This window comes from Rhinatrema bivittatum, chromosome 9 (genome assembly GCF_901001135.1).
Source record: "Rhinatrema bivittatum chromosome 9, aRhiBiv1.1, whole genome shotgun sequence".
Lineage (NCBI taxonomy): Eukaryota > Metazoa > Chordata > Amphibia > Gymnophiona > Rhinatrematidae > Rhinatrema > Rhinatrema bivittatum.
This window is the reverse complement of record NC_042623.1, coordinates 181,115,281-181,239,492: the sequence shown is the minus strand read 5'-3', so window position 1 is coordinate 181,239,492 and position 124,212 is coordinate 181,115,281. Positions and strand designations below refer to the sequence as shown.

General features: G+C 44.0%; 1 protein-coding gene and 1 long non-coding RNA gene across 4 annotated transcripts; both read right to left on the bottom strand.

The window, feature by feature from the left end:
- Positions 1 to 31,786: 31,786 nt before the first annotated feature.
- LOC115099357 lies at positions 31,787 to 34,605 on the bottom strand. Its single transcript, XR_003858754.1, has 3 exons — positions 33,718 to 34,605; positions 32,233 to 32,323; positions 31,787 to 31,916 (listed from the first exon to the last, which is right to left on the bottom strand). It is a non-coding gene; the product is annotated as an uncharacterized LOC115099357 (long non-coding RNA).
- An 18,822-nt stretch (positions 34,606 to 53,427) lies between these two features.
- LOC115099356 (cytochrome P450 2J5-like) lies at positions 53,428 to 115,306 on the bottom strand. 3 transcript variants are annotated; one of them, XM_029616945.1, is made up of 9 exons: positions 115,036 to 115,306; positions 108,228 to 108,390; positions 107,022 to 107,171; positions 94,670 to 94,830; positions 94,298 to 94,477; positions 84,720 to 84,861; positions 74,340 to 74,527; positions 64,136 to 64,277; positions 53,429 to 55,270 (listed from the first exon to the last, which is right to left on the bottom strand). In XM_029616945.1, exons 2-9 carry the CDS (start codon positions 108,262 to 108,264, stop codon positions 55,059 to 55,061), a joined length of 1,212 nt encoding a protein of 403 aa, XP_029472805.1. In that variant the 5' UTR covers positions 108,265 to 108,390; positions 115,036 to 115,306; the 3' UTR covers positions 53,429 to 55,058. The 3 variants fall into 3 exon arrangements, with proteins under 3 accessions (XP_029472807.1, XP_029472805.1, XP_029472806.1); XM_029616946.1 differs by lacking the exon at positions 108,228 to 108,390; XM_029616947.1 differs by lacking the exons at positions 107,022 to 107,171; positions 108,228 to 108,390 and having other exon boundaries at positions 53,428 to 55,270; positions 115,036 to 115,305.
- Positions 115,307 to 124,212: the final 8,906 nt, after the last annotated feature.

Genomic DNA, 124,212 nt, shown 5'->3' with positions numbered 1-124,212 from the left:
GGTAGTGTGACTTGGTTTGATTAGGTACCAACATTTGTTAATCAAGAGAGCAGTGAGTCATTCTGGCTGATTAACTGAAGTTAGACTGTTTTTTCCTGGTTTAGGAGTTTTTGAATTTGAAAGTACTTTAAAAAAATATTTCTGCCACTGTGGAAGTCACTATGAATGAGACAAGAGATCAAGTCTCTTAAAGAAGGAGTTTTAGATATTCGTATGGCTTTAGATATGTTACTTGCGGACAAAGGAGGGGAGTCTCTCAATTTATTAACTCTTCTTGCTGCTCCTATATTAATAATGATAAAAGCATTAGAAATCACATGCAGGCCATAGATACTTTGCTACCATGTCTAACCCACTTTACTGACCCTGAAAACCCCTCCTGGGACTTTTTGGGTTTAGGTAGAAACTTGGGAACTTTGGATCAAAGGTTACTAATGATGATCATCACTGTGACTGTATTTCTTCTCATCTTGTGTGTATCAGTTCAATGTATATTAATGCTATGTAAATGAAGCATCCTTAAAATAGTGCTCACAGCAACTCTTACAGTGCCCCAGAACACCTCCCTATATGAAGAGCTTTTATTTCTTTTTATTTAAAAGCATTTATATTCCACCAATCTACAACTCTTGGTGGATTACATACACAATCTATGACATAACAAGCACATCTATACAAATCTATAGACACCAATAATAATTTAAACATAACATTTAAAATAGATAAAGCATCTAGTCTTCATACCCCTAAAAAATACCATCTATTATCTTTAAAAAAAAACAAACAACTAGTTACCAAAGGCTAGAGTATAAAAATATGCTTTTTTTTTTTCTAAAGCAGACCAAATTATGTGCTATGAGAGACTTTATCTTAGATACCCACATCAAAATCCCAATCATTTCCAAAATCTTCTGACTCAATAGGGGGTCAGATGATCCTAGTCTTTTAATGACTACGGGAATTTTGTACATACCTACATAATAACACAGTAATGACGGCAGAAGACCAAATGGTCCATCCATTCTGCTCTGCAAGCTTATGGTAGTAACTGCTGCTCCGTGCAGGTTACCCTTACATTTCTACTAAGTATAGCGACTGCCGCTCCATGCAGGTTACCTTCACGTTTCTGTTAAGGGTAGTGACTGCCGCCCCGTGCAGGTTACCCCCATGTTTCTGTTAAGGGTAGTGACTGCAGCTCTGTGCAGGATACCCCCATGTTTCTGTTATGGGTAGTAACTGCAGCTCTGTGCAGGATACCCCCATGTTTCTGTTATGGGTAGTAACTGCCGCTCCACTGCAGAATTGGATAGAAACAGGCTAATAGTATATGGGCCTCATTCTAGCAGAAAAATAGTGGAAACGTATAAAGTTAGGGTGCCTTCCCCAATCTCCCCTCCAGAAATACAACACCTATATAAAACCCACCATGTAATTAAAGTAACTTTATAAGCCTGTGGGTCAAATAATCACAGAAGATTTATTTATTTATTTATTTAAATGATTTATATACCGGAGGTTCCTGTATAGTATACATATCACCCCGGTTTACAAAGAACAGTAACTATCGCTAAAAAAAATATAGCGGTTTACATAGAACATAGAACATAATAAAAGAAGTTTTACATTGAACAAATCTAAGTGTGAAGGCTCACCGCCCGTGCTGCCCTGGGTGCCGCTCCGCTGCCTCCGGTTCAGGCCCCTCGCGAGTCCTGGACATCCCTGGAGTCCCTCAGTCTCACAGGACTCCCTGGGTTCAGGTCTCCGCTGGCCCTGGTTTTGCTGGGCTTCTGGGTTCTCTTTGTATGGCGTGGGGTTGAAGCAGTCCCCCAACCCCCAAAGATAACACAGAGAGAGAGATGTTCCTCAAAGCATTTTTATAAAGCAGAGTAGCTGAATCTGTTACATTGGCTCCGTCCCCTCAGGAGCTGAACAAATGACCCTGCCCCCGCTCTCCAGCAGTCTAACCCCTTAACACAGGTGCTGGAGCAAAGGTACTGTTTGAGCCCCCCGGCTCTCCAGTTCACCCGCAAACACCCCTGCCCTAACTTCCCTTAGGGTACAGGTTATCTGTTTCCCTTTTCAGGCTAGGCTGTGCCCCTGAGACAGCTGGAGGATTCCTCTCCCCCGGAACCTACCTCCATTTCCTTCTCCCCTCTTGCTTCCTGGCACTGGCTTTTTCTGGCCACTGCCGCTACCTAGGCATGCCCTCTTCCTCTAGCTCCCCAGGCTCACCTGTGTGACTCATTAGTGTCAGAGTCTGACACCTGCTCACCTCCAGGCTCTCCCTACAGGTCAGGTGGTGGTTCTAGGAACCTGGGATTTGTAGTTCTCACCTTCACCTGCTCCTCCTGCTGGCTGGCTCTAGTATTACTAGCCGCCATATGGTATCTTATCCATTCCTGCCTCCGGCAGCGCTGCACTACATCACACACCCTCCCCCTTAAAAAAAGTCTCTGCACGGGGTGTATAGTGCTTCCAACCTGAACACAAAAAGCCATTCCTTTAGAAGAGAGCCTACCATCCCTTCCTTCAAACCTCTTACAGTTGTACAGTGCAGAGACTAGCCTCTGAGTTAAATCACCACACACCCTTTCCCTCAAAAGTCTTTGCACAGGGTATGCCGTATTCCTATCCCCTTTTAATTTCAAACTTAAACACAAAAATCTCTGAGACAAGAACAAACCAAACCTTCTTCCCAACCGCTACCAATAGGGATATGTAGAAAGGCTTTATAAGCAGTAGCCTCATCTACTCTCATCTGGTTTGTTCTGAGTCTTTGATACTCCACCATAAGGAATTTCTCTGATTTCTTGAAAGTCCACCACCCTCTGTCCTTTCTGTTCCTGGCAGAGTATGTGACAAAGATTACTACTGGGACTTTTCTGTTACCCAGACCTTTGAGTAACTGGCACCAACGCCTATAACCGCCAGATATTCTTAGTCTATTCTGTCTCCACGAGCTCACTCCCTTTATTATCTGAAACCATGAGGACTCCTTTCCCTCCTGAAACTGGCCTTTTCCCCTGTCAGCTGGTTGAGGCTGTTCGGTTTCCTCTTGATCTGGCTTGCGGGGTTCCTGTGAGTCTGCTCTTACTAGAATGTGTTCTCCAGCGAGCTGCATAATCTCCTCTTCCCTTGGCAACCCCTCTGAAATCTCTTGCAGTTCTCCCTGAAGCCTGCAATTTCCCCCTTAGTGGCCGAATGGCTATCGAGTAATCCGGACATTAGCAACTGCAACTGCTGATTTTGTTCTATCTGCTGCTGCAATAAACTCAGAGCCGTCCCCAACTCCAGCTCTACCTTCACCTTCCCCTGAAGGGCTAGCGCAGTTGTTGGGCCAAGGACCCTCCCACAGAGTCCTGATACTCTTCCCCCTGGCTTGCGCGGACTCTCCTGCTCAACCCGGATGCCTTGTACTGAGGAAACTTTCTCTTCTACCCCCTTCTTAAAATCAACTTGCTTCTTTCTTACTTTCCTCCCCTTTCGACCTGGAGTCTTGCCTACTTCTAGGCTTCCTTCCACACTCCCTATCTTCAAATATCCCTCTCCCTTTGGACCACTGCAAGGGGAGTCCCTTACTACTTTGTCACTGGTGCTGCTTTCCTGTTCAGTATCAGCAGTGCTCAACCCCTCCGGAGCCAGGCCCCCTTCTCTGGCTGGGAAACAAGCTTGGAGAAATTCTTTCCTTTTATTCCCCTCTATTGTCCCTTCCTGCCCAGAGTGTGCCTCTCCTACTCCGTGGGATTCTGCTGAAAGACAAGCCCCTATGAAGACATCTGGGTCACCTGCAGCTTGAGACTGTGAGGTACTCTCTCCAACCTCCCCCATCATTATCTGCCTCGCGTAACCGCCCTCCATCTTCTGGGTCTTATTGTCCTTACTAAAACCGTGCAAAACACCCCTCGACTGTTCCGCCTTAAAACCACCCCTATTCTCAACCTGGGTACAAACGTCGGGGTTGCCTATACTCTCACCCCTTCCCTGCGGAGACCCCTCAAGAGCTGTCCCTTCCCCAACCCACTCTCTGTATAGCATTTCTAGTGGGTCTTTGGGACAAGTCTCCCCTACATGGCTGTCTTCTCCACAAATCTGGCAAGAGGTACTGCCCCCCTGGCTTTTACCTTTTTTTCCCTTTCTTTGGGGTGTCCCTCGGGCTCCTCTATGTACGACACTTCCTGTGCCAGACCCTAACTTTGCCCCCTTAATCTCCTGCCCCTCTCTGTGTACTTCTTCACACGGGCAGTCTTCCTTAACCTGGTCTGGCTGCGGGCCCCATAAGCATTCCTCTTTCTCCTTTTTAGGACCCTTCCCGGCCATTTCTATCTTTGGCCGCTGGTTGGTGGGTTCAGTCCCACCCCCTGGGGATCTAGCCTTCTTGGCCCCTGCTGTGCCAATCTCCTGCAGTTCCTCGTATATCCCTTTCTCCTGAGGACCCTGCTTCTTATTCCAGCCCCCCTGGCTGCCTATAAAACCACTTGACACACAGTATTCCACCTCATAAACCTTTTGCAGTTCCCCGTATATCCCTTTGTCACAAGGACACTGCTCCTTATTCCAGCCCCCCTGGCTGCCTATAAAATCACCAATTTCAACATCACAATCTACAACCTGTTGAAACAGTCCCAGTGATTTCTTAACTGAAGGTATACAGTCCCATCTCTTTTTCCACAGTGGGTTGTGATAGCTTCTGTTCTGTGAATCACAGGAGTCCATTTCCTTTGGCTTTTCCATCGTCGTCATGCCTTCTTTTCTCAACACAGCCAGCTTCCGCATTCTCTCTATGTGGTGCCTCTTGCTGCTTGCCAGGGTTTCTTCGTACACCCTCGTAGTCGTTGGGTACCTGGTAACGAAAGGAAAAGGGAATCCAAGTGCAGACTGCTTCACCAAATCTGCCAGCCCCCAGGCTTTGCTTGCACCCTTACCAGAGGAACAAATTACACCAGCACTTCTGCAGTATACATCCCCGCCATCGATTGCATAACCCCTGGGCGTCTCCTTGGCACCCCCACACACCACAGTACCCAGAGCCCCCTCTCCTTCCGACGGTATGGCTAGCCCCAGGTACGCTTACCAGAACCTAGACACAACAGGCATCCAGAGCTCTCCACGGCTAATCCCCAGCCTGGTCTGCTCCTCCTAATCCCGTCCAGTCCTCTCCGCGGTCTGGTCAGGCTCAGCAACCTCGTCTGTGAGTTGGGCACTCGTCCGGGCTATATCCTCGTGTGATTCGCTTATCCCCCTTCAGTACCTCTTCTGACGCCCTCTCTGCCAGAAAACAACAAGACTGGACCCAAGTGCGGCCGTTCAACACTTGACCCCTCTGGCTCTTTATCTGGGGTAGCCTGCCCCCTCACCCCGCAACTCTAGGGGTTTACCAGCTGCTATTCATTTGGTAGCAAACCAAGTAAGACAAAGGGGAGAGAACCCAAAAAAAAATATATTTTTTTTTTTCAAACTACAGCCCCTGCTGTGGCTTAGCCTCTTCCCCCCACCATGCTGGCAATCCTATTCTTGGGCTTTCGAGGTACTTTTACCTTCCCCAGGTCAGTAAATGCCCTGGTATGTCTTTCTCCTCCGTAAGGCTCCTCTGTACGGCGAGTTCCGTTGGATCCCACTGCTGCCACCATATGTGAAGGCTCACCGCCCGTGCTGCCCTGGGTGCCTGTGCTGCCCTGGGTGCCCTGGGTGCCCTGGGTGCCTGTGCTGCCCTGGGTGCCCTGGGTGCCCGTGCTGCCCTGGGTGCCTCGCGAGTCCTGGACATCCCTGGAGTCCCTCAGTCTCACAGGACTCCCTGGGTTCAGGTCTCCGCTGGCCCTGGTTTTGCTGGGCTTCTGGGTTCTCTTTGTATGGCGTGGGGTTGAAGCAGTCCCCCAACCCCCAAAGATAACACAGAGAGAGAGATGTTCCTCAAAGCATTTTTATAAAGCAGAGTAGCTGAATCTGTTACATTGGCTCCGTCCCCTCAGGAGCTGAACAAATGACCCTGCCCCCGCTCTCCAGCAGTCTAACCCCTTAACACAGGTGCTGGATTAAAGGTACTGTTTGAGCCCCCCGGCTCTCCAGTTCACCCGCAAACACCCCTGCCCTAACTTCCCTTAGGGTACAGGTTATCTGTTTCCCTTTTCAGGCTAGGCTGTGCCCCTGAGACAGCTGGAGGATTCCTCTCCCCCGGAACCTACCTCCATTTCCTTCTCCCCTCTTGCTTCCTGGCACTGGCTTTTTCTGGCCACTGCCGCTACCTAGGCACGCCCTCTTCCTCTAGCTCCCCAGGCTCACCTGTGTGACTCATTAGTGTCAGAGTCTGACACCTGCTCACCTCCAGGCTCTCCCTACAGGTCAGGTGGTGGTTCTAGGAACCTGGGATTTGTAGTTCTCGCCTTCACCTGCTCCTCCTGCTGGCTGGCTCTAGTATTACTAGCCGCCATATGGTATCTTATCCATTCCTGCCTCCGGCAGCGCTGCACTACATCACACAAAGTAAGTAAAGTTTTTACATTGAATAAATTAATTGAAGCAAATAGTGTATGATATTTAACCGTTAATAAACAAGCAGTTAATAAATCAATGAATAACATGGAAAAATATGAAGTCAATATGAGTATATGTATGTAGTATGTATGAATTCAGCATGTGTAAATTTCTGATTGAATAAAATAATAGATCTGAATAAAAACGTTGTGGGCTTGAAAATACTTTTCTTCGTGTTCTTGGCTCTAGGGGAAAGCTTGTTTGAACAGCCAAGTCTTAAGTTTCTTTTTAAATGTAGGGTGGCATGTTTCCAAACGAAGGTCTGGAGGGAGCGAGTTCCAAAGTGATGGGCCAGCTGTGGATAATGCACGTTTCCTCAAAATGGATTTCGCCGGTTGTGTGATTAGTCTGTTTTGATAGGCGCTTCTGGTTGGTTTCACGGATGTGTGTAATCGAATTTGAAATGTTAGGTTGAGAGGTGCGTTGTTGTGTAAGGCCTTATGAATCATCATTAAAGATTTGAACTGGATCCTGTATTTAATCGGAAGCCAGTGGAGATGGTGGAGAATAGGGGTGATATGATCTCTTTTTTTGGCATTTGAAAGAATTCTTGCAGAGGCATTCAGGACCATCTGAAGTGGTTTGATGGTACATGCTGGAAGGCCTAGGAGGAGGGAGTTACAGTAATCCAGCTTTGGGAGAATGATGGCTTGTAAGACCATGCGGAAGTCTCTGTAAAGGAGGAGAGGTTTGAGTTTCTTTAATGTTTGAAGTTTAAAGAAACATTCTTTTGTTGTGTTGTTGACGAATTTGTTGAGGCAGAGTTTGCTGTCTAAGATGACTCCCAGGTCTCTAACTTGTTGCGAGGTGGAGAGCCCTGCGGTGTCCGGATGTTGGTTAGTGGTAGAAAGTGGGGAGAGGGTATAGTTTTCCGGTGAAATGATGAGGATTTCAGTTTTGTTTTTGTTTAGAACCAAGTTGATGCTGGTGAGTAGATTGTTGATAGCTAACAGACATTTATTCCAGAATGATATGGCTTTGTGTAGGGAATCTTCTATAGGGATGAGGATTTGAATATCATCCGCGTATAGGTAATGTCTTAGCTTAAGGTTAGTAAGAAGTTGACAGAGTGGGAGCAGATAAATATTGAAAAGGGTCGGGGAGAGGGATGATCCTTGTGGTACCCCCCTTTTGGATTCGATGGTGTGGGACTCTTTGTTATTTATCTTGACCTTGTATGATCTGTTCTCCAAAAATGATTTGAACCAGTTAAAAGCTACTCCTGTAATACCGATGTCTATTAGGCGTTGCAAGAGGCATGAGTGGTTAACAGTATCAAACGCTGATGAGAGATCCAGGAGAGCGAGAAGGCAAGGTTGGCCCTTTTCTAGGTTGAAAATAATAGTGTCTGATAATGATGTTAATAATGATTCGGTATTCATAGTCTTACGAAAGCCAAATTGGTTTGAGGTGAGGATATTGTTTTCGTCAAGATATTCTGTAAGTTGTTTGTTAACAACTTTCTCCATAACTTTGGCAATCAAAGGGAGGTTTGCTATGGGTCTAAAGTTAGCTGGGTCTGAGGTGGGTAAGTTGGGTTTTTTGAGGAGCGGCTTGAGCATGGCTAACTTGAGTTGGTTCGGGACATGTCCTTGGTTGAAAGAGCAGTTAATAATGTCTGCTAAAGGTTTGGCTATGGTGTTGGTGTTAAGACTAAGTTTGTTGGATGGAATATGGTCTGATGGATGGGAGGATGGTTTTATCTTCTTGAGAATGTTCTCTATTTCTAGAGTGGATGTGAGCTCAAAAGTGTTGAGCACTGTTAGTGAAGTGTTGTGATGATTGACATTTGGGTGCGATGGTTGTTGATCTGTTGGGAGTGGAGGTTGTTGAGTGGTTGAGAGTGGTGTTTGTTGAGCGGGTGAACTCGAAGATTGAGGGGTGAGGTTGATTACGTGTTTTGGATGTGTAGATGGTCCCTTGAGGGGGGCTAGGAGTGAGGTGATTTTGTTGTCGAAGAAGTCTGCCAGTTCGTTTGCTTTATTGAGTGCTTGATCGTCTGGAATGATGGGTGCCGGGGGTTTTGTGAGGGTTGATACATAGGAGAAAAGAGCTCTTGAATCAAAAATGAGGTGGTGGATTTTTTTGGAGAAGAATAGTGACAAGATAGTGACAAGGAACATAGAACCAAAACCCAAACTCCTTTGAACCTTTGTACAGCACATAGAACACTTTCCTTTTTCTGTAGGAGCCATTAGAGGTCAAAATGTCAAATTAATAAATCTTATTCTTGCTGAATATTGAGGAATAAAGTATAAAATGCTGAAAAAGCAACCCCTCTGTGAACCTCATTGCTTGCTTCAGTTTTTGTGCAGAAACAGGATATTAGAGCAGCTGCCACACATGGCAAGAAACAGGATAGAGCTAAAATGCTGACCGCAGGGATTAGCAGAAGTGTATATAATCTGTGAGCTGATAAATGTAAAGCGTGCCCACTGTTTTGTGGTCACCCAGCTTGCAAGTTCATGAGAATAAACTTTTAAAGAGACGTTTCACTGACTCTTTGTGTGTTCACTACCTAATCATTCCCAGAGAGGAATTTGTTTGTTTATTACAGCTTGGGGGCTCGTCCGGGATCATTGATGACATCGGAGCCTGGTGATTAAAGGGAGGAAGACGCATCCTGTTGTTTTCAACAGTCCTTGCCTCATCACGGGGGGGGGGGGGGGGGGGGGGGGGGGGTCGGTGTCTCCACTGGCAGAGATCCCAGGATAAGTGAACTCAGTGAAATGGCCTCAGGCAAATGAAGTAGGCACAGCTGCAGCTAGAAACTCCATGCACGGCCTCAAGGTAAGAAACGTGACTATTAAGTATTAGCTTGGGATTGTGAAACTGGAAGGAGTGAATGAGAGAGACAAATTCCAGAAGGGAAATAAGGTATCTGGAAATAAGAAAGGGGAAAGGAACAATCCCAGTAACATTCCTTCAGATAGTACGTTAGGAAGAATGTTGAAATCATGGGAGGACAGGCCTTGTACAAAAGGGAAAGATAAGAAAAAGATGATTAAAATTGTTTTGAATGGTCCAGACAGAGAATAAAGCCACCAGCTGTCTTTTGCCCAAAATATGGGGCAGAGGAAAACTGGCTATGTCAGACATTAAACGTGTATGTAAATGGGAAAACACCGTTTTCCCAGGAGGAGTCGGCCTATGCTGCCTGTTGGACAGGGGGCGGGGAAACAATGCTACTAGTTCATATAGCAGGGCCCGGAGTTAGGAGCCAACTAAAATCAAACAGGCCATGGAGAGAGACAGAAATAAAAAGATGGGACACTTGCCACCATTTAACCCAGAGTTTGGTGCAAACCTACCCCCTAGTACCCCTCCCCCTATGAAAGGAACGAGTAAGTATTAGCAGTGGGACCAGGACATGAGGAAGCGGGATTAAGGCTAGGAGAGCCGGATGATCCCGGCAATCCTGAGACAGATTGAGGTGAAGTGGCCAGAGAGGCAGCGGGGGCACAGAGGGAAGAAGAGAAGAAGGAGGAGTGCAGGCAAAAGGAAAGACAACCCCCAGTGTTAGGAAGGGAGGTAAAGCAGTTAAAGAAAGATATGGAACAATTCCCTATTTCTGGAACCTTAGAATTAGGAGGTGGAGGAAAGCTAGAAAGGCAGAGAACACTGAAAAAGCAAAGTCCCTGTATCCATTAAGGGAAGTGCCAGTAGGGGGAGGTAATATTGGGTACATGCCTGGAGATAATACCCTTATTCAATAAACATACACATGGTTACTGTGACTCCAACATCGCTCTAAGCTACAACAGCAAGAGGAAATGTGGAAAAAAGGATTCGCACTCACAAAGCGGGGAGTAGCTGGCTTGTTACGGCGGTTACTACCCCAAACCAAATAAGCCTGATACTTCACTTTCAATGCATTTCCAGCATAGCTCTCTGCTTTAACGGCAGGGGAGAAGAAAAACTGATACTTCACGCATATCCAGCATAGCTCTCTGCTTCAACGGCAGGGGAGAAGAAAAACTGATACTTCACGCATATCCAGCATAGCTCCCTGCTTCAACGGCAGGGGAGAAGAAAAACAACCAATAAGGGCTGAATAACAAAGTCTGGGTAAAACAAATAAGCATGGGTGTAGCTTGCTTATTGCGGCGGTTACTTCCCCTACTACCCCTAACTAATCAAGCTTGATATTTCACTTGGATGCAGCTCCATCACTGCTCTCTACATTAATGGTGGGGGTGGAAGGGAAATAGAACCAAAGAGCTAAGAGAAACAGATAAGTATGAGAAAAATGTGTGAAGCTTGCTGGGCAGACTGGATGGGCCGTTTGGTCTTCTTCTGCCGTCATTTCTATGTTTCTATATATATATTAGTAGCCCACTCACTAGTGCAGAAGGAAATGAAGTCCTTACTGGAGGACCCAGCAGGGCTGGCAGAGCAGATAGACCAGTTCTTAGGCCCCAATAATTATGCATGGGGGGAATTAACATTGATCAAGGGCATCCTGTTTACGGCAGAAGAAAGGGCTATGATTAGAGCAGCTGGAATGAAAATATGGGAAAGGGAACACCGAGGAGAAGGAGAAATCCCTGCAGATCAAAAATATCCTATTAGAGATCCCGGGTGGGACCATAATGCTTTGATACATAGAAACATAGAAATGACGGCAGAAGAAGACCAAACGGCCCATCCAGTCTGCCCAGCAAATTTCGCACTTTTTTTTTCTCATACTTATCTGTTACTCTTGGCTCTTAGTGACCTTTTGGTTCTATTTCCCTTCCACCCCCACCATTAATGTAGAGAGCAGTGTTGGAGCTGCATCTAAGTGAAATATCTAGCTTAATTAGTTAGGGGTAGTAACTGCCGCAATAAGCAAGCTACACCCATGCTTATTTGTTTACCCATACTATGTAATTCAGTCCTTGTTCGTTATCTATATATAGATCCCCTTTTCTTCATTCCCCCTGCCGTTGAAGCAGAGAGCTATCCTGGATATGCGTGAAGTATCAGTCTTTCTCCCCTGCCATTGAAGCAGAGAGCTATCCTGGATATGCGTGAAGTATCAGTCTTTCTCCCCTGCCGTTGAAGCAGACAGCTATGCTGGATATGCGTGAAGTATCAGTCTTTCTCCCCTGCCGTTGAAGCAGACAGCTATGCTGGATATGCGTGAAGTATCAGTCTTTCTCCCCTGCCGTTGAAGCAGACAGCTATGCTGGATATGCGTGAAGTATCAGTCTTTCTCCCCTGCCGTTGAAGCAGACAGCTATGCTGGATATGCGTGAAGTATCAGTCTTTCTCCCCTGCCGTTGAAGCAGAGAGCTATCCTGGATATGCGTGAAGTATCAGTCTTTCTCCCCTGCCGTTGAAGCAGAGAGCTATCCTGGATATGCGTGAAGTATCAGTCTTTCTCCCCTGCCATTGAAGCAGACAGCTATGCTGGATATGCGTGAAGTATCAGTCTTTCTCCCCTGCCGTTGAAGCAGAGAGCTATGCTGGATATGCATTGAAAGTGAAGTATCAGGCATATTTGGTTTGGGGTGATAACCGCTGTAACAAGCAATCTACTCCCCGCTTTTTTGTGAATGCAAATCCTTTTTTCCACATTCATTCACGTCCTCCAGAATTTATGGATCAACAGTGTTTATCCCACGCCCCTTTGAAGTCCTTCACAGTTCTGGTCTTCACCACTTCCTCCGGAAGGGCATTCCAGGCATCCACCACCTTCTCCAAGAAGAAATACTTCCTGACATTGGTTCTGAGTCTTCCTCCCTGGAACTTCAAATTGTGACCCCTGGTTCTGCTGATTTTTTTCCGATGGAAAAGGTTTGTTGTCTTTGGATCATTAAAACCTTTCAAGTATCTGAAAGTCTGTATCATTATCACCTCTGCTCCTCCTTTCCTCCAGCGTGTACGTATTTAGATTCTTCAATCTCTCCTCATAAGGCATTCGATGAAGACCTTCCATCTTTTTGGTCGCCCTTCTCTGGACCGCCTCCATCTTGTCTCTGTCTCTTTGGAGATAAGGTCTCCAGAACTGAACACAGTACTCCAGGTGAGGCCTCACCAAGGACCTGTACAAGGGGATAATCACTTCTCTTTTCTTACTCGATATTCCTCTCTCTATGCAGCCCAGCATTCTTCTGGCTTTAGCTATCGCCTTGTCACATTGTTTTGCCGACTTCAGATCATTAGACACTATCACTCCAAGGTCTCTCTCCTGCTCCGTGCACATCAGCCCTTCACCCCTCATCGAATACAGTTCATTTGGATTTCCACTCCCCATATCCATGACTCTGCACTTCTTGGCATTGAATCTTAGCTGCCATAACTTCGACCACTCTTCCAGCTTCCTTAAATCCCGTCTCATTCTCTCCATTCCTTCCGGTGTGTTCATTCTGTTGCAGATCTTAGTGTCATCCACAAAAATACAAACTTTACCTTTTATCCTGTCCACAATGTCGCTCACAAAGATATTGAACAGGACCAGTCCCAACACCGATCTTTGCGGTACACCGCTTAACACCGCTCTCTCTTCAGAGAGAGCTCCATTTACCATCACACATTGTCTTCTATCCATCAACCAGTTTGCAATCCAGGCCACCACCTCGGCACTCACTCCTAAGCTTCTCATTTTATTCACCAGTCTCCTGAGCGGGACCGTATCAAAAGCTTTGCTGAAATCCAAGTAGATGACATCAAGTGCTCTTCCTTGATCCAATTCCATAGTCACCCAATCAAAAAAGTCAATCACCGAGGTTAGGCTAACAGGCCTACAGTTTCCAGCCTACTCTCTGCTCCCACTCTTCTCCAATCACTCGGCACCACTCCCGTTTCTAGGGATCTATTGAACAGGTCACACAACGAACCCACCAGCACATCTCTGAGCTCTCTCAGTATCCTGGGATGAACTTCATCAGGCCCCATGGCTTTGTCCACTTTCAGTTTCTCCAGCTCTTTCCATACATTTCTACTGTAAATGGAGTTACATCTACTCCATTCCCCTCCAGTTTCTTGTTAACTAGTGACTAGGGATGTGAATCGTGTGCCCTATCATCTTAATGATCGAAATCATCTGGCAGGAGAAGAAAATCATGTTTGGCACGATTTTTTAGTTAAAAAATCGTTAAAAATCGTTTTTTCCGATTAGTGCGCACTAACGGGAGATTTCAATTACCCCAATATTGACTGGGTAAATGTAACATCAGGACATGCTAGAGAGAGAAAGTTCCTGGATGGAATAAATGACAATTTTATTTATTTATTTATTTATTTAACAGTTTTATATACCGAAGTTCTAGCAACAAAGTTACTAATCAATTCGGTTTACATTGTAACAATAAAATTGACAGAATGTAGAATAATGTCTTACAGAGAACAGGGAAGATTTAACTTGGAAAAATAAAATAAAATAACTTAATGAGAACAATAAATAACTTCAACGGAGTAAGGAGAGTACAATTTAAACAACAAAATAATTTAGGAGAATATATGTTCGGAATTGAATGAGTTGGGCCTGAGGTCGAATATTGAAAAGATCAGAATAGTTATTGGGATTAGGAGAATGCTTGATTAAACAACCAAGTCTTGAGTCTCTTTTTAAAGGTGGGAGTCGATTGTTCCAATCTCAGGTCAGGAGGGAGAGAGTTCCAGAGTTTAGGTCCAGCGGTGGAAAGAGCTCTTTTACTAAGAGAAGTTTTGAGCGGATGGGCCTTAAGCGTGCCTCTCTGGGCTAGCCTCGTTGGACGGGAAGAGGTGTGAAGTTGTAAAGGGATGGTGAGTTCAATTGGAGAAGAGTTTTTGATGACTTTGTGGATTATTGTTATGGTTTTATAGAAGATTCTCTGATTGATGGGGAGCCAGTGAAGGTTCTTTAAGATGGGTGTAATATGTTCCCTTTTGTTGGATTTGGTTAGAATCCTCGCAGTGGCATTTTGTAATAATTGTAGAGGTTTCAAAGTGTTAGCGGGTAGACCAAGCAGTAAAGAGTTACAATAATCTATTTTCGAGAATATTATTGTTTGTAGAACATATCTGAAGTCATGGAAATATAATAGGGGTCTTAGTCTCTTTAATAATTGAAGTTTAAAGAAGCAATCCTTTATGATGTTATTGATGAAAGTTTTGTAGTTCAGCAGATTGTCCATGGTGACCCCAAGATTTCTGACCTGGGTGGAGAAGGCTGGAGGAGAAAAGGAGTGTGTGTTGAGTGAGGAATGGTTGCCATCTGGAGTGATGAGCAGAAATTCTGTCTTATTGGAGTTAAGTATCAAATTAAGCTTTGTTAGGAGATTGTTGATGGAAAGTAGACAGGAATTCCAGAATTGTAAGGTGTTTTGTAATGAATCTTTGATTGGGATAAGGATTTGGACGTCATCTGCATAAATAAAATGTGTAAGATTAAGATTGGAAAGGAGCTGACATAGGGGGAGAAGATAAATGTTAAATAATGTAGGAGATAAAGATGAACCTTGTGGGACTCCCATGGTGGATCTGAAAGGAGGTGATTCTTTACTATTAATTTTGACTTTGTAAAATCTATTTTGGAGGAAAGATGAGAACCATTTGAGTGCTGTGTTTTTTATGCCAATCTCTGATAGACGATCTAAGAGGAAATCATGGTTCACCGTATCGAAGGCTGAAGATAAGTCGAGAAGAATGAGGAGGCAGGAATGTTTTTTCTCTAGGTTCAAGAGAATATTGTCTGATAGAGATAGAAGGAGGGATTCAGTACTTCTAGATTTACGGAAACCAAGTTGAGATGATGAAAGGAGGTTGTTGTTTTCCAGGTATTCGGAAAGTTGTTTATTGACTAATTTTTCCATGATTTTAGAGATGATTGGAAGATTAGCTATAGGGCGGAAGTTGGCTGGATTATCTGGAGAGAGATTTGGTTTTTTTAGCAAAGGTTTCAGAATGGCGAGTTTGAGTGGGGTAGGAACGAGACCTTGTGATAAGGAGGCATTGATGATCTGTGATAGAGGATAAGAGATGTCTTTGGCAATTGAGATAAGGAGATTAGCTGGAATTACATCTAGTGGGTGGGAGGAAGGTTTGAGTCTTTTTAGAACATTTTCAATTTCCAACGAGGAGACCGGTTCAAGGATCTCAAGGCTTGCAGTGATTTGTGGAGGGGAGGAGAGTGGATGAGGAAGAGAAGAGGCTTTCTTTATCTTGAGAGGGTCCAGGAGGTTAGGGATTTTGTTCTTGAAATAGGTGGCGAGTTCTGCGGCTTTACTTACTGCTTTGTCGTCTGGGAATGAGAAAGCGGGTTGTTTGGTGAGTGATGTCACTAAAGCGAAGAGGGCTTTAGGATCGAATATGAAGTTATGAATTTTCTGAGCGTAGAAGTCCTTTTTTATCCGAAGAAGGGAGATCCTGTATTGATGCATTAGAGTTTTATAGGCTATGAGGTTTGTAGCTGAAGGATTACTGCGCCAGATCTTTTCTTTGTGCCTAAGATCACGTTTAACAGATTTGAGATTTGGAGTATACCAAGGTTTTTTAGGATCTTTGTTGCTTTGAATGATTTTGGTGATTAGTGGGCAAGTAAGGTCTGCAACTTTGTTAGTGATTTTAGACCAGGAGGCCAAAGCTGAGTTAGCGTCTGTAAGATCTAGAATATTTAACTCCTGAGTGAGATGAGATAAAAGGGTATCTGGCTTGCAGAGTTTTCTGAAATGGATTGTGGTTTTTTGGGGGGCAGTAGGTATTGAGAGGTGGTTTCGTAAAGATAAGTTAATTAACTTGTGGTCAGACCAAGGTATAGGATGGCAGGTAATATTGGAGTTGAGGGAGAGATTGTGATTTATGAAAATTAGATCCAGGGTATGACCAGCTTTGTGTGTGGGTTCGTTTATGAGTTGTTTGAAACCCATGGAATTGAGGGAGCTGAGGAAGGCTTCACAGTTGGATGAACGAGGTGTAGCATCAACATGGATGTTGAAATCTCCCATTAATATAGCAGGTGAGTCGGAGTCTATGTGTTTAGCAATGCATTCTATTAAGGGCGAAGGATCTGAGTCTAAACTTCCAGGGGGGGAGTAGGTGAGGCCAATTTGCAGATGTGATGATTTAAAGACAGCGAATTCGAAATTTTGAGAAGAACTGGATGCTTGAAGCGATAGTCTAAATTTTTTTTTGGCAGCAAGAAGAAGACCACCACCTCTTTTTTTCAATCTAGGGATAGAGAAGATATCGTAGGATTGAATTGGAAGTTGGTTGAGAAGGGCTGTGTCTTCTGGTTTCAACCATGTTTCTGTAATGGCAAATAAGTCAGGTTGCTCTTCTGTGAGATAGTCATCTAAGAGATTAGTTTTTTTGGTGAGGGATTGAGCATTTAGAAGAGAAATTGTGAAAAGAGAGAAGCCCAGGAATTGATTAATGGGAGAGAGCACAATTTTATGGAGCAATTGGTTCTGGAACTGATGAGAGAGGGAGCAATTTTAGATCTAATTCTTAATGGAGCACAGGATTTGGTGAGAGAGGTAATGGTGCTGGGGCCAGTTGGCAATAGTAATCATAATATGATCAAATTTGAATTAATGACAGGAAGGTTGTTTTCAATGTTCTTTTTCTCTTTTATCATATATTCGTACTCGTTCTTCCCTATTACACGTACCTACTTCTATTCCTGGTTCTCAGTATGAAACAGTTCTTCTTGCAGAGACTCATCCATTATAAAAAATGCAACAAGAATACATATATACTTTCTTCTTTAATGATTCTTTTAGTTCTTGCTTTATACTAATTATATTAGTATGTGATGCAATATTATATGATTTGTAGCATACAGACTATTTTCTAGTAGGAACAAATCATTCTCTTCATACTATTAGTTTAAGTATAGTATTTCCTCTTTATGCAATGAAATTTTGAGTTTAAGACTAAAATTATGATAGTATTACATTTGTAATTTAACCATAGAACAGTAAGTAAATCTACGGCTCTAGCGCTAAACTTTCAAAAGGGAAACATAAAGGGGTAGATTTTCAAAAACGGCGCGTTGGTGTACTTTTGTTGGCGCTCCAGGCGCAAACAAAAGTACGCGGGATTTTAGTAGATACGCATGTAGCCGCGCAAATCCTGGATCGGCGCGCGCAAGGCTACCGATTCCGTGTAGCCGGTGCACGCCGAGCCGCGCAGCCTACCTCCGTTCCCTCCGAGGCCGCTTCGAAATCGGAGCGGCCTCGGAGGGAATTCGCTAACGCCCTCCCCTCACCTTCCCCTCCCTTCCTCTAGCTAACCCACCCCCCCGGCCCTGTCTAAACCCCCCCCCCTACCTTTGTTGAGGGATTTCCGCCACCCAGAGGGAGAAGTAAATCCCCGCGCGCCAGCGGGCCGCTGGCGCACCTAGACGCAACCCGGGGGCAGTTCCGGAGGGCGCGGCCACGCCCCCGGACCGCCCCGGGCCGAAACCACGCCCCCGGGCCCGCCCCCGAAACGCCGCGTCCCGCCCCGAAAACGGCGCCCCGCTCGGCCCCGCCCCCGACACGCCCCCCTCGGAAAACCCCGGGACTTACGCGAGTCCCGGGGCTCTGTGCGCGCCGGTAGGCCTATTGAACATAGGCGCACCGGCGAGCAGGGCTCTTAAAATCCGCCCCAAAATGAGAAAAATAGAAAAAACTGAAAGGAGCAGCTACAAAGGTAAAAAGTGTGCAAGAGGCATGGACATGGTTTAAAAAAAAACAAACCATCCTAGAAGCACAGTCCAGATGTATTCCACACATTAAGATTTCTCCCGCCCGTGCTTTGGAGAAACTGTCAGCCTTTTATGGGCTGAAAGTGGCACCTCATTTGCACTGCCGTTGGTTGGCAGGTGAAGAAAAGTCAAATAACCTCTTTTTCTTTTATTTTTGCATTGAAAAAGGAGAAATCATTATTTACTACACAATGATATTTACTTTTGATTCTAGATTTTCAAAAGCGTGCCTGCTCATGTACATTTTTTTGAAGGTTAGAATCCAAGTTTCTATCCCAGCACTAATATTGAAAGTGTACCTGCAGGGTCAGCCTGGTGGCTGAGCAGCAGTCCCTTTTCTTCCTGCTAGACCAGTCCATTACCCTTGGGTTTTACCCATTCCTTAGCTTTCAGAGACAGAGGTCACACCCCACTTATGATGTTACTCTTTTGCATAAAAGGAAAAGTAGGCAGAGGTAGCTGCAAACATGGGTAGAATAACTCATTGTTTACTCCCAGATTCATCAGTTGCACCCTGGCTGGTGGAGTTTACTAGCTTCTGGGATAACAACCTCTCAGGGTTGATTTTCCCAGTGCAGCTGTCTCCCAGAGATTTCTTTCTGGCTGTAGGTACCTAGGGCTTGGATCCTTGTTTGCGAGGGTCTGAGGATCCCTCCTAGGTTGACTTCCTTCCCTAGTAAGTGGTGATCCTGAGGGACCTGCCTTTATCAAAAAGAGTTTTGTTCTGGGGCTTGCGCTCTCTCACGCTCGCTGTCTCTGACTCCCTGCCCCCGTTTTTTGGTTGTTGAGTGTTCTGCTTTGCTCAGACTGAGGTGAATACAACTAAGTAAAAGCAAGAGTTTTTCTACACCATATGAGCGAGGACTTCAGTGGTCTAAAGCACAGCAGCATTGAGCAGCGGTATTAGGTAGGTGGTGAGTAAGCCAGAGGGTGAAGCACATGAAAAGGAAGAGAGTGTAGGCCGCACCGAGCCGCAGCAGGGGTTAAGGCAGGCCCGTACACCAACGGTAGCACCGCATTGTGCAAAAAAAAAAAATGCAGTTGCTAGAATAGCTAACTATTGGCGGTGTGCTTGAACGGCACAGTGAAAACCTTGCTACAATTATTTAGAAATGCTAAAGCTATCTGGGCAGAGGATTTGGAGCTGGGATTTGTGGGGATTCTCTATATAAGTACAATTTGTGCTGGATACAGTGAGACGCTAACAGCTGAAAACATACTCTGTGGCTGTAGGTGCAGCTCCTTGGCACTTGGAAGGTGCCCAGTAAGGTAGGCTCCTTCTGCCCATCTTGTGATGGCAAACCGGATGTGGACACCTGGGAAGGGCATAACTGTATCTCTTCTCATGTAGGGGAAGAGCTTCGGGAGGGGTGAAACATCAGCTATGGATTGGATGCTGCTTCCCTTACCCTAGGGGAAAAAGGTCTCATTCCAGGACAAGTAGACTCGGTAGCTCCTCTTGTGGAAGGGGAAACTGAAGCAGCCCAAAGGAACAGTATGATAGACTCATAGCAGGGCTTTGTTCTAGAATCAGCTTAGGGATACGGCAGGAGTTCACCCTAGAGGGTTTTCCCCTGATTTTGTCCTCGTAATATACCAGGCTTTCTGTGCTATGTAGAAGATGGGCTTTATGGCAAGTGCAAAATCCCTAGACCATGGATCTTTGGGGAACAGAACTGGAGCCCCTAACTGCTCACAGGAGACGTGGAAGTGAAGGGATTTGCCTTGTATGACCACCATGCCAGACTCCAGGAGAAGGATGGCTGGCAGTCAGATCTGCGCCGGGTGTACCCAGGAGTTCTCAGGAAGGACAGTGCTCTTTGAGGAAGAACTTGCAGACTTCATCACCAGCATTCAGACAGCCTTGAAAACAGCAAACACTAAAACAGAGGACATGTCGGAGGGCAACCTATATCTTACAGGTCATTAGTAAGCCCACAAGAACTATTTCATTAAATGAGGTCCTAAGATGGATGGTACTGTCAGAATGGAACTTCTCTCAGGGCGGCTCAAAGGCGGCAGGATAATGGAGTGATTATATCCTCTCCCTGAGGATGAGAAGAATTAGCTGCTGCGCGTCCCAAGAGTGGGCATGCTCATGTCAGCTATGGCTTGCAAAACCACCATCCCATAGAGGAAGGTGCCCTTCCTTCCTGGGGGCCTTGAGGGACCCCAGGAAGGAAGACAGAGGCGGTTCTAAAGCAGGCCTTCGCCACAGTGGACATGACAATTCGGGACTCTATTTTCTGGAGTTATTAGCTCAAGCTACCCTAAGCTGTGTTCAACAATACCAGAGAATTGACGGTAGCCTTTTTGGCATATATATTGTATGACCTGGTCAAGTTATCCTGAAGGTCGATTGCCTTTGAGATGGCAATTAGAAGACTACTGTGGCTCCATAATTGGGCAGCGGACTCAGCATCTAAGGCATGTCTGTGTAAGCTCCCGTTTGGGAGCGGAGAGGGGGCTCCTTGTTGGTGAAGTTAGAGAATCTAGTAAAGGACTTAGGCAAAACCAAGCCACAAAGGCAGGCAGAGGAAAGAGGTCATTTGAACATGTGAGGACTTAGAAAACCTTCAAAAAAGAACTAGGATGTTCACCAAAGCCTACCAACAGCCAATGACTCTGTTATAACTTCCTCCCTACCGACCCATATAAGCATGTAGAACCAATCCAAAGCACGTAATTTAACCTGTACAGTTCAACAACCGAACTATCTTATAACGCCTACAATAAATATTTTAACAAGCACGTGAATTTTTAAACATCCTGTTAAACATCAAAACAGTAAATCGTTGTGATGGCGAAACCGAACGACGGTATATAAAACTCGATAAATAAATAAAAATAAAATAAAAAAGTACCAGCATAAGGGCAAGGAGGCTGGGTCGGTAACGTCACAGGTATCTAGAGGGAGATTCTAGTCCTTTTGTAGGGCCAAGAGGCTGAGGACCAACCCACCTGAAGCTGTGGATGGTAGCTACTCTGCCCAATAAAATATTCTAAGCCCCTCCGCTAGTAAGTCAAGGCAGCAATTTAACTCTACTTTCCTTGGAAGTGGCCCATATTTTAGTGAGCCAATGTTTTCCAAATATAACTTTAAAGGTGTACTTGCACAATGATGCCACCCCAGCTCCAGATTTATTTTTTATTTTCCCCCATGTTTGGCAGTTCAGAGTGTTTGTAGTAGAAGCATCCCTGCAAAGGATACAGGACTTAAAGCAATAATTCCAATCCTGCCACCAGGAAAGGGATAGAGTGTGTGTTCACTTTACTTTGTGGGGCCAAGGAAGGGCAAAGATGATGTGCCCATACTAGATTTAAGAGGAATGAGCAGGGACTTCAGGGTGCCTCATTTCAGACTGAGGACCCTTGTTATGGTTCTATAAATAAATGCTTAAACACTGGCATCTTAAGAAAGAACTTTATTTTAGATAAAATATGTAATATTTCAGGAGAGTGTGAGATTGTTTTGAATTGACTTGCTAGTAGTCTCAGAGAGCACTGCCAGATTAAATACACACCAAATTAAATAGATAGCCACATCCAATTTACACACCAATAAGCTAGTTTGTTTGCATAACATTTTCCTAATTGGTTGGAATTATAATTTTATCTCATGACTGGTAAAAGAAAATCTGAACACATTACACCTGTTCTCAACCAATTACAGTGGCTCCCAATAGAGAAAAGAATAGAATTCAAAGTTCTCTCAATACTTCATAAAGCAATTTATAAAGCAGACTACACTGCCCTTGATGACATCATACATATCCATTGTTCTCTACGCACAAGAACAACTAGTAAACTTCAACTAGTGATTCCATCACTTCCACATGCCAAACTGTCTTCCACCAGAAACAGAGCCATTTCCATCATTGGCCCAAAGTTATGGAATTCGTTACCTCATTACCTAACCGTTCAAGAAAACATAAAATCTTTTTAAAAAGACCTAAAAGCCTGGCTACTCAGCCAAACTATTAATGACAGCACGCACAATGATCTTAAAATATAATCCCATAGCCTTCTAACATTCAATCTCCCCCTATGACAATCTCTCCTGCTTTCAAGCTACAGATGTCTCCTTTTATGATTTGAACTCAGATATTTCAATGTACCTATCCTTTTGTATATCTTGTTTTGTTTATACTACATTATATGCCAGTTCTCAGTTTATTGTTAAAATTACATTTTACATTTTTTAATGTAACAGGTTGTTATAAATGTAAACCGGAGTGAAGGCAACTCTGCTATACCTCAGTATATAAAAAAATGCTAAATAAATAAAATGTAAAGGCAGGAACGATATGTCATATTGAACTCAACATACTTTTTAGCTTTTGGCCTACATTCTAGCATTTCAACTTATTCTGGCATGCCAACAATCTTGAATAGTTTTACAACTCTATTTAGAGCAGTTTCACAGTGCAGTAATGATTTTTCTACTCAATTAGTTTGGTTTCATAGAAAAAACCTTTTCAAAGCACCCTAATATACACTGTTAAGTAGTCAGGATGGGGAGAAAAAGAGGTTACCTGGTATCAGAGCATCACCCCATAGGGAAAGCAGAGTAATGACCGCCCAAGGGACACTCTGATCTCTAGCCATACTGGCCCATCTAAGCTGGGCTAAAAGAGGCAGCACTAGAACTATTGAACAAAGCACAATCGAGGGTCATCAGAATACTACAGAGGATTCTCTGGCCAAGATTAAAGACTATGCGTGGCCCAAGAATAGACATGTGTTAACCCAGTCTGGGTCCCAGTTAGCAGTATGACATCTGGTAGGAAGAGAAGATATTTGTAAGGATCTTGTCAGGAGGTGCAGGCCAGACCTAGAAGTCAGTCATTGCAATGTGGAATCCAAGGATACAGTGACCTGCTTCCATCTGATACACAAGGTCAGTCTTCGGTTAATATTCTCATCTTGGTGACTGATATGTAAGGAAGGATAAAGAAGATAAGGCCACCTATAAAAATGATGGCGGCAACACTGGTCTGACCAAGAAGAAGGCCTGATAAGACAGTGTGTGGCAACCCTGAGAACAGGGGTAGCCAGGACAGGGCCTGGTACAGACAGGAGAACCTTCTCCATCTTTGGGATATGGTCTGGCTCTTGAGAAGGTACGACTTCAAAACAGGATACTCGCAAGAAATATCCATACTAGCCACAATGCTGAAAGCATGTAAAAACTTAATCTCCTTAGCCTATGTCAGAATCTGGAGGTTGTTTGAGGTGGACTGTCAAGAGAATGGAATCTGATCATGGATAATGGATGTATTGCAAATCTTGGACCTTCTACAGAAAGGCTTGGACAAGGGCCTAGCCCTCAATTCTCTTTCTCTCTCTTTCTCTCTCCATGCTCCCTCTTTGCCCTCCCCTGAGGAGGGGATGATCTCAAGCGATCATAAAAAATGTAATAAGAACTGAAAGAAAGGGCATACTTGAGATTTCTTGTCTGATTGCTCTGACTGAGGCTGCTGACCAGGGCCACTGACTACTCCCCCTTTTATGCAAAAGACTGATTGCATAAGGGGTGTGTGATCTCTGTGACTGGCAGCTGAGGAATGAGGAAATCCAAAGGGTAATGGATTGGTCTAGCACAGTGATGGCCAACCTTTTGAGCTCAGTGTGTCAAAATTCATAAAAAAACCTGAGCATAACTCGGGTGGTGTGTCACTTCTAGAAAAATCCATAATTTTGTGATATTTGTAGCTCTAATCAAGCAAAGTTATAATTTTAATATATATACTGTATTTATTAATAAAGCAAAAACAAATAATTCTTTACCTTACCTGCTTAGTGACTTTTTTGTTGCTGAATTTCATTGGCTAAATCTTCAGTTGAAGGTTGGTATTTCGTACACTTCAAGTCCAAGCAAGCGTTACAAACTTCATCTGTCAGTCGGTTTCTTTTATTGGCTCCCATTCATTTTCACAACACTCCCTCCCCATCTCCCAGGCATGCACACATTCATTCTCACACACACAGACCCCCAGGCAGGCACCCATGCATTCACACATATACACCCCCAGGCAGAGTCCCATTCATTCACATTCACACACTAAAGGCAGACCCCCCCTCGCTTTCTTTTGCCAGCAACCTCAGAAGCCTCTCTCATTCCTCTGCTGCCACTGTCACTGATGCCGCGTGCTATTGCGGAGGTGCCGATTGCTGCTACTGACACTGAAGTCCATTCTGCTGCCTCCTCTGTGCAGGCCCCGTGGGCTTCCACTTTCTCCATGCTGATCTCGTACATTGTGAGATCTGCATAGAGAACGTGCTATTCTTGCACATTCCCAAAGATTACATGTGCCAATCACTAAAAAGTAAATTTTTTTTTTGCCTTTGCTGTCTGATCTTAGTTTTCTAATTGGTTGGTCACAGGCTTTTTTTTCACCTTCCCTTTCTTATTTTTTTGCCAATTCCTTTTATATTGTCTTTTTTTCTGTTTCTTTTTTCTCCATCTTCTTCCCTCAAACACACAGTCAGGTTCTCATTCTCACATGCATTTCTCTTTCTCACACACACAGGCTCTCACTGTCACATGCTCTCTCTCATATAATCATTCATACACACAGGCTCTCACTGGCACATGCTCTCTCTCATATAATCATTCATACACACAGGCTCTCACTGGCACATGCTCTCTCTCATACAATCATTCATATACACAGGCTCTCACTGGCACATGCTGTCTGACTCTCTCACACACACAGGCTCTCTCTCACTCCCAAATGCTGTCTTACTCAAGCACAGGCTCTCACTGGCAAATGCTCTCTCTCATACAATCATTCATACACACAGGCTCTCACTGGCACACGCTCTCCCTCATACAATCATTCATACACACAGGCTCTCACTGGCACACGCTCTCCCTCATACAATCATTCATACACACAGGCTCTCACTGGCACACGCTCTCTCTCATACAATCATTCATACACACAGGCTCTCACTGGCACACGCTCTCTCTCATACAATCATTCATACACACAGGCTCTCACTGGCACACGCTCTCTCTCATACAATCATTCATACACACAGGCTCTCACTGGCACATGCTCTGTCTCTCACACACACACACAGAGGCTCTCACATGCTGTCTCTGCAAACATTCAGGTCCTCTCTCTCAACTCACCTCATACACGCACTCTACGGGCCCTCAGCCTCTCTCTCACCTCTGGGCCTCCTCTTCGCGGGTCACCACAGGTTGGGCTCTGCAGCGGCCCTGATCTTCTCGGGCCGCGGCAGCCCTGCTACCGGGCCTCTTCCTCTTCTTGGGCCGCTGCGACTTGGGATTCGCAGTGACCCGCGGCGGCTCCTCCTCTTCTGCACGCGCTGATTCTCTTCCTCCTTCCTGCCCACGCGGCTCCGGCAACGTTTACTTCCGGGGCCGCACAGGCAGGAAGGAGGAGCATCAGCGCGTTTGAACGCGATCTTTGTCTTGAGCCTCCCTGCGCCCGGGGGCATTGGTGGAGGGTAGGGGGAAACTAAAAAACACATTTTAAAGGGTCGGCGCAGCTGAAAAAGAAAAGGCTCGGCGCAGCTGATAAAAAAAAAATAAAATCCTGATAGTCCTTGAAACGCTGCGCGTGTCAGCCAAAACGACTCGGCGTGTCACCTCTGACACGCGTGTCATAGGTTAGCCATCACTGGTCTAGCAGGACACGAGGAAAGAAAATTATCAGATAAAAACACTTTTACCATACTACATACTGCCATTAAAAGGACTTGAGTTCAGTAAGCTATTGACAGCCAGAAAGAATAGTCAGGAAAATACAATTGAACAGATAGCATCAACCTTTCAGATATTTATTATATACAATCTTATCTCTATCACAATACAAAACAGTTCAGAATATTTACATTCATCAAACAGGTAGTATGAAAACAGTCAAATTCTTCATTTTCATGACTTAGGAAAATAGAAAAATACAAATCCAGTGGTTTTCCTTTTCTCTTGCACCTTAAAATGGTTAGTGCAGGTTTTGGATGTAGATTAAAGCTTTTTGCCTCTTATATGCTTAAAGATGTGAGCAAAGGAGGGTGTGACTGAAAGGTAGGCTAGTTGTTTTGTAACACCTAAAAAGCCAGAGACATCCAGAATTGTTTTGCAGAGGCACATTGTATGGGGAAACAATGCATGAGACCCATAAAGCACATGCATGTAGTACTGGAGATAGGCTTGTATTTAGTCTCATTCTGGTGCCAACCAGTGCACAGACTCTAATGATCTTTGCTACCCAGTTGGCATAATTCCACCATTATCTTGGCATGAGCTTTCTCCCTGTCCTGCTGTCTCTCACTTCAGCAAGATGATATCCCTGTCTCGAACATCACAGCTCCATTTCTGTTAGACAATGGCATGGCACAGAAATCATTTTACTGTGGTCCCTTTTATGTTGTTACTCTGCAACACCTGGAATGCACTTCAACGTGAAGTACCCCTTTAAGGGCCACTGGATCCTCAAGTCTTTGAATGTGATTGCCATGTAGCTAGTTTCCAAAATTTATTGATGGTATAATTTTTAAGAGTTCAAATTGTTGTCCTTTTAATATACATTAAAGTATTTTTTTTGTCCATGAAATAGCTCAGCTGCCTTTTTTTATGCTCCCTTGTACAGATAAATGTGCAGCTCAATTAAAAACACAGCAACTACTGGAAATACTAGAAGAGATCATTGATTTAAGATCTGACATTGTCAGGATGATCTTAGCATCCATAACTTATTTATATTTTTAAAATTCCTCCATTTTACCAATAAAAATATAAGTATTGCCAAATGTACAGTACACAGAAGGAACAATAAATTGTGGAAGTCCTCATAAAACAAATCTCAAAAAATATTTAGTTTGCAATCTCCTGAAAAAAGTAGTTTTTTTCCCCACAATCAGAACTGAAAGAGGTGATCCTGTTTTTAGTTGTCATGTCCATAAAATGTATTTCCAGTCTCTTTAAATAATTAAAAAAAAAATCCGATGATAAGGGATTGAAATAGTAAATGACATTGTCAGGAAGATCTTAGCATCCATAATTTATTTATATTTTTAAAATTCCTCCATTTTACCAATAAAAATATAAGTATTGCCAAATGTACAGTACACAATGGGGTAGATTTTAAAAAGCATTTACACTTTACTCAAGTAAGTGGGCTTTTCAAAATTGCTACAATATATGCCATTGAATTGTCCATAGGATTTACTCAAGTGCACTTTACTCGAGTAAATAGCTTTTGAAAATTGCTACGATAGTATGTCACATTTACATGCGTAACTCCTTTGAAAATGACCCCCAGTAGGAACAATAAATTGTGGAAGTCCTCATAAAACAAATCTCAAAAGAAATATTTAGTTTGCAATCTCCTGAAAAAAGTAGTTTTTCTCCCCACAATCAGAACTGAAAGAGGTGATCCTGTTTTTAGTTGTTATGTCCATAAACGGGCGGATTTTAAAAGCCCTGCTCGCGTAAATCTGCCCGGATTTACGCGAGCAGGGCCTTGCGTGCCGGCGCGCCTATTTTCCATAGGCCGCCGGCGCGCGCAGAGCCCTGGGACGCGCGTAGGTCCCGGGGTTGTTGGAAGGGGGCGTGTCAGGGGGGCGGGACCCGATGACGCGGCGTTTCGGGGGCGGGCGTGGCGTTTCGGGGGCGGGACCGTGGGTGTGGCGCCGGCCCGGGGGCGTGGTCCAGGCCTTCGGACCAGCCCTCCGGGTCGGAGCACGGGGCGCGCGTAGATTTACGTCTGCTTCTCGCAGGCGTAAATCTACGGACAAAGGTAAGGGGGGGGAGTTTAGATAGGGCCGGGGGGGTGGGTTAGGTAGAGGAAGGGAGGGGAAGGTGAGGGGAGGGCGAAAGAGAGTACCCTCTGAGGCCGCTCCGATTTCGGAGCGGCCTCGGAGGGAAAGGTGACAGGCTGCGCGGCTCGGCGCTCGCCGGCTGCCCAAAATCGGCAGCCTTGCACGCGCCGATCCAGGATTTTAGAAGATACGCCACGCGTAGGTGGCGTATCTTCTAAGATAGAAGATACGCCACACGTGGCGTAAAGATACGCCACGCGTATCTTCTAAAAAGAGATTTTAGAAGATACGCGTGGCGTATCTTCTAAAATCTTTGTTTTAGAAGATACGCCACCTACGCGTGGCGTATCTTCTAAAATCCTGGATCGGCGCGCGCAAGGCTGCCGATTTTGGGCAGCCGATGCGCACCAAGCCGCGCAGCCTGTCACCTTTCCCTCCGAGGCCGCTCTGAAATCGGAGCGGCCTCGGAGGGAACTCTCTTTCGCCCTCCCCTCACCTTCCCCTCCCTTCCTCTACCTAACCCACCCCCCCGGCTCTATCTAAACTCCCCCCCCCCTTTACCTTTGTCCGTAGATTTACGCCTGCGAGAAGCAGACGTAAATCTACGCGCGCCCCGTGCTCCGACCCGGAGGGCTGGTCCGAAGGCCTGGACCACGCCCCCGTGGCGTAAAGATACGCCACGCGTATCTTCTAAAATCTTTGTTTTAGAAGATACGCCACCTACGCGTGGCGTATCTTCTAAAATCCTGGATCGGCGCGCGCAAGGCTGCCGATTTTGGGCAGCCGGCGCGCACCAAGCCGCGCAGCCTGTCACCTTTCCCTCCGAGGCCGCTCCGAAATTGGAGCGGCCTCGGAGGGAACTCTCTTTCGCCCTCCCCTCACCTTCCCCTCCCTTCCTCTACCTAACCCACCCCTCCGGCCCTATCTAAACCCCCCCCTTACCTTTGTCCGTAGATTTACGCCTGCGAGAAGCAGTCGTAAATCTACGCGCGCCCCGTGCTCCGACCCGGGGGGCTGGTCCGAAGGCCTTGACCACGCCCCCGGCCGGCGCCATGCCCACGGTCCCGCCCCCAAAACGCCACGCCCCGCCCCCAAAACGCCGCGTCATCGGGTCCCGCCCCCGACACGCCCCCTTCCAAAAACCCCGGGACCTACGCACGTCCCAGGTCTCTGCGCGCGCCGGCGGCCTATGGGCCGGCGTATCTTCTAAAATCCAGCGTACTTTTGTTTGCGCCTGGTGCGCAAACAAAAGTACGCGAACGCGCTCTTTTTGAAAATCTACCCCAAAATGTATTTCCAGTCTCTTTAATTTAAAAAAAAATCCGATGATAAGGGATTGAAATAGTAAATGACATTGTCAGGATGATCTTAGCATCCATAACTTGTTTATATTTTTAAAATTCTTCCATTTTACCAATAAAAATATAAGTACTGCCAAATGTACAGTACACAGTAGGAATAATAAATTGTGGAAGTCCTCATAAAACAAATCTCAAAAGAAATATTTAGTTTGCAATCTCCTGAAAAAAGTAGTTTTTCTCCCCACAATCAGAACTGAAAGAGGTGATCCTGTTTTTAGTTGTCATGTCCATAAAATGTATTTCCAGTCTCTTTAAATAATTAAAAAAAAATCTGATAAGGGATTGAAATAGTAAAGTGAAAAATGTAACTAGTGGAAGACAGAGATATAAAATTCATCCTTGGTTCCTCCACACAGTTTGTGTCTGCTTGTTCTTTTCTTTAGCTGTCATCAAAGAAAATGTAAAGATTGTTTTATTTGCAGTTATTCCAGTATCTTTAACATTTTTTTTATAGTTCTTTATTTGGATGCTAAGTTAATGTTTGTTTTTTGTTTTGCGCATAGTCATTTAGAAAGTAGCAGTCTCTTTTTTTGGGGGTCTAAAGACGGACTGTGGCAGACATCCCAACGAGACTCTGATTTTTTGGGTTTGTTTTTTTTTCCCTCTCACCAGTTGTTTCTGTTGAATGGTGTTACTAAGGTGACTTTGAATGAGCTGACATAACGGTGGTGATTGGAGGACGGTGGTAGGGAGCTGGTTCTTTTGAGTGCCAGCCCACGCAGGTAGGACCAGCTGCTTCCTCGGAACATCTTCTGTGGGTCTTCATACATCCGGGGTTGGCTCAACCTTGATGAGCCTGTGTTTCTTATTAACCCCGCAACAGTAGTAGCTGCAGGCGATTTCAACCATCAGCAGCACAGCAACTAGGAAGAGGAATGGGAGAAGAGAGCAATTGATCAGCTTCTGTTTAACATGCAAAGAGAAACTCTGGTTTACTGGAAACAAACAGAGGTTAATTGCCATCAAAGCAGCAAGAAGAAGATGCTGCTGCCTGTGTTAACTTCATATTGGGGCATCTAGAGACAGAAATGTGAGAGGATAATTTCATTACTGCTGTCTCTGTTCAATAAACTCAAGCTGAAAGGGCTAGTGGGTGGGTGGGGGGCGGAAGGGGGCAGTTTTCACACTCTCCGCATGAGCCAAATCTGTAGGTGCCTTTTTTACTCAAGGACTCTGCATCACCTTTAAGTTTGTGGGCAAGTGAGAGTCATTTTGAAATTTGTCATGGATATCAAGTACTCGGACACTTGCAACTGCTCTTGGTGCCAGGTAAGAACATCTTCGGAAAATAATGCACGTAGACTTGAAAATATAATCTAAACATGCTAGTTTTCTATCCTGTCCCAAACATTCTCCTCCCCTACCCCTCCAGAACACCTCCCCTAAATGAGGCTAATGGTACAAGCATTGTGGAACACTCCTTGTTCTGTTGGCCTTAATTGAAGTAGGGCAACTTGCAGATAACCAGTGTACACGTGGCAATCACTATTAGTCTGCATAAATGGCTTTGAAAGTTGCCCTCTAAAACACACAGAGTGGTGTCGGCAGCGTGTAATACACTCTGGTGCTCTTCAGGGCAGCTTTTCCTTTCTCTTTCTTTTGTGCCATTCCCACTGAACCTCGGGCATAAAATTTGGGCAGTGCCCATTGTATTGTGGATCTACCATCCATTTCTCCTTATATCACACCTGCTGCTGGTAGCCAGTTCCACAGTCCCTTTTTCTGAATTGTGGTGGGGGGAGAGGTGATAATTTTTTCTTCCATGCTAGTAACAGCCAAGTTCCACTCCGCTGGAAGAGGGGCAAGATCACTAAAGTTCCTGGGAGGCTAAATGTGGAACTTAATATCCCAGGAAGCTCATAGCATTATTCAGCGGGGGAGCTTTGGTTTAGAGTTTAATAAGAAAAAGGAGTTCATTAAATAAAGTCTAGACAAAATTGTAATGTGGCATAAGCATGATGTGTATGGAGGCCTTTACTTATTTCCCTAGCAAAATCTTGTGGTCGCAATGTTAATTCACGTGAATATGTAGAAATTAGGTCAACAAAATATTGAACTAACTCATTACGTCTGTGACTAGCTTTCCCGAGCTATGCTCTCCAGGCTACTGAATTAGCCCCAGATGTACTGAGTTAGTCCATTAAAATGTTTTCACCTAGAACTAGTTTGACTGTTATTTCCCAAGAACATATTCATCCGTGCAGACAAAATACCAAATCGTATCAAAATCCAAGGCATCATCTAAACAGCAGACTTCACTGATCTATGAGAACATGTTCTTTGAACTGTTTCTTTGAAATTAAGTATATTTAATATCTGGTCCTTGGCCTGTAGGTGGCATGTGTCCCTTTAAACCCTTTCCTTAGTATCTGGAGCACTACTTACCAATGAACAGAAGAAGAACGGTAAACGCAATAATGTTGAAGAACCCTGACTGAGGGAGTTCCTGAATCTTGCCCCTCCCCCGACGTCACTGTGAGCTCCGGCAGCAGTTGAAAAGCGCTTCACCATCAGGCGCCAGCGAGCGGGGAGGCCACCCTCCATCCTGGGCCCCCGCAAGAAGTGAACACCATCTTAAATAATAAAAAAAGAAACGGAACTATCATCAGGAGGTGAGGGGAAATGGGTGACTGCGATGTGTGACCATGCCCCTCCCCCGACGTCAACTCTTTGTGCTTCATTTACTATTTTTTCTTTTACGTTTTCTGTTAAGTAACCTTTTTTCAAGTTCCTACCTTATGCCTTTGTTAACAATTTTATTATAAATGTTCTCTGTATTTGACTATGGAAATATTTTTTCCTGCTTTTTCTGTTTTATGTAAACCGGTATGATTTGCATTTTAATGTAAGAATGTCGGTATATAAAAATTATAAATAAATAAATCTTACTCAGGAATTTCTGTCCAATCGTCTTCAGGTCTTGGGACAGGTTTTGGGAAGCCATTTCTATCCTGCTTACCAAATCTTGTATTTTATTATTCTAAAGAAGAAAAGAGAGAGAGAGGGTGATTTGTACTACATATTTAATTGCTGCTATAATGGTTGCATGAAGAACATTTAGGTACATGAATAGGTTGTTGAATTGAAATGGACCAGTTTTATTCTGTCCTAGCAATCCACATCCTGGGCCATGGCTTATGCCCCTTTTTTGTGACTGCAGTCTCCTTTTTGAAATGCAAGCTACCCTCACAAGAAACAGACTCCTGGGGGGAGAGGGTTTGTTCTCATATCATTTTCTATGCAAAAATGGTGAGTAAGGATCTTGTTTCAAAACTCAGATTGCGATCACAAAAATGTGCTAAACCATCACTAAACACGAATTGGTTGATTTGTCCGTCATCGTGGTCCTTAAATCAGAATGCCTTAATGATATCAACACTGTGCTTCTGACACCACTGCGCTCACCTGCCCTTCTTCCCCACAGACAAGCACTTCATTCGTTTGTATACACATCTTGAAATTAACACATGTACAGACACACAAATGCCACTAAATATTCTCGTCATATGTGTGTGTATGAATGTTACCTCCCTTCCCTCCTCCCTAGGATATCTTAATGCTTAAAGAAAGATAAAGTATGTAGGCCAACAAAAAATGTAAATCCCACATTGCAGTCATGGGAGATAGCAAACCATGTGCTGTTAGTATTCAGTCTCCCTGTAGCAAGCGCTCAGAACGTCCTCAGGTTTTCCAAGCCCAGAAGATCACTGTAACATTGAAGCAGTGGGTGTTCCCCATATCCAGGGTTAAGAACATAAGAAAATGCCATACTGGGTCAGACCAAGGGTCCATCAAGCCCAGCATCCTGTTTCCAACATTGGCCAATCCAGGCCATAAGAACCTGGCAAGTACCCAAAAACTAAGTCTATTCCATGTTACCATTGCTAATGGCAGTGGCTATTCTCTAAGTGAACTTAATAGCAGGTAATGGACTTCTCCTCCAAGAACTTATCCAATCCTTTTTTAAACACAGTTATACTAACTGCACTAACCACATCCTCTGGCAACAAATTCCAGAGTTTAATTGTGCGTTGAGTAAAAAAGAACTTTCTCCAATTAGTTTTAAATGTGCTACTTGCTAACTTCATGAAATGCCCCCTAGTCCTCCTATTATCCGAAAGTGTAAATAACTGATTCACATCTACTCGTTCTAGACCTCTCATGATCTTAAAGACCTCTATCATATCCCCCCTTAGTCGTCTCTTTTCCAAGGTGAACAGCCCTAACCTCTTTAGTCTTTCCTCATAGGGGAGCTGTTCCATTCCCCTTATCATTTTGGTTGCCCTTCTCTGTACCTTCTCCATCGCAATTATATCTTTTTCGAGATGCGGCGACCAGAATTGTACAAAAAGCATAGAAAACTTGATAAATTACCATTTTAGTCGTACACTGAAACTGCTGAGAGCTGACAGCGACCCGAGGTATTTTCTGCCACCTAAAAGCAGAGCTGCTTCTTTTTCTTTTTCAAATGTTAAACACCTTCATTCTTCTATCCACACTGGCAAAAAGCTCTTCTGTCGTCCTGCTTGGAATTCTGGGCACCAACTAATAGTCACAAATTCTGAATTCTGTGCTCTAGAATATGCAGATCACTGTTAGTGAAATTTCACTCCAGCAGGCTGACATAGACGTTGAAGCTCCTTTACCAACTATAGACAGCATATCATCTGACTAAATATTTTACCAACTTCAACATTTGTCCTAAGCGGATCACAAAAAAAATGAAACCTCAGATTTACATAGCGTAAACATCATAAAGCAATATCAAATTTAAGGCATTACATTATGACAGTAGGAGTTAAAAGTGCAGCAGTTTTTGAAAAGGCTGGACACTGTGATCCTGAGATCACTCAAGCAAGGGGGGAAATGCTTAAATAATTAGATTTTATATTGAAACATTGACTGAAAGTTTGTACAGATTGGTATGTTTTTTGGCTTCCAAGTCTGAAGAATTCAGAATTTCTTTTCCATATTTTGATATGTTGAAATCTGGATTTCCCTTTTAAATAGGATACCTAATGTGTTCTCTTCATAGCTGTGCAGATTTTTTTTTTGTAGTGCATCAGAAACTATGCCAATTTTTCTAATGTACAAGTTTAAGGGGGTGGATAAATCAGTGGAAGTTAACACTTGGCCTGCCAGACAACCTTCAAGTTTTCTGTCATCTCTAATCTAACCAAATTGGTAGTGCAGTAATAATGGGAGATTTCAATTACCACAATATTGACTGGGTAAATGTAACATCAGGACATGCTAGAGAGAGAAAGTTCCTGGATGGAATAAATGACAATATTATGGAGCAATTGGTTCTGGAACTGATGAGAGAGGGAGCAATTTTAGATCTAATTCTTAATGGAGCACAGGATTTGGTGAGAGAGGTAATGGTGCTGGGGCCGGTTGGCAATAGTAATCATAGTAGTGACGGTCCTTCTCCAGGGTCCTCTTTAGTGAACACAGAACTGAAGTATTCGTTTAATATTTCTGCCATTTCTTCGTCTCTCTCCACACATTGATCCTTTCCACCTTTCAATTTCACTATACCACTTTGAACTTTTCTCTTTTCACTGATGTATCTGAAAAATGTTTTGTCACCTCTCTTTACCTCCTTGGCAATCCTCTCTTCCACTTGATTTTTTGCTGTCTTGATTAATTTCTTTGTCTCCCTCAGTTCTACCAGATATTCTTCTTTGTGCTCCTCCCTTTGGGATCTTTTATATTTCTTGAATGCTGTTCTTTTAGCCTTTATTTTGTCAGCCACCTCCTTTGAGAACCAGAGTGGGGTACATTTTAAAACATCGAGCGCGCGAACAAAAGTACGCTGGATTTTATAAGATACACATGTAGCCGCACATATCTTATAAAATCCGAGGTTGGCGCGTGCAAGGGGGTGCACATTTGTGCAACTTGCGCGCGCTGAGCCCTGCGCGCGCTGCCCGTTCCCTTCGAGGCCACTCCGAAATCAGAGCGGCCTCAGAGGGAACTTTCCTTCTGTCTCCCCCACCTTCCCCTCCCTTCCCCTACCTAACCCCTCACCCCCGACCCTATCTAAACTCCTCCCCTACCTTTGTCGCACAAGTTACACCTGCTTCGAGCAGGTGTAACTTTGCATGCGCTGGGCTGGCTGCCGTGCGCCAAGTTCTGGTCCGGGGGCTGGTCCGGAGGCCACGGCCATGCCCCCAGAACACCCCCGGGCCAAAACCACACCCACGGCACCGCCCCCGGTTGACGCGCCGACTGAGTCACGCCCCCGACATGCCCCCCCGATGATGCGCTGACCGCGTCACGACCCCCGACATGCCCACCCCAAGAAAGCCCCGGGACTTGCGCGTGCCGGAAGCCTATGCAATATAGGCTCGGAGCGTGCAGGGGCATTTTAAAAGGGTTACACGCGTACCTTATGCGCGTAAGCTTTTAAAATCCGGCCCATAGGTTTCAATTTTCTTTTACCTTTCTTTACTTTTCTAACATATAGATTAGTTGCCTTGGTAATTGCTCCTTTTAGATTGGTCCATTGTTGATCCACATCTCTCTCGTTCTCCCAGCCTTTTAGTTCTTCCTCCAGGTACTTCCCCATTTCATCAAAGTCCGTGTTTTTGAACTGCAAAACTTGGATCTTTGTGCTTCTTTTCTGTATCCTTTTTGTGATATTAAACCATACCGTATGATGATCACTGGTGCTGAGGTGGGCACCCACCTGGACATCAGAGACATTATCTCCATTAGTGAGCACTAAGTCAAGTAAAGCTCCTCTTGTGGGTTCCAAAACCATTTGTTTGAACAAGATACTTGCAGGGCATCCACTATTTCTCTACTATTATTAGATTCTGCAGATGGGATTCTCCAGTCTACATCTGGCATATTAAAGTCTCCAACGATCACCACTTCTCCCTTCTTACCTATCTTATGGATGTCTTCAACCAGATCTCTGTCCAGCTCTTCCTTTTGGTTTGGAGGCCTGTAAACCACTCCAATAAAAATGGATGCCCCATCTTTTTTTAAGTCAGCCCATAGTGCTTCTTCACTGCCCCATCTTCCTTGCAGCTCCGATGCTTGGATATTGTTTCTGACATAAAGAGCCACTCCTCCCCCCTTTCCTATCCTCTCTGTCCTTCCTTAACAAGTTATAGCCTGGTATTGCCGTATCCCAGTCATGAGATTCTGCAAACCACGTTTCTGTGACAGCAACAACGTCCAAGTCCGCCTCCACCATTAGGGCTTGCAGATCTGGGATTTTATTACCCAAACTACAAGCATTTGTGCTCATAGCTTTCCAGCTTTCTTCGTTCAGGTTACTGCTGTTCCTGGACTCCTTTTGTGACCTCTTTAATTGAGTTTTGTTATTCACTTTTCCCTTTGTATTAGTGCCTCTGATGACAGAGTCATCCATCACAGTGAGCTTTTTTCTTTGGTTTCTGATCTGGAAATTCTGTATGCTTTGGGTTTCTTCTCTCTTTTCAGATAACATTTCAATCTTTTTCTCAAGAACTTCTTCAGAATTTAATACAGAGAAGGCATTTGTACTTGTTGCACTTGATACAGTGTGTGTCTCCGGATCACAGGTCTAATTCTACCAGAGCCCGCTGTAATACTGTTTTTTAAGTTCCTTAATGCCCTGTGTGAGTGGGGGGGGGGGGGGGGTAGAGTTGTGGGCTGCACAGCTGTCAATAACAGGTGTCTGTGGGTCACAGGTCTTATCCTACCTGAGCCCACAGTAAATCTCTTTTTCTTTGACTTTTGGTTATTCAGTGGTAATGGGAAATTAATTCTTGAATAATGTAAAGTGGCTGAGACTTTCTTTATTGAAGCTAATTCAGCTTTAACTTCAGCCAGCTCCTTTTCCAAGGTAGAGAGTTCTGAACAAATGGGGCAAGCCTTAAGTTTCCATATGATTACCCTCAATATAAAGGCTCCACAACAGTTGCATTGGATAGTCCTCATTTTGGTAATTTGTTTGATGGTTAGCAATTAGGGAAATACTAATTTACCTTGTTGCCAATTATGAATTTAGGAAGACTATATTAGAAACACAAACCTATGGGTGGGTGGGTAGAGGGGTAGGGTGGGAGGGTGTTAAACAGTTAAACCTTGGTCAAGCTAGTTACAATCGGACCTTTCTGGAATTTAGTATTCTACACTCCCAGAGCAGAACCTTTACAGCGCACAGCACTCCCCATGTCTCAAGTTCATAACTAATAGAAGACAAGACCATTAAAGGAGGACTATAAAACTTTAAAAGAGCAGCCTGACAACTTTTATGAACTGAGATCTTTTCAAACTTACCAAACTGGTTAAGCAAAATTACCTTCAAATGTAAGCCGCAGACGACCACAAAGGAAGCTGCTTACTTTATGCAAACATGAAAAAGTACGGAGAAATCCAACAGCTCTTCCTGAGCCTGGTGCTTGTGACTGCTGCAAGGCTGAGTTCAGCCTTAAAGGGACCTTTCCTTATTCAGTGTGCCCGTATAGGAAATAGTAATAAGAGTAGGGAAACTTTAGTAACAGCTAAAGATGGGAAAGCCCCTTCAGCGTGGCTTGACTGAAGAGACTGGTAGGAGCTTGTAAGAACATAAGAACATGCCATACTGGGTCAGACCAAGGGTCCATCAAGCCCAGCATCCTGTTTCCAACAGTGGCCAATCCAGGCCACAAGAACCTGGCAATTACCCAAACACTAAGGGGCAGATTTTAAGAGCCCTGCTCGCCTAAATCCGCCCAAATCCAGGCGGATTTAGGCGAGCAGGGCCCTGCGCGCCGGTAAGCCTATTTTACATAGGCCTACCGGCGCGCGCAGAGCCCCGGGACTCGCGTAAGTCCCGGGGTTTTCGGAGGGGGCGTGTCGGGAGGCGGGCCCGAACCGCGCGGCATTTTCGGTGCGTGTCGGGAGCGTTCCGGGGGCGGGCCCGGGGGCGTGGCCACGCCCTCCGGACCCGCCCCCAGATCACGTCCCGGCGCGCTAGCGGCCCGCTGGCACGCGGGGATTTACTTCTCCCTCCGGGAGGCGTAAATCCCCCAACAAAGGTAAGGGGGGGGTTTAGACAGGGCCGGGCGGGTGGGTTAGGTAGGGGAAGGGAGGGGAAGGTGAGGGGAGGGCAAAAGAAAGTTCCCTCCGAGGCCGCTCCGATTTCGGAGCGGCCTCGGAGGGAACGGGGGTAGGCTGCGCGGCTCGGCGCGCGCCGGCTATACGAAATCGATAGCCTTGCGCGCGTCGATCCCGGATTTCAGCGGATACGTGCGGCTACGCGCGTATCTACTGAAATCCAGCGTACTTTTGTTTGCGCCTGGAGCGCCAACAAAAGTACGCCTATTCGCGGTTTTTGAAAATCTACCCCTAAATATGTTGCATGCTACTCCTGCCAATAAGAGCAGTGGTTATTCTCTTGAACTTAACTTCAAAAAACATGTTGTAATTAAACTAAAGAGGGCTAGAGTAAATTATTCATGTTAAGACGACTAAAACCATTATTAAACCCAAACGATTTTAGAACTGTCTTACAAGCTTTAATATTTACAGGTACTGATTACTGTAACTCCCTTCTCCTCGGCCTGCCTCAATCAATGATTCGGCCCCTACAGATATTACAGAACTCAGCAGCCAGGATATTAACCGGTTCCCGAAAGCACCACCACATTACCCCAATATTGAAAGATCTGCTCTGGCTACCTATTGAAAAAGGAATTCAATACAAAACATGATGTATTCCACACAAAGTGATTTACGGTGAGCAGGTAGAATGGTTAAACGCCACCATTTGGCTCCACACACCGCAGCGAAATCTAACATCAGCAAAGGGCTACTCTCAATACTAACCGTATCCTCAGCAAGACTGACCTCGGTCAGAGAGAGAGAGCAATATCCCTCGCAGGGCCCAAACTATGGAACGTGCTTCCAGTGGAACTAAGGCTAGAAACTAATCTTAAATCGTTTAGAAAAAAGCTTAAAACATGGTTATTCAATCAGGCTTTTAAAGCTGGCATAGGCTAAAGCAAATCCATTACATTCTCACCTTCACATTTTTACCCACACTTAACGCTCTCTGGACTATGCTAAGAATAGGTTTTGTTTATTATTTGTTGATTTATACAGATTTAATTTTCTATTTTGTTTTTATTGCTATTTAGTTCTTATCCATTTATATTATGTTTTATTTTATCTTATTTTACTTTATTTATTTTATAATTTGAACAGTAGTTTATCTTATATATAGAGAGAGTTTTATATTGCCTTTATTTATTTATTTATTTATTTAAAATTTTTATAGACCGACATTCATCAGGGATATCACATCGGTTCACATTGTAACGCAAACAGACGCCTGGGGAGGCGTTTTACATCGAACAGAGTTATATCAACAATTTATAACAAATTAACAAAAGAACAATTGAGGGGGGGGGTAAGTGGGGGAATATAAGGAGGGGAAAGTAACATTGAATGTTAAATGTTAAGAATAGGCTTTACTAATATATATAAAATAATATTATAACAGTATATACATATCCAATATGAGGCGATGATATATTAAATAAATTTGAGTATAGTTTGAGAGGAGAAGGGGGCAGAGGAACCTAGGGGGGGGGGAGAGGGAAGGAGGGTAGAATGTGTAGGGATTGAATGAGACGTAGGGGTAGAGAGATGGGGTGGGGGGGGAGGGGAAATAAGCGAGGGTGGAGTGTAGTGGAAGGTGGGGAAAGAGGGAATTGAGGAAAAAGGGAAAATAAGCGAACTGAACAGTAAGGAGAGAGAGGAGAGGGTGGGAAAAGAGAATGGAGAGAAAGATTGAGAAATTAGGTGTAGGCTTTAGTAAAGGCTTTATTTGCTGTTAATATCATCTTTATTGAGTTTTATGATTTTACTTTGTGTGTTTTTGATATTATTGCTGTTTATGTTGTATTCTTCATACATTGTTCTAAACCGATGTGACGGTAATTCCAAACACCGGTATAAAAAAACCCAATAAATAAATAAAATAAATAAATACGTCTACTTGACTAATTGCAGTTTATTGGCTTCTTCTCCATGAACTTATCTAAACCTTTGTTAAACTCATCTACACTGACTGCCCTAACCACATCTGCTGGCAATAAATTCCAGAGCTTAATTGTGCGTTGAGTGAAAAATAATTTTCTCTGATTTGTTTTAAATGTGCTACTTGTTAACTTCATGAAATGCCCCCTAGTCCTTCTATTATCCGAAAGAATAAATAACCGATTCACATTTACCCATTCTAGACCTCTCATGATTTTAAACACCTCTATCATATCCCCCCTCAGCCGTCTCTTCTCCAAGCTGAAAAGTCCTAACCTCTTTAGTCTTTCCTCATAGGGGAGTTGTTCCATCCCCTTCATCATTTTGGTTGCCCTTCTCTGTACCTCCTCCAGAGCAAACTGACTGTCAGCAAATTGGCCTGGAACTGGTTAAATTAAATTCCATAAAGTTGGGAGACAGGTTTGTCTAGATTTGTGTCTGTAATTACCTGTTAGAAAGACCCTGCTGTGTGAAGCCATGGACAGTTCCAGTTCTTTTTTTTTTTCCTATCTCCGGTTATATCGATCAGGCTCTGGAGAAAGTTCCTTCGTGCGTATCCCAAATTAGGGATTGGTTATTTGAGAATAAGCTGCTGCTGAATGTTAGGAAAACAGAGGCTCTACTTCTGTCACAAACAGAAACAGACATCGCTTCTCTTAGAGTTTCCCTCAACAGATTCTCTAAGGAGGTAATTTTCAAAAGGAGTTACATGCAATTTTCAAAAGCAATTTTCAAAAGCAATTTTCAAAAGCCATTTACTCAAGTAAAGTGCACTTATGTGAGTAAATCCTATAGAGAAGTCAATGGCATATATTGTAGCAATTTTCAAAAACCCACTTACTCAAGTAACGTGAATTTACTCCAGTAAACCTGGTTTTTACTCGAGTAAATGCTTTTTAAAATCAGACCCTATACCTATTAAAAATCAAGTTCAGAAATTCAGAATTTGGGGATTCAAGTGGATTCCTCATTATCTGTACATCCATACTTCATCTCCCTAGTCCAAGTATCCTTAAATTGCATCTGTTGCGGTCTTTTTTTTTTTTTTTTTAGTTTATTTATAACCGCACTAACATACAAATGCATAGGTTCACCCTTAAATGTATAAACTCACATCAAACTAATATGGTAATACATAATCCAGATTGCATGTATAATATCTTTACACAACACCAGTCCAAGTTCTGCCTTGCCGTCTAGCTACCAAAAGATAACGACCAGTACAGTCCCCACTCTGCATCATTTTTATCCACTTAGTCTCGTAACATATACGTAAGTTCTTCCACCTGAGCAACATAGGCCACCTTGCTCTTCCAACAAGGCAGCCTAGGGGGATCTCTTCCATAACTGAGCCACCGTCAAGCGTGCTGCATGCTAAAGGAGACCCTACCAACCCATGGTTCCCTCGCACACTGGACCTGTCAATGCCAGTACCCCACGAGACGTAGAGCAGATTACAGTACTAATCCCTAGGTACAAAGGTCTCCAGTACAGTCCATGACTCCTGCCCAGAAGCTCTGTGCATATGGACACTCCCACCACATATGTATATATGTTCCGTCCCGTCCACAACCTCTCCAACATCACCAACTTCGCTAAATTTAGCAAAAAACACCAGGCTATGGGTCATCCGGTGCAGTCATTTATTCAAGAGTTCTTGCCTCGTACCACAGATCGTTATACTACGTGAGCTTCTCCAAATAGCCTTCCAATATTTACCATCCCACCCCTCACCCAAATCTTCATTCCAGGATTATATCAAGCCTGCTCCCCCAGCCCAGCTCAAAGTGATTATATAAAGCACTGAGAGCAAATGTTTCGCCCTTGTTTTACAGCACAGAACCTCCTCCCACCCCCCTCACATTCTTTAAAACCTCTGCTCAGTCAGGCTGACCGCCATCCGGTTACACAAGCTCTGTTTCCTCTCAATTACCGTAATCTTCTTTTCCTGTGGCTTCCTTCTTCATACCTGAAATCTCTTCACCTAGTACAGAATTCTGCTGCTCTTCTGATTAATGGGGTAGCGACGTGGGAATCCCCGTCTTAGCCGCCTTACAATGGCTAGCTGTCCAAGGGAAGACTAAACTCAAAGCACTCACTTTGGTTTTCCAGTACCAACATAACTTGGTCCTGACTTGTATAGCATCTGCAGTACATAATTATCAGCCAGGCCGGTCACCATCTCAATGTTTGTTAGAAATCCCTTCACTGAGGGATATGCGTCTGTTATGTTTACCGGCTCGCAGGCTGTCCCCACAGGCCTCACCATGGTGGGTCTCTGCCAAATGATGTGATAAGGCAAGACGCCGGCAGATCCGCTGTCTCTGGACCTCCCCCTAGGCGCATGCAGGCCTAAGGTCAGCACTTTTAAAGGGCCCACGACGGGAAAGCCTGTGGCATCCCTGGATGACATCACCACCCTATGAAAGGGCCTCCCCAATGCTCCTTCTCTGCCTCAGTAATGGGTTGAATTCAGCCTGAAGTTATAGCTGCTGCATCTCTCCAGCCTTGTCCAGCCATGCCTTCACCTCTTCAGCTTTGTCCAGCCTTACCTTCGTCCTCACCCTAGCTACTTCATCTCTACCCTCAGATGGATTATTGGTTTAGACCTCAGCCTGGACCCTCGCTTCCCTTGCCTGCCACTGACCATAGCATGGACTCTTGTTACTTGTGCCTGCTGCCTGCCTCCGACCTCTGTCAGACCCCCAGATTAATCTTCTGCCTGCGCCCTAGTGACTGCCACTGAAAACCTGCAGGCCTCCAGAGCCCAAAGACTCAACCCGAGGGGAAAGGGGTTGGTATAGGCGAAGCTCCGGTTCAGTCTCTGCACAGTCTGTTCCGCCAGTTGGCAGTGAGGACCTATAGACCCTCTCCTGTAGGTTGTGTCAATCTCATCCCAACACAATCTTAACTGTGCCTTTCTGAATCTAGGAACAGAATGTTTAGAAATGCAGGCCTTACTCCATGGAATAACTTACCTGAAGAAATCAGGGCAGAAGCGGACCTGTTATGCTTTGAAAAAGACTTAAAAAACGTATTTCTTCCCTGGCGTTTCCTTCCTAAATCCCCTCCAGTGATTTGTTGAGCAGGCTCTGGTGGCTTCTAATGACAGTCAGGTACAGTCTGGCTATCTGGGTATGATCTAGTATGAGAGGCATGGTTGTGTCTGTATTTCTTTTATTGTGCTTAGAATATTTTTGTTATTTTGTTTACATGTGTTTGTCTCTTTACTCATGACTGTCTACATATCGTTGTTATCTACCAAGATTTGTGGATTGGTGGAATATAAGTTGTTTTAAATAAATAAATACGTTGGAAGCCAGAGTCTAATGGGAGCAGGTTGTGAAGACTGGATATGTAATTTGTAAATAAAGGCTAAGAAAGATGCCTAGCTGCCCTGTGTTATCTCTGAGCTATAGATACGGAGGTCCTTCCCTGAAGAGCCTATAAAGAAGACCTGCTTTGTTAGAGAGTTACCTTAGCATAATCTTAGAATTCATCATTAGAGAAGGTGTTCTAGGAGAGGAGAAGGTGGCTTACGCAGAGAGCCATGTTGCTGGGAGCCCACAGTAAGAACTGGTGTCCAAGGCATCTTTTGGCCTCCTTGTCAACATGGTAAAAAATAAGGGCAGTGTCCTAGCTAGTCAATGGCCAATATGACCAGTACTAAAAGAGTGCCACAAGGGCTGTTGACCCATGTTCAATGCTTTTTCCATTATACTCCATTTGGTGTCTTCAGCCATGGAGAGTCCGGACCATGGGCATAGCCATTGGAAGACCTTGAGTAGCTCGGGCCCCACCAATGCAATAGTGACTTCCAGCAATGGTAGTCTCCCGCTGCTGCAATTAAATGAGACCAGAGCAGAGATGCGGATCATGGGTCTCCTGAAGAACATGGGATGCCCTTGCAGGAGGTAGAGCTGTTCTGCACTGTTGCTGCTGCCAGGAATAGCCTCTGCCCAAGGAAGCATTACAGGTTAGGAGCCTGCTCAAGGCAGCCTCCACCACTAAAGCCACTACCGAATGCTACACAAGAAAATGCTTGCACCATCCCTGTGACTTTATACAGTAGTCACTGGTTGGAAATATAGCTCCTTTCTAATGTTGACCATTGCTGCAGAAAATGTGTTCTCATTTTGATGAATTGGAAATTCAGGTGTAATTGGATTATTTATTTACTTATTTGTGTGCTTTTATATACCGAAGTTTGGAGCAAGCCTTCACTCCAGTTTACATGTATAACAATTCTTACATTAAAGGTCATAACATTAATATAGTGCATTAACAGGTACAGTTTGTTAACTTTTAACTTTACTGATAGTTTGATTCCGTTTAACTTTTCTAGCAGTAACCTTGTCACTAGTAATATAACAATTAACATTGATTTTTTTATATTAAATTCATAACTTTATTCTTCTTATTAATGCTTATTAACCAGGGATAATAAGCATTAATAGATACAGATTGTTAATGATTAACTTTATTAACAGTAGCATGGATACAATGTTTATATTTTCTGGTCTGTGTTTTAGGTGCGAATGGATTCTTATCTTCAGGTGTATGAGTTAACCTTGTCAGTAGATTTAGGCGCATGTGTATGGTTTAACTTTGTTGACATCCTCTGGTCAGTGGTTTTAGGTGCATATGAGTTTGTTTTCTTCAAGTGTAATGGTAGGGGAATATAGGGGTTCTATGGGTGTTTGAGAATTGATTGTATAGGATGGGGGTTTCAGGGGTTTGTTGGGTGTGTGCGAGTTTCTTCGGGTGGGAGGTTTTGAGTAGAGTTCTTGATTGTTTGCAAGGGTATGCTAACCAATGCCTTCTTTGTAAGTTTGTTGAAATAGCCATGTTTTGAGTTGTTTTTTTAAATAGATTAATGTCAGTTTGTATTCTTAGGTATTCAGGTAATGTTCCATGGTTGAGGTCCTGCTATTGAGATTGCTCTTTCTCTGACTGATGTGAGGTTTGCAGTCGTGACTGATGGGATTGTTAGCAGTACTTTATTGGCTGATCTTGTGTTACGTTTTGGTGTGTGCTTTTGGAAAATGGTGTTTAGATATTTGTTATTGTTATTTATGTTCTTGTGTATGATGGATAGTAGTTTGTATTCCATGCATTTCTCTCTGGGTAACCAATGGAGTTCCTTTAGAACTGGGGTAAGGTGTTCAGATCTTTTGTGACTTGTGAGTATTCTCGCTGTTGCGTTCTGCAGTAGTTGCAGTGGGTGTGTGGATGATTTGGGTAGTCCTAGTAGTAGCGAGTTGCAGTAGTCAAAGCTTGAGAAAACCAGGGATTGAATGAGGTTCTGAATTCGGGTTGGTTTAGAAGTGGTTTTAGCCTCTTGAGTATTAAAAGCTTGTAGAATCCTTCTTTGGTTTTCATGGCTATATGTTTTTTGAAGTTTAATTCTGGGTCGATCCAAATACCCAAATCTTTTACATTATCACTTAGATTGATCAAGTTGTTGTCTATTTGAATTGTGTTCGTGTGGTAGTTTGGTTGGTTTTTTCTTTCAAGTAGTATACATTCGGTTTTTTCCATGTTAAGGCAGAGTTTCATTTGATTTAGAGTATTTTTTATGGTGTTGAGGTAGTTGGCTGCTAGTTTGAGAGTATTCTCAATGGTATTTGTTACAGGGATGACAATTTGTATGTCGTCCACATACAGGTAGTAAGTGATGTTGAGGTTTGTTAGCAGTTGGCATAGTGGCAGGATGTAGATGTTGAACAGGGTGGCAGATAGGGCGGAGCCCTGTGGGACTCCAGTATTTAGAGGAATTAGTTCTGAGAGGGAGTTATTGATGTCTACCTGAAATGATCTCTTTAGAAAGAAGGATGTGAACCAGTTGAATGTTTTTCCCATTAAGCCAATTTCTGATAATCTGTGGAGTAATGTTTGGTGATCGACCGTGTCAAAGGCCGCAGATAGGTCCAGTAACATAAGAATGTATCATTGGCCCTTGTTGAAATCTCTTAGTATTGTGTTGGTTAGGTTGAGAAGTAGTGTTTCTGTGCTGTGAAATTTTCAGAATCCATGTTGTGTGGGATATAGGATGTTGCTTAGTTCTATATGTTCATTTTTTCTGTTAGTTTAGCGAGGAATGATAAGTTTGAGATTGGGCGGTAGCAATTGAGTTCTGTGGGGTCAAGATTCTTTTTTTTAATAATGGGTTTAATTGTTGCCATTTTCAGGGTGTCTGGTAGTTCGCCTTCATCAAGTGATTTGTTAATGATTGATGTGATGATTGGGGAGATGGTGTGGGATAACTCTTTAAGTGTTCGAGTGGGTATTTTATCGATTTCGTGGTGCGCTGGGTTAAGTGTTGATTAGTTTTTCAGTTTCAATGGAAGATATAGATTCAAATGATGACCATGGGATTATGTCTTTATTATTTAGTTGTATGTTTTGTGTGGGGGTTTTGGTTACATTTTCGGAGATTTTGCTGATTTTGTTTTTGAAAAAAATTGCTAGATCTTGGCTTAGATTATTGTTTGAGTTTGTGTTAGTGTTGTTGTTGTCTGATGTTAGGTTTTTTACTATGTTGAACAGAGTCTTTGGATTGTTTGAGTAGTTTTGGATTTTTTGCTGTAATATTCTCTTTTAGTGTTTATTGAGGTTTTGTAGAATGCCAAGTATGTTCGGTATCTGACTAGTGTTAAGGGACATTTATTTTTGTGCCATTCTTTTTCTTTTTTTCTAAGGGTTGCTTTGGTATCCCTTAGATGTTTATTGAACCATGAGTTATCCTTTTTTCTTTTGTTATCTATCTATCTTTTTTGTTCTTATTGGGTTTATTTTATTGGTGATTTGCATGGTTATTTGTTGCCATGATTGTGTTGCTTTGTTTATGTTGGATAGGCCTATGTTTTTTAGATATTTTCAGAGTTCTTTTTTTTAGAGGGTCTAGGGGGAATGGTGGTCTGTATTTGAAGGAGTAAGTCTTGTATGGTTCGGGGTTGATTTTAGGTTGAATTGTTGTTGTGCAGTTTATGAAGTAGTGGTCAGATCACAGCACTGGTGAGCAGGTTACTGAGGGATTTGCGAGGAATTTGTCATTGATGAATATCTGATCTATTGTGTGACCTGCTGTATGCGTTGATTGGTTTATTAGTTTAGTGTAGTTGAAGGCAGATAGAACATCAATCAAGGTTTGGGTGGTGTGTGATAGTGGGATTTCATCATAGGGGAGATTGAAGTCTCCGAGAATGATTGTGGGTTTTTTGTGATTGATGGCTGAAATGAGGAACTTGATTAGTGGGGAGATGTCTTTATCAAGTAGCTTGGGGGGGGGGGGGGGGGGGGGGGGGGGGGGGGAGACAGTAGACCAGGCAAATTTTGAGATTGAATCAAAAAGGGCTAATTCATATTGTTTAGGGAGTGAGTTGGGTATTACTTTCATAGCTAGACTTTTTTTTTTTTTTTAACTACTAGCATTATTCCGTCACCTCTGCGTGCTTTCCTGGGTATTGAGAATATGTTTTATGCACTGCTTGCTAGTTGATTTGTTAGTACATTGTCTGTATTTTTTAGCCAGGTTTCAGTGATCGCAATGAAATCTGGTTTTTGGTCTTGTATAATGTCTGTAATTTAGCATGATTTTTTTAGTGAGGGCTTGAGCGTTTGTGAGGAGGAATGTGAGGCATATCAAGTATTTCACAGAGTCATTGATTGTTATATTCACCAGGTTTCTGTTTCTTATTAATGGGAGTTTTGTAGTATCGAGGTTCGTTATTAGGTTGATGTATTGATGCATGATGTCGGTTTTAGATCTTTTGGGTTGTTGACACTTAAGTTGAAGTTTTAAACTCAAAGGTTAGAATCAATGGGGTGTACTAAGTTGTTCTTATGTTATTCCCCTTCTAAGCGCTGTGCTCAGTGTGTTTCATTTGCATGCTGTATTTGTCTATGGTGAGTTTTTTGGGGGGCTAGAATGGGGCTAGTAAGTGGGGAGGGTGGTATGCAGAGGGTGGGCTAGTTGTAGGAGGGAGATAGTTGTAGAGTTGTTAGATAGATGAGCGTTATGTGGTATGGGTGGAGGAAGATGGAGAGAGGGGGTAGGGGGTATAGGGATGGTAATGAGGGTCGATGCTAAGGAGCGCACCAAAGGGCAAGCTCCTTGGTCGCGCAACTCCAGGCGCGTGATGCCTGGAAGGATGGCCGGTCTCTTAAAGGGTCATCGGGTCACTGGATCATGACATCACGGTGGGGACGGTCTTCGGGGGCGGTCTTCAGTGGCGGTCTCGGTGGCTCCTGACCCCGATGGGTCTACGCCGGCCGAGTGGAGCATCGGCAGGTCTTGGTGTTGCAGGCTTCGGCGGTTGGCGGGCCTTGGAGTGCTGGCAGGCAGGTAGGTGCAAGGGATTATAGGTTAGGAATTGTTTAAAGTACATTGGTGTGTTGAAATATGGAATGGTAACTATGCACTTATGTGGCCATCTTGAGCAGGAGTCTCTGGTCAGAAGAATGCATTTGGTACAAACCAGAAATCTTGAATTCAGAACTTCCAAAGCAGCCATCCATGAAGGTGCAGAAACTCAGAGTTTCTTGCATTGCTCCTCTGGAAACTCTGAATTCAAGCTCTACATAATGAAATAATAACATAGTGAATGATGGCAGATAAAGACCAAAATGGTCCATCCAGTCTGCCTAGCAAATATTTTTTTTTAAGTTTAGTTTTAGAGTACTAGCAACTGCTACTGCTTGCAGACTGCCCCCAAGCCTTTTGTTAAAGGTAGTAGTGACTTCTGCTCCGTGCAGGCCATCCCCAAGCCTACATGTAAACCATGAGGTTGATTTTAATAGCATTGTTCTTGCAAAAATGCCCAAACACACACATATGTGGGCCACACACAAGCCATGCAGATTTTAAAAAGCCACAAAGTACACGTGTATATACCCAGGCACGTGTCAAAAATAAGAGGGCGGGGCATGAGTGGAACATGGGCATTCTGGGTTGGGATCAACTGTTAAGTGCATAACTCCATATTTTAAAATTGTAGACTGCAACATGCGTTGGCTTGTTATCCGCTTAACTTTACTGCTGCTCCAGCTGAAGAGCAAGTTTGTAGATCTCAAGTTTTAGGGCTTACAGGATAGAGTGAGGGACCTGGTTCAGCTGCGAGACATGCAGGATGAAGAACCAGTGGGGTCTTGAAGACCTTGATATTGACTGGGCAAACTGGTGGACTAATTGGAAGAACCGGGGTGGCCCTCGCGCGAGCAGGTTTTAAAATCCGCCTACGTGTGTGCATAAAAGCCAGCAAAATCCTAGGAAACATACGTGAAGTATGTTTTCTCACGCAATCTCTTAAGACTAGGTGCATACTTACAAGCATAGGAGTATTTTAAAACATATGCAGGTAAGTGCGTGCATGATTTAAAACTGCAGCGTGTCTCTGATCACGTGCTGATACGCGCACTCATGTGTAGCAGAAAGGTTACATCAATTCTTCATTTCCATCTCTGTGTTTGTCCCTCGTTCTTTTGAATTCCGTTCCCATTCTTGTCTTCACCCCCTCTCTTCCAGGAGAGCAATCCATGCATCCACCACCCTTTCTATGTAGAAATATTTCCTGATAACGTTCCCGAGTCTTGCCCCTTGGAGATTTATGATTGCTGATCAAGGGCAGATTGTAGGAAAATATCAGCCCAGGGGATTTTTTCAAACTAGGCCCATGATTATATATATATATATATATATATATATATCAGACATCCTCGTGTGCTATCTGTGCAGCGCGTGCTTCAACAGCTCCCCAAAACATGCCAAGTCAACCCTTTAGAGGTTCATCATGGGACCTGGAGCCAAAATATCTCTAATGTAAATTTCCCATTTCTTCTAAATAACTAAAAAAAGCATAAACTAGATCAGGGATGAGCAAACTGGAGTGCAGTCCCCCTTCCATCCAACCAATTCCCCCCCCCCCCCCCCCAGCACCCCCCTCTTCCCCCCCCCCCCCCCCAAGTTTGGGTAACATAGTAAATGACAGTAGAAAGAGCCAAGTGGTCCATCCAGTCTGCCCAGCAAGATTTGTTTTATTTCTTTTAGGGAAGTAACTGCACCTCCAATGCAGGTTTTGCCTCTTTTCTTCATTTCCATCCGTGCTTTTGAACTTCATTACCATTCTGGTCTTCACTACAGCTTTTGGGAGGGTATCCCATGCATTCACCACCCTTTCTGTGAAGAAATATTTCCTAAAATGGTTTCTGACTCTAGCCCCTCAGAGTTCCATATCATGATCCCTAGTTCTACAGATTTATTTCCATCAGGAAAGGTTTTAACCTTGTGCATCATTAATGCCTTTCAAGAATTTAAAAGCCTGCATTGTATCTCGTCTATATCTCCTCTCTTCCAGGGTATACATATTCAGATCCTTCAGTCTTATTTCATATGGACTTTGATGCAGACCCCTCACCATTTTGGTTGCCTTTCTCTGGACAGCTTCCATCCTGCCTCTATCCCTTCTGCAATACAGTTTCTCTCAGTATATATAATATCCCAGATTCCTGGCCTGCTGTTGTCTCTTGCCAACTAATCAGCTCTTGAACCGGTTGCCAAGCGATGAGGCAACCACACTGTCACTCAGTGTCTCATCACAGCCACACGTTTAGCTCTTGTGCTGCTGCTCACGTGCTCATTTACGGGCCGATTCAGTAAAGTCTGCGGGAGAGCAGGCAAACGCCCGCTCTCCCGGCGTGCGCACAGGCCACTCGCTGCTGCGCGCGATTCAGTATGCTAATTAGGCCCAGCGGTAAAACCAGGTAAAAGGAGGTGCTAGAGACACTAGTGCGTCCCTAGCGCCTCCTTTTGGACCTGAGCGGTGGCTGTCAGCAGGTTTGACAGCCGACGCTCAATTTTGCTGGCGTCGGTTCTCGAGCCCGCTGACAGCCACGGGCTCGGAAACCGGACGCCAGCAAAATTGAGCATCCGGTTTTTAACCCGACAGCTGCGGGCCAATTTTTTTTTTTTTTTACTTTTGGAAAGTTTCGGGACCTCCGACTTAATATCGCCATGATATTAAGTCAGAGGGTGCACAGAAAAGCAGTTTTTACTGCTTTTATGTGCAATTTCCCGGTGCCCGAAGAAATTGGCGCCTACCTTTGGATAGGCGCTAATTTCTGAAAGCAAAATGTGCGGCTTGGCTGCACATTTTGTTTTCTGAATCGCGCGGGAATACCTAATAGGGCCATCAACATGCATTTGCATGTTGCGGGCGCTATTAGGTTCGGAGGATTGGACGCGCGTTTTCGGCCCCTTACTGAATAAGGGGTAAGGGAAACGCGCATCCAATGGCAGATTAACAGTGCGCTTTGTCGGAGCGCACTGTACTATATCGGCCCGTTAGTGAGTGTCCCCTGTATCATTGCTCGCTGCCAGCCCTTTCATTTCCCTTTCCCACCACTTTTCGGCATCTCCACTTTCCAGGAGACTCACTGCTTCCACAGCCAGCTGCCCCTCTCAGAGCTCAGCCTGGCCAGCTCAGACAGAAGCCTAACAACGCACAGGTATCTCCTCCAGGTCACCCCCCCCCCCTCTCTTTCTGTGACTGTAGCTTGCCTCCAGTTCTGGCCCTCTCCATGGCCAAGTCTGCATGCATCACGGCTTCAGTCACTGACACAAAGCTTGAGATGGAATCCTGCCTTCCCACATGGAACCTGTGCATAGGTATGAGGTACCCTAGGTGAACCTTACAGCCTCGCACCCCTCCACAATAAAAAAATATGCATTTATAATAAATTATATATGAAAAAGGAAATTCAAAGGTATAATATCATTTAGAACAACATGTACACTTACATGCACCACTCTGGTGCCAACCAGAAAACCCTGCAAAAGACATTTAGAATCCACCTGGTATTAGGCCTATTGTTACACATGATGGGTGTGGACTTGGCCCTCTGAAAGTTTTGCATAAACTGGATTAAATTATAGTAAACCCCTATACCAAAATAGCACTAACTGCTAGCACTCAAACATTAACACCCCAACCTATGAAAAAGCAATATTATAAATATTACACCAAGCCTTAAAACACCAATATACCTCTTATTAGGAACACAGAAAAAATTAGTTTGCGACAGGTCCCTACACAGAAATTACACACTAGCAGAATTCCTCACCTTGGTTACACATACAGGACACAGACAGACAGACTTTCAGCAGCAGTAGAAAAACATCCATGGGTGCCGGTCTCCCATGCGAGGCGACATCCAACAGCCCCGCCGGCGAAGATGAATACGCGCACGCCCGTACGTCCAATTTGGCCGTGACCTGGTGCATGCGCGCACGCCATGACCTGGAGGTCACGGTGTGGGCGCATGCGCCTTCGCTGTCTTGAGTGCCCAAATTGGACGTACGGGCGTGCGCGTATTCATCTTCGTCGGCGGGGCTGTTGGAAGCCACCTCGCAGGGGAGACCGGCACCCATGGACGCCCTTCTACTGCTGCTACTGGGGGCTTGCAAGGCCGCGGCAGGTGAGCGGGGGCTGGGGGAAAGTTTCGTCTCTCTCTGCTGGGGCTTGGATTGGGTTGGGTTGGTTTGGGACTGTGAAATTTCGTCTCTCTCTGCTGGGGGGCCTGTAGGAGAACCATCCACTTCCTGGTACCTGTCATTTGAAATGACAGGTACCAGCGCACCCAGGATACTGTATAGGTGCTGTATAGTGCCTATACAGTAAAATGGATTGCGCTTCATGGACGCGGCTTGCATGCCATTTAAATACTGTATCGAGAGATATGTGATCTCAACTGTGCACGTGGCAAACGAGCGGGCGCCCGGCCCTGCCGCACTTTTTCCTATGTGCCCTTACTGTATTGGCCTGTACGTTTGTACCTGAGGCAATGGAGGGTAAAGTGACTTGCCCAAGGTCACAAGGAGCGACAGCAGGACTCAAATGCTGGTCTCCTGGTTTGTAGCCACTGCTCTAACCACTAGGCTACTCCTCCACTCCACTCCAGATGGCTCTATTGAGCTAGGGGTGTAAGCTCTGTATCTTTATGTGTATGTATATATATATATATATATATATATATATATATATATATATATATATATATATATATATATATATATATATATATAGGTATTCTCTGTAATAGTTATCTGCACTCAACCAGTTGTAGCAATTTTGTCTAATTATTCTTATAAGCCAATAATATATCCATTCTTGCTTTTACCTGGCACCGAGGTGTTTTGTGCGTGAGAGCGAGTATTATTGAGGTAAGTCTTGTCAGTTACTAAGTCAAGCCCTGCCAGTCACAACTATCCTAGTCTCTCTTGATCTGGACCCTGAGCAATTCCTTTAACATTAGATAATGATCACCACTTGTTCAACCCTTCACATGAGAGACTTGAATTTTCCAGGAAAGCATAAAAAGCTATTTCAGGAACTTGGTCATCTGAAAGCATAGATAATATTTATAGAAGAAACAAAGGTTTAGAAAAAAGAATGGATTTATTATTGGCTTATAGGAATAAGGATAGAAAAAAAAAGGCGTTCCACGATGAATAAGAGGATTGTTACTTGGCGTGCTTGCAAAACTGATACAATACCAATAGAGAACATTAAAAGAGACTCAGAGGGATCATATAGCCTACTTAATAGTTATTTCATGGTGGTGTAGATAACACTAGAAGCTCAATATTTTCCTAACACCCCACAGATTGCGTTTTTGTGGACAGCAACAAAATGTGCAACAGGGCAGACCCCATGGAAGATGTGGAAAATATGAGGAGGGATCTAGTGAAGCTTGAGAAATGATCTAGAGCAATCTCCACTCCTGCTTACCGCTGCTCGTGGCCCCACATGGCTCGCACCCCCTAATGGGGTGGGGGTGTTGCCAGCGGGGGGTGGGGGGAGTTTGGTGGCATGAGCGGATGAGGGTGGGCGCAAGGTGCCTAATCCCTTGCACCAGCCCTACTGGCAACTAAGGTTTAATGCTAAAAAAACGCAGTTTCATGCATCTTTTGAAATTATATTCTCCCTTTTGTAACTTTGAAGTCAACTATATTCGGGTTCTTCTATGTCCCCAGAGAGTTAAAAATCTAAGGGGTGATTTACTAAGGTTGGTAATTTCCAAAGAGAGGGGAAATACCACAGGATTTACTAAAGTGCAGTACTGAGTACTCTGCAGTATTTTCCCTGTGGTAAAATAGTCTGCGTGCAAAATACAATTGGTTGATATCCCCCCCCCTCCCCCCCCCCAAAAAAAAAATCACATGATGGCAGCCCTACAGCCTGAATAATCCTCTGCCCTAGTAAAAGCCGAATCCTTGGGGGTGGCTTGATAGCCCCTGTCCCCCACCCCCGTCCACTTCATGAGGCAGCTGAAGTATGAAATAAAAGTAAACCCAGTAATGAAGGCCGTGTGTGGGATCCCCACCCCCTCCCCCAAGCCCAACCTGATAGGGGCAATGGTTGCACCTCAGCCGGTACCCATTGGAAAAACGGTGCAGCAGTCCTGGAGCCTCCGCTGGGCCACCAGGAAGAGGCAGGAGGTTTGCAAGCTCTAGGAGGGAGCTTGGGTTACCAAAAGAGAGGGGTTGGGGAATTAGGCGGGACGTCCCTTAATTTTAATTTCGTGCTCTTCCGGCAGTGTCACTTTAAGAATAAAAGTCAGCTGTTTAATGCTAGAAGGTTGAAAGACATTGCGTTTCCAGAAGCCCACGCTAAAGGCCGGAGGCGTCTGAACTAACAGCCCTTCCCGTGGTGCTCGGAGGTCCAGCGGGGAACGGCGCAGATCTGGTAGGGGAGGGGGTGCACAGTAGTCCCCAGCACATAGTCAGAGCTGATTTTCTTCTCCTCGTTCCTTGGCAGGTGGAAGGTGAAGGCCCGGAGCAGGCTGGTGAAGAAGATGAAGAGCTCCGTCCGTGCCAGCTGCTCCCCCAAACATACACGGTGCCCTGTGGAGGAAAAGTGAGGCCCTGTTAGAGATCCCAGAGCATCCGCGCCCCCTCTTCTTGTGTCATAAACCATAAACCAGAACCAGTGCAGCCAATGGCCGTGCTGTATTCAGGGCATGGGAAGATGCAGCAGCAAGGAATCCGAGGGCCGAGCACATCCACCGGTGCCGTAAGGGGTAAGGGAAGGGGGCTGGAGCCCGGAGAAAGGAGACAGAGAAGAGGGAAGTCAGTCTCTCTCCCCATACTGAGTCTGTTTCTCAGAATCGTATCCCCTCAGAATCCTGACCCCCACAAGACTTGCCAAAAGTCCAGCGGGGGTCCGGGAATGACTTCCTGCACGCGAATCGTTTTTCCGTACAAAATGGCGCCGGCCATACACCGTATGGCCGGCGCCATTGGCAAGTCTTGTGGGGGTCAGGAGGCCCCCCCAAGCTGGCCAAAAGTCCCTGGGGGTCCAGCGGGGGTCCGGGAGCGATCTCCTATGCTCCTGACGTCGGGCGACAAAAAACAAAATGGCGCCGGCGCTACCTTTGACCTGTCATATGACAAGGCAAAGGTAGCGCCGGCGCCATTTCTACAACGCACCGGAGGCCCGAGAGTAAAAGATCACACCGGGACCCTCCCTCTGGACCCCAGGTAATTTAAGGCATTTTGAGGGGGTTCGGGAGGGTGGGGGATTTATTTTAAAGGGTCGGGGTGGGTTTTAGGGTTGTTTTAGTGTGCCGGTTTTCCCGCCCTCCCCCTTCCCCTCCTCCTTCCCCCGATTTACGATTTTTTGACGATAAATCAGGGAAATTGTTATTGTATCGCGGCTCTAACGATTTTTGACGATTTAAAATATATCGGACGATATTTTAAATCGTCAAAAAACGATTCATATCCCTAGAACACAATGCCTCCAGAGATCAGGCTACAAAGTGATCTCAAGGCATTTAAGAAAAGTGTAAAAACCTGGCGTTTTAAACAAGCATTTTGCAAAGAGACGGGAGAATAGAAATTATTCAGGAAAAGACAGAAAGGCACCGACACACAGTACTTAGGACTGTACAGTAGATTGTACTTTACACCACAGTAAGCATAACTATAATACTAGGTGTGATAAAACTACCCGTGTAAGTACCTTGGTACAATTGGTCATGAACTACTTCGCTAAATGACTATGTCTAATGATATATTGTAACCGAATCTTTGATGACACCTGTTAGAATGTACTATAGTACACTTTTAGCTACATTAAATATGTGCCTACATGTAAACCGTTGCGATGGTATTTAACTTAGCAACGGTATAGAAAAGCTTTTAAATAAAATAAATAAATAAAAATTGAGAGCTAGGATTTTTGATGTTTTGACCTACACCTGAGTGGCTGAAACCCCCCCCCTCTCCAGTGAAGCAGGAGAGAAACTGTATACCCCTTCCTCCCTACAAGAAGAGGTTGCAGAGACCTGGGAATAAGATCCAGTATTTTTGACAAGACTGAGCTTTTTTCCAGTTGTTTGGGAAGGAAGTATTTTTTTCTGCTCTCTTCCTTGCCCAGATCTGGACTGTAATATCCGTTCCCTCAGGAGGGTCAGAGAGCTATTCTTTCAAAGAGGAGTTGGAGAAGAAGACAATCAGGAGACCCTGGGACACAGGCAGGTGGAGGAGATCAGGTACTGTGGGGGAAAGGGACATCCGCCTTGGTTAGGATACTTCGGCCATCTTGGGACTTTCATTCATCCCACATCATGGATGGATTACTAGCTCCAAGTCTCAGAATGAAGGGACACTTCCACAGAGGGATACATCATTTGAACACTTTATTATTTCGCTTTATGGATTTATCTACAATCAATATTAATAAATATTATTTTGAACACCCAGCTGAGTCCTGCCTGTTTTGTCCAGGTCCCTGTCCCAAGGCACAAGGGTAACACACACCTACAGAAGGCTTCCAGTGTCTGGGCCCAGGTGGTTATCCTTCCCCTCATAGTGCAGGATCCCCCTGGGAAGCAAAAGGGTTGGGGAAAGGACTGAGGAGCTAGCCCATGTAAAGAAATTCTTTTATGGACCCATCCGCCCAAAAAAGGTTATATAAAATGGCACCAGAGAACGTGAGACTAGAGGGAATTAAAGATTTGAAATTGTGTGTTGTTACTGAAGAGAAATGTAAAGTTTTGCAACTATCATTTTTATAACTGTTACAATATTAATCCGCAAAGAAAAGTAAAATGGCTACTTTTCCCCACTGGAGGAGAACGGCAGGAAACAGCGCGTGGCAAAAGGGAAAAGCCCATGTGCTGCGTGGATATGATGTCACCGGTGACATCCGCGGTGCACAGCCAGCGAGGGACTATAAAAACGGTGGCAAATGTTTGACGCACATCTTTGCATGAGGCACGGCGTGCACAGAGCGGAGCAGAAAAGCGAGTGAACAAAATGGCAGCAGGCCCAAGACTAGCAACCCGAGCAAGTGATTCGAACAGTCTGACTGCCGAGAATATCCTAGTCCCCAACCGGCAGGGAGGGGAAACAGAACCTGCCGACACATGCTGGCAAAGGGTCATCCGCAATCAGCATGGTCACCACTGGAGCGTGGGGGACAGCTGCATGGGCATTAAGGGGTACCAGGCAAATTTTCGGAGTAACCTACCAGGCCAGGGAGGCTCAATATTGGGACCAACTATGCATATCCTTAAGAGGACAGGGACATTGCACTAACTGCCATGCATGCCAGAGGCCTCAACGTTTCAAGCACTAGCTGTAATTTCTGTGATCCCTGCTATTTGCTGATGTGAGTTTCAGAGTGGGCGTAATAGGCCTGTGGGGAGTGAGACCATATGCAGGGAGTGCGTTTGAATGTATCCAATCATGATACTGTGTTGACCAGACCTTGCCTATAGTTTCGGAGGACAGCGGTGGTGGTGCGGTTCCTGTCCAGGAAAGAGTGCCTAGTCATGGACCATCCCCCAGACAAATCAGCCCCTAGGCAATAAGTGAGGACTGACCAGGCATGAGAACTAGCACTGCATTCTCTTTCTGTAAAGATCCAGATGTTATCCTTGAGGTCGAAGATAAGGATTCACCTGGGGCTGCAGCAACAGGGTCGACAGCTCCATTGACATGGGCTAAGCAAGAAGAGACTCAGGATCAGGAGAACCCTGGAGGTGATGCCACCAGTGCAAAGCCTAGCCTAAACCGAGAAATCCAGCTCTGAGAGAAGCACCAGCATTGAGGCCAAGGCTATTCCGAGTCAGGGATTATCACTGGAAGACCTGTCCATCCGGTCTTGATCCCCAGGGTGGGCAACATCAATGGTGTCCAGTTATTGGGCCAACCGATGAGAATGGAGCCTAGCCATAACTGTGAAGCAGGCACATGAGATCTACATGATTACCACTTCCTGCTGCAATCTGATGGTTAGAGGCTCTAAGACATTCAGAGAGCTCTTTAAAATGGCCATGGAGATCTCTGCCTCAAGGTCCAGCTCTGGAATCTCTTCCAGAGTCGGTTCGATGCTCTCCATCGGGTCCCCATTACCCTCCGAGGGAGGACCACCATCAGTGACATTCCTGGTCACAGAGGATTATAAAGAATGAAGATCCTCTGGACCAACCATTACCAGCAGCAATGAAAGGCCTATTGTAGGTACTCCCAAGCAATCTGGACCATGGGGAGCAGATCATGCAATGCAGATCATGTGCCACTAGATACAAATATTTAAGTCCAAATATTCCATGTATGTCCCGGTTCATGTGGTGAACTTTGTCAAGGAGAACCAGGATGAATGGCTGATGCAGTATGCAGACAAGTGTGCTGTCAACAATTCAATGGACCCTCAGCAAGTATATGAACATCCAGACTACCCAAGGGCCATGGACCGAAAGGTGGCAGAGCTCAAATTGGGAAGGAATGTATACAAGCATTTTGCTGTGTATTACATGAAGAGATGTGATCAGTGGGGATATAAAGTGAATTGCCTGCTTCCCAGTGGGGTTATTATAACAAAGCCCAGCCTTGACCACTATGAGGTCCTGAACTCCAGAGAAGAGAAGAAGAGCCTATCCAGCAGTGAGGACACCAGTTGCAGTGTCTGCCTGTCACTTGTCTTGTTTTCTATTTTGTAGATGAAGTTTCAGACCCAGTTCCCTGTTGAGGATAATGTCAAGTTCTATGAACTGTTAATTATCCCTCCAAGAGGTGGACTGTGCCCAGAGGAATCTACCATCAACAAGATGGGCTGGTCAGTTCAAGAGGCCTAGAAGACCAGAAGGCCTGCACAGCTGTGTTATATTGTGTGGACATTTCCCTGTAGTGGAGAATGAAATATCCTATTTATTATCAACTGCTTGACAGTTATATAAAACAAAGAAGAAAAACTTGGTATTGTTAGCAGAGGAATAACCTATACCTCCATGAAAAAACTGTAAAATTTTGAAAAAATTGGAAAATAATTGTGTTCTTTGATTTGTTTATTTTGCAATTTACAAACAATTGCTTCACTCATTTTTATTTTTCTAGGTGAAAGTCCTCTCCCAGGATGTCTTGAGCTAGGTGGCTGCTAAATTATTTATTTTCCAGGTTCCTGTGTTCCAGGCCCGAGTCTCACTATAAAGAATAACCTTTCCTTTTGCAGGCTTTATGAAAGGAGACTTAAGTAGAGATAATGAAGAAAGGATGACTTGTGGTTAAAGTGTTCAGGAACAGACAAGAGAGGGAGCAATTTTAGACCTAATTCTCAGTGGAGACCAGGATCTGGTGAGAGAGGTAACAGTGGTGGGGCTGCTTGGCAATAGTGATCATAACATGATCAAATTTTTAAATTAATGAAAGGAAGGGGAACAGTAAGTAAATCCTAGCCTCTAGCACTATACTTTCAAAAGGGAAACTGACAAAATGAGGAAAATAATTTTTAAAAAACCCAAAAAAAACCCTGAAAGGTGCAGCTACAAATGTAAAGAGAAGGCAAAAGATGTGGACATTCTTTAAAAATACAATCCTAGAAGCACAGTCCAGATGTATTCCACTCATTAAGAAAGGTGAAAGGAAGGCCAAACGATTGCTGGCATGGTTAAAAGGGGAGATGAAAGAGGCTATTTTAGCCAAAAGATCTTCATTCAAAAATTGGAAGAAGGATCCATCAGGGTAAAATAGGATAAAGCATAAGCACTGGCAAGTTAAATGTAAGACAAAAAAAAGGCTAAGAGAATTTGAAAAGAAATTGGCCTTAGAGGCAAAAACTCATAATAAAAAAACTTTTAAAAATATATCCAAAGCAGAAAGCCTGTGAGGGAGTCGGTTGGACCATTAGATGATCGAGGGGTTAAAGAGGCTCTTAGGGAAGATAAGGCCATTTTGGAAAGACTAAACAAATGTTTTGCTTCTGTTTTTACTGAAGAGGATGTTGGGGAGATACCCATTACAGAGATGGTTCAGATTAACTGAAGCAAATCACAGTGAACCTGGAAGATGTAGTAGGCCCTATTGACAAAATGAAGAGTAGTAAATCACCTGGACCGGATGGTATACACCCCAGGGTTCTGAAAGTACTCAAAAATTAAATTTCAGACCTATTAGTAAAAATGTGTAACCTATCATTAAAATCGTCCATTGTACCTGAAGACTGGAGGGTGGCTGATGTAATCCTGATATTTAAAAAGGGCTCCGGGGGAGATCTGAGAAACTATAGACTGGTGAGCCTGATGTCAGGGCCAGGAAAAAAAATATCGAAGAAACTGTTATAAAGAATAAAATAGAACATATAGACATGCTTTAATGGGCACAGTCAGCATGGATTTACCTAAAGGAAGTCTTGCCTCACAAATCTCTTACATTTTTATGAAGGGGTAAATAAACATGTGGACAAAGGTGAACCAGTAGATGTGATATTTTTGGATTTTCAGAAGGAGTTCAACAAAGTCCCTCATGAGAGGCTTCTAAGAAAACTAAAACGTCATGGGATAGGAGGTGATGTCCTTTTGTGGATTACAAACTGGTTAAAAGACAGGAAATAGAGAGTAGGATTAAATGGTCAATTTTCTCAGTGGAAAAAGGTAAACAGTGGAGTGCCTCAGGGATCTGTACTTGGACCGGTGCTTTTTAATATATTTATAAATGATCTGGAAAGCAGCATGATGAGGGAGGTGCTTAAATTTGCAGCTGTCAAAATTATGCAGCGTAGTTAAATCTCAAGCGGAACTTCCCTTCCCCCTAACCTGACCTTTCCACCCCTTCCCTCCCCCTAGCCCTACTGTAACTCCCTCCCCCCAAATTTTTATTTTACCTTTTGCGCCTGCCTCCGGGCACGCGATCCTTCGACACAGTGGCAATGGCCGCGCTCCCGCCCCTGGACCGCCCCTTTAGTAAAGCCCTGGGACTTACATGCGTCCCGGGGCTTTACATGCGTCCCGGGGCTTTACGGGCGTCGCTGGGCCTTTTCAAAGTAGGCCCGGCGCGCGTAACCTTTTTGAAAATCCGGCCCTTAATGTTTGGGTACTTGCCAGGTTCTTGTGGCCTGGATTGGCCACTGTTGGAAACAGGATGCTGGGCTTGATGGACCCTTGGTCTGACCCAGTATGGCAGGTTCTTATGAGGCGCTTCCTGTTACCTCCACAGGATAGAGTGGTTATGAATTATTTGCCAGGTTAATTGAAGTTTGTAAAGTGGACACGGGAGAGATGGGCAAAGAAAACCCCAGAGTGCTTATGTTACTTCCATGTGCTGATATAGCGTTAAGGGCATGGGTTCAAGCCAGCACTCCCACTGCCGGATCTGGACACCCCCCTCTGGTGCACAAATGAGCAAGGAATGTTATGCTGGCACCCAGCATGCCCCTCTGGAATGCATAGTAGTAGATGCTTTATGAATTTTTCTGCCCTGAAGTTTTCCCAGTTGCTACTTAAGTCATCACTAACTTTCCTGCCTGCAGGGGTAGGGAGGGGTGGCAAATCGCTGTTAGCAGCTGCCATGATGCAGAAATGCTCTCATGCTTCAGCGTCCATAGGAGGGCACCTGCAATCCTAAACCAATCAATATCACTGCAGGTTTTGCCTTCAGCTCACATTTCTGAGCCCACTGCACTCTGGGAATTCTCTGCGTCAGATGTGGGGAAGCAGCGGAGGTCCAGATTACTTCTGACGCCCTGCTTCATATGTAGAAATAAAGGCAAGTGAAGGCTGCTAGTGAACGGGTGCCATGTTTATTACCCATAGCTAGTCAACCCAAGAGGTGAATATGTATATAGATCTTATTCCTAATTCACCATCGAACAGTGATCAAAGCGTCTAATTGCAAGTGTCATAGACTTCGTGTAGCAAATAGCAGAGTATGTCCCTTATATAGTGAGACGCTGACTGCACTCACAGCCCAAAGGAGTCTGGAGGACTGCGTCTTATGGTATAATCAGAGGACATATCCGAGTGTCCACTTTTTCATGAAACATTCTGTTGTTTGCAAATAAAATCATTTATCTTATTAGTGGGTGTTTGTCTTGTAACTGCTCCAGTGTTTCATCACTTAGAATCTTTGTCCACTGTGTTTGTCACACAGAGATGCTGCCAAGTACAGGACAATAATTCTAAATGATGGATCACTGGAGCAGTTTTGGGGGAAGGGGGGATAATCTGTTACAAGACAGAACACTCACTAATAAGAAATTATTTTATTTGCAAAAGAAAAAAAAAAAGGTTTCATGAAAAAAAAATGGACACTCAAAGTCTATCTGCATCTTATGATTATCCCATAAGCTGCAGTCCCTCCAAATACTTTTGGACAATTTGCTAATGAGTGCAGTCAGCGTCTCACTAAATGAGAGTCATGCTGTGCTGTTTACTATTTGACGGGTTTGACACTCGCATTTAGAAGCTTTGATCACCCAGCTAGCAACACATAAGGTTAATGTACCAGAGGCAGGAAGTAGAAAACTGTGAAATATGACAGTCAGCCACAAGGGGGCATCAATCTATAAGTTAGCATAATATGACAGTCAGCCACAAGGGGGCATCAATCTATAAGTTAGCATAATATGACAGTCAGCCACAAGGGGCATCAATCTATAAGTTAGCATAATATGACAGTCAGCCACAAGGGGCATCAGTCTATAAGTTAGCATAATATGACAGTCAGCCACAAGGGGGCATCAGTCTATAAGTTAGCATAATATGACAGTCAGCCACAAGGGGGCATCAGTCTATAAGTTAGCATAATATGACAGTCAGCCACAAGGGGGCATCAATCTATAAGTTAGCATAATATGACAGTCAGCCACAAGGGGGCATCAGTCTATAAGTTAGCATAATATGACAGTCAGCCACAAGGGGGCATCAGTCTATAAGTTAGCATAATATGACAGTCAGCCACAAGGGGGCATCTGTCTATAAGTTAGCATAATATGACAGTCAGCCACAAGGGGGCATCTGTCTATAAGTTAGCATAATATGACAGTCAGCCACAAGGGGGCATCAGTCTATAAGTTAGCATAATATGACAGTCAGCCACAAGGGGGCATCTGTCTATAAGTTAGCATAATATGACAGTCAGCCACAAGGGGGCATCAGTCTATAAGTTAGCATAATATGACAGTCAGCCACAAGGGGGCATCAGTCTATAAGTTAGCATAATATGACAGTCAGCCACAAGGGGGCATCAGTCTATAAGTTAGCATAATATGACAGTCAGCCACAAGGGGGCATCAATCTATAAGTTAGCATCTGTAATGTAAGTTTCCAAGCACATGCACTGCCATCTCTCAGATAACTTGATGCCTCTGCGCATACTTCTCTGAAAGCACAAAAACCAGTGAGAGTCATTGGTGCTACACATGCAGAGCATAAATCAGTTCTGATCCACATGGTTTCTGACTATATACGACGGGCCTCACAGCTTTACCTGCAGAGAACGGCATGAACGCCTCCTTGTTCACAAACTTCCCTTCCTCATCCAAGAAATGGCTGGGGTTAAACTGGCGAGGGGTCTCCCAGTGCTCAGGGTCATACAGAGCGGAGGTTAAATTCCCAAAAATGATGGCTCCCTGAGGAATGAAACATTGACATAAGATGTAAACAAGAGAAATATAAGGATGATGACCCACAGTTTAGAGGCACAAGAAGGAAAGTATAAGGGTGAAGGGGAGTGTGAGCTCTCCTTGCTCTGGCACAGTTGATGCCGCCTCATGGGTGTGCTCACAGGGAAGGCCTGTGCCGACAGCTGGAGAAAATTCTGGGGTAAGATCCAGGCTAAGGTTTCACCTGATCCAGCCACCTCCCCTGCGGGTTGGGCCCTTGGGTTCCAGTGGCCGGCAGGACAGAGGATTAAGGGACCTAGGCAGAGTCCAGAGGCACTCCAAGAGTCAGAGCCGGTGGAAGACAAGGCATAGTCCAAGGCTAGGGTCAGGTCCAGAGGCAAAGCAAGGGTATGACTGAGTCCAAGGCTGAAGTCAGAAGCGGAGAGGCTGGCAAGGACAGACAGGACACAGGGAAACAGAGAGGACAAGACCAGGAGACCAGGCACAGCAGACTCTGAAGATAAAGGTAGCACAGACGGACAAGGCGAGGAGACAAATACAGGACAAGGGGAAAGGCAGGCTGGGCGAGGCAAGGCTGGGACAAGGCAAGGCTGAAAGGAAGCTAGATGAGGCAAGGATCTGTTTGCAGGGGCAAGGCTGAAGAGTCGCAGCTTTTAAATACACAGCCGCACGATATCATCAAGAGCGCCCGCTAGGGGGATTCCCTCGTCGGGGCTTTCAAAGGGTCTTGCGTGGTGCGCGGCTGCGCTCGTGCGCCAAAGGAAGCTGCCCAGATGCGTCAGTGATGTCAGAAAAGGTCGCAGGTGAGAGAAGCTGGTCGTGGCATGCCGTCACGACCGGCAAATGTAACAGAGAGGTATGAACATGTCTTTCTTTTTTTTTAATTGAAAGTTTATTGTGTTAACAGTACAATGAATACAAAGGAAGTAACCAATCAATTCAAGAACACGTCAACCAGATTTTTCATAGTTTCACCCCTTTCAACCCACTACACACCCTCTCCCCCATAGGGCTCTGAGAGAGATAATAAGTAATGATAATAATAATGATGATGATAATATAACTAACATAACAAATCCTAATTCATATGTCACTGCAGCTTACCAATAACTAGTAAATAAATAGCTTAGATGCACAGAGCTAAAAGTAAATACATCATATGATATCAACTTTCTGAGAAGCACACTATACTACAAAGGGAATTCAAATATTTTCTAATTTGGATAAAGAGTGTGTCTGCAAGGCCGTAATCTTACTCAACGGACTCGATCAAAGTGTTTAATTACCACCTCAATCAACGGGACCCCACTTTCTTCCAATGGAGGGCGATCTCATGTCTAGGAGCTATAAAATTCTGCTGCACCAAAGATGCAGTACATAAGCACCCAATAAAGTACACTTAGGAAAACAAGCATGCTCCACCCCAACTATCGCTTAATTAAGATGGATAACTCTTCCCAAATCGGGTGATACTGCTACATTCCCTCCATATATGAAAGAAGGACCGAATACTCCCACATCCTCTCTCTAACATTTATTGCTCATATGCAGAAGGCCTTATGAAACCTATCCGGAGTGAGATACCATTGCATCAAGATGTTATATCTATTTTCCATAAGTAAATCAGAGATGGAACTCTTCCCCATATTCAAAAAAGGGTAGTCCCACTCAGCTTCAGAGAGGGATTCCACTAAATCTGCCTCTCATGTATGTATATCTATATCTATATATCTATATCTATATCTATATATATATATATATATATATAATGTTTGAGCAGCCCCTGTAGTTCTGATTTATCAGCCTTTTTACATGAGTACTCAAAGTATGTCTTGCCCCTAACAAGGTTTCATTTAATCCTATCTTGACCCAGTTCCTCGGGGCCTTCGAATCGGATTCCATGGTCGCCATGTCTCCTCTTCTCCAGTCAAGGTCTTCCGTGGTCTTTCCTGTCCAGATGGTTTTGTGTTCCATGTTCTTCTTATTCCTGATATTCTCCGTCTGAGGTTCCTGGTCTCATCCCTCATCGGAGTTCCTTCATTGCATATTCCAGAATCCCTGATGTTCATATTCCAAACCCTGACATTCCAAGTTCCAGAAACCGGAAAAATGAATCGGAAAAAAAAACCCCCACACCAACCCTTCACATTTACTTTCTTATAACCCACCACCATCCCCTATCCCTCCCCAAGACTTACTAAAAGTCCCTGGTGGTCCAGTGGGGTCCCACGAGCGATCTCTTCCTCCATGCTGTCGGACCTGCTATGACTCAAAATGGCGCCAATAGCCTTGCCCTTACGATGTCACAGGGGCTACCGGTGCCATTGGTCAGCCCCCACAGTCTTCCAATTTATGGCAACTGAGATCTTTCTGGAGTTTCTCTACTCCCACGTGATAGTTTACCTGGATGATATCCTAGTCTTTTATAAGTCCTTGCCAGAGCACTGATGCCACGTGAAGCAGGTTCTCCAGCGGCACTGTGAGCACCATCTCTACGCCAAGTTAGAGAAATGTGCTTTCAAGCAAGAAGAACTTCCCTTCTTCGGTTACTTTATCTCTCGCTACTGCCTCCATATGGATCCTGACAAACTAAAATCCATACTGGAGTGTCCTCAGCCCATGGGCCTCAATGTGTTCCAATGCTTCCTGGGGTTTGCAAATTACAATCCACAATTTACCCATGATTTCTCCTCCCTGGTGGTGCTGTTCACAGCCCTAACAAAAAGGGGCACAGACACCAAGAACTGGACTGTGGAAGCTAGCCAAGCTTTTGAAGATCTCAAAGAGGAGTTCATCCTTGATCTGTACCTACACCATCCAGACTCATCCAACCCATTCATTCTAGAGGTAGATGCACTCACCCTTGGGATAGGTGCTGTCCTACAGTATAATCAAAATAGAACTATTGTGACTTGCTCTTATTTTTCAAGTAAATTTTCTATGGCAGAAATTACACCATCAGAGATCGTGAGTTACTAGCAGTCAAGCTAGCCTTGGAGGAATGGTGACACCTGCTGGAGGAAACCACATATCCAGTAACTATCTATACAGATCACAAAAACCTTGAATATCTGGCACAAGCACAGAGAGAAAACCCTAGGCAAGCCTGCTAGTCATTGTTTTTTAATAGATTTGACTTTGAGTTACGGTACCATCCAGCTGAGAAGAACCATCAAGCTGGTGCCCTCTCACGTTCTGGAAGTGCCACAGCATATCATTTATCTAGCTAAGATTGTAGTTGCTGCCACATTCATAGTTCCTCCTGGGAAGACTGTGGTACCCTGGCATCTGTGACAGAAATTCCTTCAATGGGTTCATGACTCTCGTCTGGCTGGTCATCTCGGTATTACTTAGACCTTGGAATTAATCATGCGACACTACTGGTTAGATATGTGCATTCATTTATAACAAATTAGACAATTTCAACGAAATTGCCTAATTCGTTGTGGTTCGGGGGGACCTGAACCACGAAATGGATTTTCCCCGAGCTTCGTGGAAAACTAGCTTCCACAGTCCAGTCCAAAGGGCATCACTAGATATTAGGGATGTGAATCGTTTTTTGACGATTTAAAATATCGTCCGATATATTTTAAATCGTCAAAAATCGTTAGAGCCGCGATACAATAACAATTCCCCCAATTTATCGTCAAAAAATCGTAAATCGGGGGAAGGGGGAGGGGAAGGGGGAGGGCGGGAAAACCGGCACACTAAAACAACCCTAAAACCCACCCCAACCCTTTAAAATAAATCCCCCACCCTCCCGAACCCCCCCCAAAATGCCTTAAATTACCTGGGGTCCAGAGGGAGGGTCCCGGTGTGATCTTTTACTCTCGGGCCTCCGGTGCGTTGTAGAAATGGCGCCGGCGCTACCTTTGCCTTGTCATATGACAGGTCAAAGGTAGCGCCGGCGCCATTTTGTTTTTTGTCCCCCGACGTCAGGAGCGTAGGAGATCGCTCCCGGACCCCCGCTGGACCCCCAGGGACTTTTGGCCAGCTTGGGGGGGCCTCCTGACCCCCACAAGACTTGCCAAAAGTCCAGCGGGGGTCTGGGAACGACTTCCTGCACGCGAATCGTTTTTCCGTATGGAAAATGGCGCCGGCCATATGGCATATGGCCGGCGCCATTTTCCGTACGAAAAAACGATTCGCGGCAGGAGCGTAGGAGATCGCTCCCGGACCCCCGCTGGACCCCCAGGGACTTTTGGCCAGCTTGGGGGGACCTCCTGACCCCCACAAGACTTGCCAAAAGTCCAGCGGGGGTCCGGGAACGACTTCCTGCACGCGAATCGTTTTTCCGTACGGAAAATGGCGCCGGCCATACAACGTATGGCCGGCGCCATTTTGAAAGCAGTCAAAGAGCTTGGAGACAAAGGAAAGAGGATAGTAATTCTTCTTGGTGATCGAGTTAAGACCACAATAATCAATGCAGGGGTACAATGATCTGTCCTTCCCTATGAAAACGAAGTTGACACTTGCAGGTAAGGAAGAGGAGTGAATAAATCCTTGGTGCAGATTTTCTCTGATATACTTGGCCATAGCTTCAGTTTCTGGGCAGAAATGGGGTAGACTCCTCTTGGCGGTGCCTTCCCTGATACCAAGTCAATAGCACAATCATAGCAGTGGTGGGGGGTAGGATCTCCACCTGCTGTTTACTGAAGAAATTGGTATATTCTGTATACTGCGGTGGCAGACCAGGTGACTTCAAGGTGACTGGGCAAAGTGTGCGACATTCATAACAGCAAGCTGTAGGCACCCCAGTCAATGTGGGGTTGGTGCGATATGAACCAGGATAGACCCAGAATGACCTCGTTGACTGCCTTGGGAAGCACATTCAAGCTAATAGAATCTTGGTGCAGGAGGCCGATCTGCACAATTATCGAAACAGTAGCCTTTGTGATCTGCCCTAGTAGGGATTCCCCATGGACAGAAGAGATGGTGAAGGTGGTATCTAGCAGAACTGTTGGGATACCATACTGGTGTACAAAAACTCATGGATGAAACTGCCTCCGGCACCAGTATCCAGGAATGCTTGCATATCAGCACGGGTGTCCTTAACTGATAGACATAGTGGTATGAGGATTTGAGGAGAGGTACAAGGCTGAGCTAAGGTGGCCTCTCCCATCAGACCCAGGTCCTAAAGTTTTCCAGCTTGGTTGGACAACAATTTACAAAGTGCCTCAAGGCAGCACAATACAAACATAAGTTGTGGTACTGCTGCCCTCTGCTTTTCCTCTGAGGTCAACTTGAAGTGATCAACTTACATGGGTTCCTCAGGTAGAGTACTGGGTTAAAAAACTGGCATGGTGACCACAGGACACTGGACGCCAAATGAATTGGACATCGATTTGCATGGGCTCGGTTCTGGAAATGGAGGTCAAGACATATGGCCAAGCTGATCAGGCCTTCCAGAGTGTCCGGTAAAGCACGTTCAACTAGCTTGTCTTTAATTCTCTCTGATAGCAAAGATAGCGATCAGGCTGTCATCACCCCATTGGAGCTTGGTTGTGAGTGTCTGAAAGTAAACGGTAGAGATGTGAATCGTGTCCTCGATCGTCTTAATGATCGATTTCGGCTGGGAGGGGGAGGGAATCGTATCGTCGCCGTTTGGGTTTTTAAAATATCGTTAAAATCGTTAAAATCGTGAACCGGCACACTAAAACACCCTAAAACCCACCCCGACCCTTTAAAATAAATCCCCCACCCTCCCGAACCCCCCCAAAATGCCTTAAATTACCTGGGGGTCCAGCGGGGGTCCGGAACGACCTCCTGCAATCGAATCGTGTTGTCTTCAGCCGGCGCCATTTTGCAGCGCCATTTTGCAAAATGGCGGCGCAAAATGGCGCCGGCTGAAGACAACACGATTCGATTGCAGGAGGTCGTTCCGGACCCCCAGGTAATTTAAGGCATTTTGGGGGGGTTCGGGAGGGTGGGGGATTTATTTTAAAGGGTCGGGGTGGGTTTTAGGGTGTTTTAGTGTGCCGGTTTTCCCGCCCTCCCCTTCCCCCGATTTACGATTTTTTGACGATAAATCGGGGGAATTGTTATTGTATCGTGGCTCTAACGATTTTTGACGATTTAAAATATATCGGACGATATTTTAAATCGTCAAAAAACGATTCACATCCCGAGCCTCTATCAACAATTCACATCCCGAGCCTCTATCAACAAATTACTAAATGACATGCAACTAGCTCTAAATCCCAGCAAGACTGAACTCTTAATCATATCTAATAGGCCACCGCTCCCAGACATCCCACCTGCATACTCATCCACATCTTTCCCATCACACGTTCGCAACCTTGGTGTCCTTATTGATAACCATCTTACTTTCAAACCCTTCATCAAATCTATCATCAAGGAATGCTATTTCAAGCTCCAAACCATAAAAAAACTCAGACCACTGCTACACTTTTCTGATTTCCGCACTGTACTCCAGTCTATCATTTTATCTAAGGTAGACTATTGTAATGCACTCTTTCTAGGCATTCCCGCCACCTATACCAAACCCTTACAACTACTACAAAACGCTGCCGCTAGGATACTATCAAATTCAAAAAAAAGAGATCACATCACCCCCACACTTATCGAACTTCATTGGCTCCCTATACACTCCCGAATTCTCTATAAAGCCCTTTCCATCATCCACAAAAGTCTGTTGAACTCTAACCTCAATTGGATTAACCCCCCACTCCTCCCCCGTACCTCGAATAGACCCACACGTACAGCCCTCCAAGGAACCCTACGTGCCCAACCCATCAAATCTTTCAAATTATCATCTACCATAAGCAGAGCTTTCTCTCTCGCTGGCCCCTCCATATGGAACTCCCTGCCTCCCGATATACGCCTGGAAACATACACACCCACTTTCAAGAAAAAACTGAAAACATGGCTCTTCCAGCAAGCTTACCACACATCACCTGCCATTACATAAACCCCCACTGTTTAACTAAAAATTGAGTAACTAAGAATTTGCTACATGACTTGGAATCTATTTCTCGGAATATGTCTCATGCCCATCGATTTTGTACTTTGACTCGGCTAATTATGTAATTAGCTTTTGTAAATAGTTGTGATTTTACTGATTTTGCTGTATCTATTTATTGATATCACGGACGCTCGCGGCATAGTCAGCTCTATACCCTATCCCACTTTTAACCACCTTGTTCTCAGTTACATGTAAGGGCCCTGCCCAAAAGTTAACCTGTTTTTTCAATGTTATATGTAAGGGTTCTGCCCATTTGTTCCTTTTAACTGTAAACCGATGCGATGTGTAAACGGTCATCGGTATAAAAGAAACTTTAAATAAAATAAATAAATAAAATAGTAAACGGCATATTCATCTACAGCCCTGGAGCCTTGTCAGATCTGAAGAAGTACAGCAGCCCATGGAGGGTGTCTGTTCGAGCTCATCAAATATCAGCCAAACCTCCCTCAGGAAATTGCCCAAGTTCCTCAGTAAAGTATCATCACAATCCCAGAAAGGGGAGGCCCAGGCTAGGGTGGTCCCTTCCAGTAGAAAGGGGTTGAGGGGAAGAGAGGCACTTGCAATTTGAACTGATTCCTGCATTGATTTAGGGAGCCTCAACACTTCTTGGAGTCCCCCCCACCCCGATACCAGGGTGAAGGCGGCAGATGCAGCATGGTGGAAGTGGATCGATAAGAGGGGCCAGAATGGATGCTGGGATCATGGAAGTCTCAGACCAAGAAGCCAAGTCTTTCATGAGTTTTGTCAGATCCTGCATCTGATCTTGCTTCTGCTTCAACTGAAAGGCTACTCCAGAGATGGCGGAGGCTTGAGATGAGCTCATGGCCTCAACAAACTGTGAAAGGTAACGGTTGAGTGAGTCCTTTCTGCTGCAGCATAATTGATACAACCTCTAGGGCAAACCCACAAGACCTTAGCTAGCAGCGGGTGGATGCGCCCTGTAGAACTAATCTGAAGCTTCATCTTTATTAGGTGCCTCCCCTGCAGGTTGAGCCCTTGGGTTCTGGCAGCTCACAGTCCCTAGGTCAATGAAGATAACTGAGGTCAGGGCAGGCAGTAGATGAATGTAGTCAGGAACAGGCCAAAGTTGAGGCAGGCAGCTAGCAAGAGTGGTCAGATCCAGGCGGCAAGCAATCGTGGGCAGGTTCAGGCAAGAGCTCAAGTCTGGCGGCATTGACGGTGAGTGAGACAGCTCGCGGGAAGGCCTTGTGAACTGCGCTTCATGACACCTTTTTCCTTGGGCATGACAAGTGTAAGCCGGGACCCATTGTCATTCTATTTGTTGTTCAAATTTAAATGAAATTGAGCCAGTGTTTCTAAAGACATTAGGTCTCAGGGAGAAGAACAGACCCAGTGATTTAGAGGCCACTTTCCCTAAGGCATTTAGTTTCCCTACTCCGATTTCTGTAAACAGGGCTAGCTTTTGTAGCTGAACTCTTAAGTCTTCCTACTTTGAGTAAATTTCAGTCTTGCATTGGGCCTTCCCCAATAGAGTTTATTTGTACAAATTTATATTCCACAACTTCCTACAATAAAGTCCAGTACAGATTATTTATTTAACAGCTTTTTTATACCGACATTCGTGGGTACATCATATCGGTTTACATCGAACTAAGAGAAATACAGAGAACAGGGACGGGGGAGCCACAACGAGGGGGGGGGGGAATAAACAAGGAAAAAGGCAAAAGGAGCAATAAACTTAGGTAATTTTTAATTTAAAAAAACTGTGGGGTAGATTTTATAAAACAGCGCGAGCGCGTACTTTTGTTGGCGCACCAGGCGCAAACAAAAGTACGCTGGATTTTAGTAGATACGCGCGTAGCCGCGCGTATCTGCTAAAATCCTGGATCGGCGCGCGCAAGGCTGCCGATTTTGGGCAGCCGGCGCGCGCCAAGCCGCGCAGCCTGTCTCCGTTCCCTCCGAGGCCACTCCGAAATCGGAGCGGCCTCGGAGGGAACTCCCTTTCACCCTCTCCTCACCTTCCCCTCCCTTCCTCTACCTAACCCACCCCCCCGGCCCTATCTAACCCCCCCCTACCTTTATCCCTGGATTTACGCCTCCTGGAGGGAGACGTAAATCCACGCACGCCAGCGGGCTGCTGGCGCGCGTAGACGCAATCCAGGGGCGGTTCCGGAGGGCGTGGCCATGCCCCCGGACCGTCCCAGCCTGAAACCACGCCCCCGGGCCCGCCCCCGAAACGCCTCGTCTCGCCCCAAAACGCCGCGCCGATCGGCCCCGCCCCGCCCCCGACACGCCCCCTCGAAAAACCCCGGGACTTACGCGAGTCCCGGGGCTCTGCGCGCGCCGGTGGGCCTATGGAAAATAGGCGTGCCGGCGCGCGAGCAGGGCTTTTAAAATCTGCCCCTTAGGTTTTAATTAAAACTTTCTTCCTAAAAACTTTTAAATCTCTTTCTTCATGGACTTTAATTGGAAGTCTAATCCATAAAATAGGGACGAAACATGAAAAGGCTCAACTGAAGTGGAAACATGCAGAAGGAAGGAATTGTTGATAAATTTGTAGCTTATGACTGAGCAAAAATTGTGGGATAGACATTTCCGCCTGTCTTTGATGGGATAGACCTATCTGGCTATGCTGCTGAATATCCCTGTAGAAGTGCTGCTTAGATGTTATCCATCTAAGTTTAGACCTGCTATAGGAGTTCTAACTTATGTTATCCACTTAGGGCTGAATATCACTATCTGACCAGATAACTTCTCGGGCTAAGTAGCGCTGATCAACTCACTACCTGCCCACTACTTATCCAGCTAGTCCAATAACGGAATATTCAGCTGCCGCTACATAGCAGCTTCATTCAGCATAAAACAATTTGTGGATAAAAAGAAATTTAAATTTAGCACAAACTTCCATGTGCAGCCAAATTAGGGCCAACATTGTAGGAGTGTTTTGGTTACTCTGTTTAACATTCATCAAAAGCCTTACTGCCAAATTCTGAATGATCTGAAGAGCTCTAAGATAAGTTTTAGGAAGACCTACAACAGACTACTACGGTAGAGTAACTGACTAAGAATGCTATTACATTTTTTTTTAAGTTATGATTTACAGAAGCTGATACACTCTTCACCTTTGGAATGAAGAACCCTTGGAAGCTCGTGTCTTTCAGACTCTGGCGGCCCACTCCTCCTGGAACAATACTGGCGTAGCGCTGGACCTCATGAATGACGGCGTTGGTGTAGGGCAGCCTCTTCCGGTCCTCATAGCAGATTATTTCTGAGGGTTCCAGGACAGCATCCAGCTCCTTCTGCACTTTCTCTGAGGACAAGAAAACAGCTTGGTATCAGGGATGGAAAGCTATCATTTAGTTACGTGTGTAACCCTTAAAAAAAATAATCCCTGCGCGCACTGAGCCTATTTTGCATAGGTTCGGCGGTGTGCGCAAGCCCCGGGATGTGCGTATGTCCCGAGGCTTGCAAAAAGGGGGCAGTCCGGGGCGGGGCCATGGTCGGGGGCGGGGCCTGGTGCGCTGGGAACCAGCCGGCGCGCACAAGTTACGCCTGCCAGAGGCAGATTATTTCTGAGGGTTCCAGGACAGCATCCAGAGGCAGGTGTAACTCAACAAAACAAGGTGGAGGGGAGGCCAAAAAAAAAAGGTTTCCTCAGAGCGGCCTTGGAGGGAACGGGGAAAGCCATCGGGCCTCTCCCCTAGGGCTTGGCACGTGCAAGGTGCACCCCCTTGTGTGCGCCGACCCTGGATTTTATAACATACGCGCGGCAGCACGCGCATGTTATAAAATCGGGTGTACATTTGTGCGCACCGGGAAACATGGACAGAAGACATGGACACCCACTAAGTTGTGAAGAAAGCTCATTTAGAAATAAAGGGACTTTAAATTACAGAACACTGTTTACTGCAGAGTGGACTGGAAGAAACCCCATAGAAATTATCTGGTCTACAATATGTCCACTACCCCATAAGGCAGTATGTCCTGCATTATGTCATCCCAGAGGTACATTGAAGAGACCTTCAGGGACCCAGTAGCCAAGTCCCAAATCCAGTCTGGCAGCCCTGGTGCTGCCTTGGATCAGAAAGGTCTCCCAGTTGGAGAACATCACCCTGGTGTAGCAGGAAGTGATCCTGTAGCAAGGACCTGCTCTCCAGGTGAATTGTTGTCCTCTTGCACTGAGGACAAGTCTTCCAGGGGGAAGAGTTAGGTCTGCCATCATAGTTGATGATTCGATTATTAGGAATGTAGATAGCTGGGTGGCTGGTGGACATGACGACCGCGGGTAACTTGCCTGCCTGGTGCGAAGGTGGCAGACCTCACATATCACCTATATAGAATTATAGATGGTGATGGGGAGGAGCCGGCTGTGTGGGCACCAACGACAGGAAAATGTGGGAGGGAGGTTCTGGAAGCCAAATTTAGGCTGTTAGGTAGGAAGCTGAAATCCAGAACCTCCAGGGTGGCATTCTCTGAAATGCTCCCTGTTCCACGTGCAGATCACCAGAGGCAGGCAGAGCTCCGGAGTCTCAATGCGTGGATGAGACAATGGTGCAAGGAAGAGGGATTCAGTTTTGTTAGGAACTGGGGAACCTTTTGGGGAAGGGGGGGAGACTTTTCTGAAAGGACAGGCTCCTCCTTAACCAAAATGGAACCAGGCTGCTAGAGCTAACTTTCAAAAAGGAGATAAAGCAACTTTTAAACTAGAACAAGGGGGAAAGCCGACAGTCACTCAGCAGTGCATGGTCCAGAGGAATGAATCTTTGAAGGATACTAATGAAAAAGGAGATTTAGGCCATCCCAACAGAGAGGTTCCATTAAATACAAAAGTAGCCCACATGCCTATATGTAAAGAATCACCTGAGCTAAAAAATTCCAAATTATCCTAATCAACTGAAAAGCAGTTTGTTAATACAAACAAAAAACACACCTTGAAATGTTTGTATGCCAGTGCTAGAAGTCTAAGAAGTAAGATGGGAGAGTTAGATTGTATAGCAGTGAATGGGCTTGATGGACCCTTGATCTGACCTAGCATGGCAATTTCTTATGTTCTTATGATGAGATTGACATAATTGGCATCTCAGAGACTTGGTGGAAGGAGGATAACCAATGGGACAGTGCTATATCAGGGTACAAACTGTATCACAATGATAGGGAGGATCAACTTGGTGGGGGTGTGGCACTTTATGTCCGGGAGGGTATAGAGTCCTACAGGATAAAGATCATGCAAGAGACTAAATGCTCAGTAGAATCTACATGGGTAGAAATCCCATGTGTGTTGGGTAAGAGTATAGTGATAGGAGTATACTACCGACCACCTGGACAAAATGGTCAGACAGATGATGAAATGCTAAGAGAAATCAGGGAAGCAAACCAATTTGGCAGTGCAATAATAATGGGAGATTTCAATTACCCCAATATTGACTGGGGAAATATTACATCAGGACTTGCTAGAGACATAAAGTTCCTGGATGTAATAAATGACTGCTTCATGGAGCAATTGGTTCAGGAACCAATGAGAGAAGTAGCTATTTTAGATTTAATTCTTAGTGGAACGCAGGATTTGGTGAGAGAGGTAATGGTGGTGGGGCCCTTGGCAATAGTGATCATAACATGATCAAATTTAAACTAATAACTGGAAGGGGGACAATAAGTAAATCTGCAGCCCTAACACAATTTTAAAAAGGGAAACTTTGATAAAATGAGGAAAATAGAAAAAATCTGAAAGGTGCAGCTGCAAAGGTTAAAAATGTACAACAGGCATGGACATTGTAGTTTTAAACAATCTTATAAGCTCAGTCCAAATGTATTCCATGCATTAAGAAAGGTGGGAGGAAGGCAAAACGATTACCAGCATGGTTAAAAGATGAGGTGAAAGACTATTTTAGCCAAAAAAAACCATCCTTCAAAAATTGAGAAAATTTACTATTTAGATTTACCCTCTGCTTTCTATCTTTTAACCAGTTGGCAATCCACAACAGGTCACTGCCCACTATCCCATGACATTTTAATTTCCTAAGTAGTCTCTCATGAGGGACTTTGTCAAATGCTTTCTGGAAATCCAGATGCACTAAATCAATTGACTCACCTTTGTCAATGTGCTTATTTACACTCCCCCAAAAAAGTGGTGAAATTACTACTTACCTGATCATTTCCTTTCCTTGAAGGAAGACTAGCTAATCTACTACCAATGGGTTATGCACCTCTACCAGCAGATGGAGACAGAGTAAAGCTTATGTCATGGTATATATAGCCCTGCACCGACATCAGACTGCCTGTATTCTCTCAAAAGCCAACTGTGGACAAATTGATAATGCTTGAACATAATCATGAACAGACAACCACTCATGTGCCCAACCAATAGGAAACACCGAGCTCAGATAAGAATACAATGGCACTATCTTAGGGACTGGTTCTGTTACTTACCGGACATCGAGGGAGCCATAGTCACCTAAGAAGACAAACTGAAACAAGGAGGCAGCCAAGGGCGGGAAAGTGGATTAGCCTGACTTCCTTTGCATTCAGACAGGCTAATCCACGACCAGTAGGATGTACCAAAGCTACTCCCGAACAGGGTGGGAGGTTGCCCACAGTCAAACAGTACCGCACGAGGAAAGGCTGCATCCTCCCTGGCCTGCACATCCAGGCGATAATGCCTGGGAAAGGTATGTAAGGAAGACCACATAACTGCCCTGCAAATCTGGACGGAGACACCAAGCAAAGCTGCCCGAGCCCTGGTGGAATGCGTCTTAACCTAGATGTGCCATCGCCAAGGCTAGCAAGACTGAATGTAACCCGAGAAAGGGCCTTTTCAGTTGTGGGACCTATACTTTGGAATGCACTACCAAATTCACTACATCAAATCTCCAATAGTAAAGATTTAAAAAAAAAAAAAATCACTAAAAATACATTTGTTTAAAGAAGCATTCAAAGCTATAGAATAAGAGGCAAGATATTTTTCTCCTACTATTCTTCTTTAGTTGATTTAACTATTTTATTTTCCTTCTGCTCTGTTTTTTTTAGTAAAAGTAAATATTAACCAAAATACAAAAAAGATTTTGTTTTATATTAATATTGATTGGTTACCAATGTATTTTTATTCAGACTATCTTATTTATTTCACATAACTACTATCTTAAGTTTTTTAGTTTCTTTTTAGTTATTTTGATATTTTGAATTAATTGTAAACCATTTTGTTCAAATTCATTTGCTATAACGGTATATAAAAAGTTTTAAATAAATAAACCTGTTTAGGCAAAGGCAACTTGGCATCCGCATTCGTGGCTGTGATAACCTCCTTAATCCAGTGGGCAATCGTTGCCTGCATAGCTGGCTTACCTTGTTTACCTCCACCATGGAGCACAAATAGCCAAAAATCTAGTAACCTCGAAGTACTGCATCAGATGCCGTTTGACAACCAATGCCCGCAAGAGACGATATTCCTCATGGCAGGGAAATAGATTGATTCGAGTGAAATTCTGAGACCACTTTCAACAAAAAGGTCAGAACAGTCCGAAGCTGTACTGTCCCTGGCATCACAGTTTGGAGGAAGAGTTTGTTGCAGTCACCAACCGCAGGACACCGCGGTGGGCCACCCAAACCTTCCGACGCTGGCTGGGCCTAGCAGCCCCGGGTGCCCTGGTCACGGCGCCCAACTGGTTCCGACCACACACCCCTCAGCCGTCATTATAGCTCTCCCGCTGCTGCCTCAGACCCAGCGGGGCCGAGTAGCCTCCTCCGCTGAGACATGTTGCACGCAGCTTCCCCTGGAACACCGCCACCGCGGGCCGTGCACCCCCCCCTAGGTACGCGCGCGCGGCATCTCTTCAAATTTAAAGGGCCCATGGCAGGAAATCCTCCCACAGCCCCTTCTGATGATGTTCCAGCTCCTCCTATATAAGGCAAGCTCTGACTCTCAGAGCTTGCCTTGGCAACAAGTCCCTTCACTCGTCTGGAGCTGCATTCCTGTTTCCTGCGTTCCTGCTCCCGGCTCCCCTACTCTCCTTCACCTTCTCCTGTCCTGCTCCTGTCCTCCAGCTTCCCTTCCTTGGATGGACTTCCTGACTCCTGACCTCTGGCTTGGACTTTGACTACGAGTATTGCTGCCTGCCCTGACCACTGGCTAGAACCCAGACTACAAGGTTCGCCGCCTGTCCCAACCGTCTGCCTGGACCCAGCCTGTATCATCACTGTGCCATCTTCCCCGGGATCATTCATGCAGAGGCCCACCTAAGACCAGCCAGTTCTGGTACCCAAGGAACACAGGCTGGTATTGGAGAAGCTCCAACCAGCCTCTGCTTCCCGTCTGGCCTCACCTACCGACGGGAAGGGCCTGAGAGGGTCTCCTCAGGCAGCGTTAACTCCTCCCTCGGCCACAGGATCCACTCCTTCAACAGGCGCAACAGGTTGCCAAGGACATGGACTCGGCAGAGGCCTCCACTCTTCAAGCCATCCCAGGCCTGGTGCTTAAAATCCAGGAGCAACAGATGTTCTTAGAAGCCCTGGAAGCCACCATCAAATGCTTGAATGCCTGATTGGACTCTGTTTCTACTTCTGTTACGCCAGCATTGGCTGGGACCAGCCTGACTCCTCAGACTGCCCTCTTGCAGCCTTCTGTACCCTTGCTGGCTCCTCCATGTTACAGCGGAGACCCAAAACTGTGCTGGGGGTTCATCAATCAATGCTATATGCATTTCTCACTGTTGCCCACCACCTTCCCAGATGAAGCATCCAAGGTAACCTTTATTCTCTCATGCCTGGAAGGGAAGGCTCTGGCGTGGGCCTCGACACTCTGGGAACGAGTGAACACTCTTCTACAGAACCTTGTTCATTTTGTAGCCACCTTCAAAAGGACCTTTGATGACCCTAGGAGACAAGCCGCCGCAAGCTCAGACCTCCTGCGTCTCCGGCAGGTTCAGCGCATGCTCAGTGATTACACCATTGAATTCTGAACTCTTCCTACAAAATTAGGGTGGCAAGAGGACTGCTTACGTTCTATCTTCTTAGACAGGCTCTCATCCCGGATCAAGGATGAGCTCACAGCCCAGGAGCTTCCTGATTCCTTGGAGGAATTTATCAACCTCGTGGACTGCATTCACCACCACCTCCAGCGATGAGCATGGGAGCTTCGTACCGTTGATCGTCCTGTCTGTGAACAAACTCATTCTCCCTCCACTACTGCAGGACCAGCTTCCAGAAAGACTTCTGCCATGAAGACCGACGAACCCATGCAGTTGCGTCAAGGACTGCTGTCTCCAGAAGAGTGTTTGAGAAGATGCCAAGCAAGCCTCTGTCTATTGCAGTACAGCAGAGCATCATATATCACACTTAGGGACCTGACCTTGGGTCCCATCACTTCGGCTCCCCAGTTGACTCTGCTGACAATCCTGATCTGGAATACCTGTTTGTTCCTAGTCTTGGCTCTGGTGGACTCTAGAGCTGGGGGGAAAACTTTCCAGCTTAAAGATCTTGAAAGCCATCTATGTATTTCAACCAAGCCCAACAAGTCACCTCTACTCCTTGCCTCCATCCATGGGGACCCCTTGCCAGGCAGGATCACTCACGTCACTGCTCTGGTCTCCATGCAGATTGACGCGTACCATGAAGAAAAGATCAAGTTCTTTGTTCTTGACAGTCTTTGCACCCAGTGATCCTGGGCATTCCATGGTTACAGCACCATTCTCAAAATTTGACTGAAGTCACTTCAACTTTCGGAATGGAGCCCGCTTTGTCACCAGATCTGCATGAAACCACTAAAATCTCAGACTCCACTTTCTTTGGCCGTCTCCATGTTGGGAATTCTGCCACCCTATGTGGACTTCGCCGACTTTTTTTTTTTAAAGAGTAATGCAGATATTCTCCCGCCTCATCGGCAATTCGACTGTTCTACAGAACTCCTTCCAGGCACTACCCCTCCTCAGGGTAGAGTGTACCCTCTCTCTCTCTGCCAGAAACAAAGGCCATGACAGAATACATTAAAGAAAACTTAGCCAAGGGGTTCATTTGGCATTCTTCCTCGCCCACTGGTGCAGGGTTCTTTTTTGTCACCAAGAAGAACAGTGGGCTCAGTGCTATCACCTGGAAGAATAAGTACCCGCTATCTCTGATTAACGAGTTGTTTGACTGTCTGCAGGGAGCAGTCATCTCTCCGAAACTTGATCTTTGAGGGGCCTACAACCTGGTCTGTATATACCCAGACGATGTTTGGAAGGCCGCTTTTAACACCAGGGATGGGCATTTCGAGTATCTTGTAATGCCCTTTGGCTTCTGCAATGCCCCAGCAGTCTTTCAATGAATGATGAATGAGATCTTCCATGACTTTTTATACTCCAAGTTCATCATTTATCTGGACGACATCCTTATTTTTTCTAAGGATTTAATCATTCATCATCAAGATGTCCGCCAGGTGCTCCAACGCATGTGAGAAAACCAGCTATATGCCTAGTTAGATACGTGCCTATTCCAGTGGGAGAGCCTTCCTTTTCTGGGATTCATCGTCTCTAAGCATGGCTTTACTATGGATCCTCACAAGCTTCAAAGTATCCATCAATGGCCCCAGCCATCTGGCCTCTGAGCCCTTCAGCGATTCCTCGGTTTTGCAAATTATTACCACCATTTCATCATTATTCCTCACTCGCAGCCCCACTCATCGTGCTCATGCAGAAAGGAGCAGATACCCAGAACTGGAATCCTGAGGCAGTGGTAGCTTTCAACAACTTAAAGGAAGCCTTTATTCGAGCAGAAAAGACACTGGTGGCCCAGTTACATTTGTTACGTACTGCAGGCCCCCACGACTGAACTTCCGCCCTCACTGCAACAAGGGATTGGGGCGGTTGGGGGTGCCTGCTCGATTATAGCGGAACATTGGAATAAAGGAAGGGTATTCACACTGACCCCTGCGATTATTCGAGCTGGGTTTGGTCAGATCTCAAATACCTCAATTAATGTGTATTTCAGGGAGATGCAATAGAAACAATTAAGTCAGGCCTATGTTTCCCCGCAGGTCCGGTACATGTCCAAAATTTCAGACTCTGCACGATGAGTGAAATGTCATTCTGCCGTGGGGTCCCTTTCTGATTTGTTCTGGGCATGTCCTGTGTGATTTTGGAGCAGAGTTGTTGATTATTTAGCTGAAATAATGAATGTTCCACTTTCTCTCTCCCCCAAACTGCTTTTATTTGACTGTTTTTTCCACTACACCAGTTAGGGGTCAAGGACACAGTCTCTTAATCAAAAAGGCGAGAATGGTTGGAAGGCAGCTAATTCGACACTGTGGCCTCCCCTTCCTTCTGGCAGTGGCGGAATACTTTTCATCACATGATGCAAATGGATAAAATGGTATCCCGAGTTCTCCGCAACTGAGACGGAAATTTTTGTTATCATGGAATAGCTACAAACAATCTCTGTCACCTCGAGTCAGGAGTTTAATTCTGAATGATTGACTGCAGCGAGCAACTGCGTTGGCACTACTCAAAAATACAGACACTGGTCCATGGGTTTCAATTTCGGGTGGGAGGCAGTTTATTTTCTCAATTGCTGGTTTTCACTGGTCTGGCACATGGTTATACACTCATTGCTAAAGAAAACAATATTTGTGCTGATTTTCCACACGTAGGACTCAGATTCCAAGTCCCACGGGATGATGATGTCACTTTTGCAAATAAAAAATTGTTGAAACTAAACACTATCACAATAGATTTCCTTAGTGTCCTCCCTATTGCCATGTGGCCCTAATACCATTACCTCTTTCACCAAATATTAGGTCTAAAAAAACCTCCCTCCCTAGCCCCGCTTGTCAGTCCTTGTACCAGCTAATCCATGAAGCAGTCATTAATTTCATCTAGAAACCTTACTTCCTTAGCATGCTCTTATGTGATATTTACTCAGTTAATTCTGGGGTAATTGAAATCAACCATTACTATGCTGTTAACATTTCGTCGTCTCTTTGTTCATTCTGACCAGGTGGACAGCAGTACACCCCCACTGTTATTCTATTCAACTTCTCACCTGAAATTTCTATCCATAAACATTCATTTTGTTTCCTGCAGAACTTTCACCCTGTCTGACTCAATGCCCTCTCTGACATATAGTGCCACCCCTCCACCAATTTGATCCATCCTATCATTACTATATAATTTGTACCCTGCTATCACAGTGTCCCATTATTTAACCTCCTTCCACCAGGTCTCTGAGATGCCAATTATACCTACCTCTTCATCTAGTGCTATGCACTAACTCTCCCATCTTACAAATACTAGAAGTCTAAAAAGTATTACCAACCTGCTTATCAGGTGTAATTTAGAATCGTTCTGCTTTGTCTGCTCTTTACTTAAAAGCACTAGGGCTATTTTAGCAATTATTGCAATCTCTCTATCGGGATATCCTAATATACCTGTTTAGTTAGTATCCTTCAAAGATTTATAAGAACATAAGAAATTGCCATGCTGGGTCAGACCAAGGGTCCATCAAGCCCAGCATCCTGTTTCCAACAGTGGCCAATCCAGGCCATAAGAACCTGGCAATTACCCAAACACTAAGAAGATCCCATGCTACTGATGCAATTAATAGCAGTGGCTATTCCCTAAGTAAAATTGATTAATAGCCATTAATGGACTTCTCCTCCAAGAACTTATCCAATCCTTTTTTAAACACAGCTACACTAACTGCACTAACCACATCCTCTGGCAACAAATTCCAGAGCTTAATTGTGCGTTGAGTGAAAAAGAATTTCTCCGATTAGTTTTAAATGTGCCACATGCTAACTTCATGGAGTGCCCCCTAGTCCTTCTAATATTCGAAAGTGTAAATAACTGATTCACATTTACCCGTTCTAGACCTCTCATGATCTTAAAGACCTCTATCATATCCCCCCCTCAGCCGTCTCTTCTCCAAGCTGAACAGCCCTAACCTCTTCAGCCTTTCCTCATAGGGGAGCTGTTCCATTCCCCTTATCATTTTGGTTGCCCTTCTCTGTACCTTCTCCATCGCAATTATATCTTTTTTGAGATGCGGCGACCATTCTGAACCATGTGTTTCTGAGTGACTATTGGCTTTCCCCCATCATCTAGTTTAAAAGCTGCTCTGTCTCCTTTTCAAAAGTTAATGCCAGCACCCTGGTTCCATTCTGGTTACAGTAAAGCCCATTCCACCAGAATAGACTCCCTCTTCCCAGAATGCTCCCCAGTTCCTAACAAATCTAAAATCCACTTCTCTGCACCATCTCATCCAAGCATTGTGGCTCTGGAGTTCAGCCTGCCTTGGTTCGTGTGCATGGAAGGGGGAGCTTTTCAGAGAATGAAACCCTGCAGGTTTGAAATTTCAGTTTCCTACCTAAGATCCTAAAGTTAGCTTTCTGAAACTCCCTCCTGTATTTTCCTATGACATTAGTACCCACATGTACCACAGATCCAGACCTCAGTTCTATAACATGGAGCCCTTTCTATTTGGTATATCCTGCCAGTCATTAATGTCCTAGAATTTCTGGTTCCCCTTCCTCCTCTCACCTTGAACATCAGGATATTCCACCATGTACAATAGTCCCCAGAGCAGAGATGTAGAGGTAGTTTCAATGCTTGCTAAGAAGAACTCCAACACAACTGTTCTCAGGTTATTTTCATTAAACACAGAGGTGGCATCATCCTTTGTCTGTGGATGGTAAGTAACAGAATAAGGTTAGATGTAGAAGATCCTAAAAATAAAGCATATGCCATATGTATACCATCAGGACTTGATGGTATCCCAATCCAGAGTTTTGAAATAAGTTTACAATGTTATTTTTAAGTTATTACTAATAATCTCTAACTTCTCATGCAATTTAGCTGTATCTGAGGATTGGAGCTCTGGGGTGATCCAGGAAACTATAGTCAGTTGAGCTTGATGTTATTAGTGCAAGGCAAAATGGCAGAAGCTAATCTATTCTGGAGACTGCATTTTCAAAATGATGTAAACCGGTTGGAGTCAGTCCAGAGGGTGGCTACTAATGATCAGTGTTCTAAAGCATATGGAGATAGACTGAAAGATCTAAAGTGCACACCCAGAAGGAAAGGCAAGATAGGGGAGAGAGACAATTAAATATCTCAAAGGTTTCCATGCACAGGAGGCTAGCCACTTTCAATAAAAAGATGAGAGCGAAAGGGATTGGACTAAGGAGTAATCTTAGGAAATATTTCATTACCTCCCAGTGAAGGTAAAAAACGGTATCTGAATTCAAGAAAGCATGGGACATATGTAAAACAGTAACATAGTAATGACAGCAGAAAAAGACCAAATGGTCCAGCCAGTCTGCCCAGAAAAGTTTCTTCTAGTGGTAATTGCTGCTCCATGCAGATGACCCCAATGTTTCTATTAAAGGTTGTAACTGCCACTTTGAGCAGGTTACCCCAAAAGTCTTAGGTTAAGGATAGTAATATTTACAATCAGAATCAAGCAACTATCTGAATCCAATTCTCCTTTTTGCCCCTGCAGTCAAAGCAAAGAGCAATGTTGAGTTGCATCAAAACATCAAGGATAACTGGTTAAGGATAGTATTTATTTTACTTATTTATAAAATTTTATATACCGTCATTTAGAGGGGTTCCACCACAACAGTTTACAAATATCCATGATAATAAACATAAGATCACTAATACAAAATAAAATCTTTAAAAGACAAATATTAACTACTATATTATACATAAAAATCAATGGTAAAACATTAAAACAGGCTAATAACTATATCAAGAAATTACAGTGCAACAAGAATAAAAAAAATTTCAAATAAAATAAAAATATAAATAAGAAAATAAAAATCGACTAGCTATGCCATCTGGTTCTGCTCATTGTAGGCTTATTTATTTATTTATTATAATATCCCCATGGCTTCTGATAAGGGTAGTAACTGCTACTCTGTGCAGGTTAACTCATGCAGCCTTTTGTTCTTTTCCAACTTCTAGCTTTTAGGGATCTGCAGTGTTTATCCCATGCCCTTTTAAATTCGTTTACTGTTTTCGTCCTCACCACCTCTTCTGGAAGGGCATTTCAGGCATCCACCACCCTCTCCATGAAGAAGTATTTCCTGAAGTTGGTTGTGAATCGACTTCCATGGAGTTTCACTTTGTGACCCCTAGTTCTACAGTTTCCTTTCCAATGGAAAAGGTTCAAAGTTTGTGCATCTTTAAAGTTTTTCAGATATCTGAAGGTCTGCATCATATCTCCTGGCACCTCTCCTCTTTCAGGGTATACGTATTTAGATCCTTCATCCTCTACTTATACTTCTTCCGATACAGACTCAACACCATTTTGGTTATCCTTCTCAGGATCGCCTCCATCTGGTCTCTATCCTTTTTGAAATACGGGCTCCAAAACTGAACAAAGTACTCAGGGTGAAGCCTCACCAAAGACCTGTACAAGGGCATTATCAATTCCTTTTTCTTATGGGATCTGAGGCCAAACACAATGCCGGAGGCATTCTTCCATCACCCTCTTGCTGGACCCAAGCTCTGCATACCATTACTAAGCTTGTGTTGAAGTGCCATTTTTTTGGATTGTTTCTCACTGCATTTCCCATCTCACTGTACCTCTCCTCCCAGTGGGGTAGTCCAACCACACATTATTGGGGCGTCAGAATTTGAGGCCAAATATCACGGAGGCACCATGTACCAATCAATGTATGCCAAAGGGGCACAACAAAGAGGATCGCCTTTTGTGCACCCCAAGGCATATCAATTTACTACTCCTTTATACTCAACAAACTATAAGTAGTACTGACAGTATTCCTGCAAATGCCATAGACAAATTTATGAGCATGAATAAACCGCTAATTTCAGGTCAATGCCTTTATGGAACATTTGCTAAACAAAATATTCGAACCATGGATAATAGACCTTGTTGCCTTAACATTTCTTCTGTGCCAATGTCGTTATTACTGACTGCATCTGTTTTGTCACTTGTATTCTTAAATAAACAGTCTATCGGAAAGAAAATGCCGATTACACATGATCTATTAGCATATTTCAGAAAGGTGCAGATAAAATAGCATTGCTGACAAATTTCTGAGTTATTTTATTTACATAGGATTACCTATGCATGAGCTGCTTTGCATGGATTTGTAAATGCTATGCAAAGCAGGCCATTGGAATAGGGGAAGAATTATGCCCAAATGTATTCAAAATATTGTAAATATTGCGTGATATGGCTATATTTCATTTATTTGCCTTTATTGATCGCCTAATTGGGAAAGTTCTAGGTAATTTACATTTTAAACATACATAATCACATTAAAACCAGATCAAACTGAGATCACTTGATCCGATGTGCGAGTAGGACGCTTGCCTGACTCGCTCCCGGTACTCCCCCTCCGAAACAGTTAAATTTACCAATTATTACTCAGTCTTGAACTACGAAAACACTCCCCCGTGGCGTCTCAATGATTTATTGATGAATTCCTGCAAGGGAGCGGGGAATTGTCTGGCAAGCCACAACGAGAAAAGAAACCTTCCGGTAAGCCGGCAGACTCCAAGATGACCAACGGGCCCCCCCCATCCCCCAGAGCCCAAGCCAGCACAGCAGTTCAAGCAACAGCGCTTTGGTGAGGAAGTGACCCGGGCCATAGTACTCGCCATGGACACTCGCTTCCAAGCTATTTCCCAGCAGATAACTGTGGGAAATGAGTCTTTAAACGAAATCGAGCGGCAGGTCGAGGACCCGCAGACTAGAATAGCTAGCGTGGAAAGAGACACGCAGGCCTTGCAGCAGAAACAGGGGGCCTTGGAGCAGCAGGTCCACATGTTAGAAGCCAAGGTAGAGGACCTGGAGAACAGGTCAAGGAGGAACAACCTCCGATTTGTGGTTTTCCCGGAATCCCTCTCAGATCGAGATATGCACTCCTTATTGCAGGGCTGGCTTCTAGAGGAGCTGGGCCTGCAGAAACTCCAGGGCCACTGCCACGTGGAGCGCGCACATCGCTTGGGTGCTCGTCCTCCGGGATCCACAAGGCCAAGAATCGTGATCACATGATTTCTGAACTTCTCACATAAAATATCTATCCTTCAAGCCTACAGGAAAAAGCCTGAGCTGCAGTATGAGAATTGCAAGATACTGATTTTTCAGGATTACTCGGCATTGGTGGCACAGAAGAGAAGAGAATATTCTGGAGTTTGCGCTGATTTGATCAAGAGACACATCAGGTTTACATTGCAATACCCAGCAAGACTTCGAGCGGAGTATAAGGGTTCCTGGCGTTCATTTGTTTCAACTGACAAGGCTAAACAATTCTTAGATTCACTATCTGAGAAGTGATGTCTACTGCTCAGCTGGATAGTGGCAAGTCTTCGGCTATGTCATCGCTTTTAGTAATTTACTATGTTTTATTCTTTTGTACGCTTGCCGCCCGCGGTGCGGCCCTCTCACCTTTCTAAGCAACTCCCAGGCTCCAGCTCCCAGTCACTTGCGGCAGTGGGCCACCGGCGCCAACCTCAGGCTCCCTCCAATGCCTCCGGCCCTTCTCCACTTCCTGGGACTTCCAGCCAGGATGCCTCCATCCGCCGGGCCTCTCTGCAGGGTTCGCGGAGAGATGCCGCCAGCAGCGCCGCGCCCCTCCCTAGGCGCGTGCTCATCAGTAAACCTGGCCACAGACCTGGATGCTGACATTAGATCCTTCAGCGTATAAATGCTCAGGCCTCGCACCATAGCATTGCCTTTGCAACAGGCCTCCTCGGTTCCCTGTTTGGTTCTGAGTACTCGTTGCCTCTGTGCTTCCTTGTTCCGTGTTTCTGATTGTCTCCAAGTTCCGGTTTCCTCGTTCGCCTCATCTGTAGTTTGACTGACATGCTGGTGTCGACCTCTGCTATGTCCGATCTTGCCTGCTTTCTCCAAGCTTGACCTCTGCTATGCCTGACCAAGTCTGCCTTCTCCATGCCTTGACTACTGCTATGCCTGACCATGCCTGCCTTCTCCGTGCCCTGACCATTGCTACAGATGACCACGTTATAAACTCCTTGTGTCCAGACTCTACACCTTCCGATTGCCGCCAGCTCTCAAGTTTGACAGTGACGCTTCTGTCCCTATCCTCTGGACGTGGACTCTTAAGACTTCGGCCTTTCTTTGCTCAAGCACCTTCAGTCAATTCTCGTTCCTTGATGCTTGGGTTCCTGTACTGGGACCAGTCCAGGATAGAACTACGCCACCTGCTGACTGCTGTCTCTGGGCTGAACTACCTGCCTTTGACTTTCAATCTCGAGGCCTGCCTAAGTCCTGCCAGCCCCGGCGCCCAAAGACTCAACCCGAGGGGATCGTGGGCTGGTATAGGTGACGCTTCAGTTCACTCCACCTGATGATGGTGGGGACCCATAGGCCCATGCCTGCGGGTTGCGTCAACCCCACCTCAGCCCAAGAATCCACCTCCAGTGCAACATATCTCATTTTGTATTTTTCTAATCAATAGTATATTGTCTTATAGGGAAGAAAACAGGGAGATGGAGCAGGATAGGAGTTTTTGGGGGGAGATGATCACAGCCCTTGCAAGGTTCTCAGTGTAGATTATTAAAATCTAGTTTAACAGGGAGAGGGCAGTATATTAATACGGTGTTCCATCCCTAGGCTGGGGGAGGGGCATGAACATAGAACTTCACAGAAGTCGGATGCATGCGGGGCAGACTCTACGAAGTTGGATCAAATATGGCTGATAATTTGAGAATTCTTTCATGGAATGTAGCAGGGATTGGTTCACCGGTAAAGCGCACAAAACTCCTAGCTTCAATTCGTAGGCACAAATTGTACGTCTCCAGGAGACCCTTCCGAATGATTTGGAACATGCTAAGCTGAAAAGAGATTGGGTTGGCAGTATTTTCTATTCATCAACAGTAAACAGAAAAGGGGGACTGGCAATACTCTTGGGGAAGCAAGTAGCCTTTGAACTTATCTCTACTTATACGGATCCTATGGGGAGATATGTTTTTATTGTGGGCAAACTATTTAGTCGGGTTATTACTCTCTGTAGTGTATATGCTCCAAATGTCTACTCACATGCATTCTTTGTGACTCTAATGAAAGATCTTTCAATGCAGGCTCAGGGTTCTCTGTTGGTAGCAGGGGATTTCAGGTGTGTGGTGGACCCAACCCTTGACAGGTCGTCTTCGGTAAAAATACCAGCTATGGGTAAGAATAATGGTATCCTATTTCTTTGCAAACATTTACATCTTCTTGATAAATGAGAGTCCTTCACCCTGAGGAAAGGTTTTTACCCACATCTCCCATGTACAGAATAGACTATATTTTGGTCTCAACTGTTAATTTTTCCATTGTAACAAGGGCAGAAATAGGGAACCCAGACTTTTTGGCTCACTCATTATTATGGCTAGGCATTAAATGGGGAGGACTGCACAGAGAGCAGTGTAGATGGAAATTCCCCATGCGTTTTGTAGGTGATTGTGACTTTCAGGTATACCTTAAAGAAAAGTGGACAGACCATGAAGCCCATAATCTCCAACACAAGTCGAATCCTTTGTTATTCTGGGAAGCCGGAAAGGCAGTGATGCATGGGGAGATAACGGCCTACATAAGGAGATCCAAATTGCTTAACCAACGCATTTTGGAAATGGAAAGGGAACTCCGTAGGGCAAAGACAAAATTGATTCTCTGTATGTCTGCTTTGGCTAAAAAGAATCCCTGTACTCTTTAAACTGCTACATACATCAGAAAACAGAGAAACAATGATTGTACACATCCCACAAATTGTATCATTATGGGGACAAAGCGGGCAAACTTATGGCCAACCTGGTTAAAGCAAGAAAGGGCCAAACGTATACAGAAGCCCTCAAAGGCAAACTTCTGCGGTTGAAATCTGGAAAATCTTTAGGGCCTTCTATGAGAAACTGTACAGTAGAGTTGGGGCTGACGAGGAGCTTCTTCTTTCAAGAGCTGTCCCTAACAAAGACTTTGGAGTAGCAACTGAAGTGGTTAAATAGGCCTCTCTCAATACAGGAAATCTTAGAAGGGAATCAAGTCCTTCTCATAAAGCCCCTGATCCAGACCTGGGCAACAATCTGGGGGAAACCATTAGGGATTTTTTTTCAGAAGCATTAAATAAGGGCTCCGTCCCTAAAGAAGCAAAAAAGGCACATATTACTTTCCTCCCCAAGGGGGGGAAGGATCCTCTATTAGCGGCATCTTACCGACTAATCTTAAGTTTTGTCCGAAAATTCTTTGCTAAAATATTAGCAAATAGATTGTAGGTAATCTTATCTTTCCTGATTTCCCCAAATCAAGTAGATTTTGTTAATGGTAGAACCTCCAGTAAACATATCTTGTGCCTCTGGACTGCTAGGATACAGAGTAAAATATCTGACCTGCCTAATTTAGTTGTGGGGTTTGATGCCGAAAAAGCCTTTGACCGGGTGCTCTGGAAGGATCATTTCTCTGTTTTACATAGAGATGGCTTTCAGGGGGTCATAGTGCGCAATATCTCGCTACTACACCAGGAGCCATGTTCCATCATTGCGGCTAATGGACTTATAATCACAGGAATTTGAGCTCAAGGGTGGTTCCAGAAAAGGTTGTCCACTCTCCCCTTTGTTATATATACACTTTCTCTTAACCCTCTGCTCTGAAAAATTAAAGATTCTCAGAAGGTGCGTGGAATGGAGGTGGGGAGAGATAGTTTTAAAATTGCTGCTTTCGTTGATGATGTGCTAGTTTGTCTAACTGACCCAATACGATCCTTTCGTGGGGTAATGAAGCTTCAAAGACAATTTGGACTTTTCTCATAACTAAAAATAAACTTAGATAAGCCTGAAGCCTTAGACGTCACTGGGTCCCTTAAGGATGCGATGGCCAGTCCCTTTTCTCCTACGATGGGCAGACAGGGAAATGAAATATCTCAGTATTGGGATCCCGGTAGACATTTCCAACATGTATAACTGTAATATACTCCCTCTGCTGGCTGCCTGGCACTCACTGTCTCTTTCCTTGGGAGGTCGAATACAAATGATGGAGCTCCCTTGCTGGCTTTGTGACTTACAAATGCTTCCAGTTTGGCTTAAACAGAGTCACATTTGGGAATTGAAAAGGGGCTGCACAGGTTTCTTTGGGGAAAGAAGCGAGCCCACCTAATGTTACACAGGTTGCAGTTACCCTGGGGGAGGGGCATATGGACTGTCCTAATATACAAATCTATATTTTGGCTTGCCTTTCAAGACATGTAAAAGGCTAGTTATATGGCTCATATTTATTCTCTCCTCTTTGTTTCCTGCAGGCTTGCTGTTGTCCCTTCAAAATCTGCTTCATGTCCAGGGTCGCAAGCTGCCAAGAACTGTCCATAATAATTCAACAAGGCATTGTAGACCAGCATGGAAGGGGGTTATGTAGTAGGCTTGGGATATCCTAGGAAGTCTCACCAAGTCTCTCTGTAGTGGGCCACCCACGCTTTTCACTGGGGTTAGAAAACTCACTATTTAAGGTTTGGGCCGATAATGGGTTGAAATTCCTCCACCAATTTATCCAGGGGGACATAGGTCTAGTTCGAAATTTTGAAGAGCTTAGGTTAGAATTTGGGCTGTCCCACAAGGAGTTCTATGAGTATCTACAGGTGCGACATTTTATAGAACAAGACCTTTTTCCAAAGTTTAGCCCAACTTCTTTTCATCAATTTACGAATTTCTTCTCATTACCCAAGGAGGGGAAAACATTCTTGTGCCTCTCTGACTAGAGCCATCAAAGGTATTACTACACATGAGAAGATACAGGCTCTGGTTGAGGGATGGAATCATGAATTGGATGTAGCCATTACCAACAAAATATGAAAAACTTGTTTCACACATGTTAAAGAGATCTCAGAGAACATGATATTACGAGAGACCCAGTTTAAATTTCTGAGGTGTCTGTATGGGCTTGAAGAATTAAACTTGGAGATAATGATCTATGTATTAAATGTGGATCAGTGCCAGGAACTATCTTTGGGATTGTGTTATTCGGGTGCTTTGGAAATCTAAATTGAGCTTTCTGAGCAAGCTGCTATGTACTCCAATTTGGAGTCCTTGCATTTATGTTTATTTAACTGTGTGGACAGTATTTACTCTACTACCACGAAGCAACGACGCTTATTTTTATGGAAATCTTTTCTCCTGGCTAAAAAAAAACTCAGTTTTGGAGTTCTGGACACAGAAAGAAGGACCCTCTGATGTATTGGAAACTGAAACTTCATTTGATGGCAGTCTTTGAACAGTTATCAGCCAGACATTCATCACCGGCTCACTATAAGACTTTTTTGAATATATGGCAAGCATATATTATGCTTCTGAATGCCAAGGCTCGGAGTATGCATCTCGATATGAGATGAGGACTTTTACAGAACACTGTTGTAAGCCCTTCCCTGCTTATTTAAACTTTATTAGGGATGGGTCCTAACTCGGTTGAGGTTTGGAGTCCTACAATATGCTTGACCTTTGTTTAGACATGGACTTAAGTTAATCCTACTCAGCTTTAAGTTGCATCTACAGGGGATGGGGATAGAGGGAGGTTGGGGTGGGGGTGGGACAGGGGGGTATGAAACTGGTGCATCTTAACTCAATCCTAATTTCAAAGATGTATTTTGTTTTTTTTTGGTACCTTTTGAAAACTTAAAATAAAGATATAAAAAAAAAACAGATCAAACAGAATGCAAAAATTCAAATTCAAATACACAAACACAAATAAAACTTAGTCAGCATGAAATTGCAATTTAAAAAAGATAAAATCACTAACTATAAAACCGTTACAAATTCAGCATAAGCTTGTCTGAATAAAGTGGTCGTCAGCAGGGATTTAAAAGATTTAGTGCATTCAATTAAATACAGATTTTCAGGTAGGGGGTTCCATAGATCAGGAGCAACAATGCAGACCGTGCAGTCCTGTGTTTCTCCATTTTTAAAAAGGGAATTTCACAATCCAACAAACTGCATCATTTATACAGCATTTATCATGCAATATACTCTGTTTAACTTGCATTATAGCAGCTTGATGAATTTCCTTCTAAATTAGTACCACCCTTGGGTGTGTATGTCCTGGACTCAAATATATCAGAAATTGCAGCAGGGACTGAAAGAAGCAGCCTCTGAAAACAGAACCTAACCTTGGCTATCTCATCTTGGTAGTAATCGATCAGGTCCTCTGGTGGGTCACCGGCCACCCGTCTCTCCCGATGGACTTTGATTTCTTCTCTCACGAACGAATGCACTTCCTCCCAGCATCCAAACACCTTCTTGTGGGGTCCTGGGAGCAGAGGCATCAGAGGGGAGAAAACATCATAGATCTGCGGGAGGAAAGAGAGAGACAACGCTGTGTAAGGGAAAGGCTGCTGAGGGCCTCTTTCCTGCCCAAGCTCCTCAGAATTACGGCAATGCAGCTAACGTGGAGAGAAATCCCTCCCTACGCTGCACTTTGTGTGAGCAGAGGCCCGTGAACTACAATTGTCAAGGCTCTCCCAAGCCTGAGGCAGGCTCACCCTGCCCCATGCGGTGCCTCGGAAGTTGATCATCATGCTCATAACATTGATGAGACGGAGGAAGAGCTTGTCATCCATACTGAAGCGATGTCCAAAAACCACAGCACAGATCACATTGGAGACGGAATTCACCACAGACATGTAGGGATCTGTGGGCTTCCCTGGGGGCACAAGAACACAACAGAGGATTAGAAATTCAGAAACTACCTCAAAACTCCTCTAAATAAGCAACTGTTTAAAAACTAGTTTATTGGCTATGAGGTCTTCTGTAATGTAACATCTCTATGCATTCCCTAATGCCCACCTGAGGGTCTCAGTAGGCACTGCACAAGTCTCGCCTGCACCTGCGCTTGTGCCCTTCTCCTGGCAACCTACCAATTAAGGTTCTGTCCACAAAGCTTGTCCCTGAGGATTTTTTTTTCTGGGACACTAACTTCACAATCCTGGGGTCCCAAAGTTTCCAGAGAAGTGTTCACAGACCACACATCCAAAACATTGGGATCACCCAGCTTTTTACTTACCTGGGATACAATCAGTTGCAAGCAATGGTAATAAATTAAAAACTTGTTTATTATTATTATAACCCAGTAATGCTGTTGTGGTTATAGCCCAGTAATGCTGGTATGGTAATGAGCTGCTCTGCATGCAAATGCATGGAAAGCACTCATTATTGTAAATAAAATAACACGGCTTGCCTGAAAAGTTAGCCACAGCTCAGGTATTGTAGCTAACTTTCCCCATGAGCATCAGGTTGCTAACTCAGGTCCTATTGCTCCTGGAGATAGAACATAAAGGGCCAGAATGGCCCAAACTCCTCTTTCCTGCCCCCCACCCCCACTGCCATTGTGTGGAACACATGATGGAGCATAAATTGAAATGCGTCTGGTTCCATTTTAAATCAGACGGACAAAGGTGGTGCTCTGGGCCCCCACAAGTCCAGCAGGTTTCTCAAGGTAAGACCAGGGGGAGGGATCAAGAGGGTGGGCTAGGGTGTTTGTAAAAAAAAAAAAACCAAAGAGGCAGGGGTAGGAAAGGGCCCTGTGCCACATTTATTTTTCTGTAATTTTTTTTTTTTTTTTTTTAATTTATACATTTTCAAAATATTACAGAAGTAAATTAACAGTACCATACAGATAGATTGCAATCGTTCTACTAATTAAACTCAATTTACAGTAACAAATCTCTATCTGTTATTTACATATAATACTTTCCAGGAAGGAGTATGAATCATAAGCGGTTATTCCAAAGGTAAACTAAAAGGGATCAATTCCCTTTAGTACAACAACTGAAAAAAAAAAGAGAGTTTATACAACTGGATTAATTTTTACTTAGCCTTATTATCCAAATTTACAGACTCTTGGGATTTGGAATCAAGAAAAGTACGCAACTGTGATACCTCGAAAAAAAGATGTTTTCGATTTTGCTACAATATTTCACATTTACAGGGAAATCTTAATGTCATTTTTCCTCCCTTCAATTCAATTTCAGATCTTAATGCCAAAAAGTTCCTTCTTTTTTCCTGTGTTATCCTAGAAAAATCGGGATAGATCCATACTTTTTCTCCGTGGAACAAAGATAAACAGTTTTTCATAAACAGACGAAAAACAGTATCACATTCTGTGGCAAAAGCAAAGGATACATAAAGCATTGGTCTAGTAGATATAACCGCATCTGAAGTGGCTTCAATTAACCCCGTCAGATTCAATGAGGTCTCTTCTGGTTTGCTATCTGGTATATTATTACTTCTCGTTGGTACATAGTAGATTTTGGAAGTGACAGGTAAAGCCTGCTGAGGCATTTTTAATATTTAAGAACATAAGAACATAAGAAAATGCCATACTGGGTCAGACCAAGGGTCCATCAAGCCCAGCATCCTGTTTCCAACAGTGGCCAATCCAGGCCATAAGAACCTGGCAAGTACCCAAAAACTAAGTCTATTCCATGTAACCATTGCTAATGGCAGTGGCTATTCTCTAAGTGAACTTAATAGCAGGTAATGGACTTCTCCTCCAAGAACTTATCCAATCCTTTTTTAAACACAGCTATACTAACTGCACGAACCACATTCTCTGGCAACAAATTCCAGAGTTTAATTGTGCGTTGAGTAAAAAAGAACTTTCTCCGATTAGTTTTAAATGTGCCCCATGCTAACTTCATGGAGTGTCCCCTAGTCCTTCTACTATCCGAAAGAGTAAATAACCGATTCACATCTACCCGTTCTAGACCTCTCATGATTTTAAACACCTCTATCATATCCCCCCTCAGTCGTCTCTTCTCCAAGCTGAAAAGTCCTAACCTCTTTAGTCTTTCCTCATAGGGGAGTTGTTCCATTCCCCTTATCATTTTGGTAGCCCTTCTCTGTACCTTCTCCATCGCAATTATATCTTTTTTGAGATGCGGCGACCAGAATTGTACACAGTATTCAAGGTGCGGTCTCACCATGGAGTGATACAGAGGCATTATGACATTTTCCGTTTTATTCATCATTCCTTTTCTAATAATTCCCAACATTCTGTTTGCTTTTTTGACTGCCGCAGCACACTGAACCGACGATTTCAATGTGTTATCCACTATGACACCTAGATCTATTTCTTGGGTTGTAGCACCTAATATGGAACCCAACATCGTGTAATTATAGCATGGGTTATTTTTCCCTATATGCATCACCTTGCACTTATCCACATTAAATTTCATCTGCCATTTGGATGCCCAATTTTCCAGTCTCACAAGGTCTTCCTGCAATTTATCACAATCTGCTTGTGATTTAACTACTCTGCACAATTTTGTGTCATCTGCAAATTTGATTATCTCACTCGTCGTATTTCTTTCCAGATCATTTATAAATATATTGAACAGTAAGGGTCCCAACACAGAACCCTGAGGTACTCCACTGTCCACTCCCTTCCACTGAGAAAATTGCCCATTTAATCCTACTCTCTGTTTCCTGTCTTTTAGCCAGTTTGCAATCCACGAAAGGACAATCGCCACCTATCCCATGACTTTTTACTTTTCCTAGAAGCCTCTCATGAGGAACTTTGTCAAACGCCTTCTGAAAATCCAAGTATACTATATCTACCGGTTCACCTTTATCCACATGTTTATTAACTCCTTCAAAAAAGTGAAGCAGATTTGTGAGGCAAGACTTGCCCTGGGTAAAGCCATGCTGACTTTGTTCCATTAAACCATGTCTTTCTATATGTTCTGTGATTTTGATGTTTATAACACTTTCCACTATTTTTCCTGGCACTGAAGTCAGGCTAACCGGTCTGTAGTTTCCCGGATCGCCCCTGGAGCCCTTTTTAAATATTGGGGTTACATTTGCTATCCTCCAGTCTTCAGGTACAATGGATGATTTTAATGATAAGTTACAAATTTTTACTAATAGGTCTGAAATTTCATTTTTTAGTTCCTTCAGAACTCTGGGGTGTATACCATCCGGTCCAGGTGATTTACTACTCTTCAGTTTGTCAATCAGGCCTACCACATCTTCTAGGTTCACCGTGATTTGATTCAGTCCATCTGAATCATTACCCATGAAAACCTTCTCCATTACGGGTACCTCCCCAACATCCTCTTCAGTAAACACCGAAGCAAAGAAATCATTTAATCTTTCCGCGATGGCCTTATCTTCTCTAAGTGCCCCTTTAACCCTCGATCATCTAACGGTCCAACTGACTCCCTCACAGGCTTTCTGCTTCGGATATATTTAAAAAAGTTTTTACTGTGAGTTTTTGCCTCTACAGCCAACTTCTTTTCAAATTCTCTCTTAGCCTGTCTTATCAATGTCTTACATTTAACTTGCCAATGTTTATGCTTTATCCTATTTTCTTCTGTTGGATCCTTCTTCCAATTTTTGAATGAAGATCTTTTGGCTAAAATAGCTTCTTTCACCTCCCCTTTTAACCATGCCGGTAATCGTTTTGCCTTCTTTCCACCTTTCTTAATGTGTGGAATACATCTGGACTGTGCTTCTAGAATGGTATTTTTTAACAATGACCACGCCTCTTGGACATTTTTTACTTTTGTAGCTGCTCCTTTCAGTTTTTTTCTAACAATTTTTCTCATTTTATCAAAGTTTCCCTTTTGAAAGTTTAGCACGAGAGCCTTGGATTTGCACACTGTTCCTTTTCCAGTCATTAAATCAAATTTGATCATATTATGATCACTATTGCCAAGTGGCCCCACCACCGTTACCTCTCTCACCAAGTCCTGTGCTCCACTGAGAATTAGATCTAAAATTGCTCCCTCTCTCGTCGGTTCCTGAACCAATTGCTCCATAAAGCTATCATTTATTCCATCCAGGAACGTTATCTCTCTAGCGTGACCCGATGATACATTTACCCAGTCTATATTGGGGTAATTGAAGTCTCCCATTATTACTGCACTACCAATTTGGTTAGCTTCCCTAATTTCTCTTAGCATTTCACTGTCCATCTCACCATCTTGACCAGGTGGACGGTAGTATACCCCTATCACTGTAGTCTTCCCTGATACACAAGGGATTTCTACCCATAAAGATTCAATTTTGTATTTAGTCTCATGCAGGATGTTTATCCTGTTGGACTCTATGCCATCCCGGACATAAAGCGCCACACCTCCTCCCGACTGCTCCTCTCTGTCATTGCGATATAATTTGTACCCCGGTATAGCACTGTCCCATTGGTTGTCCTCTTTCCACCATGTCTCTGAGATGCCAATTAAGTCTATGTCATCATTTACTGCTATACATTCTAGTTCTCCCATCTTACTTCTTAGACTTCTGGCATTAGCATACAAACATTTCAAAGTTTGTTTTTTGATTGTATTTTTATTCTGCTTTTTAATTGATAGGGATAAGTTACAATTTTTTAGCTCAGGTGAGTTTTTAGTTACAGGCACTTGGACTACTTTTCTAATTATTGGAACCTCACTGTCGGGATGCCCTAATTCTAATGCATCATTAAATATTCCCTGAACATATCTTGTGAAGATATTAAATGATGTTTGGGGAAATTCAGTATTCTTAAATTCAAATACTTTAATAAGTTCTCTAGACCTTCTAGCTTTTTTTCATGTAGTACCTCTACTCTAACAACTCTTTGTTGATGATTTTCCATATTTGTCATTCTCTTTTCCAATTTTTTCACTTTTTCCTCTGAGTTGGTAAGAGCATTCTCAATATTTATAAATCGGGTATTAGAGTCCTTAGTCACTTTCGTTAAATCCACTATAGCTATTTCTAAAGCTTTTATAGCTTTCCAAAGAGAGTCCATTGTAATTTCAGATGGCTTATCAACTAATATATCAGAGTGGCACCTTTCCTCAGATTCCAGTTCTCCCTCTAGATTTGGTTCCTTCTCTTTTCCCCTCTATATCCATTTGTAAGTTTAGAAAATCTAAAGGTATTATTTGGGGAGGTGGAGGAGTGCTTGGGGCTCCAGGGCTGAGAGATATTTCAGCCTAAAGGATTGGGGCCCGCTCTGCACCAAGTCCTTCTGCAGCCATGTCCTCCGGTTTAGTACCAGTTGTAGAAGAGAAGAAAGCTGGTATTTGAGACTGAAAGGTTCCAGTTTGGGGAGAAGATGTAACTATCTCCCTAACTTTTGACTTTCTTTTCGTATGAGGCATCACGTAGTACTTAAACAACTTCCCTCTAATAACTCTTGAACAATATACTGCTTCCTGGCAGGAGGTGGAGGGAGGATGGGTGTAATAGTTCAAATAGAAAATTTTTATTTACTCACTTTTCAGAAGTGTAATGTCCATTTCTTTGAAATAGGTAGAATATATGATGACTGAAAGTCCTCACTAAGCCGCATGCCCCTTAGGCGCGCGCGGCTTTGGCGATGCGCCGGCTGCATCAATGCGCCGCAGGGGGGCCGGCTTAAGATGGTCCTGCTGGTCCCGCCCTGATGACGTCAGCACGGCACGGTAATCTGCTGAGAATTCGTCCAGGGCTGGGGGGGCTCTCCCTACCCTCAGACTGCCAGGCAATGCAGGTAAAAGTTGTAATTTCGCCGCCTTCCCTCTCCTCCACCCTAATCTGTAATTTATTTATTTTTTATTATTTTTTTTTTTTTAATCGGACACTGGGGCCACCTCTAGAAGCATTGAGGGATGGGACAGGGGTCTCATAAGTACCCCAGGGCAAGGCTTGTTCAGGCCACTCTGTCCCTTAAACATGATGGCGGCCCTGGGCTGAGGGGCAGCCATTGCGCATCATTGATGGGACTACTAATACGCAGTATTTTTCCAGCTGTACCAAGTACCACAGCTTAGTAAACTCTGCTGGGGAAAATACTACAGCTTAGTAATTGACCCCCTTAGCCAGAAAGCTATAAAAATCAGTGTTAAGTGGCTAAATCTTTTGAAACTATGCCTGACACTCATTCAATAACAAAAAATAATTTTCCCTAAGGTCTAAAGCCTTTCTTCCTCCCAACACCCAGGACCCAAAGCCTGAACCCCCATCCAATCCCATCCCAATGCTGACACAACACCCTCCTTCCCCAATATCCATTTCTCAATCCTCCTTCTGATGTAAAAACTCGATAACTCCCATCTTTTTCCTCAATACCCTCCCCCCATCATCCCTCCAGAATCTGTTTCTATTGTCTTTGTTTTAACTCTTTACTTGTAAAGATTTTTTTTTTTAACAGACATCAATACAAAGACAACATATTGACTGTGCAGCAACATTTCAGTTCTAGTACAATGGCACGACATTGAAATTCTCAGTCATAACATGTCTATCCATTTACCATGTTAGCCATTAACATTTAACGCAACACTTTCTATCTATTTGGTTATAATTGTCTGCGGGCGATATCCTCTTTTCGCCATACCCGGTAAGGTCTCCATACTTCATAGTAACGATCTGGCTGATTTCTAAGTACACACGTGAGTTTCCCCATTGTAGCTATGTCCACTACTTTATTCTCCCAACAGCGAATGGTTGGGGATGTTTTCCATTGATGAGCCATTATTAAATGTGCTGCATGTAACACGTGTTCCACCAGTTTCCTACAGCCTCTCATTTCTCCATCTATTAGACCACCTCCCCAATAAAAAAAAAAAAGTGTAACATTTACTACTAAATGTTGTCCACAGATTACCGAGATACAGTCTGTTACTTTATTTCAGAATAGTTGAGCTTCTTGACAGTCCCACCACATGTATAAATGTGTTCCTATCTGCCTGCACCCCCTCCTACAATACTGACTCGCATTACTAAATCGAGCAAAGACAGGTATCCTGTATAGTCTGTTTAACAATTTGTATAATAATTCTTGCTCTTTACTACATAACGTAATGTGTCGTGATGTTTTCCATATAGATTTCCAATCTTTGCTATCAAGGTCGTCACTTAAATCGGAGTTCCACTGATGAATAAGCTTTTGCTAATTTTCTGTTTTGCACAGCATTGATCAGAACATTACATATAATACAAATATTAAATATTTTGCTCACCTTTTACAGCTTAACACTCCTTCAACCTGTATGCTATCCTCTAAAGCTAGATTATCCAAGATAAGATTTGTGATTTTTTTACGTAATTGTAGATAAAGGTAGCTAGTCACATTGGGTATTTGATGTTCTCCCATTAATTCTGTGAAAATTTTTACTTTCTCATCTTCAGACATCTGCCCTAAAAATCTTAGTCCTTCTGCTTTCAGGGGAGAAAGTATACTGTGAGAGGTTGAAATTATGCACTATAGATGATATATAGGACCAGGGAACAACCATCAATTTTATATAGTATCTCACTCACCTCCAGATTTTCAGGGTATGTGCTATTATAGGATGTCCCCATGTTATATTTCTATGTGTGTTAGATAAAGGAGGCATGTGCAGCAAGGGTGTGTGTTAAGATTATTTTAGGGAGTTATTGTACTAGGGATCTAAAGAGTCCCCAATAATTGAAAAATGTGGATATATATATATATATATATAAAGCACTGCTCAGCATAGCTTAAGCATTAAGAAAAGCCTGAAAATGTAGAGTGTCATCATTGTTTTTCTTTTAGGCATGCTGCTTGGTACTAATGAGCTAAAAGATAGAAGCCAGGATACTCTGCTCTTTCTAAATTTGTTGTTTTTAAGAGAAAAGCCTGATGAAGTCCTGTGTTTGAACCTTTTGGGAGTTAAGCACTGTCTGGATAGTTAGTACCAGGATCTTTAATTGGCATAATTTAATGAGCTGCAGATAGCCTAGCTAATGCCAGAGCTGTGGGTGCAAATTGAAACACCTAACTTGCAGATGCTGGATTAAAGCCAGATAGAATGAGATATAAAAAGCTGTATTCAACAGTGATTCTTTTGAATGAGCCACAGACAGATAATAAACAGTTGGTTTGTGGAGTTCCCAAACTTATGTCTTTTGTTTCTGTGAATATATTATTCCATAGCCAGGAATACCTATGATGAGAGTATTCTCTGTATAAATTCTTTACTTATTTCTATCTGTATTATTATAATCTTATTTACTTGAATTGATGTATACAATCTTGCTGTGCTGCTGTGTGATACTTCTCTTTGTTGGTTAAAAACCAACAAAGATCACCATATCTAATAAAACTTAAGTTTTGCTTTTACCAGACTATGTGTAGTGTGTTCTATGATGTAATATATATCCACACAGCCTAACCTTTTACAGAATACCAAGCTGCATCCTCTTACTCCCTCTTCCTCTAATGAAAGTCATGGCTGCAGTGGGTCTGTGCCAAGCCATACTTGTAAACATGAAAGTCCACATGCCTAATAGTACCACTAGAAGTGCCGTAGCCCTAAGCTCCTTGCCCCTCTAGTTTTAACCAAAGCATCATATTTTAACCTCGGGGATTTACTTTTCCAAAGAAAACTAGAAATGTCCCCTTTTAATGTTTGTAGTGTCTTTTTTGGGACATCACATGGGAGGTGCATAAAGGATATATTAGTCTGGGTAAAAAGGGTCCTTCTTGTCTTTTAAGGTATGTATGCTTATTATTTATTGCAAGCCACTTTGGTCTTAAGATGAAATTGTGGTTGATCAAATTTTATTAAATAAATAAATATAAATTTATGATTTTGAAGGGTCCCCTCCTGCAGGAAGGATATGACAGTCACCCTGTCACCTTTGCAGCTTAGTACTGGATTATACAATCTTGGTGTTAATCAGATCCTCTTGTGGCTCATATGCTACCCATTTCTTCCAATACAGTTTGATTTCTTCTCTTACAAAAGAATGCACAATAGATGCAACCAGGTAACGGTGGTGGGGCCGCTTGGCAATAGTGATCATAATATGATCAAATTTGATTTAATGACTGGAAAAGGAACAGTGTGCAAATCCAAGGCTCTCGTGCTAAACTTTCAAAAGGGAAACTTTGATAAAATGAGAAAAATTGTTAGAAAAAAACTGAAAGGAGCAGCTACAAAAGTAAAAAATGTCCAAGAGGCGTGGTCATTGTTAAAAAATACCATTCTAGAAGCACAGTCCAGATGTATTCCACACATTAAGAAAGGTGGAAAGAAGGCAAAACGATTACCGGCATGGTTAAAAGGGGAGGTGAAAGAAGCTATTTTAGCCAAAAGATCTTCATTCAAAAATTGGAAGAAGGATCCAACAGAAGAAAATAGGATAAAGCATAAACATTGGCAAGTTAAATGTAAGACATTGATAAGACAGGCTAAGAGAGAATTTGAAAAGAAGTTGGCTGTAGAGGCAAAAACTCACAGTAAAAACTTTTTAAAATATATCCGAAGCAGAAAGCCTGTGAGGGAGTCAGTTGGACCGTTAGATGATTGAGGGGTTTAGAGGGGCACTTAGAGAAGATAAGGCCATCGCGGAAAGATTAAATGATTTCTTTGCTTCGGTGTTTACTGAAGAGGATGTTGGGGAGGTACCCGTAATGGAGAAGGTTTTCATGGGTAATGATTCAGATGGACTGAATCAAATCACGGTGAACCTAGAAGATGTGGTAGGCCTGATTGACAAACTGAAGAGTAGTAAATCACCTGGACCGGATGGTATACACCCCAGAGTTCTGAAGGAACTAAAAAATGAAATTTCAGACCTAGTAGTAAAAATTTGTAACTTATCATTAAAATCATCCATTGTACCTGAAGACTGGAGGATAGCAAATGTAACCCCAATATTTAAAAAGGGCTCCAGGGGCGATCCGGGAAACTACAGACCGGTTAGCCTGACTTCAGTGCCAGGAAAAATAGTGGAAAGTGTTCTAAACATCAAAATCACAGAACATATAGAAAGACATGGTTTAATGGAACAAAGTCAGCATGGCTTTACCCAGGGCAAGTCTTGCCTCACAAATCTGCTTCACTTTTTTGAAGGAGTTAATAAACATGTGGATAAAGGTGAACTGGTAGATATAGTATACTTGGATTTTCAGAAGGCGTTTGACAAAGTTCCTCATGAGAGGCTTCTAGGAAAAGTAAAAAGTCATGGGATAGGTGGCGATGTCCTTTCGTGGATTGCAAACTGGCTAAAAGACAGGAAACAGAGAGTAGGATTAAATGGGCAATTTTCTCAGTGGAAGGGAGTGGACAGTGGAGTGCCTCAGGGATCTGTATTGGGACCCTTACTGTTCAATATATTTATAAATGATCTGGAAAGAAATACGACGAGTGAGATAATCAAATTTGCAGATGACACAAAATTGTTCAGAGTAGTTAAATCACAAGCAGATTGTGATAAATTGCAGGAAGACCTTGTGAGACTGGAAAATTGGGCATCCAAATGGCAGATGAAATTTAATGTGGATAAGTGCAAGGTGATGCATATAGGAAAAAATAACCCATGCTATAATTACACAATGTTGGGTTCCATATTAGGTGTTACAACCCAAGAAAGAGATCTAGGTGTCATAGTGGACAACACATTGAAATCGTCGGTGCAGTGTGCTGCGGCAGTCAAAAAAGCAAACAGAATGTTGGGAATTATTAGAAAAGGAATGATGAATAAAACGGAAAATGTCATAATGCCTCTGTATCGCTCCATGGTGAGACCGCACCTTGAATACTGTGTACAATTCTGGTCGCCGCATCTCAAAAAAGATATAATTGCGATGGAGAAGGTACAGAGAAGGGCTACCAAAATGATAAAGGGAATGGAACAACTCCCCTATGAGGAAAGACTAAAGAGGTTAGGACTTTTCAGCTTGGAGAAGAGACGACTGAGGGGGGATATGATAGAGGTGTTTAAAATCATGAGAGGTCTAGAACGGGTAGATGTGAATCGGTTATTTACTCTTTCGGATAGTAGAAAGACTAGGGGTCACTCCATGAAGTTAGCATGGGGCACATTTAAAACTAATCGGAGAAAGTTCTTTTTTACTCAACGCACAATTAAACTCTGGAATTTGTTGCCAGAGAATGTGGTTCGTGCAGTTAGTATAGCTGTGTTTAAAAAAGGATTGGATAAGTTCTTGGAGGAGAAGTCCATTACCTGCTATTAAGTTCACTTAGAGAATAGCCACTGCCATTAGCAATGGTTACATGGAATAGACTTAGTTTTTGGGTACTTGCCAGGTTCTTGTGGCCTGGATTGGCCACTGTTGGAAACAGGATGCTGGGCTTGATGGACCCTTGGTCTGACCCAGTATGGCATTTTCTTATGTTCAAATATGTCTTAGGCATAATCATTGTCGATATTGCAAAAACCTTACTGGCTGTGGGCTCACTAGGACTCGTTAGAAAATCATGCAGAATTGCAAACAAACCAACTTTCACTCTCTCAAAAGCTCAGGCAAGGTGAGAGATGATAAGGAGCAAACAAAAGGGCAGATAAAGAAAGCATGACCTTGCAACACCACACACCATAGGATAGTTGATTGGTTTCTGGAGAGTTTTAGCCTCCTAGATTCAACCCAAGTTGTTGCTGGAAGGTTAATGATGGCTGTGTTGCATCAAATAAAACCATGGGGACTTACTAATTTTCAGGCATCAGCCTCACTATCTTTGGTAGCTGTTTATGTTATTATAAAGTTTGTTGGCAAACTATGTGGTAAAAGGCCTAGGAGTTGGATTAAGTTTGGGAACTTGTGCACTTATCTACCCCAGATGGAGAGAAACAGATGATTAAGAAAATAAAAATGATGTGGATAAAAAGCCATACCCTACAAGGGATGAAGTCTCCACGTCTGACAGTTGGGATGTATCTTTGGCAGTATGGACCAGAATAATTGAACACAATGGATGCGTCAATTGCTCTATTTGCCATCATTTACTAAGTTATGGTGTATGCTACTAATGCCAGTTCTCTTAAGATGCTGTTTTTTCTAATGCCCCTGTTGCTTCATGCATTATTTCTCCTTCAGATTGACACTTCCTTTTGTTTTATTGGAACTGTCCTCTTACTCTAGGATTTATTTACCTTCTTGGACAGCAAAGCACTTAACCAGGTGCTGGGCCTCCTCCAGGATCCGCATCTCCAGGCTTCTCTTCCCCAGCCCCAGATTCCTCAGGGTCATCAGGCTAAAGCGTCGCTGCTGCTTCCAGGTGTGACCATTGGAAAACACGATCCCTGAAGACGTTAGAGATGACATGGGTTGCAGTTATTCCACTGGGGGAGTCTCCTCCTCCAGCTCTGTAGCAGGGCGACTCCCTCTCTCACCCCCTGTTACCATATTTCCATCTTATGACATGGGCTGGCCTTATAGCCTAGAAAGAAAACTGGACCCAAGTCCTGCTCATAAGGACACATAAGGTAATGCAGCAATCCCAGACCCTGGAAAGATATTGCAGCTATTGTGCCACAGTATTTAAAACCCTGTATTGTGTTTTCTATTGCTTTTACCATTCAGGTTTTATGCTTTCAATATCCTTTTCTTATTCCTAACAAAATCATTTTTTCAGAAAAGCAGGATTAGACAAATATCAGGAGGAAATGGAGTTATTCAGATTGTACTCATATCCCCTCTGATATTTTCATAACCTCGTCCCCATGCAACATCTTCCTGGTCAACGTGCTAAAGCCCCAACAACAGTAACGCAATCATAGAGACAGAGACATAGGGAGATGCTACAAATTTTAAGGTCTGTTATCAATGTGCATAAACGGTCCTACAGTCTCCTCAGATTCAGATAACTGGCACTTTTCATCCAACACCACTACCATCTCTAATTTACTTCCATGCTTCCTATCTTTCTCTGCATCTGGGTGCAACTTCACTACAAGCTATGTGTCTGTCCCACCCACTGCATGGTGGCAAGTTCTGAATGATAGGATGACATACAGAAAAAATGGGACATTGGGCAGAGGAAACTAGGAGACCTGGTGCCAGGAATAAAGGAATTCTGACCTGGGAAGTCATTTTACAATGTTTGCAATGGACACAAAAGCCAAGGTAGCTCCTTTCTGAATTCAGAGGGCGCAAGAGGCAGCACTCCAGTCCATACCACCATTCTATTTACAAAACACTCAGAACATGAATTTTTCTGCATTTAGTAAATGTAACTACTAGATAAATTTCAACTATTGCGTCTTTATTCTTACAGGGGGAGATTTCATTCCTGAACAACTTAAAAGGACAATTAGGGGATGCCATCACAGTATGTCTAAAAGTTATGGAAGACGTACCATTGTCACCAAACACTTTAATGAAGAAGGGACTCATGGGCCGTTGAGCAAACACATCAGCGTAAGAGATCAAAGAATTTCACACTGCTTCATAGCCATTTATGACAACGATGGGGGTCTGTCCCAGCCACACGGTGTAGATGTTTCCATAAGTCTTTGCCAGCTGCAAAATACATTCAACCCAATTTTTTCCATTTCAATTTAAAACCACAAAGGTAAAGAATCTATACAAGTCCCCTAACTCTCCAAAAATTCCCGCCTCCACTGACAGATCAGTCCTTCTTCCACCCTCACAGCCTCTCTACAGTGCCCAACTCTACTGCCAACGTTGTCTTACTTCCACACTCTTTTTCTCTCCCCCCCCCCCCCCCCAATGGTCCTGACCAGCAAGCTTTCTCACTTATTTTCTCATACTTATCTGTTACTCTGACTGCTGAGTTGAGGGCCCTTTATTGGTAACTTTTTTATTCTAATTTCCTTCCACCCTCGCCATTGATGCAGAGAGCAGTGTTGGAGCTGCATCGAAGTGAAGTATAAGGCTTAATGTTTGAGGGTAGTAACTGTCATATCGCGCAAGTTACCCCAATGTTTGTATATTCATACTGCTCAGATCAATGCCTTGTTAGATGTTCTCTGGATGTAAATCCTATTTCTTCATGCCCCCCTGCTGTTGAAACAGTGAGCTGCGCTAGATATGTATTCAAAGTGAAATATCAGGCTTAATTGGTTTGGGGTAGAAACTGCCGCAACAAGCAAGCTACTCCCACACTTATTTGTTTACCCAGACTGTAGTACCTTGTTGGTTGTTGCCTGAATGCAAATCCACTTTTCCACATTTCCTCTTGCCATTGAAGCATAGAGCAATGTTGGAGTCGCATTAACCGTGTGAACATTTATTGAATAAGGGTATTAATCACCAGGTACTAGCCATTATTCCCGCACCCCCATACCTCTTCTCTTCATTCCCATCCTCCAGGCTTTATGGATCCACAGTGTTTATCCGCCTCTTTGAAATCCTTCACAGTTTTAGTCTTCACCACTTCCTCCGGAAGGGCATTCCAGGCATCCACCACCCTCTCTGTGAAGAAATACTTCCTGACATTGGTTCCGAGTCTTCCTCCCTGGAGTTTTAAATCGTGACTCCTGGTTCTGCTGATTTTTTTCCAACGGAAAAGGTTTGCCGTTGACTTTGGATCATTAAAACCTTTCAAGAATCTGAACGTCTGTATCATATCACCCCTGCTCCTCCTTTCCTCCAGAGTATACATATTTAGATTCTTCAATCTCTCCTCATAAGTCATTCGATGAAGACCATCCACCTTTTTGATCGCCCTTCTCTGGACTGCCTCCATCCTGTCTCTGTCCTTTTGGAGATACGGTCTCCAGAACTGAGCACAGTACTCCAGGTGAGGCCTCACCAAGGACCTGTATAAGGGGATAATTACTTCCCTTTTCTTACTCGATATTGCTCTCTATGCAGCCCAGCATTCTTCTGGCTTTAGCTATCGCCTTGTCACATTGTTTCGACAACTTCAGACCATTAGACACTATCACCCTAAGGTCTCTCTCCTGCTCCATGCACATCAGCCCTTCACCCCCCATCGAATACATTTCTTTCTGATTTCCACACCCCATATGCATGACTCTGCACTTCTTGGCATTGAATCTCAGCTGCCATAACTTCGACCAGTCTTCCAGCTTCCTTAAATCCTGTCTCATTCTCTCCACTCCTTCCAGGGTGTCCACTATGTTGCACATCTTAGTATCATCCGCAAATAGACAAACCTTACTTTCTATCCCATCCGCGATGTTGCTCACAAAGTTATTGAACAGGACTAGTCCCAACACCAACCCTTGCGGCACTCTGCTCATCGCTGCTCTCTCTTTAGAGTAAGTTCCATTTACCATCACACATTGTCTTCTGTCCTTCAACCAGTTTGCTATCCAGGTCACCACCTTGGCACACTCACCTAAGCTTCGTGTTTTATTCACAAGCCTCCTGTGTGGGACCTTATCAAAAGCTTTGCTAAAATCCAAGTAGATGACATCGAGTGCTCTTCCTCGAGCCAATTCCCTAGTCACCCAATCAAAAAAGTCGATCAGATTTGTCTGACAGGACCTTCCCTTGGTGAAACCATGCTGCCTCTGGTCCATCAATTCTGCTGCTTGTAGATAGTTCACTATTCTTTCCTTCAGCAGTGACTCCAATACTTTTCCCACCACCGAGGTAAGGCTAACTGGCCTGTGGTTTCCAGCCTCCTCTCTGCTCCCACTCTTGTGAAACAGGACCACTGTCGCTCTTCTCCAATCACTCGGTACCACTCCCATTTCCAGGGATCTATTGAACAGGTCACACAGCAGAACCGCCAGCACATCTCTGAGCTCCCTCAGTATCCTGGGATGAACCTCATCAGGCCCCATGGCTTTTGTCCAGTTTTCCTAGCTCTTCCCATACGTTCTCTTCCGTAAACTGAGTTTCATCCATTCCACTCCCTTCCAGTTTCTTGTTAACCTGCGACAGTCCTTCTCCAGAGTCTTCTTACTGAAGTATTCGTTTAATATTTCTGCCATTTCTTCATCTGTCTCCACCCATTGATCCTTTTCACCTTTCAATTTCACTATACTACTTTGGACTTTTCTCCTTTCACTGATGTATCTGAAAAATGTTTGTCACCTCGCTTTACCTCTTTGGCAATCCTTTCTTCTGCTTGACTTTTTGCTTTCTTGATTACTTTCTTCGTCTCTCTCAGTTCCACCAGATATTCTTCCTTGTGATCCTCCCTTTGGGATCCTTTATATGTCTTAAACACTGTTCTTTTATTTTATCAGCCACCTCCTTTGTGAACCAGATAGGTTTCATTCTTTTCTTGCTTTTCTTTACTTTTCTAGCATATATATTAGTTGCTTTGGTTCACTGTTTTTCCACATCTCTTGTTTTTTCCCAGCCTACTAGTTCTTCCTCCAGGTACTTTCCCATTTCAACAAAGTCCGTGTTTTTGAAACAGAAAACCCGGGTCTGTGCAACTTCTCCATATCCTATCAATGATATTAAACCATACCATTTGATGATCACTGGTGCTGAGGTGGGCGCCCACCTGGATGTTAGACACATTATCTCCATTAGAGAGCACTAAATCGAGTATAGCTCCCTCCCTCATGGGTTCCATTACCATTTGTTTGAACAGAGCCTCTTGCAGGGCATCCACTATCTCTCTACTACTGTTAGATTCCGCAGAAGGGATTCTCCAATCTACATCCGGTAGATTAAAATCTCCAACAATCACCACTTCTCCCTTCTTCCCCATCTTTTGGATGTCTTCAACCAGATCTCTAACTAGTACTTCCATTTGATTTGGAAGTCTATAAACCACTCCAGTAAAAATGGATGCCCCATCATCCTTTTTTAGGATGGCCCTTAAAGCTTCTTCTTTGCCCCATCTTCCTTGCATTTCGGATGCTTGGATATTGTTTTTGCCATAAAGAGCCACTCCTCCCCATTTTCTGTCTGTCCTTCCTTAATATGTTATATTACGGTATGGTCATCATGAGATTCCGTGAACCACGTCTCTGTGACAGCAACAATGTCCAAGTCCACCTCTACCATTAGGGCTTGCAGATCTGGGATTTTATTACCCAAACTATGAGCATTTGTGCCAATAGCTTTCCAGCTATTCTGGTACAGGTTACTGCTTTTCTTGGACTCCTTGTATGACTTATTTAGCTGACTTTTATCTCCTTTGCCCTTTTTCAAATGTTATCCATCTAAATGGCAAGATTTCATATATTCAGCACCTTATCTGGCTAAAATCTATCAGTATTAGAAAAAAACAGGCATTCCATAAGAACATAAGAAATTGCCATATTGGGTCAGACCAAGGGTCCATCAAGCCCAGCATCCTGTTTCCAACAGTGGCCAATCCAGGCCATAAGAACCTGGCAAATACCCAAAAACTAAGTCTAGTCCATGTTACCGTTGCTAGTAATAGTGTCTATTCTGTAACCCTTACATTTCCCATCATTCCCTCAGAGATCCTGGGGCCAGGAGTAATATGTGCAACAGGGTGGTGGCAGAACCAGACAGATCCTCACCAAATACAGAGTAAGGACCACAAATTAGAAACAGAACTGTGCAAACAAACTGGAAATACCAATAAACATACCTGAAGACTTTACAATTCTGGGATCAGGAAACACACACACATACCATACATATCATACGTTTTGGAGCATTGTTCACAGGTTTTGCATAGTCATTCACATACATTTTTCTGTGTGCTATATACAGAAATGCAACGCTAATACTGGCCCACAAAAATTGTTGGTTTAAAAAAAAATAAGTTGCTCACACACAAAAAAAATTTGCAACCACACCTTGAGTATTATATGCAATTCTGGTCATCGCATCTTAAAAAAGACAGAATTAGAAAAGGTACTGAAAAGGGCAACCAAAATGATAAAAGGGATGAATGATTCCCCTATGAGGAAAGGCTATAGAGGTTAGGGCTCTTTAGTTTGGAGAAGAGATGGCTGAGGTATGATAGAGATCTATAAAATAACGAGAGGAGTGGAAAGGATAACACAAATCAGTTGTTTACTCTTTCAAAAAGTATAAAGATTAGACAAAACACAATAAAGATACTAGGTGATACATTTGACAAATAAGAGAAAATATTTTTTTACTCAATGTAAGACCTCTATACTACCAATCTTAAAAGCTAAAGCAAAAGATACATCTGATCTCAACAATTACAGACCTATAGCATCTCTTACTTCCCTGGCCAAACTAATAGAATCTGTAGTACTCCATCAGTTAACCGATTTTCTTACAGAGCACAATATTCTTCATATTAATCAACATGGATTTAGAAAAGGTCATTCCACAGAAACACTTCTTCTATCCTCTTTTGATACTTTTTTCCGTGCATTCGACTCATATACAGACTACATTATAGTTTTCTTAGATATATCAGCAGCATTCGATACCATTAATCATCAGATACTCATTTCAGGTCTTCAAAACATAGGCATCACAGGTACAGTTTTGAACTGGTTTACATCCTTCCTCTCCAACCGACCTCAACAAGTCAATTATAGTCAGCACTGCTCTTCCCCATATATCATTAATTCCGGCGTTCCTCAGGGCTCATCTCTTTCTCCTATTCTGTTCAACATATATCTACTTCCTTTATGCTACATTCTATCCTCTCTTAATCTTCAGTTCAAAATTTATGCAGACGACATCCAATTTTTTGTCCCATATAAATCATCCTGGTCAGACACTCTATCTTTAGTTTCTCTATACTTATCTACAATCAACTCTTGGCTCTCCCACAATCGATTAAAACTGAATCCAGCAAAAACTGAGCTCGTATACTTAACTTCCATCTCTGATTCTTCATTAGGTCCACCATCACATCTTACAATCAATAATGTTACTATCCCCATAACACGCTCTGCTATAAGCCTAGGTGTAAACATTAATTCAGATCTTTCTCTAAAACAACACATATCCTCACTTACAAAAAAATCGTTTTTCAAACTACGTCTGTTAAAACATCTTCGTCCTCTACTATTTTACCGAGATTACAGAACCATTCTTCAATCCTTAATCTTCTCTGGCTTAGACTATTGTAATGCTTTCTTCCTAGGATTGTCAGACTCTTCACTATACCCCCTTCAACTGATCCAAAACTCTGCAGCCCGGATACTAACCAGAACATCTTTACGTCATCATATCACCCCTATTCTACAATCATTACACTGGTTACCCATAAAGTTCAGAATAAAATACAAAATTCTCTCTATTATCCATAGTTTAATTCATAACCATAATCATACTTCTACCTGGCTTTGTTCAATACTGCGCATATACAAACCGACGCGACACTTAAGATCACTTAACCAAAATTTACTAGATATCCCTTCTCCTAAACAAGCCAGATTAGACCTCACTAGAAAAAGAGCCTTTTCAATAGCCGGTCCAACACTTTGGAACACTTTACCAAACCATCTTCGCTCGATATCCAACCCTGCACATTTCAAAAAATCTCTCAAAACATATCTTTTTCAACTTGCATTCAACACGTCTTCTAATTAAACTTAATCATCAATACCGAAATTACCCTCTTAAACATAGTTACACCCATTACAATCCCATTTATACTACACATAACTACAACATACCTGCTCATTCACACGTTTCCAACTATCATACCCTTCTCCCTTCTTCCCTTTATCTCATATAATTTTTACGCTCTATTTCTCCCACTTCCCCTTCCTCCTCCCGTTCCCCTTTCCCCCCTTTTTCCCCTTTTCCCCCAAAACAATAAGCCCATGGTTCCAAACTTTTTATATTTTTAATAACCTTATATACTAGCATTCTGTCTAGTTATTACCAATTTTTATGTAAAGTTTAAAAATTCCATTTTATTTTGATTATTTTATTTTTGGTTTTAAATCTGTGAACCGTTTTTGATAAAATTTCTTTTTTAAAAAACGGTATATAAATACTTTTTAAATAAATAAAATAAATAAATTAAACTCTGGAATTCATTGCAGAGGATGTCGTAAAAGCTGTTAGTTTAGCTGGGTTTAAAAAGGTTTAGACAAATTCCTGGAAGAAAAGTCCAAACAATTATTTTAGAATCCTGCCAGGTACTTGTGACCTGGATTGGCCATTGCTGGAAACAGGATATTGGGCCTGATGAACTTTTGGTCTCACCCAGAATTACTATATGTTCTAATGTACCAATATGATGATTCCCCCCAACCTCGATTTCAATGGAAAACACTGATAAATTAGAAGTACCTCAATGAAATTGTCCCGGTCAATCCTGAAGTTCAGAGTCCAGAGGTTGCCGAGGAAGGGGAGGGGAGTGGGTCCTGGAGGGAATCGTCTGCCGACCCATTGCAGCTTCAGGAACTGAGCGATGAGCAGAGAGAGAGCCAGAATGGATAAAACCAAAACCGCGCTTAACATCTTCAGCTCTGCGGAGTCTCTCCTTCACTCTCCTGGCTGTCTGTCTCCCGTCTCAAACCAGGTCTCCTCCCTGCTCTCTGACAAATACATAAAATTCTTTGATTGTCTGCAAGTAAACTCTTTGAAGTTAATAATTAATCTTCGCAAATTTGTAATGCCCAATAAAGTTTTTCCCTAATCCTGTACAAACATCATATTAATGGAGCTGTCAGTGCAAATCGCTGATTCTGAGCCAACTAGTAACTCAGTAATTTGATTCTCTGTCTTACTTGTGCCTGTGGCCTGTGACTGCAGCAAACGGGGAAGAGGAGCAGGCAGGAGCACTTGTAGGGTCCCACCCTACAGTAGCCACTGGGCCCGAGGGTGTGGTTGCCCTGCTAATACCACCGAGGGTGCAGCCACCACTCTAACACCACTTAGGGCAGAGCCACTCTCCTACCCCTGAGGCTTTGGCTGTCATCTTAATACCACTGAGGGAAAAAGCTACCAAACTATTAACACTCAGGGAGGGGGCCATCATATTAATGTTCTAATACTGCTGAGGGAGGGGCTGATAAGCTATGCCTTCCTTTTATCCCGAATTGTATTGATTTATTTATTTAAAACCTTTAGACCACATATTCCAATGATCAAAGTGGTTTACAATTGGAACATCCACAATAAAGGTCATACACAACATTATATTATTTAAACAAAAAACAAAGCACATCAGGATGGTTGAAAAATCGAATTGAAAAGAGGGGACATGCTGGAGTCTGTCCTGGAGGTGGGTGGGAAGGGGAGAATGTCCTGGAGAGGAAGGTGGGAAGAATCCTAGATGACCAGAACTTTAAAGTTCCCGGATATGCTTATTGGGATTTCCAGTTTGTTTGCACATTTCCATTTCTGCATTTAGTGAGGATCTGCCTATGTTCTGCACGTGTGTCAGAAGTGAAGGATTTTGCTAGTGTTTAGTTTCTGTGTAGGGTTCTGTAGCTCATCTTGTTCTGTTTTCCCAGTAGGAGGTGTACAGGTGTTCTAGGGCCCCTTACTATATAAGTGTAGTGCTGTATTTTCACAGGAAGGGTTGTCCCTGTGTGAATCCTTGGTACCAGTGCTGTTTTGGTGTTGCAGGCTTGCTACGAAGTTTCAGAGCGTCTTCTTCGCAGGGCTTTGTGGTGCATTACAATGTGCCTGCTAGTGGTGGGAGTTTATTTTGCTGTTAATGAGATTTAAAGAATATAATTATTTTAATATAATAAGAATTGTATCATTCAATAGAAGTGATAAAAGCATGCTCAGTGAAACCAATACTACTTCCACTGTTAAAGGCTATCAGGAGCATTTGGCTTACAATTTAATCACCACTTGTCAAACACACACTTCTTTCACTGATTTTTGAAATAGCTCATTTAAAAATATTTGTATATTTCCATCATTGCTGGTGATTTCAAATCTCCATATTAATGCTACTTCTCCTCCCACTGTCTTCTCCTCCCTCGAGGCAATGGCAGGTTTGGGCTGGGAACAACATAGATAAACCTAAACACAAACATGGTCTTGCCGTTGACCTCATTTTTTTGAAACCTTCAACTCGTATCACTTCCTCCTGCTAAACTTACAATAGATCTCTGTGCCATGGTCAGACCCCCCTTCCTAATTGTGTTTCTGGGAATCTTATTCATTAAACCTTACACACTCTTCACAGAGGCAAAATTTCTTCAGAAGAAATACATTTAGTCCTGACTCCTTCATTGAACCTTTTCTTCCCAACTTGCCTGCCCCTATCAGTGACGATGTCAACCGCTCAATCTCAAACTGGAACTCCGCTATTACCCTCACATTGGACTCCACTGGTCCAAAAAAAAAAAACCCAACCCTCTATTCTACAAACTCTAAACCCAGTGATCCTTGGTTCACTTCCCTCTTTAAAACACTAAAAACTGCACTCATACATCATGAACGACACCGGCAAAAGCATCCTACACCCGAGCACAAAAATGTCTTCTTTGCGTATTTAAGCAACTATAAAAAAAAAGATCAACCTTGACAAAAAATCTTATGCCAATAAAATCCTTGCAGCAAACAGTAACCCCTCCGTTTTATTTAATATTGTCAAATCTCTATCTTCTCAGAAATCAGAAAGTTTTGAATCTCTCGCTAACACACTCTGTAATAAGATTGCACAACATTTCAATAACAAAGTAATCAAAATCTGATGAATTCTCTCACTTGCCCATCCCTAAACCAAACCTCCCACATGCAACTAGCACCTGGTCTCCTTTGCTGTTACCGATTCTTCAACCATAGCTCGTATACTTCTCACAATCTCAAGGGGTGAATCCTTGCTCAGGCCATATGTGACCACTTCTGTTCTCCTTAGCTCAGCTAGTCAATTTCTCACTCAACTCTTGTATTTTTTCCTGAGATACTAAAACAAACATCTATCCTTCCAATTCTGAAAAAAAACCCTCAGATCTAAATAAGAACAATTTACATCCCATTGTTTCCCTGACTTCGTTAACCAAGATTATTGAATCTGTAGTTTTACATCAACTAACTGACTATATTTCAGAGAATGCCATTCTTCATCTGAATCAACATGGTTTCTGAAAAAGACACAGTACAGAAACCCTTCTGTTATCCTCATTAGATACACGGCTGTGTGGATTTGACTAACACTGATTATGTCCTAGTAGTATTGGACATTTCCTCTGCTTTTGACACCCTGGACCATCATATTCTCCTATCTGGTTTACAAACTGTTCGCATATCTAACACCATCCTCAAATGGTTTGACTCCTTGTCAAGCTAACATTGGCCCCTAACTCAACTGAATGGTACACTCCAAGGATTCTCATTCTCAGCTATAACATCTACCTACTGCCCCTTTGCCATCTCTTGGCTGGTCTAGGCATAGAATTTAAAATCTATGCAGATGATATTCAATTCTTTATCCCCTACAGTATCTCTTGGTCTAACACTTTGTCTCTCACCAGCCTCTGCTTCAGCTCTATCAAAACTTAGTTATCTCACAACCATTTGAAACTTAATATATCTAAAACTGAAATTCTGCATCTATCCACCATTCCCCAGTCTGTGTGTCACACCCCCCCCCCCCCCCTCGCATTTAACTGTTGACAGCCTTTCCATTCCCATAATAAACAAAAGCTCAAAATCTAGGAGTCATCCTAGACTCTGAACTATCTATGTCTCACAATATCACATCTGTGGTAATAAAAAAAAACCCCCAAAAAACACACACTCCTTTTACAAGATTCATCTGTTGAAACGTTTAAAACCTTTGTTATATCCCAAAGACTTCCACACAGTGTTACAGACCCTGATCCTTACTGGGCTGGACTACCGTAACACACTTTACTTAGGGCTTTCAAAATCTACCCTACACCCTTTGCAACTGGTCCAAAATACTGCTGCTTGCATCCTTTCAGGTACAAAACCTAGAGACCATATTGCCCCAGTTCTTTGCTCTCTACATTGGCTTCCCATTTCACTACAAATACAATATAAAATCTTATCTATTATTCAAAATCTTATACACAAACAATCTGCTATCTGGTTATGAACCTCCCTCCACTTGTATCAACCCACGAGCCATCTACATTCCATAAACAAGAGCTTGCTCGAGGTCCCCTCTGTTAGAATGGCTAGGCTTGACCTTACCAGAAAATGCACCTTCTCAGATGCTGGCCCTATTCTCTGGAACTCCATCCCAGACTCCCTCAGGCAATTAACAAATGCAAAGGAATTCAAGAAAAACTTAAAAACCTATCTAGGTTCCACTGCCTATAAAACTTAACTACTGCGAATTAAATTCCGCCCAGCTTTCCCTCACGAGGCTTGATATTTTTATCTTTTGACGTTATCTATATTGACTTCATTGTTTTGATTTTTTTTTCTAATTTTGTATATATGATTTTATGTTTTTATGAGTGTACTTTTGTAAGCCACTTTGATGTAACCCCATTGTGTAAGGGGTATATAAACATTTTTTAATTAATTAATACTCTTTAAAATCAAATGTTTATGTCACAGTCAAAAATTACTTATTCAAAATAGTTGATGGTAATTTTGATAACTGTAAACTGAAAATCTTCAGTAAACCCCCACAAAATAGAACACATCCCCCTCTGAATCACATTCTCTGTTGCGATCCCCCCTGTTGCTGCGCTACAGGAGGTCTCTTACCTTCCTCCAGAGGCCGCTCTGAAGCCTGGGCCTCGCCTGTGTTCCATCCGGGACTTGCTCCGGGGCCTGAGAGGCCTAGCTGTGCCTGTGGCTTGCTTGCCATCTATTGTGGGTGGGGAGGAGGCGGGGGTGGCCAAAGGCCGCCCCGCCCCCTAAAGAAACAGGGAGAAACAGACAACTAAAGAAAGGGAAGGAGAATCCATTGCACCCCAGCGCCCCCTTGCGAGGGCGCCGGAGACTACCAGCATGGGACAAAGGAAGGGAAGGTAGGAGGGGCGACAAAACAAGAGGCCACTAGGACACACGTGGCCGAAAAAGCAAGCAGGAGGCTGGAAGCAGGAAGCAGCAGTAGCTGGAACCAGCAGGCAGCAGCAGCAGCAGGGCTCAGGAGTAGCAGCAGGGCTGGAGGCCCAGGAGACTCAAAGTCACAGGGCTGGAGGCCCAAGAGAGACAGCACTACAGGGCCGGAGGCCCAAGAGAGACAGCACTACAGGACTGGAGGCCTAGCAGACACAGTTCCAGGGCCTGTGTTCCATCCGGGACTTGCTCCGGGGCCTGAGAGGCCTGGCTGTGCCTGTGGCTTGCTTGCCAGCGTTTGGACTTCCTGTTTGGCGACGCCCTTCTCCTAGGGGCTGGCCCACAGCTCTCCACCTGACTTATAGGACCAGCGGTGGGCGGTCCTGGCAAGCTCCTCCCAGGGAGTTGCCTTCTACCTCCAGTATTTAAGGACTTTCTGTTCACTTGCAAAGGGCCTTTGGATCAGGTCCTACAGTCGTCTGTAACCGTGCTGATCCAGGTCTTCCGTGATCATCATATGCTTTGATGAATCCCTGTCCAGTGTCTCTGCCTAGATGTTTGTTCCTGTGCCTGCCAGCCGTAAGGACTTCGGATGTGAGTATCCCAGCATCGGAGTTCCTGTTCGCCTGGAGTTTCCCTGCACCCTCCTTCTCAGCGTGGTCCGTGACCAGCCTTCCTGGGCTGTGTAGGGCGCGTCTGGGACAGGGTGGTCCGCGACTCAGTCCCACGGGTGGGCTGAGTAGGGCGCCCTGATGGACAGTGCCATGTTTCCGGCCAGCCTTGTCTACAGTGTCTGCTTCAGCCCTTGCCCGGATGTCTTCCTGTCTCTGCCTTGACCTACGTCCTCGTCTGGTTCCTGAGCCTTCTGTCCTGTTGGGCCCTGGAGTGGCCAACAGGAGGGATTCGTCCCACGGGCTCTTGAGCTTCTGCCAGCCGAGGGGGCTTCGGATGTGAGTATCCCAGCATCGGAGTTCCTGCTCGCCTGGATCCTTCCTGTGTCTCGCTTCAGCCCTTGTCCTGATGTCTCTGTCTTGCTTCAGCCTGCTTCTGCCCCGTCTGATGTCTTCTGTTTAAGGACTCTGTCTGCCCTCGCCTCTGTCCGGCCTGCTGCCCATTGCCGTTCCCTGCGGCAGGTCCGAAAGGGCCGGGAACAGTCGGAGGACCGTTCATTAGTCAACTTCCCCGTGTTGGCTACCATGGGCATGCAGGTCCGGCTGAGGGTCGGACTCCCTGCTTCTGTTCCTGCCTGCCTGGCTCACCATGCCTGCTCAGCTCACCTCCCACGGTGTGGCTTGGGGCTCCTCCTTGAGTCCTGCCGTGGCCCAAGGGCTCACCACCACCCGCTTACGACGACCGCGCCCGTGCGCGCTCGTAACATTCTCTATACCAGGCGTGGCCAATTCTGGTCCTCAAGAGCTACAAACAAGCCAAGTATTCAGGATATCCACAATGAAAATACATGAGATAGATTTATAGACAATGGAGACAATGCATGCAATCTATCTCATGCATATTCATTGTGGATATCCTGAAAACTTGGCCTGTTTGTGGCTCTTGAAGACCAGAATTGGCCACCCCTGCTCTATACACATGATGGGTCATGGATGACATCATCATGGTTTAAAGGCATATATTTATTTTTCAATCCCTACTGTTTAACAAGGTAGAGATTACTAATCAGTTGGGTAGAGGTTAAGGATTTAACAGAGTCTCCTAGCTTATTGTGTTGCATAATGGGTGAGGGCTCAGTTTTCCACATGGCCAAATAGATGCCAAATTGCCTGTCTTCACTTTTTCAGCATATAATCACTTCATACTTTTATAAATACATTCATGTTTCCTATTCCGTTTCATTCTGGCTCTTGTCAGCATGCGGACACCAGAATTCAAATGCACTTTCTGTAATTCCTGTGTCCATGGAGAAGCGTTCTGTGTAAAACAGGAACATGAATCTTTTAGGATCCTGATGGCGATGTCCATCCAGGGCATTGCAGCTCTGACCCCCACAGAAGATTTGGTGCTGAAAAATAACGCTAGCCTCCTTTAAAGAAATGCTTTCCAAACAAAAGAGCATTGTCGTTCGAAAAGGGAAAACTTCTTTAAACCTAACAATGGGATAAACTTCTACAGCACAAAATGTGTCAGTCTCGTCTTAAAAACTGCAAAAAAACCCACTTCATCTTCTGCATGCTTCCAGGATCCATCCCAAACCAAGCGTCTGTGCCACTAAATAGCAGCTCCCTGTGTGGAAATATTATTGTCCAACTACAGAACTCACTTCAAATCACCTGCATGATAAGTCCAATCAGAAAATACGAAATGCAACCAAACCCATCCCAACCTGCTCCCCCTACATTCTCTCTCTTAGCTTCTCCTCCTCACTCCCTCCTCTCTATAGCTGCTCCTCCTCCATTCTCTCTCTTAGCTTCTCCTCCTCACTCCCTCCTCTCTATAGCTGCTCCTCCTCCATTCTCTCTCTTAGCTTCTCCTCCTCACTCCCTCCTCGCTGTAGCTGTCCCTTTTTCACATGCCTGACCCTCCTTTTTCTCACTCCAGCCAGCTAAGTTTGCCAACTTAAAAAAAAACCAAAAAACAACCCCAAATAACAGTCCGTACAACCATCCTTCCCCTACTGACAGTTTATTCTTTATTCAGGGACTATCGTGGAAGAAGGTTAGGTTTTGGTGGGGGTTTTTTTGTATTTCTAGACCACTGCGACTGAACATTTGATTGGCCCCTAATTAAAGAATAAAAGGTCAGTTGAGAAGGAGAGGACAGAGAGGAGTGGGGAACCTGTGCTAGGCTGGATGCCAGGCAGCCATCGGCAGAAAACCATTACTTGGTATTACATTGACCTGCTTTCTGGTCCTGCCGGGAACCAGTCTACCTTGAAGAAAATCCATCAGGCTGGCCAAATACTGGCCTACTGGTAATCCTAAGGCCACTGGGTCAGCCCTTCAGTTCTCTTCGCCTTCCTTAACCCAGCCTCCCTATCTATCAGAACCTCCACCAGACAAGGTGTACAATGCAGAACTCCTGGCCGTTTTATCTTTCCAGAAGGCTGTGTTGGCTTTATCCATCTGACATACCAGTGGCTCAGCAGGGACCAGATCTGGTTTGCTGCACCCTTTTAGTTCTCCTGTAACTCTGATTCCCTGCTTGTACAATGATCTCCCAGGGCCTGCAGAATCCTCAAAATAATAATGTGATATATAAAAACAAAATTTATGATTTTCACTTTTATTTATCAAAAATACAAAAAAAATCTCATAGGAATCTCATAGGAAATTTTCTTCACTAACAAGATACACGTAGAACAAAATACAGGAAGAATAATTCACAAGTCAACATAAAAACACACACCCATACAACCATTCATACAAGTTTAAAAAAAAAAAAATCCAAGTTTTCTGACTACCTCCCAACATGTTTCACTATACAAAGCTTCTTCAGGGGAGTTCATTCTAATCACGTATCGTTGGCAGTACTTGCTCATGTTCCTGTTCTCTGCCCACTTGGACCTGCGGCTGGTTTCTCACCTGCCCCTGCCTCCTTGGATTTCAGCCCAGTTTCTATTTCTCTGCCTGGCTGCCCCCTGGATTGCTCTTCTGGATTCTGACCTCAGCCTAGACCTGCTCCAGGTAATGATCTGCCTTGATAATTCAGGCCTGTTTACTGATTCTTTGAGGCAGTGCATGCAAATTTGTCTCATGCATGTTCATTGTGGATATCCTGAAAACCCAACTGTCTGGGAACCTCTGGTCTAAGGGACACGCTTTTGATTCTCTGCAATGTTCCATTTTAGATGGATTTTCAGTTGTAGAGAGTGGAAACCATCGGAAGTTTGAATATGGAGCATGAAATGGAGCATTTTCCACGAATGGTCTTCTCTATGAAAGGATATTTAGTGGGACAGTGTCTGCACTAGTTCATCAGCGATTGGTGTACGGAGAGTTGTTTCAATCACCTCTCCTCTCTTTTGAATGAAATGTTACCTAGTTTGGTGGGTAGCGTATCCACCAGTGGAGTTCTTTACAATTTTTTAAGCTACAATTGATTGGCTGTTGCGTGTTTTTGGATTGCTTGGTTCATCTAGACCACATAAACCGGCTTGAAGCAGTCTATGAGCTCCTAATAATGAAGAAGTGTCAGGCAGAGTGTCACGAGGAGGAGGATTCACCTTATGCTTTCTATGGTTTTCCCTTGCAAAACTGAATAAAACACGCTTGAGCTTTTCCTTTTATCGTGTTTTAATGAGATGCCGGTATTTGTACTAAAAACGGAGGACGTGTGCTCCATTACATTCACGCTCAGCATAGCCGTACAGCCACATTGAAGCTCTTTGAAATAACAACATGTTTTTCAGTCAGATTCATGAACACGTGGAATGCATCCAGTTAAATGTTTACGATGCAGAAGTGCCAAGCACTGGAATGTGGGCCAGGTCTGCGTTCTGCTGCAGCTGCTCATAAACACATTTATCTCTGCACGCCCAGGGATTACGCTGAGATAAGTGCACGC

Excerpts from the sequence above, each read along its gene's own strand:
- LOC115099356 (XM_029616945.1), bottom strand. The coding sequence starts at position 108,264 with ATGAGTCCCTTCTTCATTAAAGTGTTTGGTGACAATG. Across the intron at positions 107,172-108,227 it reads TAAAGTGTTTGGTGACAATG|GGATCGTGTTTTCCAATGGT; the intron begins GTACGTCTTCCA and ends TAACGTCTTCAG. Across the intron at positions 84,862-94,297 it reads ACCAAGATGAGATAGCCAAG|ACAAAGGATGATGCCACCTC; the intron begins GTTAGGTTCTGT and ends TACCATCCACAG.